At 35.0% G+C, this 144,179-nt stretch overlaps 1 pseudogene; it reads left to right on the top strand.

Annotated features, from left to right (window-relative positions):
• The first annotated feature begins 14,608 nt into the window (after positions 1-14,608).
• On the top strand, positions 14,609-68,041 carry LOC113259268 (mitochondrial intermediate peptidase-like; annotated as a pseudogene).
• The last annotated feature ends 76,138 nt before the right edge of the window (positions 68,042-144,179 follow it).

The following is a 144,179-nucleotide window of genomic DNA, read 5'->3' on the forward strand; positions in this document are numbered from 1 at the left end:
ATACATGTAGCCTGTCTTCTAACTGTATTTATCAGATCTTTCTGATCTTCCAGGTTGGAAGTTAGTTCTTTATAGCTAGCATGAATATATGTGAAGCATACCAACAACTCTGTTCATTCTCTCCTCCCAAACTGCTGCTCTAAAATTCTAACTACTCAGTTCATAGGTTAGGCACACACACTTGCATACATGCGTGCACATGCCTGAATAAAATAGGGGAGATGCTTCTGAGGGAGGAGTGAAGGGTTAACTGAGTTGTCAGGTTATGATGCAAAACAAGCTATGACTTCCTAACTGTGCTCTGAATTTTATTGCTTTAAATTAAGGTGAGTGGCTATTTCAGGGAGAGATGTCAGATTATTTTATTGAATAATCTCCCCTCCCCCCCCCCAGAGAAATAGATAAGACAGGTTTCTTATTAGCTATCCATTTTAAATTACAAGGTAAATTTGTCATTTATCACTCATGCTCAAGATCTGCATCTTTGCTGATTCAATTAATCGTAGATTTCAGCATGTTCTCTCTCTTATATTCTACACTTTTATTTTTGAAACATCAAATTGCCATCAGTTTTCATCATGACAAAATCATTTTGGGGAAATAGGTTTGTGAGCATGAAAGCAAAAAAAGGAGTTATACTTTCCATCTTATCTTAATCTACATTTCAATACTTTGGAAATGTAAAAAGGGAACAGCAAAAGGACATGGTCTTCCCCAACCCCGCATATCACAACCTCTCGGTAAACAAAGCTTGTCAACGTGAGTGGCTGAGTGGATGGGCTGACAGCATTTATATAAGTGCTTTTAGGAATGAGTGGGCAAACCCATTTTAAACTGGGACTAGAGCCAATACACATCTCTCTCTCTGTTTTTTGCTCTTAAAATGTTTGACAAGTGAAATACTGTAATGTCATGAGAGAGATGATTCTTGTCATATTTCCAAGGTGGTTGAGTTGAGGAAGCATTGTTGGATTTTTTTAATTCTATCAAGATCCCACTCTGAAGTGAAGACCCAACTTCCAACTTTTTCTCTATGCTTTTCTGTTTTGTTGTCATTGGCTTTTGTTTTTACGATGGGCAAAACAGCCCTGTCAGATTTAATAATTTTGGAAAAAATATTTTAAGGTAGCCATACCAAACAGTTCATGTATCACCTTGACTCGATAACATGCAGGGACACACACACACACACACACACACACAAAGAAACGTATGTTATATTTTGTTATATTTTATATTTTGTATCACAAAAAAGATGAGTTTTAAAATAAAGAAAACCAGATGAGGGGCACCTTGGTTCAGTTGGTTAAGCATCCGCCTTTTGCTCAGGTCATGATCTCAGGGTCCTTGCATTGAGCCGTTCATGGGGTTCATGCTCAGCAGGGAGCCGGCTTCTTCCTCTCCCTCTGCCCCTCCTCCCTGCTAGTGCACTCTCCCTCTCTCAAATAAATAAATAAAATCTTTAAAAAAGAATAGCAGGTGATTCATGGAGAGAAAGAGAGAAATTTGGTGTGAAGAATATGGTTTTTGACAATGGGCAGATTTGGGTTCAAATATTTTCTCTGCCACTTAGGAGCTGCATGACTTACAAGCAATTTTAAAAATGTCCTTGAGATCTCAGCTCCTCATGTTTAAATAAGAATAATGTCAACTTCTACATGCTCAATGATAGAGAAGACTAAGTGAGTTTACATCTAAAAACTACATGCTATGGTATATGGTATTTGCTTTAAATGCTATCTTTTTTGCTGCTGTTACTTCTCCTTCTTCTCCTTCTCCTCTTCCTCCTTCTCCTTCCTCTGCCATGACCTCCTTCTCCTCCTCCCCTTCCTCTTCCTCTTCTTCTTTTTATCCTTCTCCTCCTCTTCGTGGTCGTGGTTGTCCTCCTCCTCCTCCGCCTCCTCCTTCTTCTTTCAACATCGTCAGGAAGTGACACCAGATATAAGGTATGGCTGTTACCTCTAGTGGCCGAGTGGTGACCAGCCTGTGATTTTCTGTTTCTGTCTGACAGCATCTTCCTGTCAGAATGAATTTCAGATCATCTGCAGGTTCATACATTAAAAGGAATGAAGCAAAATAGAGGAGATAAACCACAAAACAAAGAACAGATCAAAACCACCATGATAGAATCAAATAATGTGGTGAATAGTCGTGGCCAAATTTTTGTTGAGTAGAGTCAGCCCTTATCAGAAGAAAATATGTTACAACTTGTATTATTTTAACTAACATCTTCTCAATATAAAGTCTACTATTATGTAGGAAATTATTCTAAAATGGTATTTCAATAAATGCCGAGTTCATTTTGAAAGCAGTTTGACTAATAGAAAAGTAGAAATTAAACTCTTGTTTCAATTGGAAAAATAAAACTTCTCCTTTTTATGCCTGTATCTCTTAAGGTCTGGTATATGATATGGAATAAAATATTTATTATGGGGTTGAGACCTTCTACAATTATGGGAGAAGTCAGCGAAATTAATTCTGAATTGGAGTGATTGGTAGGTCAGAGAAAAGTCACCAACCAGAGATGACAGAGGGACCTGGGGACAAAGTCTATGCAGGGCTGTGGGCTCTGCTTTTGCTAATGGGTAGCCTTGAAGTGGGAGGTGGACAGGTGAGGGCCTGGCTGTCCCATGTCATCAAGGTGAGACAGCCAATCAGTAACAACGTGTGGGAGTTTTGTCTGCAGAAAATAAGTCCTTCTGCTTCCCTCCTGCCTTCCACATCTGCTAACTTCCGTGGTCAGTCCTAACCCAGAACCATATGAGGAAGGAAATGTGGGAAATGTAATCTCAGCTTGGCAAAATTGACACAGTAAAAGAAACCCAAAAAATGAAAACCAAAAAACCACATCAGTGCTTTAAAGATAAAGAAAGGAAATTCTGTTGATTTTATTCTAAAAAAATGGAAAAATAAAGTAAGAAAAGATACGTTAATCATAAGAGCTGTACTTAAGTAAATTTGAGACCCATTTTAGTTTCCTGTAAAAAAGCAAATACTAGTTATAGATACTAATTCTTGCTGGTCATTGGTGTTTCTCCTACACTGAACTCAAATCAGAAACTTCTTAAGACTTTCTGGTGGCTCAGTTCTATCAAATATAATCAGTTCCACTCAGGCTCAGCGTGAAATTCAGAGATACTGTGAAATTAAAATCATATAGGGCTAGAATCTCTGAGCTCCTCTTATGTGAGTAATACTAAGTATGTTTGTTGGTTTATGTTGCCTACTCTATAAAACAGAGCTATGGTGTCTTCGGAATCTTCAAATGCTCTGTCTTGAGTTTCACTGCAACTCACCACAGCTGAGCAGATGTAGTTATGACACCTTTGTCCCACTGTTCCCATTTCCTCCCTCGCCCTTCCACTGGGAGCTCTCTGTCCATTCTCACCATCTTACACGTCAGGTCATGTCTCTTCATGCCCAGCCAAACTACAAACTCTCCTGTGAAGAAGCAGGCTTTTATTATTTTCGTGTCTGACCTTCTTATGTATTATACTGTCAGGTGGAATATTCTCTCTCTTTCTCATTTTTAAAAGTAATCTCTACGCCCCATATGGGGCTGGAACTCACAGCCCCAAGATCAAGGGTTGCATGCTCTATTGACTGAGCCAGCCAGGTACCCCTGGAATGTTCTCTTAATAGAGATTTGTGAAAGGGTGAATGAATCAAACCAAAGCCTCTATGTGCATCTTTAACTTATGCTTAGTAAATACAGACATAGTTGCTTTCTTCTTTAATTTGTGCTTCCTTGATGCTCTGTAAATATTTCAAAATCTTTGGCCAGGGTTTGTCAAAATTATTGAGCTCTTCCAATAGTATCTATTTTTGAGCTTCTCTCAAAAAGCTTGGTGTCTTCAAATTATATTTTAAATTTCCAGTTTGATTTGCTATGACCCCATGTCGATACAGAATGAATGTTAGTTGACACACTTCAGTTTTTCTGTTCTTACTTACTTCAAATAGTAATGGTATGCAACTAAAGAATTGATTTTCTAGGAGAGTATTACATTTTTAACAATTAACTGCACTCATTCTGTTTACAAATGTTCCTTAATACTTACTGTTGTCATCCTATTATAATTCTTTCCTAGAAATAAATATATAGAACGTTTTGTCAGGTTTTGCTTAAATTTGTTATTAGTTTATTAGTTAAATTCACCATCGAGGAAGATGATTTAAGAATTTCTTTCAATTGGGGCGCCTGGGTGGCTCAATCAGTTAAACGTTTACCTTCGGCTCAGGTCATGATCCCAGGGTCTTCAGACCAAGACCTAAGTGGGGGGGGGGGGGTCCTGCTCAGCGGGGAGTCTGCTTCTCCCTCTCCCTCTGGACCCCCCTCGCCAGCTCATGCTCTCTCTCTCTCAAATAAATAAGCAAAATCTTAAAAAAAAATTTCTTTCAATTATAAAAAATATCAAATTTAAAAATATTATATTAAGTAATCCTTAAATTCGAGCAGTTAATAATATTATTCCTTTGGTTATAAAAATCCTTCAAATGCTAATTTCATTCTTTTGTTTACTTATGTAACTTATTCAGCATTCCTGTATGTTCTCTAGACTAATCTAAATTTCAAGAAGGCTGAAAAGGTTAACATTATAAACCTGATGAAGCCAAGTAAGTTCTTTTTTTTTCCTCAACAGAAACTATGTTTGCCATAGGAAATTGTAATGGCTTTTTAAAAAAATTTTTTTTATTTTAATGTTTTTTTATTATATTATATTAGTCACCATAAAGTACATCCCTGGTTTCTGATGTAAAGTTTGATGATTCATTAGTTGCGTATAACACCCAGTGCACCATGCAATACGTGCCCTCCTTACTACCCATCACCAGCCTATCCCATTCCCCCACCCCCGCCCCTCTGAAGCCCTCAGTTTGTTTCTCATAGTCCATAGTCTCTCATGCTTCGTTCCCCCTTCTGATTACCCCCCTTTCTTTATCCCTTTCTTCCCCTACCAATCTTCCTAGTTCTTATGTACCATAGATGAGAGAAATCATGTGATAATTGTCTTTCTCTGCTTGACTTATTTCACTTAGCATTATCTCCTCCAGTGCTGTCCATGTTGCAGCAAAAGTTGAGAACTCGTTCTTTCTGATAGCTGAGTAATATTCCATTGTATATATGGACCACATCTTCTTAATCCAGTCATCTGTTGAAGGGCATCTCGGTTCCTTCCAAGATTTGCTATTGTGGACAATGCTGCTATGAACATTGGGGTGCATATGGCCCTTCTCTTCACTACGTCTGTATCTTTGGAGTAAATACCCAGTAGTGCAATGGCTGGGTCATAGGGTAACTCAATTTTTAACTTTTTAAGGGACCTCCACACTGTTTTCCAGAGTGGCTGTACCAACTTGCATTCCCACCAACAATGTAGGAGGGATCCCCTTTCTCCACATCCTCTCCAACAATTGTTGTTTCTTGCCTTGTCTATTTTTGCCATTCTAAATGGTGTAAGGTGGTATCTCAGTGTGGTTTTGATTTGAATTTCCCTGATGGCTAATGATTTTGAACATTTTTTCATGTGTCTGTTAGTCATTTGTATGTCTTCATTGGAAAAGTGTCTGTTCATATCTTCTGCCCATTTTATGATTTATTTATTTGTTTCTCGTGTATTGAGTTTGAGAAGTTCTTTGTAGATCTTGGATACCAGTCTTTTATCTGTAGCATCATTTGCAAATATATTCTCCCATTCCGTGGGCTGCCTCTTAGTTTTTTTGACTGTTTCCTTGGCTGTGCAGAAGCTTTTTATCTTGATGAAGTCCCACAAGTTCATTTTATCTTTTGTTTCTCTTGCCTTTGGAGATGTGTCATGAAAAAGGTTGCCTTGGCCGATGTCGTAGAGGTTGCTGCCTATGTTCTCCTCTAGGATTTTGATGGATTCCTGTCTCACATTGAGGTCTTTCATCCATTTGGAGTTTATCTTTGTGTATGGTGTGAGAGAGTGGTCAAGTTTCATTCTTTGGCATGTAACTGTTCAATTTTCCCAGCACCATTTATTGAAGAGACTGTCTTTTTTCCACTGGATGTTTTTTCCTGCTTTATCAAAGATTAGTTGCCCAAAGAGCTGAGGGTCCATTTCTGGGTTCTCTATTCTGTTCCATTGGTCTATGGGTCTGTTTTTGTGCCAGTACCATGCTGTCTTTGTGATCACAGCTTTGTAGTACAGCTTGAAATCCGGCATTGTGATGCCCCCAGCTTTGTTTTTCCTTTTCAACAGTTCCTTGGAGATTCGGGGCCTTTTCTGGTTCCATACAAATTTAAGGACTATTTGTTCCAGTTCTTTGAAAAATGTCCTCAGTATTTTGATCGGGATAGCATTGAAAGTGTAGATTGCTCTGGGTAGCATGGACATTTTAACTATGTCAATTCTTCCGATCCATGAGCATGGAATATTTTTCCATCTTTTTGTGTCTTCCTCAATGTCTTTCAAGAGTGATTTATAGTTTCTAGAATATAGATACTTTACGTCTCTGGTTAAGTTAATTCCAAGGTAACGTATGGTTTTTGGTGCTATTGTAAATGGGATGGATTCCCTAATTTCTCTTTCTTCAGTGTCATTATTCGTGTATAGAAATGCAACTGATTTCTGAGCATTGATTTTGCATCCCACCACATTACTGAATTGCTCTATAACTTCCAATAGTTTGGGTGTGGATTCTTTTGGGTTTTCCATATAGAGTATCATGTCATCTGCGAAGAGAGACATTTTGACTTCTTCTTTGCCGATTTGGATACCTTTTATCCCTTTTTGTTGTCTGATTGCTGTTGCAAGGACTTCTAGTACTATGTTGAATAATAGTGGCGAGAGTGGGCATCCTTGTCGTGTTCCTGATCTTAAGGGAAAGGCTTCCAGCTTTTCCCCATTGAGAATAATATTTGCTGTAGGCTTTTCATAGGTAGCTTTTATGAGATTGAGAAATGTACCCTCTATCCGCACACTCCGAAGGGTTTTAATCAGGAAACGATGCTGTATTTTGTCAAATGCTTTTGCGGCATCAATTGAGAGGATCATATGGTTCCTGAGTCTTTTCTTGTTTATATGATGTATCAGATCGATTTGCGAATGTTGAACCACCCTTGCATCCCAGGGATGAATGCCACTTGGTCATGATGGATAACCCTTTTAATGTACTGTTGGATTCTTTTAGCCAGGATCTTGTTGAGGATTTTGGCATCCATATTCATTAGGGTAATTGGCCTGTAATTCTCCTTTTTGATGGGGTCTTTGCCTGGTTTGGGGATCAAGGTAATATTGGCCTCATAGAATGAGTTTGGTAGCTTTCCTTCTGTTTCTATTTTTTGAAATAGCTTTAGGAGAATAGGTATTATTTCTTCCTTGAATGTTTGGTAGAATTCCCCAGAAAAACCATCCAGGCCTGGAGTTTTGTTATTTGGAATGTTGTTTATCACTTACTTAATCTCTTCATAATTGGCCTGTTTAAAAAATCAATTTCTTCCTGTTTCAGTCTTGGTAGTTTATAGGTTTCCAGGAAGGCCTCCATCTCTTCCAGATTGCTTAATTTATTGTCATGAAGCTGTTGATTTTGAGCTGCTTTCTTTTATGCTGTCTATTTCAGTATCTACAACTCTTCTAAATTAATATTCCAGAAATCACTCTCTGATTTTATTTCTTTTTTAGCACAATTTTAAAGAAAGGTGCTATCTTGACCTTATCAGTAGTAATCTGGCAATATAAAAAAAATATTTGAAATTATAGTGTAAATGGTTTGATGGTTCTTCTAGTATATGATCTAGCAAATGATTTATATTTAAAAAAATCTCCTCTGTTGACTATCATAGGACAAAGAAAAGAGGTTTGTTTATAATGGTATTTCAAAGGAATCAAAACCATGTAGTTTATACATTTTTAAAGCAACCAATTCCATAGTTGAGAAAATATTTCTCTGAAAATAGACCAAAGAATTTCTCTAAAGCAGCTGTGATCAGGGCCCCTGAAATGAAGTATGGAATCTTAAGCATGAGTGATTTTTTCCCCAGTTTTAATTAAATTGACCTTAACAGTGCTGATATGTCCCCATCTTTAAACTGAGCAGAATTTAATGTGTACCTCTTTACAGTAATGGCCTCTTATGAATAACACTTAGAAGTTCTTATCTGCATGCTATGATTAAATGTCTTTATCTCTAGGGACCACATTCTACTTTATTTGATTCATTTCCCCCCTCTCAACTCTTATTCACCAAAAATCAAAACTTTGGAGTCTGGGTGGTTATAGAAAAATATGTTAATGTAGATTAAAGCATAGAATAAATAAGGATGTCTCTTAAGAGTTTTTTCTCAAAAGGAACTCTGTCTCGCCCTCCACTGATAATCACATCTGTGCCCATAGCTTGAACCACAACCCAAATGTGGGCAATTCTGCTTCCAAAATACCAACCTGAAACATTCGCCTGTGATGACTGATTCCTCTGCTTGTCTTGGGCTTGACTACTCTGTGGGAGCAGTCAACACTAATGATCAAATCACAGGGCCTTCTACTTTCATCAGATGTCTCTCCCAGTTACTTCTTAAGTCCCTCTGGACATTGCATGTGCTTGGAGATATGCTTACTCCAGGTCATCAGTTTGCCCCTCTGCATGCCCATGAAAGCACCTCACCACCTCTGCTACCAACGCCAGCTTCTCATCGAGTGCTTCTGCTCTGCCCCACCTGCCCTGTGGTTTCTGGAGCCCAAACCCCTTTGTTTTGTCAATTCTTCACAAGTTCATTGTTTCCTTGTCTAAAAGGTGTAAGAGCTTCCTGTTCTGGTCACTTTGGAGAGTCTCATATTTTTATGGGCTCCCATATGTACAAAATTAAATCTGTTTTTCTCCTGTTAATCTGTCTTAATTATTAGACCAGCCGAAGAATCTAGAAGGGAAGGAGGAAGAGTTTTCCATCCCTACAGTGGATGCTTAGACTTCTGTGGATTCAGTTCGTTTGATTTTGATGTTTCTTCCCTTCGTCTTCAAAAATCAGTCTGGTAAATTAATCAATTAATGTTATAATTAATCTTCTCTTACCTCGCCTACACAAAAATAATTTCTTACATCAAAACAATAATAACAATAAAAGGAAACAAATGACTTAGGAGACCTTGAGCCCACATGTTTCACCAAGAGGCAAAATCCATCTTCCATGTGGACTCAGATTTTGTATCTTACTGCATGGTAATATGAACCTTTTGCAGTTGCCTAGCCTTAAATTCCAAGTTCTTTGACTCCTTTTCAAATCAACTGATGAATACAGGCAGTGATTTTCAGCACAGCATCTCCTTCTGGTCCTCTCTCTTCTTAAAGTTGCTACCCTGTATGCTTTGTTTTGTCCTGACCAATGCATTAGTTTTCTGGAGTACCCCTGTGTGTGGGCATGTGCATACATGCATTTACGTTTTGGATCTTGCAGTGACATTATGTCAGTGGTTTAAAACAGAAGAGGAAGAAGGAGAAGATTAAGAAGACATTAATGGGTTTAGAGGGAGGAAGAAAGTAAACCCAGGTAGGTGAAAACAAAATGATGCTGAAATGATGCATTATTTAAAGCATTCTTTGGCTGATGATGTAATTTAAACTAAAAGGCAAACTAGGTTATAAAATTTTCAGGTAAGGGAAAATATAGAACAGCCAGCCAGAAAGCGTAGATTAGTTTCATGCAATCAGGTGTTACTATTTAATGCAGGCAGTTGGAAATATGAGATTATTCTCTTGATGTGTTTGCATCTGAATAGAATTTTAATATTAAGCTAAATGTATAATTGTAGAGTAGTGATGCACAAAGTAAGGATCAAGAAGATTGATGGTGGTGTAGAAGCAAACTTTAGATCTCCTATTATTTATTTTAATCTAAAAAATAAAGAAATTAAGATTTACTAATATTTGAATGCAGTTTGAATTTACAGATTGACATGGGCCCCCTATCCTGGTCTGAGTGTGGAGAGATGGTTGCATATCATATGTGTTAAAATGTTTATCGTATTTCAACACTGAGATGCTAATATTCCCTCATGTTTGAAGGTACAACAGGAAGGAATAATACATGTCCGATTTATAGTATCTACAGACCATATTTCCTAGAGCCAGCTAACTTAATTTTCATTTGTAAACCTTCACATATTTTCATCCCACAAACAGGGTTGTAGTGAACTTTGAATCTAGTTTGCAAATATACTTTACAAAATATTTGTTAACTTTTCTGATTGGGTGTTACTATTAGTTAAAAGTTCAGCTTGGGGTATTAAATAATTAGTATGCATTATTATGTCAGTATATTTTGAAATTAAAATATGAAAGAAAAAAATCTTTAAATGATTAAGTATGCAGTATTTTCAATATCTGGCTATTTGCCACGGCTTTATACTTTTATTAGTTTACATCTTAAAAGCAAACCGTTCATCATTAAGAGTGATGGTGGCAAATCAAAACTTCAAATATTTTGGAAAATGGAGTGCCTGAGTGGCTCAGTCGTTAAGCATCTGCCTTCTGCTCAGGTCATGATCCCAGCCAGGGTGCTAAGATGGAGTCCCAAGTCGAGTCGGGGTCCTTGCTTGGCAGGGTGTCTTCTTCTTCCTCTCCCTCTACCACTCCCCTTGCTTATGCTCTCTCTCTTGCTCTTGCTGTCTCTCAAATAAATAAATAAAATCTTTTAAGAAAACCCAAATATTTTGGAAAATATACTAATGTTTTATGCTAATCTGTTGTCATGTCCAATTAGATCCCTCTGGTGTTTTCCTCCTCTTAGCATTGAATTGTCAGGTGGTCTTTAAGTTCTCATTGGGTCCCTGCTGTTTTTATAATATTCAGTCCATAATACAGTTAGAAGTATGTGTAAGACACTTTTGTGAGGCATAATTTAGTTAATGTATGATCATGTAATCTGTGAAATTCCTACATCACACTCTTTAAATCTCTGACACTTTTTAACAACTTCTAGATAAAATAAACTAGTCAAATTAAAATTAATATTTTCTACCAAATTTATAAGGAAGTCTTCAGTCCAGATTTAAACATTCTATAACTCTAGCCTTGCTATCACCCTTTAATTTAGCCATTCATTACAATCCTTCAAGCCCTCTTCTGTACACTCAAGGGGATCTCTTTATCATTCCTTGGTTACATTTCTGCTTTAAGGCTTTGGTTCAAAGTGTTCTTTATCCTTATGAGACCATCTGCACCCCAAGAGCTCTGAGTGTTGAAACCTTATTATCTTTCTGGACTTCCTCAATTGTGACCTTTCTTATGAGGTCTTCTTTGATCACACCAACAAGGAGTCACCTCTCCCTTCTTTTATCCCCATGGAGGTTAACAACATCTTGTGTAATAGTTACTTTGTTACTGCTTTGTAGCAAAGTTGTTTATGAATACTTTTCTCCAACTAGAATATAAAACCAACCAAACCTTATCACTTGCCATACGCTCTTCCACTTGGCAGAAGACCCTCTTGGTAAATAAATGGTAGCAAGATGAATAAATAAAACAAGTACCTATATTACCATTTAAAAACAATGGTTTAGATGCAAGATTTCTTTGCTCCTTGGAGGCTACAATAGAAATACTAATGGCAATTTTTTTGAATCCATGTCCCATATAATATTTTGGACACTGTTAAAATTGTCACATGTGCTCTCCATGCATGAGAATCTTCTTGGTATGACTTTGTCCATTTTAAATTTAGATTTTAAAAAATTCGCTCCATTTTGTTTATTTCTACTCTCACTGGCTTCCTACAGGATTGGTTTCCTTTGTATTCAGTTTTCCATTTCATTTACTTTTACTGAGGAGATTTAACCCCTGTGTACAAGTTTACATTGTATTAAATTAATACAAGAGTTCGAAGTCAGGCTTCCTTTTTATTTTTATTTTTTAAAGGTTTATTTATTTATTTTAAAGACAGAGAGCATGTGAGCTGGGGGAGAAGCAGAGGGAGAGAATCCTCAAACAGACACCTCATTGAGCACAGAGCCTGATGCAGGGCTCGATCCCACGACCCCAAGATCATGACCTGAGCCAAAACCAAGAGTCAGACACTCAACCGACTGAGCCACTCAGGCGCCCTAGGCTTCCTTTTTAAAAGAATGGAATGTTTCACAAATTTTCAAGTCACCCTTCAGCAGAATTATGCTAGTCTTTATTCCAGATTTAAATCTGTGCAATTTTCACTGAAACAAGCCTGTCCTAGATCATTTTAATGGAAGCTATAAATCCTATAAAAATAAAGACGAATATAACATAGTGAATTTAACTGTGAACCTTCAGAAAACTATCTGTAGGGCACAGTCTGAATTGTAAACATTTGTTTTATAAGTGTCTGTAATGAGGAAAAGGAAGAGTGAACATCATTGGGGGTATCAGTATATATATCCACTTATAACTACACTTGTTATCACTCTATACTAAACACCAACAGAAGTTTTATGGCCAAGTAGAGAGCACATCTATGAAACTTCTATGGTGAAACCAATAAAAAACGTAATTATTTTTTTCAAGATGTCAAAATAGTTTATCATGTTAAAAAGGAATATAGTCCCTATATTGTACTGGAGAGAACTTGAGGTCAGAAAACCTGATTTTAAGCTGTTTCTTCCATTACGTGTTCACTACGCATAATACCACTAAGGCAGCAGACTGTCTCTATGCATTTTCACTATGTTTGGCAGTAAAGATAATATATTTGGTGACCTAATATATTGGTGAATGTGTGTTTTTATGAATCAGTTTTAATCACATTAGTATTTAATCATATTAGGTAAAATTTCAGTTATTGCTTGAATCACTCAACTTGCTCACAGAAATTCTGTGTTATTAAAGAAATGTATTGAAAAGGTATTCATCCCCATATATGAACTAAGCCTATAACATGCATGTGGGACAGTCAATTGAAGTTAAAGGGGCAAAAAAATTGGCTCTTTACTTGTTTGGAGAGAAAGGAAACTTTCCCTACAAAAGGGTGACCAGAAATTCCATGCTTTATCAACCTATAATTCACATGTAATGAATAACAACATAAAGAAATGTTTAGAGATGAAGGTATCCTTGTTGGGAAAGGGACGACACACCTAAATCTTTGATCTGACTGAAAAATTAGTCAAAGTAAAAATAAAAGGGCAGGGACAATATGATAATAAGGTAACGATGTCGAGCAATGATAGTAGGAAAATATATACTGCCTGTGTACATTGATTAAACTATACAAGATACAAGTCTCTTATGAGATGCACAACTTGCAAATATTTTATCCCATGTGAACACTGCTCTTATAGGGTTATTCAATAGGGATAGTAATAGGGATAATAAAATTATTTACTAGCACTTTATGAAGAGTTATAAAAAACCCATATTCCATCGTTGTTTGGGATATTTTAACAAAATGACTTCCCTAATCTGATAGTAGAGACAGGTAGAACTTAATGTTCTCCAAGAGTCGTCTTCTCCTATTCTTGGTTGTGCAAGTAGACTGTATTTTAGGCTCCCTCTCAGCTAGGTGTGGCATTTCACTCCGTTCAAGCCAGTGGAATATGGGCAGTTTTGATATCTCCCACTCTCAGGCCTGGCATATAAAATATTTTTTGCTCCTTTTCTGTCTCTTTCCTCTTCAGTATGATAGATGCACTGGAGGAGAGAGAATACACAAGATGTAAAGAGATGAGTCTCTGAGTGATCATGAAGTAGAGCTCTCTCGACAATCTTAACATCCACCCAGGGCTCTTCCATTAGCAAAATATAAACTTCTATGTGATTAAGTCACTGAAATTTTTGTGTCTGTTTGTTAGTTCAACAAGCCTAGTCCACAGGGTCTGTGCTTCTAAGATTTAAGCATATTAAAATGGTATCAGAAGAGAGTGTAAATTTGGATAATTAGAGGAAAAGGAGGCCAGCAATACCAGTATATCCTTTATGAAGCAATAAAGACAGAATACATGGGTTGATGAATGGCCCATAGACAGGGGAAGAGTGTTCATGTTATCCATTTCTGTATAATAAACTATTATGGAATTCAAAAACTTAAAGCAATAATAAATTCATTCTATCTTCTTATAAATTAAGATTTTGAGGGTCAGAAGTCAGACAGCTCAGCTGGACAATTCTTCTGCTCCTTGTGGGATTGAGCGATTGTTGGTAGATGGGTGAGTCTGGATCTGGACCATCCAAGACTACCTTTTTTGTGTTTTGTGTCTTTGTAGAAATGGTCAAAAAGTTGAGTTTAGGTGCAATTATGGATGAAGGGCCAGCATGTGATTTCTCCCCAGTATCAGGGTAAACTAATTCCTTACATGGCGCCTGAGGCCTCCCAGATAGAGTGTTTTAGGAGACTTGGTTAAAATCTGCAAGACTTCAAGCGATCTAGTCTTAGAAGTTCCAGCTCAACTTCAGGGGCAGAATAATTAGATTCCACCACTCATTGAAAAGTGCAGCAAATAATTTGTAGTCACCTTTAAAGCAGAAGAACAATTCTTTTTAATAATTTGAAAGGAAGAATTAATTGATAAGAATGTAAATAAGCTTTTAGAATTTCTGGAAGAAAAAGTTGAATTTCTGTTGACTCTGGAAGGTAGGACTGGGAGGTGATGTTTTTGAGAGTGCTTGGAGAGAGTATAGGTTACTGGACATGCTGGTTCAAGTCCTCCGGGAAGCAGAATGGAACTGGATGTCCAAAAGAATTATTTGGGGATGTTCAGTGAATGATGAAGGGCAGTTAGCACAGGAAGCTTTCAGACCAAACACAGGTAAGAACAACTATGAAAGGAAGTGGGAAAGGAAGGGTGTTTGAGTAGAAGGACACCCCAACTGAGACAGCTTTAACAGAGTCTCAATCAGGGTGATGGGGTCCCAGAGTGAAGAGTGTACTTTTGAGGAGTCATTTCTCAGACAGAACAATGCTCCGTTCCTTCTGCCACACACAATCACTGGCAGGGAGCAGCCCAAGGAGAACCCGTCCTGTGTGTGAGGTGGTGATGGAGCCAAAGTCATGGCCCCTGACGTCAGTAAGCCAGCTACATTCTTGGTGGGTTCCTCTTGGAGGAAGATCTGAGCAGTACACACCCCTGGCTGCCACATCAGGCTTGAGAATAGTCGAGAAGGTATGAACAATTGTTTTTCTCTTGAATGGGAGAGAATCAGTCCAGGAGACATAGTAATGAATTCTATAATCGCTACCCCTAAGTTCAATGTCCACAAATTTTGAGCACAATGGACCTCCTGCAGATTTTTTTTTGCTCAGCCCTCTGGGTTCAACATTAAACTTTACTTCCCTGTTTTTCTCATTCCTTTAGTGCTCTTGTCTTTTGTAAATTATGACACAATTGAATTGATCTAGAAGAGAGAGTTGATGATTTAAAAAAATACTTTCCATTCTTTTAGACAAATCAAATTGATTCTGCTAAAAATATGCATATACATGTCCTCTGAAACAAATGGCCACCGAGTGAGAGTATACCTATGAGTGAAATTTTCAGGTCACAGAAATTGCAAATGCTAAAGTTTAGAAGATCAAGGGAAATATTTTCCAGAATGTACTAATTGCCAATTCCAGCTGCACAGAGTCCAAGAATTTCTGTTGCTAAACTTGTTTGCTAATACTTGGTATTGTCATAAGCCTGCTTTTGTTTTGTGTTTGTTTTTTTGCCATTCTGGGGCATGTATAGTGGAATGTAATTATGCTTTAATATGCACTTGTTTGATTACTACTAATAAAAATAATCTTTACAGGTTTTTATTGAAGACTTGGCCATCATCCATTATATAGCATTTATAAGTCTTACACATTTTATTACTTGGTTATCTGTCTTTTATTGAATTCTGGGTAATCTTTATGTATTCTGACAAGGTTGGGTATGTTCAGAGTGGTATGGTCATAGACTGTGTATTCTGGATGTGAGATCTCAGTCAGCTTTATGTATTTCAAATACCTTTCACTGGTCTGTGGCTTGAATTTTCACATTTTTAATGATGCCTTTTAATAAATGTCTATCAATGTTAAAATTGATAAATAAATGGTGGCATATTCATTCTAAAATTCTGTACAGCAAAAACAATGGATAATCAGCATCTACTTTTAAAAATGCATGGATCTTAGAAACATACGGCTTACGAAAGAAATGATCTAATAAAAATAATACATTCCTTGTGATTCCATTTATCACAATTTCTAAAATAAGCAAAACGAATCTCTGCTGTTAGAAGTTAGGGTTGTGCTTGGACATGGATGTGGAGGAGGCTTCCAGGGTTCTGGTACTCTGATTTGAGTTGTATTTACGTGATTGTTTGTTTTGTTCGCCAATGAGTTTTATGAGTGTGCTCTCTGTACTTGTAGGCACAGAATGTATACTACATTTCACTTTTAAGAAATAATGAAAAATGTGAAATGCTAATTTTATGAAGAAAGTGTGAAAATTATGAAAAAGAAAATGGCATTCTTAATGCATGATGTATTTTAAGGAAGTCTCAATGAAGATGGGTACAAAAAAGCACAATACACTCACTCAGATTTATAGCATTGGTCTTCACAAGTGTTATCATTTATAATGTTACTGTAGAATTGTTTTCTGTCTTGTATCTTTTGAGTTATATGTTAAAATCTCAGATTCACATTTTTGAGCAACAAGGAGAACTACTCCAGATAAGAAGTTCAGAATTAGGGGAGCTCCAGGATATGTTGAGTCCATGTGCTATGAACTGAAAGTTTGTGGCCTCACAAAATTCATATGTTGAAACCTTAATTCCCAATGTAATGGTATTTGGAAATGAGGCCTTTGGGAGGGCTCTTCTTTCCTGTTCTTATGATGGCATTAACATCCTTGTGACAAGAGATGAGTGAGCTTATTTCTTCTCTCTCTGACAAGTGAGGATACAATGGGAAGACAATTGTCTTCAAATAAGGAAGAGGGCACTCACCAGACATCTAGTCCCCAGAACTGGGAGAGATCAATGTTTATTGTTTAAGTTACATAGTCTATGGTATTCTGTTAACAGCAGCTGACTGAAGACACCAGTAATGGCCTTAGGAACCCAGACTTTGAAAATCTTTTTCTTTGCTGATTTACATCAGATTATCCTAGGCTGGTTCATTTGTGTCAAAATATCTCATTTAGTCCCTATAACATCCAAGGTTTTAACAGGGACTCCCCATTAATTAGTAAGAGCAAGGGCACATTTCCTAGAAGCCCCTCAGAAGTTACCCTTTGTCTCATTAGCCAAAATGGTATCCCATAGCATCTTTTTAAAAAATATTTTGTTTACTTATTTGAGAGAGAGAGAGAAAGAGAGCAAGAGAAAGAGCATGAGCAGGGGGAAGGAATAGAGGGAGAGGGAGAAACAGACTCCCCATTGAGCAGGGAGCCCAATGTGGGCTCGATCCCAGGACCCCAGGATCATGACCTGAGCCAAAGGCAGACACTTACCTGACTGAGCCACCCAGGCACCTCTCCCATAGCATCTTTTAAACCAACCTTTGGTTGGTTGACTTATATCAATCAAAACCCATTGCTGGGCTTGATATGAGCATATCTACCATAAATCATAAAGGTCAAAGGTAGAAGGAAAGAAGGAAGAAAGGAAAGAAAGAGGGAAGGAGGAAGGAAGGAAGGAAGGAAGGAAGGAAGGAAGGAAGGAAGGAAGGAAGGAAGGAAGGAAAGAAGGAAAGAAGGAGAGGGAGAAGGAGGGAGGGAGGGAAGGAGGGAGGGAGGGAAAGATGTACATACAATATGTCACATATATGTTTTAAATTTCACATTCCAAGAGGAGAACATAGACATCATTAGAAAGAAGAAAATAGGGTAGACACACCATCTGTATTGCTTACATGATGCTAAATTGAGCAGTGAAGGACATTATCAAACAGACTGTGTATAGATCATTTCATGGTATATTATGAAATTATAGAATATCTCCCAGAGAACTTCATTGTGGTTTTAAGTTTGCTTCTCTCTTATATATACTGTTTCGCTTTCACTTTGAAATATTAATTTCCTTCCTACCTACTTATATTTTATTTATAAAATTCAAAATTCAGTTGGAATATATTAAACCACTATCTTGTTTTCTTTAAAATATTGGCTGTGTTATCAACCATTAAACAGATTTATGGCTGTTTCGCTGTTTCAAAGTGAATCTTTTCTCATTTTTCATGGCATGACAAGCAAAGGTTTTAAAATTTCTATTATTCAGTTTCGGAAAGTTAAATTACATTATAATTTATTACAATCTCTATAATAGCAATGTCACTCAAATGCTTCATAATTTTTAATATACCTGTTATAGCAGTTTTCCTAGTTTATGTAAATTTAAATCTTTGAAGATAGAAGCAAAAAGGACCATTCTTTTTGTTTTTTTGAGGTTGACTATTCCTTTTTAAAATTTTTATGTATTTAAAGTTTTTATTTCGATCACTCAGTGCTCATCACAACAAGTTCACTGCTTCATCACCATCACCTATCTCACCCATCCTGCCGTCCACCTTCCTTCTGGTAACCATTAGTTTATTCTCTATAGTTGAGTCTGTGTTTTGGCTTGTCTCTCTCTCTGTTTTTTTTTTTTTCCTTTGCTAATTTATTTTGTTTCTTAAATTGCACACACAAGAGAAATCATATATTTGTCTTTCTCTGTCTGACTTACTTCACTTAGCATAATACTCTCTAGCTTCATCCATATCATTGCAAATGGCAAGATTTCATTCTTTTGATGGCTAACATTCCATTGTATGTGTATACCACATCTTCTTTATCCATTCATCAATTGATGGACACTTGGGCTGCCTCCATGACGTGGCTATTGTAAATAATGCTATTATAAACATAGGGGTGCATGTATCCCTTTGAATTAGTGTTTTCTTATTCTTTGGTAAATACACACAGTACTGGGCTTGCTAGAGCATAAGATAGCTCTATTTTTAACTTTTTTGAAGAACCTCCACACTCTTTTCCACAGTAGCTGCACCAGTTTGCATTCCTACCAACAGTGCATGAGGGTTCCTTTTTCTCTACATTCTTGCCAACACCTGTTGTTTCCTGTGTTGTTGATTTAGTCATTCTGACAGGTGTGAGGTGATGTCACATTGTAGTTTTGATTTGCTTTTCTGTGATTGTAAGTGATGATGTGCATCTTATCATGTGTCTCTTGACCATCCATATGTCTTCTCTGGAAAAAATATCTTTTCATATCTCTCCCCATTTTTCAATTGGATTATTTGTTTTTTGGGTGTTGAGTTTTATGTCTTTATATATTTTGGATACTAACCATTTACTGGATACATCATTTGCAAATATCTTCTCCCATTCCATAGGTTGCCTTTTAGTTTTGTTGGTTGTTTTCTTCCCTGTGCAGATTTTTTAATATATGATCCCAATAGTTTATTTTTGCTTTTGTTTCCCTTGCTTCAGCAGACATATCTAGAAAAAAGTTGCAATGGCTCATATCAAAGAAGTTACAGCCTGCACTCCCTTCTAGGATTTTTAAGGTTTTGGGCCTCACATTTTTATCTTTAGTACATTTTGAATTTATTTTTGTGTATGGTGTAAGAAAGTGGTCTAATTTCATTCTTCAGCATGTTGCTCTCCAATATTCCCAACATCATTTGTTGAAAAGAAGCTCCCATTGGATATTCTTTCTTGTTTTGTTGAAGATTAATTGACCATATGATTGAGGGCTTATTTCTGGATTTTCTATTCTGTTTCATTGATCTATGTGTCTGTTTTTGTGCTAATACTATTTTGATTACTACAGCTTGGTAATATAGCTTGAAGTCTGGAATTGTGATACCTCCAGATTTGCTTTTCTTTTTCAAGGCTGTTATGGCTATTTGGGGTCCTTCGTGGTTAAGATTGTTCTAGTTCTGTGAAAAAATGCAGTTGATATTTTGATAGAGATTGTATTAAGTGTGTAGATTGCTTTGGGTAGTTAGACATTTTGACATTATTTATTTTTCCAATCCATGAGCATGGAATGTCTTTCCAATTCTTTGTGTCATCTTCAATTTCTTTCATCAGTGTTCTATAATTTTCAGAGTACAGATTTTTCACCTCTGTGATTAGGTTTTTTCCTACATATCTAATTTTTGGTGCAATTATAAATGGGATTGTTTTCTTAATTTCTATTTCTGCTGCTTCTTTATTGGTGTATAGAAATGTAACACATTTCTGCAGGTTGATTTTGTATCCTACAGCTTTACTGAATGTGTTTATCAGTTCTAGCAGTTTTTTAGTGGAGTCTTTCAGGTTTTCCATGATAGTATTAGATCATCTGCAAATAGTGAAAGTTTTACTTCTTCCTTACTGATTTGGATGCTTTTTATTTCTTTTTGTTATCTGATTGCTGTGGCTAGGACTACTAGTGATATGTTGAATAAAAGTTGTGAGAGTGGACATCCTTGTCTTACTCCCGACCTTATGAGAAAGCCCCTCAGTTTTTCCCCATTGAGGATGATGTTAGCTGTGGGTTTTCATATATGGCCTTTATTATGTTGAGGTATGTTCCTTCTAAACCTACTTTGTTGAAGGTTTTTATCCTTCAACAAAGTACGGCAATGGATGCTGTACCTTGTCAAATGCTTTATCTGCGTCTTTTGAAATGATCATAAGGTTCTTTTCATTTCTCTTATTGATATGGTGTATCATGTTAATTCATTTGTGAATATTGAACCACCCTTACAACCCAGAAATGAATCCCACTTGATCGTAGTGAATTTTTTTTCACTGTATTATTGAATTTGGTTTGCTAGTATTTTGTTGAGAATTTTTCCAACTGTGTTCATCAGAGATATTGGCTTGTAGTTCTCTTTTTTTTGGTGGTGTTTTTATCTGGTTCTGGTATCGGGATAATACTGCCCTCATAGAATGAATTTCCTCTTCTATTTTTTGGAATAATTTGAAAAGAATAGGTATTAACTCTTCTTTAAATGTTTAGTAGAATTCCCCTGTGAAGCCATCTGGTCCTGGACTTCCGTTGTTGGGAGTTTTTGATTACTGATTCAATTCCTTTGCTGGTAATTGGTCTGTTCAAAAAAAAATTTTTTTTTTTGCTTCTTATTTCAGTTTTGGTAGGTTATATGTTTCTAGGAATTTATCCATTTCTTCTAGCTTGTCCAGTTTGTTGGCATACTTTTTATAATATTCTTTTATAATTGTTTGTGTTTGTGGGGTGTTGGTTGTTATTTCTCCTCTCTCATTTGTGATTTTATTTATTTAGGTCTTTTTTTTTCTTGATAAGTCTGTTTAAATGTTCATCAATTTTATTGATTTTTTTCAAAGAACCAGCTCCTGGTTTCATTGATCTGTTCCATTGCTTTTTTAATTTCTATATCATTTATTCCTGATCTAATCTTTACTAGTTCTTTCCTTTTGCTGGCTTTAAGCTTCATTTACTGTTCTTTTTCTAGCTCCTTTAGGTGTAAGGTTAGGTTGTTTGAGATTTTGTCTTGCTTCTTGAGGTTGATCTGTATTGCCAAAAACCTCCCTCTTATATGCAGCTTTTGTTGTATCCCAAAGGTTTTGGACTGTTGTGTTTTCATTTTCATGGGTTTCTATGTACTTTTTATTTCTTCTTTGATTTCCTGGTTGACTCATTCATTGTTTAGTAGCATGTTATTTAACCTCCACATATTTGTGCTTTTTCCAAATGTTTTCTTGTGGTGACTTCCAGTTTCATAGTGTTGTGTTTGGAAACAGTGCATGGTATGGCTTCAATCTTAAAATTCATTGAGGCTTGTTTTGTGGCCTAATATGTGATCTGATTTGGAGAATGTTCCATGTACAATTGAAAAGAATGTGTATTCTGCTGTTTTAGGATGGACTGTTGCAAATAAATCTGTTTAAATCCATCTGGTTCAGTGTGTCATTCAAAGCCATTGTTTCCTTCTTAACTTTATGTTTTGATTCTCTGTCCATTGATGTAAGTGGGCCGTTAAAGTCCCTAGTATTGTATTATTATCAATTAGTTCCTTTATGTTTGTTATTAACTGTTTTATGTATTTGGGTGCTTTCCTGTTGGGTGCATAAATATTTACAATTGTTATATCTTCTTGTTGGATTGTTCCTTTTATAATTATATAGTGTCGTACTTTGTGTCTTTATAATTATATAGTGTCGTACTTTGTGTCTTGTTACAGTCTTTGTTTTAAAGTCTGTTTTTTCTGATATAAGTGTTGTGACTCCAGCTTTCTTTTGACAAATGTTTTGATAAATGTTTTTCCATCAACTTACTTTCAATCTGCAGGTGTCTTTAGGTCTGAAATGAATTTCTTGTAGGCAGCATATAGATGGGATATAGGCAGCATTTAGATCTTTTTTTTTTTTTATCCATTCTATCACTCTATGTCTTTTTATTGGAGCACTTGGTCCATTTATATTTAAAGTAATTTTTGATATGTGTGTTTATTGCCATTTTATTACTTGTTTTGTAGCTGTTTCTCAAGATTTTCTCTGACCCTTGTCTTTCATGATTTGGTTGGTTTTTTTAGTCATGCATTTGGATTTCTTTCTCTTCATTTTTGCATATTTATTATCTCTCTGATTTTTGATTTGCAGTTACCATTAGGTTTGTATATAACATCTTCTGCATATAGCAGTCTATATTAAGTTGGTGGTTGTTTAGGATTGAATCCAGTCTTTAGTCCTCTCCTCCCCACATTTCAGGTATATGGTGTCATATTTTACATCCTTTTATTTTGTGAGTTCCTTGATGGTTTTTTTACAGAAATATTAATTTTTACTGCTTTTGTGTTTCCTACCTTCATACTGTCATTTTTGGTCTTTCCTTTCCACTCAAAGAGTCCCCTGTAATATTTCCTGCAGGGCTGGGTTAGGGGTCATGAATTTCTTTAGTTTTTGTTTGTCTGGGAAATGCGATCTCTTCTTCTATTTGGAATGATAGCCATGCTGGACAGAGTATTCTTGGCTGTAGATTTTTTCTCTTCAGCATTTTGAAAAGATCATGCCACTCCTTTCTGTCTTGGAAAGTTTCTGCTGAAAAATATGCTGATAGGCTTGTGTGGTTTCTTTTTGTGTAACTATCTTCCTTTGTCTTCCTGCTTTTAAGATTTTTTTCTTTATCATTACATTTTGCCATTTTAATTACAATATGTTTGGTGTGAATCCACTTTTGCTGATTTTGTTGGAGGTTTTCTGTGTTTCTTGGATCTGGATATCTGTTTCTTTCCTCCAGATAAGGGAGGTTTACAGCTATCATTTCTTCAAATAAATTCTCCTTTTTCTCTCTTTTCTTCTTCTGGGACTCCTATAATACAAATGCTATCGCATTTGATGTAGTCACTGAGCTCCTTAAATCTATTCTCATTCTGCATAATTCTTTTTTCTGTCTTTTGTTCAGCTGATTACTTTCCATTACTGTGTCTTTTAGGTCATTAATTCATTCTCCTTCTTCTAAACTGCTATTTATTCTATCAAGTGTGTTTCTCATTTTGTTTATTGAGCACTTTACTTCACTGTTATTCCTTATCATCATGTTAATGGTCTCTCTGATGTTCTCCCCTCTTTTCTCTGGTCCAGTGATCCCTATGATCATTGCTTTAAATCATCCATCAGCATGTTATTTATATCTGTTTTCCTTTGATCTCTGGTTGTGGCCTTGTTCTGTTCCTTCATTTGGGACAAATTCCTTTGTCTTCTGATTTTGCCTAAGTCTCTGTGCCTGTTTCTGTGTTAGGAAAGTCAGCTATGTATCCTGTTCTTGAGGGTGATGGCTTTATGAAGAAGAGGTCCTGCAGTGCCCTGCAGTGTAGTGTGCTCTGTTCCTCAGGGCCTGGCACTTCCAGGAGTGTCTCCGATGTATGCTGCATGTCCTCTGCTGTTAAGTCCTGGCTGCTTTATTTTTCAGGCCAGTCATCTGCAGAGGCTCTCTTTGCCTATTGTGGGCAGTGTTTGGTCCCTGGCCTGAATGTGATGAGTTCTAACTAGGTGTACTCTGGTCTGCTTATGAAATGAGACTTGTCACTGCCACCACAAAAACCAAGGCCTTGCACAACTTCTGAGTTGGGAGATCCAGTATTGGCAGGGGTTTGGGCCAGTCTTCCGGAGGAGGGGGCCCACTGCACTGGAACTGAGACAAGCATGACTGGGAAGGGTGGTTCTTTCTGAGTATGGAGGGCGGGGTTTGTGAAAGCAAGTTTGGTAGCCAGTGTCAGTGCTGTGATGGGTCCTGCAGGTGGTTCTGTTTATGCTGAGGGATGGGGGGAGCAAATAGTACCTTCCAGTTTCTTTGTTCCTGGAGGGGTCTCTCCGTGAAACTTCCTCTCTAAGACATGCTCCAAGATGAATGAATAACGTCCCCACTGTGCACCCCATGTGCTCTTCAGTTCGCTGTTTCTATGTTGTATGTCCACGGGCTGTTTGCCTTGCCTTTTCTCTATTAGCAGCCCAATGTCTTCTGAGGTCTCCCAGAGCCAAGCACACTGACCTTTAAAACTCCAGGGTTTAAGCCCTGCTGGTTGCAAGAACTCATGAAATTCAGGCCCTCTTGTTTTCCAAGCCAGTTGTTATGGGGAATCATCTTCCTCATATGCTGCCTTGTGTGCTAGTCTAACAATTGCCCTTCTCTACAACCACAGCTTCCTCCCAACCATAGCATCCATGAACCGTTTTTCTCCTAAGCTACCTCTCCACACTTCCTACCTTCTTTGATGTGGCCTCTTCTCTACCTTTCGTTGTGGAGTTTGTTCTTCCAGTCTTGATTGAATTCTGGAGTATTTAGGATGATTTGATAGTTATCTAGTTGTATTCATGGGACGAGGCAAGCCTGGGGTCCTCCTACTCTTCCACCATTTTCCCCTCTCTCTCAAAAGAAATCATTCTTGATGATATTTAAGTATAGGTCATGCAGATAATAATAATTCATGTAATAAAACTGTTAGGTAAGGTAATAAATAGCAAAAAGCAATGTAGTAAATGTAGATAAACATCATAAGCATTTACAATAAAGAAAAATTTCATGGCTCAGAATTCTGAGTTATATATTCCTTTCAACAGAATTATTATCCATCATTCTTTTAATAGGTATCTAACACATACAAAGCACATAGACTACAACAATGAAGAGGAAATTATATTGTCCCTAAGGATCTTAATCTAACAGGGAAAACATCTGATTCCACTGAAATATCTCAAATGCAGGTATTATTTAAAGTGAAAGCAGGGAGCATAAAAAAGGAAGGAAGCAGTTTTTTCTACTTGGGGGGTTAGGAAAAAGGTTTGACAGGGTTTATACTGTGAGTATAAATAATACTGTGAGTGTCCTAAAGATGTGAAAGTCTATGGCTTCCTATTACAACTATTTTTTTCATTATTTAAAATAAACAGTATTATATTGTGAAATTGTTTAGAATTCCTTCTGGTTAGTACACAATGCATATGTATATTTTGATATCAGAATTTTACAGTTTTTAAAAATTGCTTTTGAATTTTCCAAACATATGCCAAAGCAAAGATCATAATTTGAATAACTTACTTATATAAAATACATTGTACATAATTTATTTTATGACTCAATAAAGTCAGATATTGAAAGTCATATACTTTTGTTAAATAATACAGCCAGCAAGTTAAACTAACATTATTCATAGATGAAATCACAAAGCAACTTTGTTTTGTCTTGCATGTCTCTTTCAAATATATTCAGTATAATTTTTTTTCCATTCCCCTAGATGAAAACTATGATGGTGGCAGGGTTTTGTACTCACATGTCATATGTCTTCACAATATAAATTAAAACATTTCATTTTGAAAATTAAATTGGTACTATTATACAATGAAAGTGTTGAAATTAATTTTAAATATATCCACCATCCCCAGATATGTAGTGCAGGAAGAGATAATTTGATCAGCAAATATCTGCTCTTTGACTTTTGGCTTCTTTCTTTACTTGTTTTTCTTCTGCAACTTGTTAACTATAGTTTCTGAGAAATGTAAGTGAAGGGAAAAATGAAAAAGGGAGCAAAAGTATTTTCACTTGTACTGTTAATGTTTAATTGATACTGTGAACTTCAATTCACTTGTTTTTTTTTAAGACATTCTAAAGCTATTGGTTTTCTTATATTTATTTTATAGCAGACCACCTTATTGGAAGTTCTAACAAATCTACCAATGTGACAGACACTTTTCTTGGTTATTCCAAACCAGCAATAATAACATTAGCATAAAGATATCTGTTATGTCTCTTTCATTCTGATATTTATATCTCTTTCATTTTTATGTCTTAAAACTATTACCTAGAAATTGCAGGTAATATTGAATATTACAGAGATCTTGAGCATCCATATTTTTTTCCTTGACATTCCTTTTAATGTTTCTAACATTTTATTATACAATGTAATGTGTGCTATAGATTTTTGAAGGTATCTCTTCCATTTTTTATTAAAAAATATAATCATACATATAAGTTTTGAAATGAGTCCTGATTTGTTATTCCTGTGAGAGCTTATCAGGGAAAATGGAATCAAGATTGAAGAAGCAGGAGCTAAGGGTGGTCACAGTAAAATTGAAAGGGTATTTGACTCTCTAAGACCCAAGAGATGGCGAGTGTATAAGGAACACAATAGTAGGACAGTACTTTTGATTTCCTCTACCTACTCCTTGAAACTGATCATTGACAAGGAAGTGTTACTTTAGAAATACCTAAATAAATGTTGAAGAATATTGTTTCCACTGTTCTGCTTCTCAAGACTGGACCAGCATAATTTCCAACAGGGATTGGGCATGGTGGTGCAGAGATGAGGGTGGTGTGGAACCTCATTGCAGAGTCTGAAGAGGAACTCCTTGGTACACATGGCTTGGCCACAGTGTGAAAGGATCCAGAAGTTTCTGCTTACCCTAGTGAGAAAATGCACAAGTTCTGAGAATGGCCTGTGGGCACCCAGAGGTCTAATCATAGAGACAAGGACCCAGAAAGCATGAGGAATGGCTAGGACCATTGGCTAGGCTGTATCCCAATAGATCCATTCAAAATTTCCAGTGGGATCTGCCGCACTTGGGAGTTGCCAACCCAGATAACAGGTCAGATGGAAACTGGGGCAGAGAGCAAATTTGTGAGACATCACATGGGTCCATAGAGAGAGAGTGGACATCTTCATACACAGAGACTCTTTGGAAAGGGGGAAGGAGAAGTGGATTTTTAAAGCATTTAGCTCAAAATCACCAAAGAGACTTTCTAATTCAGCAACCAATAGGAAGCTAAATCTTCTACTATACATACTGACTGTTTAATGGAAAGATGGCAATTAAATTTGAAAAGACCAAGTTATTCTTGATTTGGAAGTATACATTTACAGATTATTCAGTCAGGTAGAAACTTCTTTGCACATGTGAGTATAGCTTGAATGAATCTGTGATAATTATTATTAAGAATAACTTCTGCTTATTTCTTTACTAGGAAAATGTTAAATTTTATAAGATGGATTTTAAATACCCTTTGAGAAGATTGTGTTTCTTTATTTTAACATGTTAATGTAGGATAATGATTCTCAAAATTTTTTGATTCAAGACTCCCTTATACTCTGAAAATTTTTTGGGCACCTCAAGGAGCATTTGTTTATGGGCATTATTCTATTAAAATTTGCCTAGAAATTAAAACTAAGAAAAAATTTAAACATTTATTTATTCATTTACAATAGCAGTAATTCAGGTCATGGGCTCAGGTTCATGAGATTGAGCCCTACATTGACAGAGCTGGGCATGCAACCTGCTTAAGATTCTCTCTTCCTCTCCCTCTGCCTTTCCTCTCCCCCAGCCACCTTCTCTCTCTCTTAAAAAAAATAAACAAACAAATAAATTTAAAATAGCAGTAATAATCATTACATGCTAACTTACACAACATACTTTTGTCTCAAATAATTGTATTTTGGAAAACAGACAAAAATGGTGAGAAGAATGGCACTGGTTTACATTGTTGCAAGTGACTTTAGTGTCTGGCTGGATTTTTATACTTGTTCTTGAATTCATTTTTCATGTTTCATGGATCTCATTTATGTATCATATTTCATGCAGCCTCTGGAATCTTTATTCTACACTCTAAGAGAATGGTAGTGAAACAAACATAGAATGTATTAGTATCATTGTGAATATAGATTTTGAGCCACTGAAATGGTGTTATGTTTTATAGTCAAGGTTTATGGCTTTCCTGTAGTGAAAGCTAAATATCAAAAGCATCTCTAACGTGGGGACATTGTACTGAGTCTTCTGGTGTCCACCCCATTCCCTAGCCCAACCTCTGGTCTGTCTTCTGGACTCCCCTGATCTATAGGTGATATGGTATGTACATGGAAGACTCTTCAGGACTCTACTCTAGCCCAGGCTGGTGGCCAGAATTGTTAGAGCCACAAGATTCAGTGGATCTCCTGCCTGTCCTGTATCTTGTGTAGCCAATGGCTGCTTGCCTCCGATCCTGCTATGATTTGAGTTACATTGTGGGACTACTTCAGAAACTCAAATAATCTATTATTTACTAATACACACACTTGGGGTTCAAATTTTTGAAATTGCCACACTAAGCATCAACTGTTTTATTATGCTGGCATAGACATAAGAGCAAAAAAACAAAACAGAAACTGTGAGCTTTTCTTTTAAAAAAATGGTTCAGTTTTTTGAAGACTTTGCACCATTTTGTGTTTAAGGGTAGTGTCTTCAGACTATACCAAGTTTGGAGGTAAATTTATGAAATTAGTGTTCTCTAAAGCAAATCTGGCTCCTGTGGTAGGAAAATCACTGTTTCATATGCTAAAACCTGCAGTGGCAGGGTGGAGAGCTGTTTGTTTTTATTTTTATTGAGCCTAAGGGATGTTTTGCTCTATATTAGCTTGTGTGCCTGTGAAGTTAATGATGTCTGAGAATACCAAAAAGGAAGTTTCTTTTGGATAAAATTTGATGATCGCCCTCATACAAAATTAATTTAACTAAATTTTGACAACTTAGACATCAACTACTTTTGTTTATTTGTTTTTAAATGATAATTCCAGTATAGTTAACATACAGTGTTATATTAGTTTCAGGTGTAAAATATAGTGATTCAACATTTCTATACATTACTCAGTGCTCATCATGTGTACTCTTAATCCTCTTCCCCTATTTACCCCACACCTTCCCTCTGGTAACCATCAGTTTATTCTCTATAATTAAGAGTCTGGTTTTGGTTTCTGTCTCTCTCTTTTTTTCTTTTGTTCATTTGTTTTGTTTCTTAAGTTCCACATTTGAGTGAAATCATATGGTATTTGTCTTTCTATGACTGATTTACTTCACTTAGTACAAGACTCTCTAGCTCCATCCACATCATTGCAAATGGCAAGATTTCATTCTTTTTGATGGCTGAGTAATATTCCATTTATCTTCTTTATCCATACATCATTTGTTGGACACTTGGGCCACTTCCATAATTTGGCTATTATAAATAATGCTGCAATAAACATAGGTGTGCATATATCCTTTTGAATTAGTGTTTTCATATTCTTTGCATAAATACCCAGTAATGAGGTTACTGGGTCATAGGTTAGTTCAATTTTTAACTTTTTAAGGACCCTCCATAGTGCCTTCCACAGCGGCTGCACCAGTTTGCTTTATTACTAATAGTACATGAGGGTTTCTTTTACATCAACTACTCTTTGTGAAGGCATTAACTCTTCCACTACTGAGAGCAGATAGATGGAAAATGTCAAATGTGATTTAAATCATATAAAGTTGCTATCATTTTCAGATTAAAAAGCAGTCCCTCATCCTCCCTTCCAAGCATTTACTATCTCTTAATACTTCCAGTTAATTTCTTAAAACTCAGAAACTCAAAAAACTTAAAAGCAGAGACTAAATTGAAGAAACTTATGCTAGTCTTTATCTCAACCAAAAAGAAGTCACAGTACTGGAAAGAAGTCAAGCTAGTTCTAAAGTAGGAAATTAATTTTTTTGTATCATCGAGTCCTTTGGAAAACTGATAAAGTCTTTGACTCCTCTCTCCAGAATAGAAAAATGAACAAATCCACAAAATGTTCCAAAAAATTTCACTGAGTGCATGATCTCCATCTATAAACTTTGAAAGGTTTCATGGATCTCCGAGAGTTTAAGAAACTTTACAAATGAAAACACATATAAATTTTAATGAAATGGAAATTACCAGCTGTACTAATTTTGATAAATGTTTCAGTGTTTTACATTTAATGATTGTTATCTATTGGTATAGCCAAAGCTGAAAATTCAAAAAATTATTATTCCAGACAACACTCATGCATGCTGCTTCTGAATTAAAATTCTGACAAATTCACAATGGTGTTGTCTGACTTGTGTCTTCCCAGTGCCAAAACTCACAGAAAAATTCAGCTTGTTGAAAAAAAAAATCAATGAAATGATGTCAATAAGCTAAAAAAGATTTTGAGGTAATTTAACACATTTTATTGTAAGTCATCAGATGACCCATTACTATATTACTGATTAAAGTATGGCTGATCCGGAGTTTTGTATTTTTTCCTTCTAGAGTGGCTGTCCAAATGAAATATAATGTGAGCTACATATGCATTATTTAGTATTCTACTATTTTTAAAAACTGGTAATATCAATTTTAATATTATAATTTTATTTAACACTATCCAAAATATCATTATTCCAGCATGTAATCAATATAAAATAATTTTCTGTTTTACATGTTTTTTTTTAACTAAGTCTTTGTAATCCAGTGCTTGGTTTATTGTTTACAAAAATCTCAATTTGGACTGGATACATCTCAAGTGTTCAACACCACATGTGGCTAGTGGCTACTATATTGGACAATGTACATCTAGAGACTGACCTAAAGCAATCACAGTCCTTTTCTACATCTTAAGGTCTATATATTGTTTGTATTATTTCATATTAAAAACATTTTATTAAGGCTAAAATGAATAACATTGTGGTTCTCTATTTGTAATTATCTGTCACTGTGCAGGTTTTATAAACTTTAAAAGTTAAGAATCTGATACAGATATTATAGTTTATTGATATTTTTAGTATGCAATTTGGCTCATGAGTCCAGTAACAAACTGTTCTCTGCCTCCTAAGGTTAGACAGAAAGGCTGGTGGGCACATGAGTCAGGTAAATAACATGCCAAGTGTAATAAGGCATATAAATAAATAAATAGAGTCTTCTTACTTGGAGAGTAAGCCTCGGTTTTGAGGAATGCTCTGGTTGTACTTCAGATGTTAATTTTCTGCTCCTTCTGCCAGAACCATGAAGTTATCTTATCTTTCAGGATCTTCACAGTGAGAACCTGTTGAGTTCCTTGAAGCAAAATCCACAAGACTGGGGGGAACCCCTAAGACAGGCCACCAGGAGTTTTTCTCTGGTACCAACCTCACTCAGACTTGAGCAGTCTCCAAAATTACCATTTAAGCATTCCTACCTGTTCATTGTCTCATGGTTTCTGCTCTGAGTAAGCAGATCACTGCTGTGATTCTAATTCACAACTCTTTCTGGATTGGGGGATGACCAATTTATCCTGTCTTGAGTTCTCTATGGGTTCAAGAAAATTCACTCATTTTTAGTTTAGATTTTTCTTACTATAAGGATAAGAGTGACACAACACAGGTTTCACATGTCAGAATTGAAACCATAACTCTGTAACTCCCCCTCTAGAATGTTTTTATGGTAAATCAGATAGGATCTCGCTTATTCTCACACATTACTCCTTCACATATGCACACTCCTAAAGATGTCCTATGTTAACTTTAATACTTCAAAGGTGTAATGAAAAGACCTTTATAGGTGTGGGGGGCATATTTGGGGGTAAGGGGTTGATTTCAAATATAGTGCTTTTCTAAGGCCTTGGAGATCTTAATGCTACTCCAATAGACACAAACTGTTCTTGTAACAAGCACAGTAAATCAAACATGGTATACAGTGGACATTATTCTGAAACACTCACACTGAGATCTTTCCTGTGTTTGGCTGAACCAGAAAAAGGATTCCGTTTGTATAGGAGTCTATCTGGTCTTCTGAAACAGAACTGTGTCATCTTAATGTATCTTAACGTGTGGCTCAGGTCTTCAAATGTACCCATCTGTATACATAGTACCTAATCTAAGAGTGGGTTAATTTCTACATTTCATAAGTTAGCCTCAGATTCCAAAACTTACATGGAAAAATAGCAAATAACTGCTGTTAGAGAAATGTATACTGGAGGAGGAAGAAAATAAAACTATGCATAGAATTTAAATGAAATTTATTTTTATTTCTATGCTTAGATCTAAAGGTTATTAGTGATGCCAGATGTGAGCTCCTCGTTTGCGAGAGCGTACCCCACACCATGGTAGCACTGACAATTTGATCTCAAAAGAAACTGAACCTCTCACATATCTCAGGAATCTCAATTCCTTCCCTAGTAATCATTATGTTAAGAGCATTCAGCAAGCACAGTTTGGGAATGTGGTCTCACTGTTGATGAGATAAAATGTCATGACTAGACCGTGTTAAAATAAAATTCAGAGGACATATTCAATGGTTTCTACTAAAATCATCCTTTAAACAAGCATATTCTTGAAAACTTGCAAGAAACAGGGATTTCAGCTGCTTCCTAATTACTATGCCACGGTCAGCTTTCCCAAGCGCATTCTTCGTAATTGACTAACATTCTGCTGAGATTATTCAACTCATTGGAAATAAAGAAATATTTAAAATATTGGAGGCATCGACTCACCAAGACTTTTTCATATTAAGGATTTAATTAGAGACATACTTTGAAGTTTATAATATTTTAATATAAAAGAGGCATCACTGAATAAGATAAATCATTAATGTCTGGCATGACTAATGCAAAGAGGAGCAATAACTAATGAAATGATACATTATTATTTTCTCTCCCCCTAGATAAACAAATGTAATTTGATATACAGTGCTACAGGAAATCATTAAGAAATAAACTAAAGCTCATCTGTGTGTGTGTGTGTTTCTGTACAGCGTAGTATAGAGAAAGAGATGGTAATGATTTTATCTATGGATCTCAAAAGCATAACTTAATAGCAAGAACTAAGAAAAAGTCAAATTGTTTTCTTGGAGTGTATCTTGTATAACCAAGCACATTTATTAGTTGAGAGGTACATGGCAATACAGTTCACCCTTTGAAAATGAAAACAAAACAAAACAAAATGACAGACAGAAAGAAATGCATTATTTCAGAGCTTTCTCTGAAGAACATTTAAAAATTTATGCTATTTTCCCCTACCCTGTTCTCATTATAGAGAGAACATTTTTAAATTGAAAGGAACTCTATGTTCAGATTACCTCAATATTTGAGATACAGAGAAAGTTTGGAATTTTGAACAATTTTGACAAATGGAAACAACTTGGTATGCATGTGTTTTAATTTATATTAATCATGAAAATTTCTGAGAGAGCCTATCTAAATTACATGAAGAGCATTTACAAAGTCTGTAATTTAAATAAATGTATAATTTGAGAAGAGTGAAGAAAACAATCTGCTTTTAATATTCCTGTGAATCAATACATTTTCTCAACACATATACTGCCATATGAAAATAAATGCTATACCATGCCATTAGAAAACTACACTTTATTTCTCATTATAGAATAAGAAGTAATTATGCTGTACTTTAATAATTTGAATTAAACATTTCATAGTGTAGAACTTTGAAGGATCTCCTCAACAACTATGATAAGCCTGCATTTGATGGGTGGCCAATCAAAATGACTGGATGTACGTCAAGTCTTTTGCAGCACTTAGATAAAAGCGAAGCTCATTTTGTAAGATGATCACATATCAGAAAACTTGCTTGGAAAATGCTGATTTTTAAAAAACATTTTATTTATTTGACAGAGAGAGACACATCAAGGGAGGGAACACAAGCAGAGGGAGTGGGAGAGGGAGAAGCAGGCTCCCTGCTGATCAGGGAGCCCAATATGGGACTTGATCCCAGGACCCTGGGATCATGACCTAAGCCAAAGGCAGACACTTAACGACTGAGCCACCCAGGCACCCTGAAATATGCTGATTTTTATAGTGAATATAATTCAAGAACCTATTTGAGCGCCCATGAAATATTAACTTTGTAGGTTCTGAGGGATGACCAAGTTAAAAGAAAAAGAAAATCATGGGATGCCTGGGTAGCTCAGTTGGTTAAGTGTATGCCTTCAGCTCAGGTCATGATCCCAGGTACCTGGGATGGACTCCCTCATCTGGCTCCTTGCTCAGCGGGGAGCCTGCTTCTTCCTCTGCCTGCAGCTCCCCTGCTTTTGATTTCCTTCTCTCTCTGACAAATAAATAAATAAATCTTAAAAAAAAAAAAGAAAAGAAAAACATTTCTGGAGATTTTCACTTCTGTCCATATGGAATAACTTGTATTGATACCTTTTGACTTTGGACATTAGGCACTTCAGTACTGTAAACTATGAGGAAGGGAAAGAAGCATGTTGAGCCTTAAAGTGGCCTAGGCTTCCTGCCGGTAGGCATTTGTCAAAATAGGGTTGAGGAATCAAGAGAGCATATTTATCTCGTTGAGCTGAAGATACAGGTATTAAAGATTGGGGACTTAGGAGATATCAAATTTGAGAGGCAAAGAATCAGAAAAAAGATAGGCAGGGAAACACTCAAATATCCATTGAATGTTCCTGAATATTCAAGTGCACATACAAAGGGTAGAAATTAGGTATGAAATTGGGTAAATAGATACAGGCTGCTGTAAGCTGGAAAACTAGTAAAGTATACACAAGAGATATCTTGATGGATACCTGGAGAAATCAGGAGGGAATCAAAAAAAGAGATGTCTGAGGAATAGGGCCAAGGAAGCCTTAAAATGACCAAACTAATTTGCACCTAAGCTGACTCCTAAGAGCACCAAACTCAATAGTCTTTAGAGAAAGGCAAGAAAATTCATATGCTTAATAATCTAAGATTCAAAATGCCCATTGAGAATGCAGACTTAACAGAGAGGAAGGTATGTCCCACAACCAGGAAGGACTAATTATTAGAAACAGATACAAGGAAAAAGAGTTGGAGAAAAGGCTGGAAATTTTTCATATGTAATAAAATCTATAAACACAAAGACCCTAGATGCTCAACAAACTCTAAACTAAAAAAAAAAAAAAAAAAAAAGGAAAAGAAAATTATACTATGGAAAGCCATCCTAACCAATTTGTAGAAAAGCACTGATAAAAAAGAAATACTATAAGCACCAGTGTGGGGGTCATTACATGTGGGAAAAAGTAATGACTACCATTCTCAAGGAAAACACTTCCAGAAGAAAACTGATTATCATATTTAAAGAGGAAAGGGGGGGGATCTAAAATCTGTGTCCAACAAAATAATATTTCAAAAATAAAGATTGAAAAGACTTTTCCAACAAAATTGGTTGGTAGCAGGCATGTAATAGAACACATGCTAAAGGCTATTTTACAGGTTGGAAAAATGATACCAAATATAAATTTGGATCTGTAGAAAAGTGTGAAGAACAATAGAAAAAAATAAATATGTGGGTAAATTAAAAATACTTTTTATCATTTAAACATTTCTTTTTTTTTTAAGATTTTATTTATTTATTTGACAGAGATAGAGACAGCCAGTGAGAGAGGGAACACAAGCAGGGGGAGTGGGAGAGGAAGAAGCAAGCTCCCAGTGGAGGAGCCTGACATGGGGCTCGATCCCATAACGCTGGGATCACACCCTGAGCCGAAGGCAGATGCTTAACTGCTGTGCCACCCAGGCGCCCCCATTTAAACATTTCTAATATTAAAATGTGAGATATACCATATTTTAAGAGTTAGAATGACTATCTTACTATAACGACAAGTAGACATCAGAAAAAAGTTACATTACAACAGACAGTGAAAGACATTTTATAATGAAAGAAGGTTACTTGCTCAAGGAGTTAATAATCCTAAAAATGTATGCATCTAATGGAGGAGCCACAAAATGCATGAAACAAAACCTGACAGAATTGAGAGAAGTAGGGAGTACCACAAAGAGTTGAAGATTTTGACCCTTCTCTCTCAGTGATTGATAGAACAATTAGATAGAAAATCAAGAGATAGAGAATGTGAACAACTCTCACCCATTTGACTTCACTGACATTGTAGAATGTTACATGTGAAAATGTCAAAACACACATTCTTTTCAAGTAAAATGAAATGTTCACCAAAAGGATCATAAGGTAGTCATAAAAAAGGTTGAAATACTCAGTACTTTAGAAATAATATATCGCTTATTTTCTGAATAGAGCAGAATACATTAAAAAGTAATAATAATGAGACATCTAGGAAAATTTAAAAAAATATATGGAAATTAAGCAATATACTTCTCCATAATCCATGGTACAAAGAAGAAATCACAAGGAGATTAGAAAATATTTCAAAATGTATGAAATTAGAAATACCGTCTAATAAAATTTGTGAAAGCCACTAAGAGTTTGTTGAGGGAAATTTATAATTTTAAATGCTTAAATTAGAAAATAATATCATAGTAATAAATAATAAAATAGTACAGGACTAAAATCGGTGATATGAGTAAATTCTACTCCAGGGAGTTAGAACTAAAAGACCAAACTCGGCTTGAAATAAGTAGAAGACATAGAAGTAACCTAAATGTTCATCAGTAGGTGAATGGATTGTGAAACATATATATGTTATATATATATAAAATATATATAAAACATATATATATATATATATATATAATATTACACAGCCACAAAAAAGATGAGATCTCACCATTTGAGACAGCGTGGATGAACCTACAGGATGTTATGCTAAGGGTAGCAAGTCAGAGTGAGAAAGACAAATACCATGTGATTCCACTCATAAATGGAACCTAAAAAAGAGAGACAAGCAAAAAACAGTATCAGAACTATCAGTACAGAGAACAAACTGGTGGTTGCCAGAGGGAAGGGGGTTGGGGGTTTTGGTAAGATGGGTGAAGGGGAAGGGAGACATAGCCTCCAGTTATGGAATGACTAAGTCATGGGAACAAAAAGCAGAGCATAAGGAATACAGTCAGTGATGCCGTAACAGTGATGTAATGGGACAGATGGTAAACTATACTTGTGGTGAACAAAACAGAATGTATGAACTTGTCAGATCACCAAGTTTTACACCTGAAACTAATGTAATATTGTGTGTCAACAATACTAAAAAAGTAAGTAGAAGAAAGGAAACAATAAAGATGAGAATAGGAATTGACAGAAGAGGGCTCCTGGATGGCTCCGTCAGTTAAGCGTCTGCCTTCGGCTCAAGTCATGATGCCAGTGTCCCAGGATGGAGCCCAACATCGAGCTCCCTACTTATTGGGGAGTCTGCCTCTCCCTCTCACCCTCCCTCTGTTCTCTCTCTCTGTCTCTCTCAAATAAATAAAATCTTTAAAAAAAAAAGAAATCAACAGAAGAGGAAACACACAACAAGAGAAAATAAAATTAGCAAAACGCTCGTTCTTGAAGTTAAACAATATTGATGGATCCTTAGATTGCTAAAAAGAAGGAAATAAAAAAAAGAGAAAAAAAAGAAGGAAATATTTGTTGTCAATACCAAGAACAAAAGGGATGCTATTGCCACAGATCTTAATGACATCCAAAGGATAGAAAGTGACTTCTGTTGCCACATATTTGACAATTTATATGAAATAGACAAATTTCTTAAAAAACTATAATTTAACAAAATTGGATACAAAATTTGAATAGTTCTATATCTATTAGAGAAATGAGTTCATTGTCAAAATTCCCACAGTGGTAACTCCAATCCCACATGCCTTCCCTGGTGCATTACATGAAATATTTTTTTTTAATGTAGCCCTTATCAACAGACTCACAAAATATAGGAATAGAGAGTACTTTACAATAGTTTCACAAAACCAGCATAACCCCAAAACCAAAATCTGACAAAGACATTGACAAATATAAAAATTATCAATATTGTAGGACACTGTATGTCCTATGAAAATGTTAGCACGTTCTCTTAAGATTGAGAATGAAGCCAGGTGCCCATTCTCACATTTTTGTTCAGTCATACTGGTTGTCCTAGTCATTGTCAGAAAAAGGTAGATTACATAGTTGTCTACATAGAAAATTTTAAGAAATCTATAAAACTACTATAACTATTAAATGAATTTAATAAGTTTGTAGGAACACAACTTAGAGATATAACAATCAAGTATAGTTTGTGTTCAATAAATGATACCTACTATGCTTTTTTTGTTGTTGTTCTAAACTGAGCAAATAATAATAACATTTTACAAGACTGGCTCAAGGTTTGTTGAAGGAATGAAATGATGTAATAAATATGAAATGGCTTTTTATATTATAAGGGACTAGCTAAAAATAGAGTGTTATGCATCAATGCTTTTCAAATAATATTCAGTTACTAATAACCATAATTTCAGGTACTCAAAAATGATCAAATTCTTTAATAATACTAAAAAAATCAATTATAGTTTTGGGTACTGGAAGGAAAAAAGAATAATATGAAATTTAAGGGATGATGGTGCCAAAAAACATAGAATACTTAGGGATAAGGAGTATGCAAGACCTCTTTACTGAAACCACTGAAAATTGCTGACAGATACAAAAGAAAATCTAAGCAAATGATAAGATTCATAGTGTTTACAAATTGGAAAGCTCAATATTTTCAAAGTGTAATTTAATTCCAAATTGATTTATAAGATCAAAACAATTCCATGTATAATTCCATCAGGAATCTTTTAGAAATTATTAGGTTTGCTACAAAATTGTATAGAAATATTATTGACACAGAAAATCCAAACCATTTTTAAAGGGATGAACAAAGTTGGAAGAAAATACTGCTTGATTTCGATGCTTATAATGACTTCCAGTGCTAGCCAGGAGTCACTGGATGGGATTTACCCTCCAGCCTTAAAAACTAGAAAAAAAAAAAAAAAAAAAGGAAAGAAAAAGGTTTGTGTCTGCACATTTGCATTACATCTTTTTAAATTAACTGTTTTACACTGGTTAATGTTCCCAACTAGACTATAAACACCTTGTGATACAGAGACATATCTAATACTTTCCCTATATATACTCTGATATTCTTAGAACTTACACATTACCAAGTTGAAAGAGAACTTTAAAGACTAAGTTTAAAGTATACTAATGTCCATATGAGGTAAAGAGCTTCTTATGAAAGAACACGTTTTGAAGTTTTTCAAACTTGGGTTTGAATTCAACTCATCCACTAGCTAAGTGGCTCCTTGGACAAGTCAGTGATCCTCCGTTTTCTTACTTTAAAAGTAGCTGAAAGAATGTCTAACTCATTGATTTGTTTTGAGGATGTAATAGATTATTCAAGCAAATTACCTTGCATAGTAGTGGGCACACACTATCTGCCCATTATGGTAAATTCTCAGATTTCTTCTTCTTATCACCTCAGTATTTTATCTAAAGAAAACCATATTATAGTGTTTGACTTTTCTATATGCTGTTGCTTTTGCATAGAAATTTGAAGGACTGAAACTACATGAGAAGTCCCAACGGGCACCAGAACACACATACCAGTCACTGGTAATTCTTAGACTCAAGCTTTATAATTGCTGCCTTTGAACTCCCCGTGGACAGGGTTGATTTAGGACAAAACCCAGGAGAGAATAAAAAAGAAATGGGCAATCAAGACAAAGTAATTTTCCTCAAGGGAAAAGAAAGAGGGCACCGTAGGAATCTGTAGATATCATTCCAAATCCTGAGAGAGATAAGTGACTTTTAGGGAACAGATGGTTGCAATCAAACAAATGATCACAAGTCTTTACACGGAGTCAAATACCATGTCATTGGAGAGAAGACAAAATACAAGCTTTAGGGAGTTGAGAATCAAGCAAAGACTCACACAGAATATATTAACAAACTTTTCCAATAAAAAACATTCACTTTGAACTTGATGCTGCCTTTACATTTTTACTACATACAGTATTCTTTTCCATAAAATGATGACAAATGATTCTAGGTATATTGGAAAAGGTATAGTAAATACATGTAATTTTTAAACATAGTTATTGATTTAAAGAATTTCTTCTTGCTTTTTTCTTTTCTTATATATACTTGTTTCTTATATTTTATAGTTGCAGTCATCTTGACTTTTTTTCTTGGACATTAAGTTGGGCATAAATACTGCATTGCAAATTTAATTGGCATTTCATTTTTGTATTTTTATAGTAAATTTAGTAAATTTGAAGTGATACGTACTCATTAAACAAATATTTTTAAGTGGTTACTAAGACATTATTGGGTACCGTAGTCCATTCATATTGCTATAACAAACACCACAGACTGGGTGACTTAATTTATTTCTCACAGTTCTAGAAGTTGGAAGTCCAAGATCGGTGTTCCAGCAGGTCATGTTCTTGTGAAGGCTTTCGTCTAAGTTACACACTGCTGGCTTATTGTTATGTTCTGGTATGGCGAAAGGGACTAGTGAGTTCTGTGGTGTCTCTTTTATAAGTGCACTAATTCCATTTATGAGGGCTTCATCCTGAAGAACTAAGCACTTCCCAAAGGCCCCATCTCCTAATGCTATCACATTGGACATTAGGATTACAACATATGAATTTTAGGAGGACACAAACAGTCAAACTATAGTACTAGGCTAAGCTCTGATATCATAATAGTAATATAATATAATATAATATAATAATATGATATAAAATATATTCAAGGTACTACCAGTTTAAACAAGGAATGGTTGGCATAGTTATTGCTCTGTTAAGATTATCTTACCCTATCAGAACACAGAGGAGAGACTTCTAACTATTTGTAGCAAGGTCTGTGTAAGAGAATGGTCAATGAGATGGAAGAGGTCTAACCTAAATTGAGTCGTGAAGGATAAATAGGAGCCAAGTTTTGTAGGGAGGAGTGGGTAGGATGAGGATATTCAAAATTGAATGAATAATGAACGTAGTGTATACATTATTAGAAACCAAAGAGAATGTTCAAAAAATGCTTCAGAACATGCAAAAAAAAAAACCCAATTTATTTGTGGGGAAAAAAGAGAAAGTTATGCTGAATAGAGGGCTCTATCAAGAGAAAATCAGAAGAGGAAAGTAGGGCCTAGATCTCATGGATGGTGGTAAGGATTTTATTCTAAAAAATGAAACCATCAAAGATTTTTAAGCAGAGAATTAACTTGGCTAAGGTTGTGCTGAAAAAGTACCATTCTGACTGTCAAAACTGATTTTGAAAATTTCAAGACTGGAGTCATAGCTGTGATCTGGACTTTATACTCATTCATTTGGAAACTGAAGAAAGCTTGGGGGCTATCTTGTGGCTCCATCCTGATCCAGGGTAGCATTCAAAGACATACTAGGGTGGCATCCAAAAATAAGTACCAAACAATTTAAAATCTTTCCAGTAGCTTCTAAGAACATACCAGCAGGTGGGATAATAAAGTTAAATTTATAATAAACAACAAAATTTCTCAAGTCCCTTTTCCCTCTTGTTTCTCTCTTATCGCCTATGCTTCTCACTTATTCCCAGCGTTTTTCAACTACACAACCAAGTCTAAACTTGGCTTCTAAACTTGCTCTAGAAAGTCTCTTTAGCTCTTTCCTCCTTTTTTAAACCTTTTAAAAATCTCTTAAAGATAGGGATCTTTTGCCAGGTCTATTGTTAAATTAAGCTGGATTCTAAGCCTTAGGGAATCTCTTCTCCCAGCCTTACCCATTACCTTGATCCACAAGACAAGGTTTAAAATTAGATTAGGTAAAATATAACTTATTCTGTTATACATTCATACAATGAAAATGTATCAGACATAGCTCCATGCTGGATACAGTTAAAATCCATTAAAGTAATTATAATCCAGGGAGAGATAATGATGATGATAAAAATTAAGTATGGATTCAAGAGAGAAACAGAAGGTCACCAGAAAATGGTTGTAGAAATGAGGAGAGAAGAAAATTTTAAAAACTTCCAAATTATATGGCTTGGTAGGGATATAAATGTTTATGCTATTCAAAATATGAACTCAGGCCTTGTAACAAGTTGGGATAACAGTGAAGATTTCCATTTCGGGCACTGGGTACAAATAGAGGCATCCTGTAGACAGGCAATTTGATGTATGTTTTTAAAAATCAGAAGAAGTTACGTAGGTGCTCAAACAGATTTGGTTATCATTAAATTTGAGGTGTAAATTCAGGTACCTGAACAGTTGGTTGAGCGTTGAACTCTTGGTTTTGGCTCAGGTCATAGTCTCAGGGTCATGAGATCGAGCCCAGGGTTTGTTTCTGCACTCAGCATGGAGTCGGCTTGAGATACTCTCTTCCTCTCCCTCTGCCCTTCCCATTCATGCTCTCTCTCTCTTTAAAGTAAATAAATCAATCTTTTTCAAAAAATTGAGGCATAAATAAACACAGTGGAAAAAGAGTATGTAGACTGAGAAGAAAAAAAAGGTCAATTATTAAACCAAATTAGGAAATCATTTATAGAAGTCAAGGACAGAGAGCAATTTAAGGTGGAAGAAGTGGTTCTCCTGGTACCTGAAGAAAAAAGTTATATTCAAATTTGCCTTTTGAATTTCTTAGAGAAGTTGGTTCCTTTGACAAGAATCAGTTTCATGTGAGTGGCAAGCATAGATACAAATCTTCAAGAAGTTTCAAGGGAAATGGGAAGAAAAGAAGTCGCAAATTTAGTATAAACAACTCTTTGGAAGTGTAATTGTGAAGATAAAAGCAAGAGAATATTATAGGCAAGTATATGCTTTTTTTTTTTTTTTTGATACAGAAACCCCTTTGTGCATTATTCAATGCTGTCAGCTTTCTGGAAATATGAACTCTGCGTACAATGTGTAGCCCAGATTTTTTAATTTTTGGGTCTCTATGATAGTAACCATTGTTAACATTGTTAGAGATGGTGAGCATTCTTGACACTTTAATATGTGGCAGAGATTGACATTGGATGAACTATAGTCCTTGTAAAAAGCTGTTGCCAAATTAAAGTGTTGGATCTATTGGCTATCTTGACTCAATGAGGCTGTACTGTAGTCCTAATCTCCCCTTTTTCTAAATCACCTATTATTGGTGCCTCTACCCTCGAGTCAAAGTTGACCTCTTTCTTTCATGCCATACAACTAGTCAACCAGGAAATCTGGTTCTGCTTCAACATAAACCTCAAATCAGACAAATTCTCTTACATCATCATCTCTCACTTAAGAGTTTTGGAACAGGTTTCAAATTTATATCACTAATTATGTTCTTGCTGCCATACAGTTTATTCTTAACATAGCAACCAAAGTGGATTTTGTTTTCTTTTAATTAAGCCAGTGTCTAGCAAACAAAAGACAATTACAAGCAGCTTTTACTGGGCAATACTTCCTTAGCCAAGAGCAGGAGTGTGGGGTCCTTGCTGCTCAATGCATTATAGGAAAGTGCATAGTAATCTAACGTGGATGGGCATAAGACCTAGGGAGAGTGATGTGGCTTTCAATGGAAGCGCTCCCTCATGACTTGACCAGGGACTGAGATCAGTAATAAGATCGCATGGAAAATCCTTGGCTCTAGCCCTGTTCTGCCAGCTCACGTTGCAGAAGCCCAACTTCCACCAGGGACGAAAGACCACTGATGCAGCCTCATGGTGACAGCTGTATGATGACATAAGCCAGTAGCATGATTTGCCACCACAGCGCTAATGGTTGGAGAGAAGCAGAGGGCCTTTTGAGGCAAGTCTTGTTGTTGACTGGGATTAATTTTTTAATCATGAGGACGTAACCGGTCTCCATGGAGCCTTCTAAGAAGCCAGCTCCTTCTCCAGGAAGTCAACCTGCAGGAGATCATTCTTGAACAAATTAACCCTCACCCTGGGCCATGTAATGTCACCTTCCGCCTCAATAATTTCCAATGGCTACTACCTCACTGGGGATAAAATTCAAAATCATCACCACGGCTAGTGAGGCCCAGATGAACCAGCTCCCTTACCTGTCTCTCTGATTCAATTTTCTATCATTTTTCCTTTATCATTGCCCTCTGTACACACTGGTCTTTCTTCTGCTTCTTGTACATGCCTTTGCATAGTATTTTTAGTGCCTTTGCAATCTCTTGCCATCAGACTTTTGAAGATTGGTATCTACCAATATCTTGGCACATTTTCAGCCATTATGCCTTCTATCGGTCTATGTGTGATTTTCCTTTAGTTTGTGGAAATAGTGGATCACATTGATTCATTTTCAATTGTTGAAATCAGCTTTCTTTTACATTTTGTCATTCTAGTGGACATGTAGTGGTATCTCACTCATTTTAATTTGAATTTCTCTGTAACTAATGATAAATATATTTTCATGTATTTGCTACCAGTATATTGAAATTTTTAGTGTCTTTCAAATATTTTATCAATTTAAAAATTGGTTTGTGGTATTATCTTTGTTATGTAAGAGGGTTTTTTAAAAAAATATATTCTGGATACAAGTCCTTCGTCTGATTTATGTTTTTAAATGTTACCTCTCTATTTGTAGATTGACTTAAGATGTGATTTTTTGTTGCAGCACCCTATTTAATAAATGTTTACAAAACCCCAGAGTCATGGGATTTTCTCCATATTTTATTCTAGAAATTTTATAGGTTCAACAACTACATGTCTTTGGGCAATACTTTTGTATACAGTTAAGAGTAAGAGCCAAGGATTGTTATTTTCTTTGTGGCATATGCATATCCAATAGCTACAACACAATTTATCAAAAACATTGTCCTTTCTCCATTTAATTCCTTGGGACCTGTCGAAAATCAGACAATTTGAATGGGTCCATTTCTGAACTCTGTCTGGTTCCATCTATCTATCTGTGCATTTTTATTCCATAGTTGCTTGATTATAGTTATCTTTAAAATACTTCTTGAAGTAAGTGGTGATGGTGTTCTACAGTTTATTTTCCTTTTCTAATTTGTTTTTGCTATTTTAGGTCTTTTGAATTCCCACACTAATTTTAAAATCAGCCTATTTATTTCTACCAAAAGCAATCTGGGATTTTGACTGTCATTGCATTAAATTTGTAGTTCAGTTTGTGCAAGTACAGACATCTTAACATTACTGAGTTTCTGAATCCATGATGAATAGATCTCTCCACTTACTTTGTTCTTCTTTAATCTCTGTGCAATGTTTATAGTTTTTGGTGTACAGATCTTGTGGACCTCCTGACAAATATATCCATAAATATTTTACACTTTTTGATGCTAGTTAAGTGGTATGTTTTAAATTTTAATTTTACATTTCCTTTTCTAATGTGTAAAAAATTAATTGTTTTTGTACTTACCTTGTATTCTGCAAACATAAAAGTCACTTACTAGTTTTAGTAGCCTTTTTGTAGTTTTTTTCAGATAAGATCATATGATCCCATCCTGTGAATAAAGATAGTTTTAATTTTTTTCCAATCTCTATAGACTCATGACTATACCTATATCTAATTGGCTACATTATGGGTGCACAAATGGATATGTATCTTTAAATTAGGCATTTAGTATTTTTTTACAAGATTTTATTATTACATACAGAACAGGAAAACCTCTCTTTCAGTTCTGGAACATGTAAGGATATATATATCCATATTTCTTGGTCATAAGCCCATGCACATGGGAATATAGAGGATGAGATGAGAGTTCAAACAAGAATATTCTGAGAGCATGTGAGCTTCTGGATGCAGCTAGATATACCCTCTGGTTACTCTTATCATTTTAGTACAGAAGACAATATATTCCCACTTCCTTTTAGTTTTTGCCTAACTTTGTTTAATGTGGGTTTACATCATTTGCAAGTGAAATGATCTTGAATAATACAATAATGATGAATTGCAAGGATTATAACACTTGTAGATGTAATATGAATGCCAACACGAAGGCTGGGGGAGAGAGAATGGAAATACACTGATTGACAGCCCGAAAGGTAAGTGTATATTTATACTTTGGCAACAGCCACCCACTATAATGGAGTTTTGTTCTGGGTGAAGCTAAAGGATACTCATATATTCCATATAACTCTAGTTACTAAGTAATTAGAAAACAAATACAAATGTAGCAATCAAAACTAGTTCATTAGAAGAGCAATATAGTAGAAACTCTGTAAAGATATATCAAAAATAAAAAAAACCACATACACATTCAAATATGCACATAATTATTAGAATCATAATAGGATAGGTTTTGCTCAACATGGTAATTCCATGAAAAAATATTTTCTTAATCTTGATGACATAATGATTTTTTCCAGGCAAAAGTAATTTACTAATAAGACATAAAATTCTGTTTTCTGGTTCTACATGTAAGACGCTTGGAAGTTGCCATTTTGTCCTAACCAAAAGTGAAAAATGGACTGAAAAGTTGACAACTCTTCTTGGATCCATAAGAGAGATGAGTACAGAGGGTAGACCACTGCACCAAAGATTGGAGAGACAAAGAGGCGAATACAAGGAGTTATAGCTTACCAGAACAGAGACTTATGAATAGAAGCCACCACAGGAACGAGTGCCAGGATAGGAAAATCTCAACTGTAGTTGAAACACCATTGGAAGTTCAGTGTGGACAAGTTTGAGAGTTAAAACTCTGGGGATAACTAGTCAGAGAAGGGTGCCTACAGTATTGTGAGATTTACATCCAGGAACCCAACCAGATTGTTACGGTAAATACTGGGGAAAAAATCCCCTGATGCTTCCAAATGGAAGAGAGGGAAGAAAGGAACTATTTCAAAATATACCACAGAACTCTCATCTTCTTAACTAGAAGAAACTAGTTAGCTAAGGTCTCACCTGCTAGGGTACTGTCAGAGCCTAATTGACTGGGAAGAAGGGAAAGTCCCAATTTCAACCCGTGTTAGCCATCTTATCCCTCTGAAAGAGGGAGAAAAATAAAAACTGAAAAATACCTATGAAGTTCACCATCCACTAGGCTCACTAAAAGATTGAGACATAATCATAGGACTTCCCCTTTCTATACACCTTATCACCACATCACTGTAGTTCTATTTATAGCAGTTCTGTTTATGTGGTACAGCATGTCTGGTTATTAAGAAAAAATTACAAAATGTACTAAAAGGTAGAAACCACAGTTTGAAGAGACAAAGCAAGCATCAAAACCAGACATGAAAGGGGTATTGGAATTAAAAGACAGGTAATTTAAAGTAGTTAAGGGCTCCAATGGGTAAAGTAGACAGAATGGAAAAACAGATAAGCAATGTAAGCTGAGAGATGAGAATCTTAAGAAAGAACCAAAAAGAAATTCTAGTGCTTGGGGCACCTGGGTGGCTCAGTTGGTTATATATCTGCCTTTGGCTCTGGTCATGATCCCCAGGTCCTGGGATGGAACCCAACATTGGGCTCCCTGCTCAGCAGGAGGACTACTTCTCCCTCTGCCTCAGCCTGCCGCTCCCCCTGCTTGTGCTCACTCTTTTTTTCCTCTATGTCAAATAAATAAATAAAAATCTTTAAAAAAGAAAGAAATTCTAGTACTCAAAACCATTGTAACATAAATGAAGAATGTTTTTAATGAGCTTATCAGTAGACTGGACACAGTTGAGGAAAGAATCTCTGAGCTTAAGAATATATTAACAGAATACTTGAAAACCAAGAAGCAAAGAGAACAAAGACAAAACACAGCTGAATAACCAGGAACTGCAAGACAATTACAAAAGATATAACAAACACATAATGGGAATACCCAAAGAACAACAAAGAGAGAAAGAAACAGAAGTAATATTTGAAAAAACAATGACTGAGAATTTCCCCAAATAAAGTCAGACACTAAACCACAGATTCAGGAAGTTCAGAGAACCAAAACAGGCTAAATGGAACAACAACAACAAACTACACCTGGAAATATCATTTCCAAACCATGGGGGAAAAAAAGAAGAACAAATCCTGGAAAAAGCCAGAAGAGAAAAACCACCTGACTTATACAAACAAAGATAAGAATTATATTGACTTCTTCTCATAAACCTTGCATGTAAGATGATAAATGAGAGTGGAGTGGAGTATTTAGTGTTGAGAGGAGAAAAAACAGGAACCTACAATTCTGTACACTATGAAATTATCTTTTAGAGGTGAAGTAGAAAGAATGATTACAAAATAGAGGAAATTTGTTGTTGGTAGACCTACCTAAAAGAAGTTTTTTTGAGAGAAGGAAAATGATATAAGAAACTTGGATCTACATAATGAAAGAAAGAATATTGAAGAAGAAATGTGTGAAGTTAAAATAAAAAATTTTATTTTATATATTCCCAATTGATGTAATAGATAAGTTTGTTCAAAATAATAATAGCAATAATGCATTTCATTATATACACACACACACACTTTCGTGCATATATACATATATACATATATATGTATATGTATATGTATATGTATATGTATATGTATATGCTTGTATATGAGTGAAACCAATGATGGAAATAATACGGGGATGAACAGGGAAGAATTAGGATTATTTTGTCAATATAAGGTCCTCAAACTACCTGTGAACTATTGCAGGGTTATTTGAAAGTGTATTTAGATTACTGGTAGCATATATTGCAAATTTAAGTCACCACTAAAAACAAAAAATAATAATAATACTATACTAAGAAAGGAGAGAAAATGTAATCATATAAAATGCTCAATTAAAATGACAAAAAGAAGAAAAAGAGTGGAAGACAAAAATGGGAACAGAACAAGAACAACAAATGGAGAGCAGTAATAATGCAGTAGATATTAATCCAATTATGCCAATAATCAGTTTGAGTGTCAATCATCTAAATGCACCCATCAAAATACAAAGACTGTAATAGTGGATCAAAAGACAAGACCCTCCTATATGTTATGTACAAGAAAGTCACATTATATATAAGACACATATAGATTAAAAGTAAGGGAATGGAGAGAAATACATCATTCTCGCACTAATCAAAAAAAGTAGGAGTCGATATATTATTTTCATAGACAGCAGACTCAAAGCAAGGAAAGTTATCCAAAATAAAGAATGGAAATATACAACAACAAAAGGGGTAATTCTCCAAGAAGACATAAAATGCTTAACATGCATAAGCCTAACAACAGGACATCAAACTATGTGATGTAAAAACTAGTAGAAGTGCAATTGAAGATTTCAATATCCCTATATCAGATAGGGACAAATCTGGTGGGCAGAAAAATCATTCAGGACACAGTTGAACTCATCATTACCTTCAATCATTTGATATATTTACCATCTATCGAATATTTTATCCCAAAACAGCAATATCCAAATATATGGAATATTTGCAAGATATACCACATTCTGGACCATAAAACACATCTTAAAAGAATTAAAAAAAATACAATGTCTGATCTCAGACAACAATGGAATTAAACTAGAAAAGACAGAAACATAACTGGAAAATCTGAAAATAAATGGAAATTAAACAACATGCTTTTAAATAACACATAGATCTAAGAGAAAATACGAAGAGAAATTTAAAAAAAGATCTTGAGCTTAATGAAAATGAAAATACAATGCACCAAAGTTTGTGGGTATGTAGCATAAACAGTGCTTAGAGAGATATTTATAGCATTAAATACACACACTGGAGGGGCGCCTGGGTGGCTCAGTCGTTAAGTGTCTGCCTTCGGCTCAGGACGTGATCCCGGTGTTCTGGGATCGAGCCCCATGTCAGGCTCCTCTGCTGGAAGGCTGCTTCTTCCTCTCCCACTCCCCCTTCTTGTGTTCCCTCTCTCACTGGCTGTCTCTCTCTGTCAAATAAATAAATAAAATCTTTAAAAGAACAAATAAATAAATACACACGCTGGAAAAGAAGATACAAAAATCACTAATTTAATTTTCCTCCCTAGGAAACTAGAAAGAGAAGAGCAAATTAAATCTAAAGAAAGAGAAGAAAATAATAAGAGTGAAAGCAGAAATCAATAAAATTGGAAATAGTAAATTAAAAAAGAAAATCAATGAAATAAAAAACTGGTTCTTTAAAAAGATCAATCGAAATCAATAAGCTTTTATCTTTTATCTTTTTTTTTTAAGAAAAAATTATCATATGGTTTCACTCATTTATGGAACATAAGAAATAGGAAGATCGGTAGGAGAAGGAAGGGAAGAAGAAAGGGGGGATAAACAGAAGGGGGAATGAACCATGAGAGACTGTGGACTCTGGGAAACAAACTGAAGGCTTCAGAGGGGAAGGGAGGGGGTGTTTGGGATAGGCCAGTGATGGGTATTAAGGAGGGCACGTATTGCATGGTGCACTGGGTGTTATATGCAAATAATGAATCATGGAACATTGCATCAAAAACTGGGGATGTATTGTATGGTGACTAATATAACAAAATAAAAATTATTAAAAAGAAAAAAGAACATGCACATAGATGCAAAAATTCCCAAAAATGTAGAAGAATTATACACCACGTCTAATTTTATTCCCAGTATGTAATACTGGTTCAACCTTTAAATATCAATTAATATAATCCAAAAGGGGAAAAGAATAACATGATCATATCAATGGATTCAGAAAAAGCATTCAAAAAAATCCAATCCCCATTCATGATAAAAACTATCAGTAAACTACGAACAGAAGGAAACTTGTTCAATGTGATAAATAAAAAAATAATCTCTACAAAAATCTATAGCTAATATTATACTAAATAATGAGAAATTCTAAACTTTCCCACTAAGATCAAGTATGAGACAAGGACATCCCTTCTCACTACGTTTCAACATTGTATTGGAGGTTCTAGCTAATGCAATGACATGAAAAGGAAATAAAAGGCATAAAGATTGGGAAGGAAGAAATAAAACTGTATATGATCATCTGTAGAAAATATGAAAGAATTGACAAAAAAACACCAACTCCTGGAACTAATAACCAATTATAGCAAGGTTTCCAGATGCATGATTAATATACAAAAGCAACTGCTTTTCCATATACCTGCAATGAATAAGTGGGATTTGAAATTAAAAACACAACAACATTTCCATTAGACCCCCAAAATGAAGTACTTAAGTATATATCTAATAATATATTTACAGGATGTTTATGAAGAAAACTATAAAATTCTTATGATGAAATCAAAGAATAACTAAAATGGAGAAATATTCATGGTTAGGAAGTTATGGTTTATGGTTAGGAAGATTCAATATGTAAATTCCTTCCAAATTGATCTGTATATTAATACAATATCAATCAAAATCAAAATTGTGGATATCAACAAACTTATTCTAAAGTTTATGGGGAGGCAAAAGACCCGGAATAGCTAATACAGCCTCGAAGAACAACAGTTAGAGAAGTAACACTATCCGACTTCAAAACTTACTATAAAACTACAGTAATCTATACAGTATGGAATTGGTGAAAAAAAATATCAAAAAGATCAGTGGAACAGAATAGAGAGCCCAGAAATAGACCCATATAAATATAGTCAACTGATCTTTGTCAAAGGAGCAAAGCCAATGTAATTGAGAAAACATAGTCTTTTCAACAAATGATGCAGGGACATTTGACATCCACATGCAAAATAATTAATATACATACAGAACTTATATTTCATAAAAACCAACTCAAAGTGAATCACAGATGTAAATGTAAAATGCAGAACTATAAAACTCCCGGAATACGACATAGGAGAAAACCTAGGTGACCTTGGGTATGGTGATGTCTTTTTAGATAAAACACCAAGGGCATGATCTGTGAAAGGAAGAATGGGTAAGCTGGACACAATGAAAATGAAAAACTTCAGCTCTGTGAAAGACAATGTCAAAAGAAGACAAGCCACAGACTGGGAGAAAGTATTTGTAAGGACACATCTCATAAAGGAATTTTATCCAAAATAGAAAACAAACTATGAGAACTTAACAATACGGACAAACAATGGCCCCAAAATGGGCCAAAGACATGAACAGACACCTCACCAAAGAGTATATACAGATGGCAAATAAGCATATGAAATGATGTTTATGTGTCATCAGGAAAATATAAATTAAAACAACGAATACTACTATATGCCTAATAGAAAGAAAATCTGGAATACTGACCACACAAAATGCTTGGGGAGGATGTATAAATGACCATAGGATTCTGCAATCGTGTTACTTGGTATTTACCCAAAGGAGTTGAAAACTTACATCCATACAAGTACCTATACATAGATGTTTATCAAAGTTTTATGCATAAATGCCAAAATTTGGAAGCAACCAAGGTGTTTTTTAGTGGGCGAATAGACGAACTTTGGCATATCCAGACAATGGAATATTATCCCATGTCAAAAAGAAATGAATTTTCAAGCCATGAAAAGATATGGAGGAAACTCAAGTGCATATTACTAAGTGAAAGAAGACAATCTGAGAAGGCTACATACCATATGTTTCCAACCATAAAAGGCAAAAACTATTGGAGACAGTAAAAAAATCATTGGTTTTCAGAGGTTGGTGGAGGTAGGAGCTAATAGGTGGAGCACAGAGGATTTTTAGGGCAGTGAAAAAAGCTTATGATACAATAATGATTCATTACACATTTGTTTAAACCAAGAATGTACAAAACCAAGACTGAATTTTAAGATAAACTATGGACTTAGGGTAATTACGGGCTAATAGAGGTTCACCAATTGTAACAAATGTACTACTCTGGTGGGGATATTGATAATGGGGGAGACTATGCATGTGTTGGAGTGGGGGGTATATGGGAAATCGCTGTATCTGTCTCTCAATTTTCCTGTGAACTTAAACTGCTAGTCCCTAAAAATAAAGTCTACAAAAAAATCAATTACAAATAGACTATTTGGACAGTCTAATAAATATATGCCAAACAGGTGTTAATGAATTCCAGCCAAAATTTACTAGGTACAGATTATTTTAGAAAAAATAATTTAGTTAAGTTTTAAATAACATGCTATGTAGGTAGCATAATAACTTTTCAGGCAATGTAAGAATTTACATATTAATTTTCCCAGTTTATTTGAAGAATGAAATATGGCTCTAACAATAAAATACACAGAGGGCTCATTTATAGAGCATTAAGTGTTTTTCCCAAGGTCTTCCTCCTCTCAGAGAGAAAATTTTTATATTTGTTTCCATCTGCACAGTATCTCGTAGAATTTCTTGGAAGTTATTATATTTTGACTGCTCTGTGCCTTAGTTTTTAATATTCATGCTTGTTTTTCCTTACTTTTATATTTTTAGCCTTAGAATTTTAGTAGGAAATAAAGGTATGCCATTAAGCTTTCATTATTTATTTATAAACTCTCTTGCTTGTTAATGATCAAATTAGGGAAAACTCATACATCATTGAGGTTATAAAGAAGGTATGAAGTAATAATTTATTCTCTGGCATCTGCTTATTTCCTATTTCTATATCTGGTATTATAGTTGTCCTGATTTAATGTCAAATTCTCTTTTGAGAGGACTTTACTAATGTTTTAGATGACACGTGTTATTTTGTTTTTTTTTTAAACAATTTTTTTTAAGATTTTATTTATTTATTTGACAAAGAGAGAGACAGCCAGCGAGAGAGGGAACACAGGGGGAGTGGGAGAGGAAGAAGCAGGCTTCCAGCGGAAGAGCCTGACGTGGGGCTCGATTCCAGAACTCCGGGATCACGCCCTGAGCGAAGGCAGAAGCTTAACGACTGCGCCACTGAGGCGCCCCGACACGTGTTATTTTGATCTCCTATCGTAAGAATGAAAGGAAAGAGAAAATGTATGTATGTTGAGTACCTGGTCTTTTTATTTGCAGGTTTATTTTATTTATTTGGGAGTAGTAAGTGTGTTTAGGATGTTGGGGTTTAGATCTGAGTTATAGCCCATTATAAACCATATATTGCTGTTGGACTGTATTTTTTCATGATGTGCTTTTTACATGTATTAATTTGGAGGCAGGGCACAGTGCCATAAGGGAAGTGTGCTTTTGGCTCTATGTCAAAGCAGATCTGAAGAAATCTGATGAAAAGGGAAAGAAATGAATATGTCCCATGGACATCAGTCAGCTATAGAGAGCTGGTTGTTAAATATCTTTTTAAATATCTAACTATATAATTGTATTGATGTAGCAAAATTCTTATTTCTGACCTTGATTCAACTGATGTCAGAGAGGCAATCTTGGAAACATTATCTCACCGAAATGTGAGAACGTTAACATTATATGTGACAGTTTTAATAAAGAAAATTAATGTTGTTAATGTTCTGTATGTTGTTAAATTATAAGAAATTTCTATATAAAATTAAAAATTGGAAACAAGTTACTCATTATGCAAACTGACAGTAACAATAGTACTTCATATATATTCATGAATAGTAACCACTCAATGTGGTCCAATTTTCCTCTCAGTCAGCTTTTCATCCTGACATTTTGTTTTAAAATGGTGCAACATGTTTTTCTTTTCATTTCTCTTGCATGAACAAGTTCAAAGCAACCAGTCTATAATTATCTTTTCACAAACAATAGCTAATTGATTTTTGTAAGTTTCTACTCTATCATCTACCTGCAGAGAAAATTAAGCACACATCAAGAAATTATGTGCTCACTTTTGGTGTAATGTAGACTTCATTTTACCTTTGGATATGTTGATTAGAATTTTCCTTTGAGAGTTGGACTTAAAGAGTTTGTTGGCATCTAAGTTAAGGTGCTTATGAAAGAGGAAAAAAATGTGATACAGTCCTATATCATTTGGCAAAGCAAAATATGTTTGATGTAGTAAATACTAAATGCTTAAAAAAAAAAAAAACCCAAAATACTAAGTGCTGATTGCTATACAGCATATGTCAGTTCTTAGCTTACACCATTTGACAATAAAGAGGTCAAGTGAGCATTTTCCTGGGAAAAGTGACAAAGCTATACAAAAGCACTGTCAAGGCTGGAGAGGTTCCAAAGAATTGGAGAAATTAACTCTTGGCAAATGAAACATTATAGGGTAGCTTTCTGCTCTCAGGTACATGTGGGCTGTCCAATACAGAAGCCACATGTGGTTAGTTGAACTTTAATTAAATCAAAGTAAAATAAATAAGTTCAGTCTCTCAGTTGTCATAGCCACATTCAGTGCCCCATGTGGCTAGAAGTTATGCTACTGGTAAGCACAAAGAGTATTTTCATCTTCTTAGAAGTTCTATTGGACAGACCTGAGGTAGACTTATGGATGGAGATGTCCAACAGTTGGGGATGTGGGTTTCAAAGTGAGGAGTGAGATTCTATATAGGATTACTAATTTTATGGTCACCCAATTAAAAGTAAGAGCTGGAACCATGAAATAGATGAGATGAGATTGCTAAGAAAGGTAAGGCACAACCCTTTCAGAAGCTCGAAGACTGGATAACAAAATAGAATGTTTACTTACAGAGAAGATTCAAACTTGCCCATGTCATCAAGGTCTTGAGTAACCGGACCAGCACTTTTAGTATTATCCCGGAATTATCCATTTCCAAAAATTGTGCAATGTGCAATCTTACACTGATAGCAGAGACATTCCACAAAGTAGCCAGAGTTTAAGATCTCATCCTTTGCCGGGACTGTCACTGTTTCCATACTTTTGGGAAATTTGCTTCTTTTTTTTTTTTTTTTCGCCTTTATGGCTGTCACCAAGCTGGATTCCAAGCGTCCCAAAGTCTCTTTGTTTCTGTGCTAATGAAAGACTTGCAGCAAATATTTCTTTGGGGCAATTTTGAGGAAGTCTGAGATCTCTGAAAGAGAGTTTTAATTAAAAATGCAAATAAGTGCTTTAAAATGAAATCTATTAGTATCATTTGCTATTCCAAAGGCTTTTAAACTGACAGCATCCAGATCAGTGGATCATTCTGTTCCACAATTCGTCTCATGATATTTCCATGTTTCTTCCCCTCCCCCAGATTGTAGGACAGTCACATCTTCAGCCCTGCTAGAGTTGTCATTTTAGAAGTCGCTATTCATAGTCTCAATAATTCTTGATATTGTCAGACTTTTAAAATTGTATATATCTCATTGGTGTGAAATGGGATTTTACTTTAATTTGCATTTCCTTGAATATTAGAAAGTTTGAGCAATCTTTCCACATGGTATTAGCCATTTAGCTTCATTTTCTGTGAATTGTCCTGTTTCTCTAATGAGTTATTTTTTCTTGATTTTCAATAATAAAATGTCTATTTATTTATTAAAATTCTTAATGTACTGTCTTGATTGTTTACTCATGTTTTAAAAATCATTTCTTTTTCCTTGACTTGCCTTTTAGCTCTCTTTATGATATCTTTCTGTAAACATATGTTTTACATTTTATTGTAGTGAGATTTATTGAATTTTACTTTTATGGTTTATATATTTTGTACCTGTATACATCTTAGCCTATCCAAGGCTAATAACAATTTCTCTGACATTTTCTCCTAAGAGATGTAGAATCTTGCTTGCATTTACATACATATTCTAAATTGGCTTTATATTTCCTATTGTAGGAGGTAATTAAAAAATATGAACAATTGCTTACAACCAGTTATTGACAAGTTTATCATTTTAGTGCTATTCTGTAAATCCACTTACATCATGTGTCAGGATCCATATATGGGTGGTTTTGTATGGACCTTCTTGCTCTGCTTCATTGGTCTCTTTGTCCCTGTGCCACTACCATAGTGTCTTAATTACTATCGCTTGACATTAGATCTCGATATTTCATAGGTAAAATACTCCGATTCCTTCTTCAAAATTTTGATCTTGCTCCTGGCCCAGGAAGCTACTTAGCTTATTTCTGAGTCCAATAATCACTTTTATTTAATATCACTTTCAATATTGTATCCACCTTAACGGCAGGTAGTATACACCAGATTCTGTGTTTACCATGCTGTCTTCACCTTGCAAAGAGCTTGAGTGCCCCCGTGTTGTTCTTGTTCCTGTGATCCACTCACCTATGGTCATTGTATCAAACATGAATGGTGCTCCCACAGTATGCTTGGAAATGGAAGCAGAAGATCAGTAATGATTAGCAAGGAATGAAGATGTGCAGACAACACAAATGTGTCTTCAACACATGTTTACTGCTTCTGGTATCACTGTATCACTGCTACTAGAATTTCAATAGTTTCCTATTGATAGTTAGAGTCAATCATTCCAGTCAAAACCATGATTTATCTTTCCGAATGAAGTGGCGATGTTAGACTCCAATACTTTAAAACATTATGTTCCCTGATTTAAGTTTCCTGTCCCTAGGAACCCAAGTCTTAAATTGCCATAGTTCAGGATCATAAGGATAAGAAACAATTATCTTATCTTTAAGTTTTTTTACTTACTTTATTTAAATTCAGTTAGTTAACATACAGTATATCATGGGTTTCAGATGCAGAGTTCAACTAATGAAATCATTAGTTGCATATAACATCCAGTGCACATTACATCACGTGCCCTCCTTAATGCCCATCACCCAATTACCCCAGCCCCCCCATCTCCCTCCAGCAACCCTCAGTTAGTTTCCTGTAGTTAAGAGTCTCTTATGGTTTGTCTCCCTCTCTGATTTCATCTAATTTTATTTTTCCCTCCCTTCCCCTATGATCCTCTGTTTTAAGAAACAATTATATTAAAAGTCAATCATTTGTTGCAACTATAGGAGGCAGCAGCTCTATCTCCAGCTCTTGATCTTGGACTTTTCAAGTGTGCTAACAAGAGGAGGAACAGTGTCCTTTCTCACAGACCATCTTGGTCTTCTCAGCCAGCTTCCAGACTCATGATTTGGTACCCCAGCTTGTGTAGCAGACATTCTCTTATTACACAAGGTCTTCACACGCAGTTGATAGAGTTCGTGATACTATCTGTGAGTGAGTTCTATGGCTCCACCTCCTCCTCCTTTCTTAAAAATCTAATCTATGTTCTTGTTAGGAGCAATGATGTGAGAAATACTCAGATCTAGAATGTGACATTTAGCTTGGACGTTCCTATAGACGGAAGGTTTGTGTCTGTCCACCTGCAAGTAATCATTCTGAATCATAATTGCGCCATACATTTTGTAGCATAATGAAGCCTATTAATAATCCCATGCCTATTTGGTAAATGTACTGTAATCTTGTGGTTTTAAAAAGGAATTAAAAATCACTCTTTTGGTGCGTTATACTAATATAAAAATGGCATTTTCTGCACCATACATTTAGATTATAATTTTCTTACTTTGTGTGCAAGGTGAACAGGCCAAGCTAGTAAGCTAAATGTCAGGGGTTGAAGTTAAAGAAAAAAAATATGTAAAGTTTTTGAATAAGACTGTAGTAGATGAAATTCTTACCTTCTTATTATTTTTTGTTTTTTTTTCACAACCACGGCGACAGAAAGTCAAAAAAATGGTGAGATATGCGGGACAGATTTCAAAGTAACTTGTATAAACCTCACATGCATTAATTAATGGAATGCTTCTGTTTATACATTCAGATTTAATACTGAATTTGTGCACAGACCCAGAGACCATCAACCACTATTTTAAATCAAAGCAATTGCACTTCACTAAATAGAACAGGCCACTTTTATAGCAAAATCTATTTAATTCTGATGGATTTAGCATACTTTAAGGAAATGAATCAAATATAATAATATTTAAAAATAGAGAATCACTATGTAAAATAACTTTGTAAGTCTGCAATTATTCAACATTGCACACATGGTCTAGGTAATTCCATTATCCTCCTAATTAACATCTAGTCTTAATTTAATTGGTGTGTTTTCTTCTTGTTACAGTTCATTTGTTATTTTTAAAAATATATTTACCGGGAACACACAATATGTCAGACTGTACTAAGCCCTCATTGGAAATTATAATTCAGTAAGGGAGTAAAAATAATAAATTAAGCAAGAAGTGAACACATAATTGCCAATTGTGAACAGTACTAGAAGGGAAAAGCAAAAGCAGCCTCCAAAAACATTGGTGAGCTTATCCTGGCTACAATATTTAAAGAGAGTAGGTGAAAAGTTGAGGAAGATGGGAGATGCAGCAATCTGGGACCTCTAGGACAAGGCAAGATTTTGAATTGAACCTGAGTGTTTGGAAGTCATTGAAGGGTTTGAAGGTTGAGGCAATTCTATATTGGTGGAATCTGAAAGCAACGAAAGCAACAATTAAACCCAAATTCAGCTCCACTACTTGTGAGATTGATTAAACCCACAGTAACATTGTACTGAGAAGGGAAGAGGTGTGCTCATTAGATATGGCCCAGATAAGTGGCAGCTATCTAAAAAGGACTATAAAATAACCATGAGTTATGCCTTCCGGGTTCTGGAGGAAAAGTTAAGCAATGTGCAGAAATAAAAAAGAGGTTTCACACATAAGCAAGTAATGGAGATAAAATGAAATAGAAGAAACAGTCAAAATAACCCACAAAATAGAAAAGCAAGCAAAGAGCATATGGGAGAAATAGAAAATAGCAAGATGCATCCAACCATACCCATCATCAAACTAAATACACTGAGATAAACTCAGTGGTCTAAATACTCCAACTAAAAAAGTAGAAATTGTGACATTGAATTAAAAAACTAAGACCAATTTGGATGCTGTCTGTAAAAAACTCACATTAATTGTAAAAACATGGGTAAGTTAAAGGTAAAGAGATAGACAAACACTTGACAAAAACTAATTTCCAGTAAAGGAGATTGCAGAGGCAAGAGTCGATTCAGTGGGAAGACAAGACAACCCCAAGTGATTTTGCTTCTAACAGCAGAGTTTCAAGATCCCAGCAAAATCTGATTGAACTGAAATGAGAAATAAACAAAACATCCAAAGCTACTGTTAGGAGACTTCAACATTCTTCTCTCAGTAACTGACAGAACAAGAGAAGAAATTAACAAGGTTATGAAAGACCAAAATAACATTAGTTGTCTGTTTGAACCACATGAAATCCATCATTTATTCATAAAGCAGAATCAATTTTTCTTTGTCTTGGATTATTAACTTCAATTTAGAGGACTTTTTCTGATGATGAAATTAACCTGTTAATTATAGAAAATTAGGAAAATACAAGAAATACATAAAGAAAAACATTTTAAAAACCTGTAATTTCTGGGGTGCCTGGGTGGCTCAGTCGTTAAGGGTCTGCCTTCGGCTCAGGGCGTGGTCCCAGGGTCCTATGATCGAGCCCCGCATTGGGCTCCTCTGCTGGAAGCCTGCTTCTTCCTTTCCCACTCCCCCTGCTTGTGTTCCCTCTCTCGCTGGCTGTCTCTCTCGCTGTCAAACAAATAAATAAAATCCTTTAAAAAAAACCAAACCTGTAATTTCTTTCCTAGACATAACTGCTACTTTTATTTTGGTATAAATACTGCTGAAGGGATGAATACTCAATGACATTTGTTAAAGATGGTTAAGGCAAACTTTATTCAACACCATCATGATTGGTGCGGGTCCCACTGCAATGGGTTTCACAGTGGGGGACAGAGATTGGGCTTAACTCCAAAAAAACATGAGTAAGTGGGAATTTATAGCCCAGGAGCAGGGTGGGGGCAGTGAATGGAAAATTACTAAGAGGAAATATCAAAGGTGAAAAGGATTCTGGCTAAGTCAACCTAACAGGATTCTTTGTGGCCAACAAGCCGGGTGATCAGACATCACCCTGGGTGGTAGAGAATGCAGAACCTGACTGGATATCTAGGGTGATCAATATTGAGAGTAGGGGGTTCTGCTAAAACTGGATTTTCAACTGTGCACACATGGGCCTAGGGGGAAGTTTAGGCCTGACTAAGGACTGGTCAAGCAAACAATCTTTGTTAGTATATTTAGATGAGATATTAATAACTATGAATAATTATTAATAACTAATTAACTATTAATACAGAATTAAAATCATATAGAGCATACAGTCTTATAATTTGCCTTATCCACTTGTTTGTACCATGACAATATATGGATGTATTTATTCTATGTAAACAAAGTGATTTATTTTGCTATCTCTCCATATTCGGGCATTTCGATAGTTTCCTTTCTGTTGCTGCTGCTATGATAAGTGACTAATGAATTTGTGCACATAAGTCTCATTTATTTTTAATAATGGAAACTTTGAACATAACATAATGTGATTATATATAGTATCAAATCCTCAGAAACAGACGCTTGAGTAAAAGGGTAGAAAGATTCGAGATACTCTTGCAATACAGTATCAAATTGTTTTTCATAAAATTTGTTTAGTGTTCAATGAATGACATTATCAGTTTGGGAAGGCCAGTTTCCTGAACATTAATACTTTTAAAATTAAACTTTAAAAAAAATTAGGTAATTGTACATTCACAAGCAGTTGTACAATCCAAGATGGAGAGATCTTACGTACCCATCACCTAATATGACCTATACCGTCTTTTCCACCTAGGGGAAGAGCTACCAGCATATTGCTCTCAGACAGCCAAGGTACAGAGCATTGCAATCACTGCAAAGTTAGCTCATTATGAACACATTCCCATCTATAGTTACAGCTCCCCTCTCCTCTGCGTCCACTTCTTATCCCCTGGCAACCAGTAATCTGTCCTGCATTCCTAAAATTTTGCCATTTCAAGGATATCATCATACACTATGTAACTTTTCTGGTTTAGATTTTTTTTCTCGCACTCATCATAATTCTCTGGAGAGTCATCCAGATTTTGTGTATTAATAGGCACTTTTTATTGATTGTTGGATTGATGGGTAATATTTCATGCTATGGAGGTACCACAGTTTGCTTAATCAAAAGCCCATCGAAGGACATTAACCCATTGGGTATTTAGCAGTTTTTGGATATTACAAATAAAGCTACTGTCACAACCATGCTGAGATTTTTACGTGAACGTAAAATATCATGATTCTAGATAAATTGCCCACAGGGCAATTGCTGGGTTTTACAGTAAGTGCAGGTCTCGTTTGTGAAAGACACTGACAAATTGTTTCCCAGAGTGGCTGTATCAATTTATATCCCCACAAGCAATGTACGTGTGATCCAGTTGCTCTGGATGTCTGCCAGTATTTTCTGGTGTCATTTTTTATTTTAGCCATTCTGATAGGCGTGCAGTGGTACCTCCTGTGGTTTTAATTTGTAGTTCCTAATGCTTGTTTGTCATCTGTAGATATCTGTGGTGAAATATCTGTTCATTGCTTTTACCCATTTTCTAATTGGATTTTTTTTTTCACTGTTGGATTTTGATAGCTTCCTAAAAGTTTTATTCTGGATACTAGCCCTTTGTCAGACATGTGATAGACATACATTTTGCAAATGTATTCCCTCAATATGTAGATTTTTTTTTTCATTCTCTTCTTAGGGTCTTTGTAGAGCAAACATTTTTAATTTTGATGATGCCCTATTCATCAACTTTTTCTTTAATGCATCCCATTTTGGTGTCAAGTCTAAGAATTATATGCCTGTTCCTAGATCCTAAATATTTTCTCCTATTTTTTACCAAGAAGTTTCATGGTTTTATATTTTACACTAAAGTGTGTGACACATTTTGAGGTAATTTTTGTGTAAGTTGTGAAATAGGTTGATGTTCAATGTTTGGTTGTGGGTATGCAATTTATCCAATACCACTTGTTGAAAAGGCTCTTTCTTCTACTAAACTGCTTTGCACATTTGTCAAAAATCAGTTGGGCATATTTGTGTGGGTCTGTTTTTTGGTTCTCTATTATGTTGTACCTGTCTATGTGTCTATCCCTCTACCTATATCACAAAGTCTTGATTTCTGTACCTCCTTAACAGATCCTGAATGAGGAGCCAGTTCAGTTCTCTTAATTCTTACTTTTCACAATTGTTTTAACTGTTTTAGTTCCTTTGCATTTTTATATATTTTTAAAATAAGCTTGTCTATCTCTACCCAAAGATTTGCTGGGATTTTGTTAGGAATTGCATTAAAACCTTATATTAATATGTAAAGAATTGACATCTTTGTTATGTTGGACCACCCAATAATGAACACAGTACGTCTCTCTATTTCTTTAGATCTCCTTTGATTTATTTCATCAGCACTTTGTAGATTGCAGCATACATGTTTTGTTAGATTTAGACCTAAGTATTTCCTTTTTTTTTAATGATTTCAAATAGTATGTTATTTTTCATGGTTCTCCAGGGAAGTTTTAGATATATAAAACTATGTAACTGTATATAGCTATATATAGCTATATATAGATATATATATAGATATATATATAGATATATATATATACATATATAACTATGTAACTATATATAACTATAACTATATATATATATAACTATGTTTGACTAAATATAGAGAGATATGTAACTCTATGTATTTATATATATAACTATGTAACTATATATGTAACTATGTAACTATATATAGCTATGTATTACTATATTATCTCTGTGTGTGTGTGTGTGTGTGTGTGTATATATATATATAAGAGAAAGAGGAGAGAGAGAAAGACACTTAGGAGGCTGATAAATCCCACAGTCTGACATCTACCATCTATAAGCTGGAAAACCAGGAAAGCCAGCAGTGTAATCAGTGTGAGTCCTGAGTCTGGAGGTAGAAGAAACAGGAATCTGTTCTCCCAAGGCAGGAGAAGGTGGAAGTCTCAGCTCAAGAAGAGCAAGAGAATTCCCTCCCCTTTTTGCTCTATACAGCTCCTGCACGAATTGGATGATGTCCATCTGCACCATTGAAGGTGAATCTTCTTTACTCAGTCTGCCAATTCAAATGTGAATGCCATCCTGAAACACCTGCACAGATGCACCCAGAAATACTGTTTTACTGACTATCTGGACATTCCTTAGCCTAGTCAAGTTGGCATCTAAAATTAACCATCACAGTATTACCATTTTAATTTAATCATTAGTTTTAGGAGGTTTTTTTTTTTTTTAATATTCCTTAGATTTTGTATACATAGATAATCATGTTTCCTCTCAGTAGGATAGTTTTGTTTCTTCTTTTCTGATATGTATGCCTTTTCTTTCTTTCTTTCTTTCTTTCTTTCTTTCTTTCTTTCTTTCTTTCTTTCTTTCTTTCTTTCTTTTTCCCTTGCCTTATTTCACTGGCTAGATCTTCCAGCATTAGGGTGAATAAAGTGCTAAGAGCAGACATCCTTACCTTGTCCTAGATCCTAGAGGGAAAGTACTCCAACTTACACCATTAAGTAGAATGTGAACTACAGGGTTTTTGTAGATTCTATTTTTCTAAATGAAGGAGTTCCTCTTTATTCCTTTTTATTTGAGAGTTTTTATCATGAATGGCTTAAATTTTGTCAAGTGCTTTTACTCCACCAATTGATATGTTCATGTTTTCTCTCATTCTGGTTGTTAATATGGTGGATTGTATTGTTTGATTATCAAATATTGGTCAAACATTGCTTCTCTGAAATGAATCCCACTTAGGCTTGTAATTCTTTTTATATATTTCTACACTCGATTTGACAAGCTTATTAAGGATTTCTGTAATTTTGTTTCTTCGTTTCTTTATTTGTTTCTTTCTCTCTTTCTGAAATTATGTTTGTCTGGGTTTGGAATTAATGTAATACTAGCCTTATAAAATGAATTGGAAAGTATTCCCTCTTTCATCTTCTGGATGGGATTGTGTAGAATTTATGTTCATTCCTCATTAATGGCTTGGTAGAACTCCAGTGATACTATCTGAGCCTGAAGATTACTTTTTTTGGGAGAGTTTTAAATTATGAATTCATTTTTCTGAATAGTTATAGGGCTTGCAAATTATTTAATATTTGGTGAGTTGTGCTAGATTGTGGTAGATTGTTTTTTTAAGGAATTCGTCCATTTTATGTAAGTTGTCCAGTATATGTGTGCACAGTTGTTCTCTGCATTATCTTGTTATCCTTTGGGTGTTGGCAGGATCTATGGTGACATCCTGTTTCATTCCTGATATTGGTAGTTTATGTCTTTCCTCATTTCTTTGTCAGTAGTGCTAGAAGTTTGACAATTTTATTGATATTTTCAAAGAACCAGAAAACACGTTCTTTTAAATTGCACATAGAAAATTCACTAATAGACCATATTCTAGATCAGAACAAAAATCTCCACTTTAAAATCAAATGGAGTGTGTTTTTTTAAATTTATCTTTTGAATTTTTTAATTTATTGATTTTTTAAATTATTATGATATGTTAGTCACCATACAGTACATCATTAGCTTTTGATGTAGTGTTCCATGATTCATTGTTTGCATATAACACCCAATGCTCCATACAATATGTGCCCTCCTTAATACCCTTCACCGGGCTAGCCCATCTCCCCACCCTCTCCCCTCTAAAACCCTCAGTTTGTTTCCCGGAATCCATAGTCTCTCATGGTTCACCTCCCCTCTGAATTCCCCCCCTTCATTTTTCCCTTCCTTCTCCTAATGTCGTCCATGCTATTCCTTATGTTCCACATATAAGTGAAACCGTATGATAATTGTCTTTCTCTGCTTGACTTATTTCACTTAGCATTATCTCCTCCAGTTCCATCCATGTCGATGCATATGGTGGGTATTCATCCTTTCTGATGGCTGAGTAATATTCCATTGTATATATGGACCACATCTTCTTTATCCATTTGTCTGTTGAAGGGCATCTCAGCTTCTTCCACAGTGTGGCTATTGTGGACATTGCTGCTCTGAACTTTGGGATGCAGGTGCCCCTTCTTTTCCCTACGTCTGTATCTTTGGGGTAAATACCCAGTAGCACAATTGCTGGGTCATAGGGTAGCTCTATTTTTAACTTTTTGAGGAACCTCCACAATATTTTCCAAAGTGGCTGTACCAACTTGCATTCCCACCAACAGTGTAAGAGGGTTCCCCTTTCTCCACATCCTCTCCAACGTTTGTTGTTTCTTGCCTGGCCAATTTTTGCCATTTTAACTGGTGTAAGGTGGTATCAGTGTGGTTTGGATTTGAATTTTCTGATGGCTCATGATGTTGAACATTTTTTCATGTGTCTGTTAGCCGTTCGTAGGTTTTCATTGGAAAAGTATCTGTTCATATCTTCTGACCACAGCAGGATCAGTAATAGGTATTTGGAACCAACATATTTGGAAATTAAACAGCATGCCTTAAAATAACCAATGGGTCAGAGAAGAAAAGCCTGGAGAAACTAAAAAAAAAAAAAAGTCTGAAGTTAATGAGAAATGAAAACTGAGTGTGATGGAATATAACTAAAGAAGTGCTTAGATGGAAATTTAAAGTGATCTTTATGTTAGAATGGAAGAAAATTCTCGACCTAAACATCTTAACGTGTACTTTAAGAAGTTATCAAACAATAGCTAATTTAAACCAAACCTAGCAGGAAAAAGAAAATAAAAAGCAAAAGTCAAGGAAATCAAGGCTGGAGCTGCAGTGCTGAGGGTGGGTGCCAGTGGTTGGCGCGGGCCGGGGAGGGGGTGTGCGCAGGTGGCGCTTACAGCTGGGAAAGTCAGCTCTGGACAAGATGCTGAGCTCCTGAAGCCTTGGCAGCCTCAGAGCCAGGATCCCAGCCAGAGAGGGGACAGCACCAGCTAGTCCTTGTTGGGTACTGTCTTCGCTATCAAGCCCCAGGATAATTCCTGGATGTGTTCACCAAGCCCTGGGGAGGTCCTTTTGGAGATTTTGAGTTCACTCTCCCAGAAGGATTTCAAATTGCACAGGAAAAAGCCTTGAGAAAGGATTGCTGGTGGAGCATGAATTCTCTATATTGCCTGCCCCCACACGCTGCTCCTCAGACGCACTCTGGGATTCCTGGCGCAGAGTGGTTGATTTTGTGAAAGTTGCTCACCTGAACCGGAAGAAATCTTGCAGGTGTATTGGCACCAGGGGAGAAAACTTAAACACAAATGTAGAATTATACCAAAGTTTCTGAAAATTACTAGCTGATTAAAAAACTTGTGGGTTCCTTTAATCCAGAAACCCATTGAGTGGTTTAACTGATTATGTTTGACTTTAAAATCAGTGGAATCCATCTAGATAAGAAAAGCATTAAAGAGCAGTGGATCTTACTATTAAAATCTTGGATTTGAGTAGAGCATTTTTTTATGGGGAACAATTTTTCCAAGATTGATAAGCATTTCTTCGCAGAACACTTTTGCCAAAACTTTATTTTCGATAGAGATTCTGTAATAATTGATGGTCTACATGCAGAAGTACTAGAAGTTTTATGCAAGGAGCTGCTTGCACAATTTTTCTTTATCCCAATGCTGGCCAATTGAAATGTCCAGAAAGCTGCTCAGCAGCAGAAAACATATGACGAAGTTAGTGGGATATGTTTTCTTACAGGACTACCCAGAGAACACTAGCTAAAAATTCAGACTGTCATGTAATTCCTTGAGAAACTATTTGACAAATTATCTGGCAGAACTATAAGAGATTTTTAGGAGATATGAGGAAAAAAGTGAAAGGAAATCTTCAAAATTCCAAATGAATGCCTTGGGATTCCCCTCCATCCAGTGGTATGATTTACGCAGAGAGGTAGAATATTGAGCCCAGTGTATATTGACGTGTTTCTCCCTGAAAGCCTGAATGGAAAAAGGTCTAAATATTTTTTTTTTAACTAATTGTTGGGGATTTCATTGTCTGCAGAGCTGCCTGGAAAATGAGGTGTGGTGTGAAGATTTTAGAATATTGGCTGTGGTTCACAAATTCAGAGGACTGCTGGGTGCATTTACTGCAAACAAACCACATCAGGATTGTCATTTTACAATCTGTGGAAGTAGACTGGAAGAAAGAGACTGTTAACTCCATTGTAGTTCTTAAACTGTATCTTCCCCATTCCTCAGGGAGTTTACCAACTTTATTAACTCTTGGAATGATGGAAAAGCTTCCCCCTGAAATGGGGTATACCATACATTCTGTGCTAGGATATACTCATCAACAACACGTCAATGGACCAAATGCCCTACTGATTTTGCTGAGGTTCCTTCTATGCTGATGAAATATTTTCCAAAGTTTATCAAGTGGTTAACCAATTTGCCAGACATTATCAAACTGAGCAGCCACTGCCCAAAAATATGAAGTCTCATCTTTGTGAGAAAGGTTTGTGCTGCAGCCAATAGGCAACTTCAGGTCTTTTATGCCACTTTGCGTCTGCTCCATCATGGGAAGCATCTCTGAGGCAGCCAACCTCAGACATCCCCATGGACACACAGGGTCAAGTTTATAGCTGACCATCTATTGCAAATACTGCCTAGCAGCTGTGAGTCAATCACCTTGTCTGTGATGGTATCACTCTTACCAGACGTCCAGGGTACTAGCTTCCATGGTGTAGAAGGAATGTTTTCTATAGGATCCTTCTAATGGACAGGAATGCTTTCTATAGGATCCTTCTAACAGACGGCAGGTGAGTGCTCTTGCAGGGAGATGCTGGCACGTGGTAGGAACGAAGAGCCCATACTCACACTTCCATGAACTCAAAAGGGCTCTGCTGTTCAGTATGTTTGGGAAATGCCACATAAGCTTTTTTTGTTTCAATTTTTTTTATTTAATTAATGATTTTTTATTATATTATGTTAGTCACCATACAGTATATTCCCGGTTTCCGATGTAAAGCTCGATGATTCATTAGTTGCGTATAACACCCAGTGCACCATGCAATACGTGCCCTCCTTACTACCCATCACTGGTCTATCCCATTCCCCCACCCCTCTCCCCTCTGAGGCCCTCAGTTTGTTTCTAATAGTCCATAGTCTCTCATGTTTCATTCCCCCTTCTGATTACCCCCCCTTTCTTTATCCCTATCTTCCCCTACCGATCTTCCTAGTTCTTATGTTCCATAGATGAGAGAAATCATATGATAGTTGTCTTTCTCTGCTTGACTTATTTCACTTAGCATTATCTCCTCCAGTGCCGTCCATGTTGCAGCAAATGTTGAGAATTCGTTCTTTCTGATAGCTGAGTAATATTCCATTGTATATATGGACCACAGCTTCTTAATCCAGTCATCTGTTGAAGGGCATCTCGGCTGCTTCCACGATTTAGCTATTGTGGACATTGCTGCTATGAACATTGGGGTGCATATGGCCCTTCTCTTCACTACGTCTGTATCTTTGGGGTAAACACCCAGTAGTGCAATGGCTAGATCATAGGGTAGCTCAATTTTTAACTTTTTAAGGGACCTCCACACTGTTTTCCAGAGTGGCTGTACCAACTTGCATTCCCACCAACAATGTAGGAGGGATCCCCTTTCTCCACATCCTCTCCAACAATTGTTGTTTCTTGCCTTGTCTATTTTTGCCATCCTAACTGGCATAAGGTGATATCTCAGTGCGGTTTTGATTTGAATTTCCCTGATGGCTAATGATTTTGAACATTTTTTCATGTGTCTGTTAGCCATTTGTATATCTTCATTGGAAAAGTGTCTGTTCATATCTTCTGCCCATTTTTTTGATTTGTTTATTTGTTTCTCATGTATTGAGTTTGAGAAGTTCTTTGTAGATCTTGGATACCAGTCCTTTATCTGTAGTGTCATTTGCAAATATATTCTCCCATTCTGTGGGCTGCCTCTTAGTTTTTTTGACTGTTTCCTTGGCTGTGCAGAAGCGTTTTATCTTGATGAAGTCCCACAAGTTCATTTTATCTTTTGTTTCTCTTGCCTTTGGGGGTGTGTCATGAAAAAGGTTGCTTTGGCCGATGTCATAGAGGTCACTGCCTATGTTCTTCTCTAGAATTTTGATGGATTCCTGTCTCACATCGAGGTCTTTCATCCATTTGGAGTTTATTTTTGTGTATGGTGTGAGAGAGTGGTCAAGTTTCATTCTTTTGCATGTAGCTGTCCAATTTTCCCAGCACCATTTATTGAAGAGACTGTCTTTTTCACCAGATGTTTTTTCCTGCTTTATCAAAGATTAGTTGCCCAAAGAGCCGAGGGCCCATTTCTGGGTTCTCTATTCTGTTCCATTGGTCTATGGGTCTGTTTTTGTGCCAGTACCATGATGTCTTTGTGATCACAGCTTTGTAGTACAGCTCGACATCCGGCATTGTGATGCCCCCAGCTTTGTTTTTCCTTTTCAACAGTTCCTTGGAGATTCGGGGCCTTTTCTGTTTCCATACAAATTTAAGGACTATTTGTTCCAGTTCTTTGAAAAATGTCCTCGGTATTTTGATCGGGATAGCATTGAAAGTGTAGATTGCTCTGGGTAGCATGGACATTTTAACTATGTTAATTCTTCCGATCCATGAGCATGGAATATTTTTCCATCTTTTTATATCTTCCTCAATGTCTTTCAAGAGTGATTTGTAGTTTCTAGAATATAGGTCCTTTGCGTCTCTGGTAAGTTAATTCCAAGGTAACGTATGGTTTTTGGTGCTATTGTAAATGGGATGGATTCCCTAATTTCTCTTTCTTCAGTCTCGTTATTCGCGTATAGAAATGCAACTGATTTCTGAGTATTGATTTTGTATCCCGCCACATTACTGAATTGCTCTATAACTTCTAATAGTTTGGGAGTGGATTCTTTTGGGCTTTCCATATAGAGTATCATGTCACCTGCAAAGAGAGACATTTTGACTTCTTCTCTGCCGATTTGAATACCTTTGATCCCTTTTTGTTGTCTGATTGCTGTTGCAAGGACTTCTAGTACTATGTTGAATAATAGTGGCGAGAGTGGGCATCCTTGTTGTGTTCCTGATCTTAAGGCGCAAAGGCTTCCAGCTTTTCCCCATTGAGAATAATATTTGCTGTAGGCTTTTCATAGATAGCTTTTATGAGATTGAGAAATGTACCCTCTATCCCCACACTCTGAAGGGTTTTAATCAGGAAAGGATGCTGTTTTGTCAAATGCTTTTTCTGCATCAATTGAGAGGATCATATGGTTCCTGAATCTTTTCTTGTTGATATGACGTATCATGCTAATCGATTTGCGAATGTTGAACCACGCTTGCATCCCAGGTATGAATCTCACTTGGTCATGATGGATAATCCTTTTAATGTACTGTTGGATTCTATTAGCAAGGATCTTGTTGAGGATTTTGGCGTCCATATTCATTAGGGAAATTGGTCTGTAATTCTCCTTTTTGATGGGGTCTTTGCCTGGTTTGGGGATCAAGGTAATATTGGCCTCATAGAATGAGTTTGGTAGCTTTCCTTCTGTTTCTATTTTTTGAAATAGCTTTAGGAGAATAGGTATCATTTCTTCTTTGAATGTTTGGTAGAATTCCCCAGGAAAACTGTCCAGGCCTGGAGTTTTGTTATTTGGAAGGTTGGTTATCACTGACTCAATCTCTTCATAATTAATTGGCCTGTTTAAGGAATCAATTTCTTCCTGTTTCAGTCTTGGTAGTTTATAGGTTTCCAGGAAGGCCTCCATCTCTTCCAGATTGCTTAGTTTTTTGGCATATAGTTGTTGATAATAGTTTCTAATAATCCTTCCAATTTCATTGGTGTTGGTCATGACCTCTCCTTTTTCATTCATAATTTTAATAATTTGGGTCCTTTCTCTTTTCTCTTGGATAAGTTTTGCCAGTGGTCTGTCAATTTTATTGATTCTCTCAAAGAACCAGCTTCTAGTCCTGTTGATTTGCTCTGCTGTGCTTCTGGTTTCTAATTCATTTATTTCTGCTCTCATCTTGGTCAACTGCTTCCTCGTGAGTGGATTAGGCCTGTCCCTCTGTTGCTGTTCCAGCTTCTTGAGGTGAGAATATAAAAACTGCATTTTAGATTTTTCTATTCTTTTGAGTGAGGCTTGGATGGCTATGTATTTCCCCCTTAGGACTGCCTTTGCAGTATCCCATAGGTTTTGGACCATTGTGTTTTCATTTTCGTTGGTCTCCATAAATTGTTTAAATTGATTTTTGATGGGAAATGCCACATAAGCTTTGAAGGTGCACTGTGCACAACTAGAAGACTACAATCATGAAACATATTTAGCATTGCATATGTAACTCAATATTTCCCACCCCCTGTTTAGGAATACCTATTGGTGACATTTTTCAGAACACTAGGAAATAAATGCAAAAAGCATTCAGATGGAAATGACAATCTTACAGATAAAAGGTTCAAAATTTATGTGATTGCAGAACCTAATTGTCCATCAACATAAAAAGCCAGAGACAAGGAAAAACACTTGACTGGTAAAGGCGGGGATGCAAATGACATTCCCAGATATATAAGGGCTCAGGAAATATCTCAACAGTGTACTGTTCTATAAAATTGCTTAAAGAATATATAATCTTGACCAAGTCAAAACAAGGGAAATCTTTAAGGAACTATTGAAAATGTAGAGAAGTCAGTCTCTTTCACTGTATCTGGATAAATCATAGTAGCAAATGATTTAGTTATGAATATTTTTCCTAGTGATGGGAATAAACACACAAGCAATCCTTCTGGCGGAAAAAATTCTCATGAGGTTACGGTTTATCACCAGTTTCCAAAAATCCAACTTGAAGTGCTTATGATTATGGAAAAGACAACCAAACAATAACTAAAAAAGAACCGGAGGAAAACAAATAAAATGTTAACATACCTGTCAAAAAAAGTCAAGGAAATCAAGAACAGTTAAATCAATAAAGCCAAAAATTGCTTCTTTGCAAAGATAATATAATTGATAAAGCTTTAGCCAGACTAATAGAAAAAAATTGAAAAGACAAATATTATAACATAAAGAACAAAGAAGGGAAAGGAAAACCTCACTACAGAACCTATACACAATGCCAGTGTAATAAAAAATATTAAGCAATAAATTTGACAACTTAAATAAAATCCTTAAATTTCTTAAAATACCTAAGCTCACAAGGATCACAAATATCAGTCTGGAGGAAATGAGTTATCGGCCTATATCATACATACATATATATAGAGAGAGAGAGAGAAAGAGAATTCCAGGGTCAGATTCAGATGGCTTATTTAGCAAAATTCTCACCAATACCTAAGAAAAAAATAATATCTATTCTATACAATCTAAACAGAAATTTGAGGAAGAGGGAAACTTCCCATCTCATTTTATGAAGCTAGCATTACTTCAATACCCAAACCAGACAAAGATATTACAAGGAAAGAAAACCACAAACCAATATCCTCCATGTATAAACAAAAACATTCTTAAAAAATTATTAGCAAATCGAACTTAGCAGTATTCTCAGAGAATGCTAAATTGTCGCCCAGTGGAGTTTTTCTAGAAATCACTTCTAATATTGGAAAATCAATCAAAGCAATTCACTATCTACACACAAACTTTTAAAAAATGTAAATGAGAAGGACCTAGAATGGTCAAAATAATTTCAAAAAAATCATATAATTAATATACACTGAATGGGTTTAATTATATAAATAATGCAAAGCGATGATGTTCAAAATGTTTTTTGGGGAAGCGGTAGCTATAGTGGTCAGTGGAACACAATAAATAGTCCCGATGTAGAGTCCACCTGTATACAGTCCATTCATTGTTATAAAGAGGTGAACCAATTGAGTAAGGATGAATCTTTTCAATAATTGGTGCTAGACTATCTGGTCTATATGATGATGATAATAATAATAATAAACATATACTACTGCACATACTGTGTAAGAGTTAACTTGAAATGGATAATAAACATAACTGAAAGAGTTAAAAACATAATTCTTATAGAAGAAAACATAAAAGTATATTTCTGTGATCTTGGCATAAACAAGTATGTCTTAAGTAGGACACACAAAAAAAACAAATAAAAGAAAAAATGATAAGTTGGACTTTATCAGAATTAAAATATTCTGTTTTTTGAAAGATGCTATTAAGAAAATCAGGTGATGGGCATTAAGGAGGGCACGTGATGTGATGAGCACTGGGTGTTATATGAAACGGATACATTACTGAACACTACATCAGAAACTAATGATCTACCATATAAGTTGGCTAATTGAATTTAGATAAAAAGAGGAAAATGAATAGGCAGACCACATACTGGGAGAAAATATTTGCAAACATATTTTATAATGTACTTGTATCCAAAATACAAAAAGAACACTTATAATTCAGTAAGAGACAACCCATTTAAAAAAGAGGAAAGGATTTGACCAGATGTTTCACTAAGGCAGAAGTGTTAATGGTCAATAAGCAATAGGAAAGGATTCTTAACATTGTTAGTCATCAGGAAAATGCAAATTAAAATCACAAAATTATGATAATACATAGGAGAATGGCAAAATTAAAAAGACGGACCAGATCACGTCCTGGCAAGACTGGAGCAACGTGATACAGCATATAGTGCTGGTGAGAGTGCAAACTTGCATCACCGCTTGGTAAAACTCGCCAGCAACGTCTTAGAAAGGTAGATGCGCACCTACCATTCTACCTAACAGTCTCATTCCTAGGTGAAAACTGGGATGCTCCTTGAAATAAAAAATGAATAAACTACTGATAAACGCAGCAAAATTAATGAATCTCAAAACGACTAAAGCTAAATGCAAGAAGCCAAAAGCAAAATGCTACTTTATGCTTTATTTCATTTATATGACTTTCTGGAATAGATAAAATTACAACAGAAAACAAAGTAGTGGCAGCTAGTTTTTGGAGATTGATTGCCAAGTGTCATGAGAGAATTTAAGGTGCTTAGTAAATATTCTGACTATTTTGATAGTTACCTGACTGTATGTATTTACCCAAGGTTATGGAACTTTATGCTTTAAAACAGTGAATTTCGTTGTGTGTAAATTAGACCTCAATATAACTCACTTAAAAAGCTATCTTTTTATTCCACCGGCTGATCGACCTACCAAAGTAGCCACTAAAACTACACTCCATTGTCATTACTTCTACCTCGAATTTATTTGCTGGGTGACAGTTTGGGAAGTTTGAGCATAGGGATAGGAGGTCAGCAGCATGGGTAAAAGCTGTGTGAACTATGTTGAATAATTGTTGCTCTGGGAGCTTTTAATGAAAGTTACTGGCCAAGAGTCTCTGTACTTTAATAGATTGTAACTCTTATTAAAAGAAGTTTTTTTTTTTTATGTTTTTGGTTTTGGTTTTTGTGGGTCCTTTTTTGTGATCCTATGGACTAATAGAGTATTGGGTGCTTAATAAATGTTTCTTAAATGACTGAAGAAATGCATTTAAGAATTATAGTGACAAAGTAATCAGAAATGTTAGAAATGGATGTTTCAAAAAACTAGTATGGCCTACAAGAAAACGTTCACATGGATACTTAAGTGACTTCATTTCAGTGGTTTTCAGCTGCTGGGATTGAGAGAGATGGCAGGTCCACCTTTTATAGCAGATATTTTGTAAATGTCTGAGAGTATTTTAGGCTGTAAAGATGATTAAGGCGTGCTACTGACATTCAGTGGATGTGGGCCAGGTATGATGTTTTCTGGCCATGCCTGGGATAGTTCTGTGCAATTAAATTTCATCCTGTGTCTTTCTTGATTTTAGAACATCATATAGGTGAAACACATCTTTATAATTATCCAAGCTGGGAAATAACTCATTTTACACATAAATAGAAAACAAATATTTGTGCATAGCTTAATGCACTCTGAGCTTTCTAAGAATGTAACACCATGCAAATTGAGAGAAAAGTATAATTCATTTCATTAGAACTTTATTGAGAAGCATTCACCACTTGGAAAAATAATTTGGTGCCATGAATGTTGTTGATTCTGGAATAAAACCTGTCTATGTAATAATGTGTTTGTAGCTGTTGCATTTCCAGTGATACATTCTGTAAGTGCAAGCATCTGTGATCTTCATGATCCCTCCTTGTGTAGTCTTGTCTAGCATTTGCATACTGAAAACACAATCCTTTTTGTAAGTTGTTTTTTTCCTTTCTCCTTTATGCAGTAATTTGGGCATTATATTGATTTCCCTAAAATTATAGGTATATAGGTACGTTTTATTCTGTATACATTTTCTTTTAGCCTAAGGAGCAATAGATGTGATAGAATTGGAAACAACTTATAAGTCATCCCTGAGCTACTTAATATTTCTCTTCAGTGTATATGCATGATACAGTTCCAATTATCCCAAATTTTATTCTCCTATTTTAGTTTCTTATTATGCTTTTAAAATTTGTCTACAGCTTTGTTGAGGTATAACTGACAAATACAATCATAAGTTATTTAAAATGTACAATGTGATGATTTGATATATGCATATACTGTGAAAAGATACCCCTATCATGTTAATTAACACATCTATCACTTCACATATTTACTTTTCTGTTGTTGTTAAGAACATCTAAGTTTGACTCTTTTAGCAAATTTCAATTACAAAATACAGCATTCCCAGCAATCTTGTCTATGGTACACATTAGATCTTCAGAACTTATTCATCTTATAACTGAAAGGTGGTACTCTTTTATGTCTTATTTTAGTTATTAATTTGAAATGGCTTCCACCCATATCAAATACTTTATCTGTCATATTTAACCGTAAAAATGGTAAGTAGCAAGAAGAGCACAACCTTTCCAAAGGAATTAAGCCACACATTTCAAATACTTAAGATTTATAATTCATATGACCTTCCTTAAAGATAACAGAATATTTAATGTCTTAAATTTAACACTAGAAAACTTATGTGAGCCTTGTAATAGAAGAAAAAAAATTAAAAAGAAAATAGGGAAAAAAAGATTTGGTGTCAAAGAAATCAAGAGATTAATAATTGATCTAATAAACATAGTGATATGAATAATAGAGAAACACCTAACGTAAAATTCAAACTTTCTGGTATGAAATAAGAGTCCTTCTTTCCAATCTTTTTTTACTACTTTTTATGGACTGTATTGCATTTCTTCCAGAATTCATATGTTGAAGTCCTAACCCCACAATGTGACTATATTTGGAGATAGTGCCTTTAAGGAGGTAAAGTTAAATGAGATCATAAGGATGGGGTTCTACTCCCTTAAGACTGGTATCTTCATAAGAAGAGGCAGAGACTCCTAAGAGCTCTTTCTCAGTGCACACATGTGAGAACACAGCAAGAAGGCAGCCATCTGCAAGTCAGGAAGAGCGTCCTCACCGGAAAATGGATTTTCCACCAACCAGATTTTGAAATTCTAGCCTCCAGAATTGTGAGAAAATAGAAATTATTTTATTTTATTTTATTTTATTTTATTTATTTTATCTTATTTTATTTTTAGAGAGAGAGAGAGCATGTGCACATGAGCAAGAGGGTGGGGAGCAGAGGGAGAGGGGGAGAGAGAATCTCAGGCAGGCTCCTGGCTCAGGGCAAAGCCTGATGCAGGGCTCCATCTCACGACCCTGAGATCATGACCTGAGCCACAATCAAGAGTCAGAGGCTTATCTGACTAAGCCACCCAGGTGCCCCAAGAAAATAAATTTCTGTTGTTTAAGCCCCAACCCCCCCAAGCTGGAGGTATTTTGTTATGGCAGTCTTACCAGAGCAACACAATACTTACTGTCCCCACTAGCCATTTTTAGCTCCCAGAACAGAACATATGTGCCTTTGAGCTCATCATATATTCCCAGATGTAGTTTGTATGTTGGGTACTGTTTCAGTTGCTAGAGATATAGCAGTGTACTAGATATATATAAGTTCCAACCTCATAGAACATATTCTAGTAGGAAAGAGAAAGGTAAATAGGTTAATAATTTCATAATGTGATATCAGTTAAATGCTAGGACAATGATGATAAAGAATAAGGAGGACCATAATGGTAGATATGACTACTATAAAGAAATGAAGAGTTCTTTCTGAGGAGAAGGCAGCTGGACAGAAACATGAATAAAATGAGTGAAGGGAGTGGAGTGACAGCGGACCCATAGCAAGTTCAAAAGCCTCAAGGTGGAAATGTGCTTGGGACCTTTAAAGAATCACCCAAAGGCTGGAGTCCTGAGCTCTGTGAACAGGTGAGAGAAACAAGATAACTGGAGGAATATGAGGCTTTGGTAGGAATTTTGGAGAGAGTATGGGAAAAGGGTGTTTCCATGATCCCATACAGTTGTAAGGCTATTTGGGCAATAGTTGGAATAACTGAATTTAAGAGGGACAAGAGGGGAATGAAGGAAAACAACCAGGGTATTATTAATAAGAAACAATCTCCCTGTATTTTCTCATTTTTAATTCTTCAACGATGGCCAATGGGGTCTAGCCCCTCAGATGCTGCAGTTGTGGAAGAAGAACAAAATAAGAAGAAAATAAGAAGACAATGAAACAGTATAAATTAATCCCCAAGTTAATATAAAGTGGTTTCAGGGAGTCAGATAAAGACAACTGTTCCATAAACAAATTTACTCCAATCAACCAAGGATATAGTGAGGCCAGCATTAAGACTTGGATGAAATTAAATTCTTGTTCTAGTAAGAAATTGTGATTCTGAAATCAGTAGTTGCACATGTGATCTTTAAAAATACAGATGCATATTTTAATAGGTTTTGGCTGTTCATGAAAAAAAGCCAGTTATATAAAGTTATTAACAATTATTTCAGTCATATTAAATACAATCAACTGAGTCATGCCTAACATCAAGTAAGAAATTCCATCTTGAAAGGGAGTGAACCAGAATCGTATCTGTCAACCAGGATGAAATACTATCTTCGATACACTATATGGTAAACATTAAGTTTTTGTGTGTGTGTGTGTCTGAGTTTAGGAGAATTTCTTTCATATATTGAAAAAAAAATTTAGCAATCATGTCACCTAGAATACACACTTTTAAAATAAATGTTAGGAAATGTCATTAATTACAGTCATTTTTATGCCTTTATTGTACTAAGTGATTAAACAATTAAATGTCTAAATGACACAATAATACCCATATTTCCAAAACCAAGTTCATTGCCATTCCCTAAAGAACTGCTTCACTAATTGTCCTTTATACCTCATATTTTTTCCAGGCTGAAGAGGAGAGATAATGTTTTATTAGTAAAATATTGAATATTTTTTCTGGTTTTGCCTGTATCTACCAAATTTCCTGAATTGTCAAACTGCAATCAATCCTCTAAGGGTTGTTCACATATACTACCATAAACAATGGGGTATTTTTTGTTCGTTTTTGTTTGTTTTCTTTTCCTATCAGCAATGATCACATGGATCTCTGCTGTTTCTGATGCAAAATTTCTCCTTCATTATCCAATAGGTTTCCAAAAGTGTCTGCATTGGAAAATACTGCCCATGAAAACCTTACGAGCATTTAATCTATGATCCCTCAATGTTGTCAGTACCAAAAAAATCATTTTAAAGTCACTGGTGTTTGGACCCCTTCCTCCTTTTTTTCTTCCAGAGGCATCCTCTGTTTGGGGAAAACTGGGCTAGTGGATTCAACAAGTAATGTGCACTGTGTTGTATCCAAATGCAAGCCATATCCCCCCATGTTTAAACATGAACGTTCTGCCAAGTTTGTGCACACCAGCTCTCTGTTAGAATAAATTTCTTATCATGAAAATTCTTAGCCTTCAAATCTCTGAATGAATCAAAATGATTAAAATTTAACTCTGAATGAGTCGGAATGATTGACTCTCAAACATCCATATCATCCCAAATTGAGAATTCAGGTCACTGAGGTAAACTAAAGCCCCATGAGTGAATGGCTTAAAGTTGCAGAATAGGACAAAATCCTGACTAATAAGACATGAAAGGAAATTGAAGGTGGGGCTTCGAATAAGTTTACTTATTCCTAAAATGAAACAATATGACAAATAGTTCATTTTCTCAATTTTTCATATGTTATTATAATTCCTAGAACTGCTGCAACCATCTGGGATCACAAAGGCATCCCCTTGTGCCCCCCCAGGAGATGGCAGAGAGGAGGAGAAAGTACCCTTGACAGTAATGACCAAGCTGACTGAAGTTCACAGCTAGTATTACTCTTAGTTCTCCCCATGCTGTCATGAAATGGAAACATGTAATTGCATGAAATCAACAAGTGAAGCAAGTAATTTATCTAAAAAAAAGCTGCTTTCATTTATGAATATTTTTTGAAGAATCATTAATTGAGCACCAACTCTATGTTACAACAGCTGGTCTCAAGGAGCTCTGGGTGTGGTCGAATGCATGTGTGGCAGAATATGTACGTTCAAGAAACTCCACAGCTAAGACACCAAAAATTTTGTCAAATCTAGTAAAGTTGGCCTGTTAAAAGACATACCTAATTAAGATTGAAGAAAATCATACTATAAACATATTTTCCTCCACAGATGGAAAAAAGTCTTCCATGTTGGTTTCTGACAACTCCTGGACTGGAAACTGTTTCGTTATTCTTTGTATTTCCAGCAGTTTCCTAACACCTGATCCATAGTAGGCTTTAACAGATACATGCACAAACAACAAAACAAAACAAAATGTAATTGGAGATAAAAACAGATTATTCCTATTTACCTATCATTAGGAGGTTTATGGAGTTGGGATGAAGTATAAATTACATTCTGTTTGAACTTTTAAAAAGTTCATATTTTGATTACCATTTTTTTTGTAGACATTCATCTAAAAATGAAGTAGCTTTCTTATTTGCAACAAGTTATCATTTTATATTTATTCTTATATTGCCATTGTGTTATGCTTGTTTAAACCTACATTAGAGGGGTGCCTGGGTGGCTCAGTCAGTTAAGCGACCAACTCATGATTTTGGCTCAGGTCGTGATCTCAGGGTTGTGGGATCCAGCCCCACCCCGAGCCCCACCTTGGGCTCCACGCTCAGTGTGAAGTCTGCTTGAGATTCTTTCTCTTCCTCTCCCTCTGCTCCACCCCTCCTCTCTCATATAAATAAATAAAATCTTTAAAAAAAAACCCTACATTAGATTGATAAAATTAATCATCCTATGTTTTTATTTCCTAAAATAAGTACCACAAATTTAATAATACATATATCAATATCAATATTTTGTTTTTGCAAATCAATACATGGTTGAGATGTTTTTTAATTATGCAGATGATGGCGATTTGCAAATTTCAATTAACAAAGGCATAATTAGTAAGCTTGGTGTCGGATGTCCCTCGATAGTTAAATCAGATTTCAGTGGTAATATCCTACCTGGCATCTATGCAAAGATTCTTGGCATTGATGTAAAAATCTGCCATGGCAATCTAGACATGCTTCCTTTGTATTCTCTGAGAATTGGCTCTGTTCTTATTTTCTGCCATCAACCCAGTGAGAAATTCAGAGAAATTGCCAGATGGCTCATCCTGTGAAGAACTTTATGTAATCAGGAAGAATTTTGAAATAAAGCAAGGCTTGGCAGAAACCAGTTAGCAGAACTCATCATTATTGCTGTTGTTTGAAGATCTGTTGTCCTGTTCTCAGGGCAAAAATGCAATGGCTGGAAACTCAGATTTCCACAGAGGGAGCTACCATAAATTCATTTTATTTATAGGGAACTTTACTAATTACCCTTTATAACATCTTTCAGGTTACCTCTATGTTCAATACTTGATTTAATTGAGGACACTCAATCCTCAGAAAATTTAGTAACTGAACATTCACTGCAATTTTTAGATTTAAGACCCTTGAGACTGAGACTTTTATATATAATAATGTACATCAATGTGACAAATTAACAATATTATTTTTGTTGGAAAAGTATGAAAAGAAAAACATGAACCGTCGTGCTGTTAACACTGTACATCTCTACACAAACTCAGACATTTATTATTACCTGTCAAATTAATCTAAATAATAAACATTAATTTTCACTGGATTATTTTGTATTTAAGAATCTATGTTTTTCTAATTATTTACCAAGTCTAATACAAACTCTGGAATTTGGAACCATTCCTTATTTAATGGTCATTCTTGTTTCAACTCCTAACACACCCGCATGTCCACGGTCAGTTCAATAATAGCAAATTCCACATGCTGACCCCCTACTTAGAATGTATTGTCTCTTTTATGTCAACCCAAATTCTATGTTAATTTCAAGCCCTGTTTTTCATCCTACCACATTTCCCTAGTCATTCTTGTTAGTTTTCTCATAACCTCCTTTAGTGTTTTAAAAAAAAAATAGATCTATCATTTGAGAGAGTGAGTAAGCATGGAGGTGGGTGGGCGGGGGAGGGACAGAGGGAGAGAGAGTCTTAAGCAGACTCTGCCTTGAGCATGGAGCCCCACACAGAGCTTGATATGACATCCCTGAGTTCACGACCCTAAGACCAATGCCTGAGCCAAAACCAAGAGTCAGTCGCTTAACTGAATGAGCCACCCAGGAGCCCATCTTTTGGTGTTCCTTGAATACTTGTCCTCTGCTTTCCTCTTGCTTTTTATTTTAAAGAGTCTTTCAGGGTCATTGAAATCATTGCTATTTCCTTTTATCTTTGTTTTATGCATCTTCTTTTGTTTTTAATTGTCATTTATAGTCTGATCAATCCCCAGTCCAATCTCTAGCAAAGACCCCTCTTGCAAGCAAGCCACAAACCTGTTTAACCACCTGCCTATCTCATATCTTCACGTGGATGTCTTACAGAGGTCGCATATCTCAAAAATTCTCCAAATGGATCTCATCATCCCTTTTGCATGGAAACTTGTACTTCTGTCATCTGCTACCTATGCCAGAACTTGGAGGTCCTTGTTGACTCTTACTCACCCTTAGACTAGCTCCCCAACCTATAATCAATAAATTAAATGTAGTTTCTACATATAGCTCCAAATCTTAAAGATCTACTATTCTATTTTCCTACTTATGTTACCACAAGTTAATGCCCACTCTTACCTGGTTTACTAAAACAGCGTTCTTATTGGATGCCCTACACCTATCTTTCCCCCTACCCATTACTACTTTACCTAGCCACTTCACTTAGCTATATCCACTGTTCTTTTAGGTCTCAGATACTGGAGGTAAGCTCCCCATATTACATTCGAGTCTTCTAATTTATGCTTCCATATAAACTGTATTTATGTTTGTTAGCATACTTGTTTTTTAGAATTACTGGTCCAGTGCCTGTTTTCCCACCTGAATTGTAAGATTCGTGAGTGACCAAATGCAATTGATGGAATAATGGTCTCCTAACAACGATTCATCCACACCTGATTTCAATGGTTTAGATATTGAGACTTGGGGATTTTGAATTGATGATACTTAAATGAGATTTTTAGGTGGAGTGAATGTACTTTGTGTGGGGGTTGGACGTGGAGGTCTGGGATTAGACTGTGGTAGGCAGAATAATGGCCCACTAAAGATGCCCGCATCTTAATCCCCTGAACCCATGAATGTGTTAAATTACATGGGTGGCAGGATTTTCCAATGTAAATAAGGTAATGGACCTTAAAGTAAGATTATCCTGGATTTATCCAAGTGGGCCCAATCTAATCACAGGAGACATCAAAAGCCAAGGACTTCCTTAGGATATAAGTTTTCCACAACTTTGGGTAAATACTAAGAAGTGCGATTGCTGGATCATTTGGTAGAAATATGTTTAGTTTGTGAGAAAACACCCAACTGTTCCAAAACGACTACCATTTTGCATTCTCATCAGCAGTGAATGAGGGTTCTCGCAGCTCAACAGCCTCGCCAGCATGTGGTGGTGTCGTTTTGTCCAGTACAGTAGGTGTCTAGTGATAACTCTTTATTTTACTGGCTCATGTTTTTTTAAATCAGAAAGTATTTAAAGGTTTTAAGTTTGTTTATAGAGTCAGTACCTTTTCAACTTTTTTCCCACTGCACTTGAGCAGTTTTTTAACAGAATACAGGATATTCCTTTAGAACTTAAAAATATAGCTAATTTTTCTTCTTCTGGAATCATGTGTTACTAATGAGAAATATGATGAAAATTCATTATCTTTCTTGTATGGTCAGATTCAAAGTGTTTGGGATTTTCTTTTAATGTAGAGTTCAGAATTACTACAGGATGTTACTAGCTATTATTATTATTATTAATATTATTACTGTTATTTATTTTATTTTCATTCTTTTTTCTCAGCACTTGGTGAGCCTATAACAGACTGAAGATTGATTTCAATTCTGCTTTTAAGAATGATCTATTTTCTCCTTCCTCTCTCCCTCCCTCTCTCCCTTCTCTTCTGCTTTCCATTCTTCCTGTATTCTATCTTTTCTCACACTGTAGAACTCATTCCTTATAGAAGAAATTGGACCCCTTTGATGTATTTTCAGTCTTTTGTTTCATACTTTCTATATCCTATTTCTTTAGTGTTAATCCCTTATTTTTTTCACTTTTTATGTTTATCTTCCTTTTTATTTACTGAACTTTTGTTTGCTTTGTTTTAGTTTATTACAAATTGATTTTGAATTTCCAATAGCTCTTAGTTCTAATTGGTCCTATTTCATAACATGCAATTATTTTTATGTAAGTTTATTATGGATAAAGTTATACAAAATTCTTCCCAGCATATATAATTGTACTTAACTTAAAGTTTTTTCTTGGTCATATTATTTTTTCAGATTTTAATTTTTGTTTGAAGAGATTTGTTTGATTATCTTCGTACATGAAATGTATTCCTTGAGCATCTGCTCAAGGTACTGGAGGAAAGGAGCTAGATATGTTTCTGCACATGATATATATTCTGGAAATACTGTTTTGCTTTCTGGAATGTCTGATTACCTGGAAAACTGATGAGACTCTGGTTCCAGCATCCAACTCCACAGTTCTTGGGCAGAGAAAGAAGAGGAATAGAACACCCTCACTGTCCTGGGACATATCTGCTGGAGATTGCCACAGATCACACCTCTTCTGGGCCTTGGTTGTTCTTTTACCTTTGTAGTCTTCTCTTGCATCTGTTTATGCCCAGGCCTCTGTGCAGCTTTGCTTCTGTACTGATCTTACCCTTTGCTTCTGTACTGATCTCTTTTAGTATTTCCAGGAACTTCTCAAAATCAGATGTTTATGGTTCCATTTCTAGTTGTTGTTTTTCTGATGGATTTAAGATTTGTAATTTTATATAGATAATATTCTGCAATTTCTTTTTTTTTACAAATCTGTGTTGGGGATGGTAGACATAAATAGTAGCTAAGATTTTTAAAAGGTGAAATGTGATCAAATTAAGAAACAGTTAAATAAACAGAGGCCACTGAGTGTGATGGCTAGTGCATAGCTTTTCAACCTGATGCTTACAAAGACTGCAAAGAAGTAAAGGAAGACTTTTAGTCAAATGTTTATTTTTTTAAACGAGGTTATAAAAAGAAGCATATTTAAATATAAGGGATGGTTTTAACTCTTTGAAATATCTTAAGATGATATGGAAGAGAAATATACCCAAATAACATATCATTAGCTAAATTAGTGGCAATGTCTTTTTCTGTTTTCTCTAGTTTTCTCATAAGTGATTATTATTTTATTGTTAAATGATAATATATAGTCATATTTTTCATTGGAAAATATATTATTTGGAAGTCATCTCATTAAGTATAATGGTTGTTTTTCTTTATGTCTTTTCTTGACACCTTGATTTGCTAGATGATTGAAAGAGAGAGGCTCAGTCCTATAAGACTCTCACGAGATGTGTACGTTTTCAGTATGAAATACTGTGCTCATACATAGCTTGGTAGTTTTGGTAAACTTTTAAGCTGCATATGGTTAAATAAAAATAAATTGCTTCAAATTCCAAATATTTTTTAAAAATTACTATGATAAATCCTGGATAAATTATTCTGGAAGATTTTCTTTTTTTTTTTTTTAAGATTTTATTTATTTATTCGACAGAGATAGAGACAGCCAGTGAGAGAGGGAACACAAGCAGGGGGAGTGGGAGAGGAAGAAGCAGGCTTATAGCGGAGGAGCCTGATGTGGGGCTCGATCCCAGAATGCCGGGATCACTCCCTGAGCCTAAGGCAGATGCTTAACCGCTGTGCCACCCAGGCGCCCCTGGAAGATTTTCTTATTTGGATGCTTGTAGATATTTTCTAACTAAAATTGGTGGATCAAAATTCAAATTAAAAATGTTGACCATATCTCAGTTTGGAAATGAAGTGCATCATCATTTCCTATTCACATAAAATAGATTTTAAGGCAGGACTCTCCCCTGCATTGGTTGCAACTGAAGTGTCAGTATGATAGCTATTCATTCCCAAAATGAGTTTGAGAGAGTTTGCTATATGCAGAAATTACAAGGGAATATTTCAGGAACTGGTTCCATGAGCCTTGGACTCTTCAACATGATAAAGGATATAAAAATAGGTCAGAATGGAAAGAGATGGAGGATATTTTGAAGAGGTTTTTTTTGAAAGTGTATTTGTCAGACTAAGTCTGCTCGTAAGAAAGAATGGTGGAATTATTACTTCCTTCACCTCATGCCAGCAAGAGCATGGCTCTAAGATCTTCAAGTTTGTGTACCTCTAAAGACACAAGAAGTCAAAATGGTGGAGCTAACATAGAACATGGTAGAAGGTCAGAAGTGGCTGCATTTAGAGTCATCTCCAGATTCAGAGTGTATAGAGACAAGGAAAGTATACTTTTTATGAATGATTATAGGCCAGATGGGGGACTTTCTCAATGTGTGACTTGAGGAAAACACATAAAGTGATACCAAATTCCCAGTGTGGCTTTGTTACAAGGACTAACACTCAGTTCCTAGATAGAAAGGAATTTAAGCACTGCATAGACCGCCGACGCTCTACATTTATAGGAGCTATACCCGGTTTTCTGATCCATCTCAGTGATTCACAACAAACATTTATTTCTTGTTCATATTATGTAGAGGTGGTGGTGCATCAGCTATCATGGCAACATCCCACCAGGACAGGTCCCAAGCTGTAGGAGGAGCCCCTATTTGGGTCTTGCTTTTGTCAGGCAGAGGGAAAAGGGAAGACATATCTCTTAGTTTTTGCTCTGATTGATAAACACCATCTTCCAGGAACATTTCTATTGGTCCAAATAAGTCATGTGACAAGACAATGGAGAAGAAATATTCTCTTCCTACTGGGAGGAAACACAAACAACATGGAAACAGGCAGTGCTGCATAAGCCTTCTATTACAAGACAATGATAATGTGACTTACAAAGGAAGACTTTATCATTGTCCATAAGATTGTTCTGTGAGTTACTTTTCATTTAGTGATCTTTTAACCTGATATTGGAAAAGGCTCTTACTCCACTTTAAGAAGATACAAGACTTTGAATTAGAATAAAAGCTAAGCCAGGAGTAGCAAAATAGATCAAGAAAAGTTAGAATGATATTTGACTTCAATGAATCAGAATTTATTAAATTTAATAAAAGATACATTGCATAACAGAACAATCAATAATACAGAGGAAACAGTGTGATAGCATCTTTGTGAACTTAATGATTACCTTGGTACCTATAACTCTGAAATATTCCTCAAAGATATTCTCATGTAAGTGGGTTTTTATTTTTTTTAATTTTTTTAAATTTAAATTCAATTAGCCGAAGTATTATTTTTTGAGAAAACGTTCAATGATTCTTTAGTTGAATATAGCACCCAGTGCTCATCATATCAGGTGCCCTCTTTAATTCCCATCACCCAGTTATCCCATCCCCCACCCACCTCCCTTTTCTCAACCCTCAGTTTGTTTCCTGGAGTCAAGAGTCTCATATGGTTTGTGTCCCTCTCTGATTTCTTCCCATTCAGTTTTCCCTCCCTTCCCCTATTGTCCTCTGCACTATTCCTTATATTCTACATATGAGCGAAACCGTATGATAATTGTGTTTCTCTGATTGACTTATTTCGCTTAGCTGGGTTTTTTTAAAAATGTGGTAACATATATGCTGTGTTATGACAAACAAGAATATTATTGACAGGAAAATATTTGACTGTGATATATTACATCACAAATTTGAATAAATATATATTCAATCACTTTTGTTTATATGCCAAAATTTATGCTGTTAAGGAATAAATCCTTGTAAAGTCAGTCTACTAGGGCTTATAGTCAGTAATTTAGAATGAATGAGGAATGAAGATTTGTTTAGCCTGCTAAATTTTGGAGCATTTTCTTCTCCAGAAGCCTCACTTAATCCTCATGTCAACACGTTAATGGAGCTGAGTGCTCCATCTGACTACTGAGGAAATTGAGGCTCAGATGGATTTAGTGGCCACACAGCATGTCTAATTTTATTGACATTTACTTTATGCTGATTCTACTGAATTGTGGAAGTGTAAAATACATAAAGGAACTTAACTAACAGTTAAAGAAAAATGTTATATGGTCCAACAATGACAGAATCAGTGGATAGCAGAAGAAGGTTGTTCATTGGAGAAAGGGTAAATGTTCAATGATATTTAAAACTGACAAATCAAGTAGTAAGCATAATTAAGAATAAAAAACTAAACTTCAAAGAGAAGGAACTGTCTTCCTAAATTAGGTAATGAAATAACAGGATTGAAAGGGGAAAAGTTAATGATGTAAGGATATTAGCTAAACAGAGAAATAATGAAATAAATGTAAAAATCTGCATATAAATTATCACTAGAACAGATTACAAATTTTAAAAAAGAGACTAAATGGGAAATATTTATATTTTGATGCATTATATGTACATGCATGTACACACATACACATATATACTGAAAAAATAAAGTAATATGACAACTAACAGCAAACGCATTTGTCATATCAGTAAATATAATAAAAGTAAATATTGTTAATTTACTGTCTTGGTCTGCTCAAGCTGCTATAACAAAATACTACATATTTACTAAAATATTTACTGAGTAGTAAATATCTAAATAAATAATTATTTATTTCTCACAGTTTGGAAGCTGGGAAGTCCAACATCAAGATGTTGGCCAATTTTGGCTCCTAGTGAGGGCTCTCTTCCTGGCTTGCAGATGACTGCCTTCTGCTTGTATCTTCACAGAGAAGAGAGGGAAGGCTCTGGTATTTCTTTGCCTAAAAGGCACTAATCCCATCATGGGGATTCCATCCTCATGACTTCATCTAAACCTAGTTACCTTCCAAAGCCTCTACTTGCTAATACCATCACGTTGGGGGTTAAGGCTTCAACATAGGTATGGCGGGGGGGGGGGGGGAGCACACAACATTCAGTCCATTGCATTTACAAATTAAAATATGAAGATTCTAAGATTAGATCAAAGAGCAAAACTGAATTCTTTGGCAGACACGCTAAAACAAAATAATTAAAAAAGCAAAAATTATAAGTTAAGCAATGGTGAACAAGGCAATATATAAAGGCAATATTTAAATGAAACATAAATACTGAGTTACTAGCATATTCACAGCAAAGTATCTAAAATGGATATTTGATAGCACCAAAAGACTTGATTCAAGAGAAAGATACAACTATTAGAAATATCTATGCAACAAATGAGCAGCTGTGTAAGAAACACATTATAGGAGATTCAAGAAGAAACTGATAGTAGTAACACAAGTTTTAAATTTTCGTAACCCTTCTGGGGTCAAGTTAAATCAAGCAGAGGGAAAAAAAAAGAAGACTATTGAAGATCCAAAGCAAAAAAGAGTGCAGTGTAATGGGTTTATATAGAACATCTTGTTCTTTTTTTTTTTTTTAAGATTTTATTTATTTATTTGACAGAGACAGCCAGCGAGAGAGGGAACACAAGCATGGGGAGTGGGAGAGGAAGAAGCAGGCTCATAGCGGAGGAGCCTGATGTGGGGCTCGACTCCGTAACACCAGGATCATGCCCTGAGCCGAAGGCAGATGCTTAACCACTGTGCCACCCAGGTGCCCCAGAACATCTTATTCTGATAAGAGAAAACAAGACTTTGCTTCAAGATTCCAAGGAATATTTATATAAACTAATAATATATCAAGTCAAAAAGAAACCTTAATAAATCCCAATAGTATAAATAATGTAACAATATTCTCTGACCACAATGGAAATAAAATAATGGAAAACAAAAAAGTTTCCTTGACTTGGATGATTAAAATATAGAGCTAATAATGTTTTAAATCAAAAAGGTATTTTAAGGAAACGATGATAATGAAAATATTGCATAGAAAAACCTATGGAGCGCAACTACAACAGTACCTGAAGAAAAGTTGTAGCATGAAATAGTCATTAATAAGAACATGAAAATTGATAAGTTAAGAATCAAACTAAAAAAGTGAAGAAAAATATAAAACTAAAACTAATGATACCAAAAAGAAATTAATACAAGTTAAAGAAAAATTTAGTAAACTTAAACACAGAATAACTGTATAATAGAACAAATAAATGCTTTGGTTCTTAAAAAACTAGTAAAAGTAATAAATCATAAGCAAAATGACAAATTAAGTAGTCGGAAATATGCACTAAGAAATTTTGATATAGAAATAAACACAAAGAGAAAAGAAAAAAACACAAACAGGAAATGTTAAGAATCACAAGGGACTAGTTTACACAATTCTGTGAAAATACATTTTCTCATGAAAATACAGCTTACCAAAAGTGACAATGAAAGAAGAGAGAGTTAATTGTATATAGCAATTTCCATTAGGAAATATGGAAAAACAGGGGTGCCTGGGTGGCTCAGTCGGTTAAGCATCCAACTCTTGATTTTAATTTGGAGTCATGAGAATGAGCCCCATGTGGAGCTCTGCCCTGGGCATGGAGACTGCTTCAGTTTCTCTCTCTCTCTCTCTCTCCCTCCACCCCTTCCCACCCCGTGTTCTCTCTCTCTCTCTCTCTCTCTAAAAGGGGGGGAAAAAAGGAAAGAAGAAAAGCAATGTTTCAAAGAACACATTTCAAGGCAATCCCAAGACAGTTCCACACATTTTACAGGTGAATACACCAAAATCTGTTTTTCACTTAGCATTTTAAATTTAATATATGTACATTTTTAGTTTTTATTAAGATTTAATATTTTGGAGCAGTTTAAGGGTCAGGGCACCACTGAAAAGAAGGTACAAAAACTTCCCATAAACCCTCTAACTCCCCATGGGCATGGCCTTCCCCATTATCAGTATCCTCTGCCACTGTGGTACATTTGTTCAATCAATTAACCTGCTTGGACACATCATGATCACAGAGTCCATAGTTGACCTTTTGGCTCACTCTTGGAGTTATACATTCTATGATTTTGGACAAATGTATAATGACATCTATCATTTTGTCATTATATCATTATGATATCACACATTGTTACATCATACAGAGTATTTTCAGTGCCCTAAAAATCCTCTGCACCTCACCTATTCAACCCTGCCCATCCCCGCACCCCTGCACCCACTGATATTTTTACTGTCTCCATAGTTCTCATGCATATATTTGGATATATTTGCATATATAGATACATGACGGAACCCTGTGTGAACAGTATTCTGTACCTTTCCACATTAGCGCATATAGATGTAATTTTGTTATATAATTGTTATTATTGCATAGAATTCCATTGCATCATTACCGTAATCTTTTGAGCTAGTGCCATATGGTTGTACATTTTAGCTTGTTTATAGTTATTGCTATTAATGATGATGTAATGAAAATCTCTTGTCATCTTTTATGCATATATAGATATGTCTATAAGATAAATTTTTGTAGTGGAATTATCTTAGAAAATTCCTGCAGAGTTTTTCTTTTCAAATGTTGACCCCAATCTACATTTAATTTATCATTGTATGGAATGCTTCTGCAGTGGATATAATCCACTTTTTTCCCCCAGTGCTTCTTAGAGTCTGTATTTCTTTAAGAGAACTTTTAGGCATACCTGTGTGGCTGTTGGTTGAGTGTCCGACTCTTGATTTCAGCTCAGGTCATGATCTCAGGGTCCTGCCTGCCATTTCTCCAGCTGCCTGCCATTTCTCTTCTTCTTAGGCTCCTCACCCAACAAGAGTCAACCCAAACAGATTCATCTGAAAACAGTCCTTAGGCTCAAACAAAACCCTGAGTAGGGTTTTATAAATTTCATTGTAGCATTAGTAATCGTGGATTTTTAATTGTATGACTTGTGATTAAGTCTTTAATAGTTTACGTAAGTTTTAAGTGCTTCATAATTCCAGCTGATAATAGCATTTGTAGTAAGCCCTATTCTTTGTTGGGTTCATCTATAAATTTATTTATAGTCATATATTTCCTACTAATTATGCATTTCCAGCCTTTCCTAAGCTATTTACTTCATGTCCGCTAAACTGTGCTTGAAATGGCCAACTGCACAAATCCTTCTTTGTATTTTGGCAGAGATTACTAGCTTTATCGAAATCCATTTCCATTTTTTTTCTGCACACATTGCTAAACCAAATGTGCCAATCTCCCTTGCAGTTAGTGTGGCCAAATCAGTGATTTCTAAGCAATACTCTGTGAGCAAAACTGCTCTGCCCCTCCCATGACTTTCCAGCCCATAAATCTTTCCAACATGTGCTTCTCCATCTCTTTCCCTCTTCAGTTGGGCTGAGATGGAACTAACACACAAGACCAGAGGACACACCATATGGGAAATTGCAGAGTTCCTATAAATCTGGAACTATCCTGATCTGTTAAAATAAGTAAAACATCTACTATTATATTGAGCTATTGTTTACAGACCAACATGTTTAGGTCTCTATCAGAACTAAGGTACCCATAGTCCTTAATACCTGTTGCCAAGTTAGCCTCTAATGTCTATTACATAATCTAAAAATAACTTCCGTTGCATGGAACTACTTCCTTTGTGTGCTACTACAGTCTGCCTTAGCAAATACATATATGGACCCTAAAATTGTGGCAAACTTAACTTTTATTGTTGAATTCCTTGGTGATGCTTCCAGTGGGTTTAAATTGCTTCATTAAACATTGAGTTCAAGTGCTTTCTAGGATTCTTTTCAAGACAAATTTTAAAGCTAAAAACTGCAGTCAAGATTCCTAATGATTCTCTTGTGGCCAGGGGCCCGGATTTGTTTTGGGATGCATAAGCCCAAGTCTATAATTTGAAACTGAGCTACTAGAAGGAGATCACAGCATGTGGCTGCCTTTTTTTTTTTTTTTTTTTTTGCATGGATCATGGCCAGCCAAGGTAGCATTGTTTTAGATTTGGCAGGTGGCTTCCAAAGTCAGTGTCTTCCTGATCGACAGTCTCCTCAGGTGGTAGAAAAATCAGCTTCTTTGGAATCTGTGTCATGTGGTGGATTTTAACACTATTTCTGTGAGGTTAGAATCTGTTTTTCAGCCCTCTCTCTTTGTGTCCTAATTAATCTCTTTCTGCTCAGTAGAATGGATTCCCTTTCTGCAAATAAAACTCTCACCAGTGCAGTGACCTGTATGTCCTAGACCCACGGCCTACCTCACTCTCTCAGCACCATCTACACCACCTCCTTTGCTTCATCCATTCCCAAGGTAATGTCCCTGAAAATCACAGTAGACAGGAGGAAATGAGGCAGAGTTGGCTGAGAGGGAAATAATCAGTGTAGATGCTGGTAATTAAGCCAGTGTATTGAATTCCTGTTTTACCCTCTTTTGTCCAGAATAATCATACTTCAATACTTCGCTTCTCCTCCCTAGGCAGAGGCTTTTATTTATGGAGGTCAGAGTCTTTAAGAACCAAACATGCTCTGGTTCTTAATTTCTCTTATTGTAGCAGAGCCAGTGGTTTTGCAAGACAGATACAGTTCAAAATTAGGGAAAATGTTTTAATATGCAACACTTTCAGGGAAACATTATTATCCAGCTGCTGCTGCTTCTTTATTAATGTTCAGAAATTCATACCTGCAGTGTTTATGGAAACACAAACATCCCGAAGTCAAGTATGTGTGTGTGTATATATATATTATATATAGTATATTGTATATTTATATGTATTACATATTTTGATATACTATGTATATATTTTATATAAATATATTATACATATTGTCCATATATGTTTATGTATATATTTATAAATATATATGTTTACATATACATTTACATATATATGTATATATTTATATATATATTTACATGTGTGTATGTGTATATATACATATATGTGTGTGTGTGTGTGTGTGTATACACAGTAGTCCCCCCTTACCTACAGCATTGCCTTCTGTGGTTTCAGTAACCTGAACTCAACTGTGGTCTAGAAGCATGTGACCCTCCTTCTCACATAGGGTCAGAAAGTCAGTCGTAGTCTAATGCTATGTCACAATGCCTACGTCATTCACCTCATTTCATCTCACCATGTAGGCATTTATTTAATCATCTCACATCATCACCAGAAGAGTAAGGCTGAGTGTACTCTCAGTGTACAATAAGACACTTTGAGAGAGTAAGACATATACATACTTTTTATCACAGTATATTGTTATACTTGTCCCATTTTATTATTAGTTGTTGTTAATCTCTCACTGTGCCTAATTTATAAATTAAACTTTTCAATAGGTATGCATGGTAGGAAAAAACATAATATATGTAGGATTTGGTACTATCTGCAATTTCAGGCATCCACTGGAGGCCCTGGAATGTACCCCAATGGATAAGGGGAGACAACCATATATATAATTTTGAGGATATACAATACTGTCTTGTTGGCTTTTGTCACGTTTTGTTTATTAAAAGAAATGGCACTTGGCTTTTTTTTTTTAAAGATTTTTATTTATTTATATGAGAGAGAGAGAGGCGATAGAGAGCATGAGTGGGTGGGAGGGACAGAGGAAGAGAGAGATGGAGAAGCAGACAACCCATTGAACAGGGATCTTGATGCAGGGCTCAATCTTAGAATACTGAGATCATGACCTGAGCCAAATCAAGAGTTGGCTGCTTTAACTGCCTGAGCCCCCCAGGTGCCCCACCCCTGAAGAAATTCTTGTTTCATTTCTTGTAGTTCAGATCTACTACTGATTCTTCTAAACTTTTGTTTGAATACAAATGTCCTTATTTCACTTTTATTTTTGAAGGATATGTTCTGTCATATTGAATTTTGAGGTAGCAAGCCTTTTTTGTCAGCACTTTACATATATGGTTCCATAATATTCTAGATTGCTTTGCTTCTTATAAGAATGTTGTTTATTCTTATTTTTTGCTCTCTGTATTATGTTTCTTTTTTCATTGACTTCAGTTGTTTTTACACAATTTGATTATGATATACTTTGATCTGTTTATCTTTGTATTTAATCCATTTGGTGATCATTGAATTGTGGATTTCTAGTTTTCATCAAATTTGGTAAAAATTGTTAATGTTTCAAGTGTATTTTTCTAACACTCCCACTGTGTCTCAAATTTTATATGTATTTAATTGCCTGAACATGGGATCACTGGTAACTGTTTAATTTTTTAGTCATTTTACTCTTTGTGATTCAACTTGGATATTTTCCATTGTACATCTTCAAACTCAAATTTTTTTATGCAATGTCTAATCTGCTATTAATTTTATCAAATACATTTTTTCACTTGAGAGATTGCATTTTTATTTGTGATGGATGTTTTCAAATGTTCTACTTGCCTTTTCAATATATTATTTTTTTCTCTAAACCCTTATGTATATTTATACTAGTTCTTCTAGAAGTGTTGTTTGCCAATCCATCAGTGCTGTCCTCTCTGCATGTGTTTCCATTGGTTGATTTTTCTCTTGGTTATGAGTCATGTGTTCCTGTTTCCTTTAATGCTTAGTAATTTGTATTAATGCTGAAGATTGTAACTATAAATTTGTTGAGTATTTTTGTTTTGGCAGGAAATTAACTAACTTACAAATCAACTCAATAACTGTAACCTTTGTTTTTAAGCTTTGTTAGGGCAGGTGTAAAGTAGCCTTTACTCTAGGGTAGTCTAGCCCTCCTACTGAGGAATGAGCTATCTGAGTCCTCTAATGTATGGCCTGGTCATTTCATGAGGCCCCTCATTTCTGGTTGATTGGAACTCACTATTCTCTCAGGCCTAGAAAACTCTGGGAATTCTTTAGCTTACAGCTGCTCAGAGGTACTTTTCCTGGCCTGCTGGATTTCACACAACATATCTGCAGAGAATTCTTTAGTAACAGATTCAAGGGAGCTTTCCTGCAGGTTTCTGGAGAAGTTTCTCAGTATAGCTCTCTCCTCTCCCATATTATTCCCTATAAATTCCAGCTGACTTGTCATCCCTAAACTCCAATCTGTTTTTACTCAATTGTGCAATAGTAAAGTGCTCTCCTTGGTTCTGTCTCCCCCTTTGCTGTCCAGAATGTACTTAACAAAACATCCAAGTATATCATAAATATGACCTCATTTGATTGCCTTTTATTTTGTAATCATAATCCTATGCCACATGTATCCTAATGCCTGAAAATTGCTGTTTCATGTATAGCACCCAGTTTTCTATTTCTTTTTGATGAAAGGTCAGTAGCATGGCCAGCAGTAGAAATTAGACTTCATTGATTTCTAATTCATGTCTTTATTATTTTCTTCTTTCCAGTCTTTTAAAGTGATTTTACTGTTATTTTTCTAACTTCCTAGTTAAAACTAGGTTGATTTTAAGCTTTCCATTTTTCTAATATGTGTTTTTGTAGGTATTAATTACTTTTTTGCCAAATCTTTTGGCTTCCCTTCAAAATTCCATTATGTCATATTTCTATTTCTATATACATTCAAAATATTATCTAATTTCTCTTCTTCTTCTTAGGCTCAGATTACCGTATGTTTGTTGCTTAGTTTCCACATATTTGGGCATTTTCTCATTAACTTTTCATTATTGATTTCTGCTTTAATTTCTCTAAAATTAGAGGAAGTACTTGAATGATTTCAATATTTTCTGATTGTTTATAACCCAAAATGTGGTCTGTTTTTATGAATGTTGCACATGCATTTGAAAAGCATATGCATTAAGCAGTGTTTGATGTGCATTCTAAAAATGACCGTTATGTCAAGTCATTTAAGGTTATTTGCAAATCTCCCATATTCTCACTGATTTCTTGTTGATCTGGTTATTACCTCAATAACTAAAAGAGGTGTCTTAAAAGCTTCAAACAAACTTAGGGACTACAAATTGGGATGAGATAAGTTAAGAAATGAAATAGGAGTGACTTGAACATCACAGCAATTTGCTAATTATGCATGGATGGCAGAGGTGGGGCTTTGCTCATTTTTGTGTGTGGCCGTAGCTGGATTCACAGCTTACGTGATGTGCAACACTGTAAGACAGAGCATTCAACAATTCAGTTAGGAAAGATAATGTCAGGAAAGGAAGAATGAAAGACATTGGGAGCACGTAATAAACAGTGAGGTTATACAATTTTAGGATATGCTCTGGATTGTTTTTTAACTGGTATTGCTTCCAGGCTAAACATTAAAACTTTTTTTTAACGTAACCAGGGAACCAATTAGTGGCAGATAGGTTAATCTGAACTTGATATATGATAGTAGGTCACATTGTGCAGCCCAGTTATTTTTTTATTTACTTGAGAGAGAGAGAGCATGAGGACCCTGAGATCATGACCTGAGCCCAAGTCATATGCTTAACCAACTGAGCCACCCAGGTGAGTCACAGCCCAAACGTTTTATAGTGTTCTATGGTTTATCAGCTGGTGTCCCTAGCTCCTATTTCATGAAATTCTGTGTGTTAAGACTCGTTTCTTTCTTCTACAAATGCAAAATCCTCTACAAAGTCCCAGTATATTTTGATCTTAAATATTTTAGATTCAGTATAATTTCATAGTCACAGAATTTCAACATTTAAAATAAAAAAAAATCTTTTAGCATAAATTATTATTTTTCAAATGAGAAAAAAAGACTCAAAAGGTCACAGATAGCCTAGGTTCTTCTTCCTCTCATTGAGGAAGAACTTTCTCATTTTCGGTATTTCTTTACTTAGTATTTTTCACAGGCAGAATTTTAACTTTCATCACAACACTCTAATGTTATTTTTCTTAAATAATGTCTTAGATCACTGACTTTTCTTTCTGCCTTTTCTCCCCTCTGTGTGTGTTCAGGAAATAAACATTCTTACTTTTCCTAAGAATGCCTATTTGGGATAGCAGCCCAGTAAGGGATAACTACAGCATGTCAAATGCTAGAAATGATTATGATTTATCAATGCAAACATGCCTTTATAATTTTATTCAGATTGAAATGCTCTTATTTATATCTGCATAATTCTCTCATTTTCCACACAGATCTAATTGCAACCCCAGATACACTTTGATCAAATATCAACTTATATTTAGCTTGCGGAAACAAAACATTCAAATCTATAAATCACAAGAGTGCTAGTCTGCCATGTGTTTTAGAAATGGTATTGGTAAATGACAATTATAAATTCAAATCTCCATTAATAAACTCCAATATCAGTCTATGAATAATGTGAAATCACATTTCCACCCCATGCAAACCAATGCTCTTCTATTCTAGAACATCTATTTATTTAAGGGCTCTATCATATCTCCATTTAAGATATTTTCCCTAAGAGATTCATACCTTAAATTTTAAAAACTTAGATAAAATGGACTATTTTCTAGAAAAAGATAGGGAAAGATAAATTCAATATTTCTTATTCATTAAATAAAGAGAATTAATAGTTGAAACTCCTTACTAAGATAATTCAAAATATAAACTTGTCCCAAAATATTTTATGTTAATTCTGCCTAACATTCAAGGGCTAGAAACAGAATAGAGAAATGAGACTCAATAAAATACTTTGTGAAGTTATTAACTTGACAACAAAATCAAGCAAGAAATGTACTAGGCAATATATTTACTATATATACATATAATGTATATATTTAATATATTCCCTTATGAATGTAGATGCAGATATCCTAAACAAAAATCTTACTAAACCAAATATAGCAAAGTTATAGAAAAAAAAAAGCTTTAAGAGGTAGGATTTATTTCAAGATATGATAGTGAGAACATTAGAACACTTGGAATATTTACACACACACACAGACTCTGATACACTGATAGTGGAGTGTGTAATATCACTTTGGAAAAGTATGTCCAAGAAACTTTGAGAAACAATATTAAAAATCACCAAAACTTTTAACAAAATATTAATAGTAATATGAATAGTAGCTGTACTGTATTCATACAGTAAAAACTATATGACAATGGAAAAATAATGACCTGAATCTATATGAGAAAACAGACATGAATCTCAAAGAAAAAGAATGAAAGCAATGATAGAAAGAGAGAGTGCATGCAGCATGAGTCACTTTGTGAAATGTTCAAACAGGTAAAACTAGACTATGTTTCATAGTTTGCCTCTCTCTCTCTTTTACTCTTTCTTTCCCCTATGTTCATCTGCTTTGTTTCTTAAATTTCACATATGAGTGAAATCCTATGGAATTTGTCTTTCTTTGACCTACTTACTTTGCTTAGCTAATACCCTCTATGAGAACAAATGGAGGGGTGATGAAGGGAGGTGGTCAGGCAATGGCCCAGATGCGTGATGGGTATTAAAGAGGACACTTGCTGCGATGAGCACTGGGTGTTGTATAGATGTGATGAATCACTGAATTCCACTCTTGAAACCAATAATCCACTATATATTAACTAACTAGAACTTAAATAAAAACTTGAAACAAACAAAATGAGCTATGTTTCAAAGAGTGTAAGGGCTACCCTGTGGGATGGGACACTCAAGCAACTCAAGGATGCTCATGTTTGAACGTCTCGATCTGTGTTTTCGTTACACAGATGGGCAAAGTTACAGAGAAATACACTTAATATATACACACTTTACCCTTTGTATGCAATATTTTGTACTTCCATAAAAACCTATACAAAATATAAAGAGAAGACAAAGACATTTAAAGAAGGAGGTATTATAAGCAAGAATATAAAGCAGAGGGGCGCCTGGGTGGCACAGCGGTTGAGCGTCTGCCTTCGGCTCAGGGCGTGATCCCAGCGTTCTGGGATTGAGCCCCACATCAGGCTCCTCCACTGTGAGCCTGCTTCTTCCTCTCCCACTCCCCCTGCTTGTGTTCCCTCTCTCGCTGGCTGTCTCTGTCTCTGTCAAATAAATAAATAAAATCTTAAAAAAAAAAAAAAGAATATAAAGCAGATAATAGACCCGGGGGAAATGTACTAAATTCGTGTACCCAGATTATATTTAAACACAAAAAAACTCCTACAAACCAATAACTAAACAAACAAAAAAACCTCTCACATCAAATGGAAAATGGGAAAGTTATATATAAAGGAGTTGCACAGACCAATAAAACTTAATGATTTGTGGATAAAATGTTGCTCCATCCACCAGAAATCAGAAAAAAATGCAAATTTTAAAAAGGACACAGCCATTAGATTATTAAAATTAAGCACAAACCAAAAAGTCTGGTAATAGCACATGACCAGAGTGTAACTAGGCATCCTTTGAAGAAAAATGTAGCAGTATCCTATAAAATTGCATATATACATGTCCCACAGCACAGTAATTTCACTTCCGTATCCAGAAACATACTCAAAATAATTCTCAAGGGCATACTTATAAGGATATTTGTTGTGACATTATTCAAATTGGAAAAAAATCAAAAACATTAAATATCAATTTTTAAAGGTATAAATGAAGCACATTTTTCCTCTTGTGCTATGTTACACAATGATCAAAGAATTTTAGTACATCCATTCATACAACTTGGGATATATTTTCAAAATTGTGAATGAGTAAACTAAAAGCCCAATGATATACTTAACACATTATCATTAATATAAATGTACTAAACACGCACACAAAACACACAGAATGCAGGTATATATTTTAAGATATCCATCAATATGAAAATGTATTTGAAGCATGTAAATCTGTTTGTTGATTCATGTGCATGTCAATGGGAGACTAAAAAATAAGACTGAGGAAGGATATCAGAAGTGGGGGAACCTAAAACAATTTAGAATTAACAATAAAACAATGGTATTGGAGTCCATCAAGATGGCGGAGTCCCATTCCTCCCATGTTCTACCTTTTACAATTAAAAAATCTTTAGCTTTTACAATTAAAACAGCCCATCAACAAGCATAGGGAGTCTCTGAAAGGTGGGGAGAAGAAATTGGGCCATGGAGAGGATCCTGGAACTTTTCTTGCAGGATTTTTTATTGGATTTTACTGGATTTTGTTAATGGCTCCCATGTATCCCAGACAGGGTGTTGCAATAGTCTCCAACATAAAACCACCAACAGGCATAGACAAAAGAAGCTCCAAGAAAAATCTTCTCCCCAGACCCTAACAACAGAAAATCTTTTGGCAACACCTGCTTTATTCTAGCCAACACCAACAGAAAAACTGCATCGCCTCCCCTAGGAGTTCAGGGATCCAAGCGGGGAGTTGATCTTTCAAATAATCCCTCTTTGTCACAGAAGCAAGAGATGCTCCAATTTCCCAGCCAGATGATTTTTACAGGACGTAGTGGACAATTGATTTTCCATCCCTTAGCTATCAGAACTAGGTGGTGCTCTGATCCTTCATTTCTACCTAGAAATGGTGAGATTTAATGAGGCTGTCTCCAGAAGTTTTCACCCTTGTCCCCTGCACATACACGGAATTAGTAGAGCTTATGGGGAACTCAGCGTTTACACCCACCTAACATCAAACAAGATGCTGCACATCAGAGGTAATAAGCACATCACTTCCTCTTACCTCTGATGTCATCGAGGCCCATTAAGAGGCTGAACCTCCATACCAACATGGCAAAGGACAGACTGAACAAAGTAGTGGGAAGTAGGGTTCTCCCCTCTTCTGTATCAGTGAGATCAAGTGATTTAATGAGCCTCCATTCACACCTGGCATCAATGAGGCAGAATGAGGTACTGAGAGGCAGAACTAGTTGGCATTCCATTCCCCTCCTCCCTTTTCCTGGTGTCAGAAGGGTAGGGAGTTGGGGGCAACAGATAGAGAGAAATGACACATTAGTTATTTGGGAAATTCATTGTCTGTTTGAATGAGAAGCTATTTTGAATGAGAATGAATTTCTCATATAACATAACATTTTTTCAGGTACTGAGAGAAAAGAACTGTCCATCACAAATTATATATAATGTGAAAACATACTTCAGGAATGATTAAGAAATAAAAATGTTTCCTTGGCTGTGCAGAAACTTTTAATCTTGATGAAGTCCCATAAATTCATTTGCCGAGATGCCCTTCAACAGATGACTGGATTAAGAAGCTGTGGTCCATATATACAATGGAATATTACTCAGCTATCAGAAAGAACGAATTCTCAACTTTTGCTGCAACATGGACGGCACTGGAGGAGATAATGCTAAGTGAAATAAGTCAAGCAGAGAAAGACAACTATCATATGATTTCTCTCATCTATGGAACATAAGAACTAGGATGATCAGTAGGGGGAGAAAGGGATAAAGAAAGGGGGGGTAATCAGAAGGGGGAATGAAACATGAGAGACTATGGACTATGAGAAACAAACTGAGGGCCTCAGAGGGGAGGGGGGTGGGGGATAGACCGGTGATGGGTAGTAAGGAGGGCACGTATTGCATGGTGCACTGGGTGTTACACACAACTAATGAATCTTCGAGCCTTATGCTGGAAACCGGGGATGTACTGTATGGTGACTAACATAATATAATAAAAAATCATTAAAAAAAAAAAAGAAATAAAAATGTTTTCAACAAAAGAAAACAAGAATAAATTGTTGTTAGCAAGTCTGCCCCTTTTTAAAGATACAATTGACATATGACATTATATTGAACTCAGGTGTACAACTTAATGATTCAATATTTGTATATATTGCAAAATGATCATAAGTCTAGTTAACATCATCACCATACATTGCTATAATTTTTTTCTAGTGACGAGAACTTTTAAGATCTACTTTCTTAGCAACTTTCAAATACATAATACAGTACTATTAACTATATTCACCATGTCGTACATTACAGCCCCACGACTTACTTATTCTATTAGTTGGAAATTTGTACATTTTAACCCTCTTTACCCACTTCACCCACACCTCCCTGCCCGGTCTTCAGCAACCACCAATTTGTTCTCTATCCATGAGTTTGGTTTTATTTGTTTTAAATTCCATATAAAACTGATATTATATGGTACTTGTCATTCTCTAACTTATTTTATGTCAACTTATTTCATGCTTCACTTAGCATAGTGCCGTCTATGTTCATCCATGTTCCCTCAAATGACAAGATTTCATTCTTCTTTATGGGTGAATAATATTTCATCATTTATATATGCCACTTCTTCTTTATCCATTCATCTACTGATGGACACTTACATTAATTCTCTATCTTGTCTATTGAAAATAATGCCGCAATGAACATAGGAATGCATATGTCTTTTTGAATTAATGTTTTCATTTTCTTCGGATAAATACCCAGAAGTGGAATTGGTATGACCATATGGTAGTTCTATTTTTTTTTTTTGAGGACTCTCCATAAAGTTTTCTTTAGTGACTGTACCAACTTACATTCCCACCAACAGTGCACAAGTGTTCCCTTTTTTCTACATCCTTGACAACACTTATTGTTTCTTGTCTTTTATTTATAATAGCCATTCTCATAGATGTGAGGTGATATTGTGGTTTTGATTTACATATTCTTGATTATTAGTGATGTTGAGCACCATTTCATGTACCTATTGACCATCTGTATGTATTTTTTGGGAGAATGTCTATTTGGATACCCTGCCCATTTTTTAATTAGACTGTTTGGGTTTTTTGCAATTGAACTGTATAAGTTCTTTATGTATTTCAGATATTAACTTCTTATCAGATATACAATTTGCAAATTTCTTCTATTTTGTATATTGCCTTTTTATTTTGTTGATGGTTTCCTTTAATGTGAAAAAGCTTATTAAATGTAGTGTCACTTTCTAGTTTTTGCTTCTATTGCCTTTGTTTTTGGTCTCAAATTCAAAAAATCATTGCCAAAACTAATGTCAAAGAGCTTACCTCCTATATTTTTTCTAGCAGTTCTATGGTTTCAGGTCTTACATTCAAGTCTTGATACATTTTGAGTTAATTTTTGTATGCGATGTAAGATAGTGTTCAGTTTCATTCTTTTACATGTGGCTGTCCAGTTTTCCCAACACCATTTATTGAAGAGACTTTTCCCAGTGTATATTCTTGATATCTTTGTTATAAATCAATTGACCATATATGTGTGGGTTTATTTCTGAACTCTCTATTCTGTTCCATTGATCTATTTGTCTGTTTTTATGCCAATACCATACTATTTTGATTACTATATCTTTGTAATACAGTTTGAAATCAGGTTGTATACTGCCTCCAACCTTGCTCTTCTTTTTCAAGATTGCTTTGGGTATTCAGTCTTTTGTGGTTTCATACAAATTTTAGGGCTGCTTGTTTTATTTCTGTGAAAAGTGATATTGGAATTTTGATAGGGAGCACATTAAATATGTAGATTGTTTTGGATAATATGGAAATGTTAACAATATTCATTCTTCCAATCCAGCATGGAATATATTTCCATTTTTTGCGTGTGTCTTCTTCAATATCTAGCAAGTCTGCCCATAAGTGGCTAAAATAAATTCTCCAGACAAAAAATAAAAGAAGAAATTTAGAAATTCAGAAAAGAAGATAATTAGAATGGTAAATAAAATACAATATTCTAATTCTTGTTAGTATTTTTTTTAAGATTTTATTTATTTATTTGGGGGGGGAATGAGTGAGAGTACACAAGCAGGGGGAGCAGGAGACGGAGAAGCAGTTTCCCCCACTGAGCAGGGAGCCCAATGTGGGGCTCAATTCCAGGATCCTGGGATCATGACCTGAGCCAAAGGCAGATGCTTAATGGACTGAGCCACCCAGGTGCCCTCCTTGTTAGTTTTATTAAAAGAGTTGAAAATTGAAGCAAAAATTATACCACAGGTGTGCTGCTTGATATATAAAGAAAATACTTAAGGGAATTGTATTTTAATTATTTATTTATTTTTGTTTCAAGTTTTTATTTAAATTCTAGTTAGTTAACATACAGTGTAATATTAGATTCAGGAGTAGAATTTAGTGATTCATCACTTACATTTAATAGCACTCAGTGCTCATTGCAATAAATGCCCTTCTTAATCCCCATCACTCATTTACCCCATCACTTGCCCACTCCCCTCCAGCAACGCTCAGTTCGTTCTCTATAAAGTTGGGATGTAAAGGAATCTAAGCGGAAGTTAAGTTTCTATACTTCTTTCACAGTGATAAAAGACCAATACCAGGAGGTTGTTACAAGTTATATTTACATATCATAATATTTACCACAGCTACTAAGAAAAACCATACAAAATTACATATTCAAAGGCACTATAAAAATAAAGATGAAATCCTAAAAAATATTCAAAATCCATAAAAAGTTAATGTTGGGGTTAGGTAGAGCATGAAATCAGCCATAATACCTGGCTTGCTAAAATGTAACACAGAGGCCACTGAGGGCAGGGAAGATTTTGGAGAAGGGCGTAGGCCTTTGGAATGCTGAGGCCTGCCTGACCACTCTGCCCTTGGAATGCCTCAGGGAGTTGCCTTCCACAAACTTTCCTAGCCCAAACAGTCACCCTGCGATCTAAGAGATTGTAGGCATTGTCCCTTAGGCTATGTTTAGCGGAACTTGTGGACCATGAAAATTAGCATATCGTATCTTTCCTGTAAGCATATCCTCCCAGTTTCAGTAAGACCCCTTGTCACACATCCCGTGCTTGAGAAACAGTGATAAGGATTTGTGATTATCTTGAAGGACCAATAAAAGCTGGAGCAAAGAAGAGCAGAGGGTCCTCGCCTCTGAGCATTGACCCGCTTGCCTTCTCCTCTCTTTCACAGTGAAGTTTGGAGTAATCTTTCATCCATCAGTACAGGGACTGCTGGCCATTCCCAGCAAGTTAAGAAAAGATAAACGAAGGAAAGAGAGGAAAAGAAGCAAATAGAAAACAAAAATAAGATGAAAAATTTAAGCCCTAATATATTAACAATTATCTTAAATATAAAACATCTAAATATATCAATTATATGATGAAGATTTGCATGTTGGATAAGAAAGAACAGAACCCAACAATCTGATGGCTATAAAAAACTGATTTCAAATACAGTGATATAAATAGGTTGAAAACAAAAATGTGGAAAAATATATGCCATGCAAGCATCTATTCTTTAAAGAGCAGAAGTGGCTAGATTATTAAACAAGATAAACCTCAAAGCAGAGAAAATTACTAGAGACAGAAAGACATATCACATAATAATGAAAGAACAAATCTACCAGGAAGACATAACAATTATAAGTCTATGTGCACCAAACCATAGACCTTATAATACATTTAAAACTGATAGGACAAAAATAAAAATAGACAAATCCAAAATTAGTGTTGGAATTTCAATATCCTTTTCTCAGACTGCTGAATCTACTAGAAAGAAAATCAGTAAAGATACTGAAGAACTACACACCAAAAAAAAAAAAAGTATCTAATTGGCATACATAAAACATTTAAAAAAGAGGAATGCACATTTGTTTTAAATGCTCATGGAAGTTCATTAAGATGGACCACATCTTGAGGCATAAAACAAACCTCAACAGATTTAAAAGAATCAAAATTATACAAAGTATGTTTCCTGAACATAATGGAATCAGTCAAACTAAAAATCAATAACAGAAAGATCTCCAAATGCTTGGAATTTAGCACAGTAATAAATACCTCTGGATCAAAAAAGAAGTGTCAAAGGAGATTTTAAAAATTCATTTTAATTAAAGAAGCTGAAAATACAATTAATAAAATTTGTGTTTTAGTTTTGTTAGAATTTTTCTGACAATACATGTACACATTAAGAAAGAAATGACTCAAGTCAATAACCCTTGCTTACTCTTCAAAAATCTAGAAATAAATGAGTAAAATAAACCCAAAGCAAGAAGAAGTTAGGAAATAACAGATATAAGAGTAGAAATCAATAAAACTGAAACCAGAAAGTAGCCAAAATTGGTCTTTTGAAAAATCAGTAAAACTGGTTAACATTTGGTAAGACTGATAAAGATTAAAACAAAAAGATAAAACACAAATCACCAATATCAGGAATGAAGCAGTAGATATCAGTGCAGACCCTGCAGCTATTAAAAGAGTAATTAGGGAATACTATAAACAAGTTTACAATCAAATTCAACGACTTGGAGAAATGGAGCAATTCCTTGCAGACTGTAAAATGCCACAACTCCTTAATACCCATCACAGCACAACTCGCTCAATATTAGAGACAGTCTCAATTATTCCTATTATCATAAATATAATTGAAATAGAGATTTAAAAACTCCCAAAAGGCAAATTTTCAGGCCTAGATGGATTCATTGGAGACATATATGAAACATCCAAAGAATGATCACCACTATTAAATAATCTTTTTCAGAAAATAGAAAAAGGAACACTTTCTAATTTTATGTGGCTAGTATTACCCTGATATAAAACAGACAGGCAGTACAAAAAAAAAAAAAAGATATACAAACCAATACCTCTCATAAACTTACAGAGAAAAATTCTTAATAAAATAGTAGGGAATTAAATATCATTGTATAGAAACTATACACACCATCACTAAGTAGAATGTATTCTAAACATGTAAAGTCGCTACAACACTAGAAAATGAATCTATGTAATCCAGCATCTCAACAGGCCAATGTAGAAAAATTGTATGATTATTGATGCAGAAGAAGCATTTGACAAAATCCAATACCCATTCATTATATAAACTCTTAGAAAACTGGAGTAGAAGGGAACCTTGATAACCTAATAAAGGGCACCTACTAAAACCCTATAGCTAACATTATATTTAATGTTGAAAGATGAAATGCTTTCCCTCAAGACTGGGAGCAAAGCCAAGATGTCCACTACCACCAGTTTTATTCAATGTAGTATTGGAAATTCTAGCCATTGCAATAAGGAAAATAAATAAAAGCAATACAGATTAAAAAGAATAAATAAAACTTCCTATTCATAGATAACATGATTGTGGAGAAAATCTCAAGAAATCCACCAATAAAATAAAATAAACGAGCACACAAACCAGCCCCAGCTAGAACTGATAAGTGAGTTCAGTGAGGTCACAGACCATATGATCAACACAAAAAGCAGTCACATTTCCATATATTAATGTACTAGTGGAAAGCAAATTAACAATTCAACTTCCAATAATTCCAAATAAAGTGAAATATTAGGTATAGCCTTATCAAAAGACATGATGGCTCTATATGCCAAAAACTGTAAAATGTTGACAAATGGAACCAATAAAGACTATACAAATGCAGAGCTATACCATGCTCATAAACAGGAAGGCCCAACCTCTACACATCTCCCTAAAGATCACTTCTTTCAAAATTGATATATAGGCTTAATAAATGTTTTGTCAAAATCCCAGCATGGATTTTTGTAAATATAGACAAGCTTGTTCTGAAACTTACATGGACAGCTAAGCCATAGAAGAGCTAAAACCATTTTGAAAAATAAGAATGTTTGAAGAATCACTCTCCTCAATATTAAGACCTACTATATAGATACAGCAATAAATACACATGGTATTGGTGTAGATCATTAGAACAGAACAGTAGATCATTAGAACAGAACAGAAAACCCTGAAAAAAAACACACATGTATGCCCCACAGATTTTTTTTTTTTAAGTGCAAAAGAAAATCAAAGGAGTTGGTTTTAACCTTTCAACAAATGGTGCTGGAGCTAATGGACATCTACAGGCAACAAACAAAAACAGCAAAACATAACCTAAAGTCATTCTTTATAGAAAAATCTACTTAAAATGGATCACTGATTTATGTGGAAACTATAAAAAGAACAATTTTTACAAACATATCATAAAAGAAGGTATTCACAATTTAGGTCTAGGCAGAAGATCTTAGTCTTGGTACAAAACAACTACCTATAAGGAAGAAAATTGGTAAGGTTAGCCTTATTAAATGAAAAACTAATATGTGAAAACCTATGTGAAAAGGATGAAAAGGCAATTAACAACTTGGGAGAAAATGTTCACAAACCACATATCCAACAAAGGATTTGTATCTAGAATACATAAAGAAGATCCAACCCTTGCAGAAAAAAAAAATCAATTAGAAAATAGTCAAAAGACATGAAGGAACATTCCACAAAAAATATGTAGATATCTTTACACAACTTATCATACTGAATAAAAAGAAAAGTGTAACAACAGCAAATACTGGCAAGGATGAGAAACTGGATCACACATTCATTGCTGTTGAGAAGGAAAATTCTGCAGGCATTGTAAAAAAATCTGGCAGTTTCTTGAAAAACTAAGCATGCAATTACCATATGAGTCAGCAGTCCTACTCTTGAGCATTTTCTCAGAAAAATTAGTATTTATTTCACATAGAAACCTGGAAAAAATGTTCACAGAAGCTTTATTCATGATGACCAAAAATCAGAAACAACCTTCAATGGACAAATGGTTAAAGAAATTGCGATACATCCATTCCAGGGAATACTACTAGTACATTCCATGATGATGAGTGTGGCCATAAAAGCACAAGATGGGGGATGATTTTATTGATAGGATTTATCTGAACCTTGAGTGTCAATATCCTGGCTATCATATTATACTATAGTTTTACAAGATAAATTACCATTGGGGAGGCTGGAGAGAGTGCATGTGCTCTATCAATATTATTTCTTACATGCGAATTTACAATTTTCTAAAAAAAATCAATTAAAAATATGTCTATGTTGACAGCCCTGATAACCTCCACAATTGATCTTTAAGGTCAAGTAAATTGCATGCATTAAGGCTTGACTAATGGGTGGGAGGAACCCCTTTTTATTTGAATAATTTCCAGTTGTTAACACAATGGAAACATAAAATAATCACTCTGCCTTTTCCTTTTAATAAACTAAGGTTAGTATGTCCCTTTTTTTCATCGGAAACAACAACAACAAAAAAGTAAAAATTCCATAAGGGCATAAAACTTGTAAACAAAACCAAAACAAAACAAGGGTTCTATCAGTCTTCACATCAAATCTGATTTTCTTATAAACTATCAGGATATGTTTCCCAAATTTGGATACCTTCCTTTTCATCCTAAATCTCTTTACACTTTCATCTAGCACCAGGCTCACCCAACGCCCCCAAGTGATTGTGTATTTCTTCAGGGCAAAGACACTGGACTCTTTATCTCTGCATTTCCAACTCAACTTAAACTCCAACTGAAACTCAAATAAAAATATATTAAAAATAAAACTTGGATAATATAGGAATTAATTTATTACAAATTATTAACAAAGCTGCCACAAAATGTATTATATACACATTGGATTTCTTTTTTAGAAAAATCTACATGGGAACCAAAATCAACAATATAATGTATTATTTAAAAATGAAAAATAATAACCATGGTGTCTTATGTAAGAAAATTATATTTTATTTTCTTTCAGAAGATCATTATTTTTAGTTCATAGTTCATAGACTTCAATTATACATTAATCTTCTGAAAAAAATTTTGTGAATATGTACATTCATATTTTTCTGGCAGATTTTAAATAGTTTTTGTTAAGCAATTCAGGCTTCCATGGTGACCCAAAAGTTGAGAATTACTGAATTAGACTCATTCTATAAAAATAGGCAATTTTTAGAGTTTTCTTTGAGTGTGGAAATAGAGCAAGAATTAGTTGTACATATAATATAATATATTTGCAAAATACAGTAATATCCCAAGGTTTAGAGAGTTTGATAAATTCACGATAAGGCAAGTACTAAAGTGAGTGTTCACAGAATTTTTTTCTACCTGCTCTCCCCTCTCAGCTGTTTTCCCCTCCCTTTCTTGAATTACCTCTGCTTGATACATCTGCTGCAGGATTCCCTGGTGGCTACTGGAATGAGAATTGGAAGAAATGGATACAGGAGAAATCTCATGGGGACTTGGATTTAGGGCCAGATTTTTCACCACTGCATTTAAAGAAAGGGCATTATGCCATATAATGCTATATACGTTTTTTTTAATTACATGGATTCATTCACTTTTTTCTTCATTATGATTTTGCATAGCTTTATTTTAACATACTGAGTATTTTGTTTAAAATTTTGTTTAAAGGGAAAATTTTTGCTCTATTGATTTCTCACTTGGTAGGTGAGAACTATTTCATGGTTATTTCCAAAACAGGCAAAAAAAAAAATCACTGTTAATTTGTTCACATTTCAGTATTAATCACTGATCACTAGTAAGTACTGATAAGTGCCTCATTTATAATAAGCCTTATAGCAGCACAGTATATGGAGGGAATATTTGCAAAATTTCTGAGCGATTCTGTCTTTTATCAAAGATTGTGCACTCTGATAAATAAGAGATTATATACACATATTATTACACACAGAGTATCATAAAATAGATGCCTAATATGTAGTACACATGGAATAAATACTTGATAAGAACTATAATTAAAAAAATATTCTGTAGCAACAGCAAAAAATTAAAAGCAATTGGCAGTTAGGTGGAACAACATTTGAAGTATATACAACCTAAGCTGGAACATTTGAGAGAGGGAAGACACAGGTAAATAAGACACAGGAAGAGTCTAGGCTACTGATGAACATACATGCATTAAAGAAAAATATGTCCAGATTACAGTTTTTATATTCACATTATCAGAATTTCCACAATGGCACGCTATTAAATCTCTATGGGTATTCTCATTTTCAAGGAAATATCCAAAGAAGCTAAGTATATATCGCATTATTCAACTTTTTTCTCCCTAGCTAACATATTTTCTTCTTAAAACATATTCCCCATTACTAGAAGGAGGCAAATTTATCCAAGTTCATTTACGCTGTGGTCTAATCTATACTGGGTTGTTATGGCAACTTATGCAGCACCTGATTTAATTGGATGAAAATTTATGAGCTCATTGTCTTCATCTACTAAAGATCAATTTATATCTCTCAATATTCCAGGTCACAAGTATAATTAACACAGTATTACTTGTTTATTTTATTGTTTCCAGTTATTGGAGGTGATATGCACAGTGCATTTTTGCTTTTGGTATCTCTTCCATGTATACATTTTCTATCATAACTCCCTCCCCACTTTTCTATTTGGAGTCACAGTGTGCATTTATGCTGAAGTCTATAATAAGTCCTCAAAAAATACCATTATTCATTCTACCATTTACAGATTTCATTTCTTTTCTTTTTACTTTTGTGTGTGTGTGTGCGTGTGTGTGATGGGAGTTGGTATGGAAAGGAGGAATGGGAATAGGACTTTCAAGAAGATATTGCAAATAAGCCTTTCAACTACCACCTGTGGGATGGTGTGGGAGCAACTAAGGATGCCTCATCATATCAACTCTGTTACTTAATTCAGTGTAGTGAATCAGAGTTGCTAAATTAAGTATTCTACAATTTTCTCTTCCAGGCAATCCCCTGATGACTCATCCTGTTTTCAAAGTTGTAGTTATAATTTCCGACAGATTAATGGCGGCCATGTCTTTGCCACCTGGGGTACTCTTTGAAACCCTTTATTTCCATTGACTTGTTCAAAACATTTTCTTGCCTACATCTCTCCTGCTTCAAAAAATTAAGTAAGCAAATCTTTGAATAATTTAAGGCTTTTAAAGATCTTATTTTAGAGGGTATTTAAACAATAACTTAAAAAACAGAGGAAAAATTAACTACTTCCCTTCTTGTTTATCCAATAGGGAGGCACAAGTCAAGAAATGAGAAAAAAAATAATAAAAGCGAGTGATCAGAGTCACATTATCAAAGCCAAAATTTAGTAGCAAAGACTCAAGAATGAGAAATTTACATTTATTATTTATACATTTAGTGTTTGCTTGTGATCAGAAAAACTACAAAAGGGCAAAATACATAGTTCATAATGTGCTTATTTCTTCAAACACCCAGAAACTTTCAGAGTTAAATGTTTCTATTGGTAACTTTCAGAAATTTTATAAGTATATGCACAAAAATATATTTAATACAAACGTGATGTTTATACCCTGTATAATAAAATAGCCTTTCTTATCTGTACACAGTATACCTTTAAATAGTTTTACAATCTCTGTTTATATTTTATCCTAATTTGAAACAAAAATTTTTTCCATATCGAGCTAGATCTCGGTAGTTTCCAGTACTTTTACTATTGAAGGCACAATGAGACTGAATGTACCAGTATACTACCAAAGGGCTTTTTATATGTGTAGTAACCAAGTCAAAGGAAATATATATTTAAGTTCTGTCATAAATTTGCATTTGAGAATTAACTGAAGCACTTATATATTATCTGATATATTTTATAGTTAGAAAAATAATTGAAATCCATCTTATACTTAAAAATGCCAAACAAAACTAAAAATGTATTCTGGGAAAAAAAAATCTCCCTAGTACTCCTGTCTACCATTTTCTCTCTTTCTTTTATTTATTTATTTATTTTTAAATTTTTATTTTAGGAAGAAAAAGAGAGTGAGCATGAGTGGTGGGGAGAGGCAGAGAGAATAGGAGAGAGAGAATCCCAAGCAGGCTCCACTAGCATGGATCCTGAGGCAGGGCTCGATCCCACAACCCTGAGATCATGACCTGAGCCAAAATCAATAGTCAGATGCTTAACTGACTGAGCCACCCAGACAGCCCTCTTCTCTTTCAATAGAAATAAAATTTAACATTAATTTGTATATTCCACCAAATTAATTTACTATACAAAAATTGTGGATTAATTGTGGTCAAATTTACATATTTATAATGTCTTGACTTCTTATTTATTATTAAGACTTTTTTCCTCTAACAGGAGCTCTTTGTTGTTGCTTTTGTTTTGTTCTGTGATGCTTAGAAACAGAATAATTTACTTCACTGTATTTTAAAATTGATCACACTGGTTAAATTAATGCTACTGTTATTAATTTCAAATTTTAAAGTTTATACTTACTTACCTCACTTATTTTTCCTCTTGCATTGTCCTTGTATGCAGACATATATATTTTTTAACAAAAAAGGAGAATTTTGTATTTTCATTTTTGTGTATAATGAACAATTGTGTACTTCAATTAATTGCACTGGCTATTAGTTTCAAAATAATTTAATAATGGTGATAATGACACATTTGTCTTCTTTATTATATAGAATTCTTTGTAATCTTTTATAAGAGTTAATGATGCTAGAGTTTTTTTCTTTAAATAAATATTTCCTGTTACCTTAATAAAATTCCTTAACTTTATCAGGAATAGATGTTGAAAGTATATGCTTAGAAATGATAAATTTTCCTCTAACATTAGTATGGTGAAAATATTAATCTTTTCCTACTCTGTTTGCATTCCTAAAATTACTACTACATGTTAATAATGTATTGTCTTTAATGTATTGATGAATTACATTTGATAATGTTTTATTCATATGGTTTTCATTAATATTCATAATGAAATTGGTTTCTTTCATCGTAACCCTCCTTCTTCCCTCCACCCACCCTCAGTTCTGTCTGATCTTTCTTCTTAATTTTTTTTTTTGCAATATCAGTGAAGTGTGAAAAGTAAAGTCTTGAGTATGGTGTGACAGAATGGTCAAGTTTTATTTTTTTGCATGTAGCTGTCCAATTTTCCCAGCACCATTTATTGAAGAGACTGTCTTTTTTCCACTGGATGTTTTTTCCTGCTTTATCAAAGATTAGTTGCCCAAAGAGCCGAGGGTCCATTTCTGGGTTCTCTATTCTGTTCCATTGGTCTATGTGTCTGTTTTTGTGCCAGTACCATGCTGTCTTTGTGATCACAGCTTTGTAGTACAGCTTGAAATCCGGCATTGTGATGCCCCCAGCTTTGTTTTTCCTTTTCAACAGTTCCTTGGAGATTCGGGGCCTTTTCTGTTTCCATACAAATTTAAGGACTATTTGTTCCAGTTCTTTGAAAAATGTCCTCGGTATTTTGATCGGGATAGCATTGAAAGTGTAGATTGCTCTGGGTAGCATGGACATTTTAACTATGTTAATTCTTCCGATCCATGAGCATGGAATATTTTTCCATCTTTTTGTGTCTTCTTCAATATCTTTCAAGAGTGATTTGTAGTTTCTAGAATATAGATCCTTTGCGTCTCTGGTTAAGTTAATTCTGAGATAACGTATGATTTTTGGTGCTCAACGTTCGCGAATCGATCAGTGTGATAGATCATATCAACAAGAAAAGACTCAAGAACCATATGATCCTCTCAATTGATGCAGAAAAAGCATTTGACAAAATACAGCATCCTTTCCTGATTAAAACCCTTCAGAGTGTAGGGATAGAGGGTACATTCCTCAATCTCATAAAAACCATCTATGAAAAGCCTACAGCAAATATCATTCTCAATGGGGAAAAACTGGAAGCCTTTCCCTTAAGATCAGGAACAAGACAAGGATGCCCACTTTCGCCATTATTATTCAACATAGTACTAGAAGTCCTTGCAACAGCAATCAGACAACAAAAAGTGATAAAAGATATCCAAATCGGCAAAGAAGAAGTCAAACTGTCTCTCTTCGCAGATGACGTGATACTCTATATGGAAACCCCAAAAGACTCCACCCCCAAACTACCAGAAGTTATAGAGCAATTCACTAATGTGGTGGGATACAAAATCAATGCTCAGAAATCAGTTGCATTTCTATACACAAACAATGAGACTGAAGAAAGAGAAATTAGGGAATCCTTCCAAATACAAAAGCACCAAAAACCATAAGAGCAGCATTTCTACTCACTGAGTCGGCCAGGTGCCCCCAGGGTCAGGTTTTGATTGTAAATTTTCTCTGGCTTAAAAAATGATTAAAAGTGGATGTGGCTCTCTCACGGTTCAGTCAGTTAAGCGTCTGCCTTCGGCTCAGGTCCTGATCCCAGGGAATCATGGGATCGAGCCCCGCATCAGGCTCCCTGCTCCATGGGCAGCCTGCTTCTCCCTCTGACTCTGTCTCTATCGCTCATGAATAAATTAATAATATCTTTTTTAAAAATTATTTGAATTATTTTCTATTCTCTAAAGCTATTTCTGTAAGGTTGCTTTATCTCTTTGCTTACATATTTGGCACAATTTGTTACTGAAGAGTTTTGTTTTCCAGTGGTTTTTACTTTTGAATTGAATTACTTTATAGTTTATTGATACAGAACCATCTGTACCTTCTATTTGTGGTTTCTTTTTCTTTTTTTTTTTTTCTTTTCTTTCTTTTACTTTTGGTATAATATACTGTTTTAAATAATGTTTTCCTTTTCATTCACATTTTCAAATGTATTTGTTTAACAGAGTCATTGATTTTTTTTTTAAGATTTTATTTATTTTTTTTTTGACAGAGAGAGAGACAGCCAGTGAGAGAGGGAACACAGGCAGAGGGAGTGGGAAAGGAAGAAGCAGGCTCCCAGCGGAGGAGCCTGATGTGGGGCTCGATCCCAGGACTCTGCGATCATGCCCTGAGCCGAAGGCAGACGCTTAACCGACTGAGCCACCCAGGTGCCCCAGAGTCATTGATTTTTAACTTTTGTAAGCTATGGTGTGGTGACTTTAATTCCTAATAGTGGAAATCTGTTATCCTTTTTGGATCACATTTATTTATGAATTTAATTAGTCTTTATCAGATTGTTGGTATACAATAAATCAATAAGTTTGATATTTATTGATTTTCTTTATTGTGTATTTGTCATGTCCTTGATAGTAGCTTTTACTTTTAATATTTCTAACCCAATTGCCTTTTAACCTTTAAATATGTCAATAAGTATTGCTTTTTCCAACTTTTTATTGAAAAAATAGATATAAAATCTACCATCTTAATACTTCTTAAGCGTGCAATTCTGTGATATTAAATACATTCATAATATGCTACCATTACCACCACCCACCCCAGAGTTCTTTTCATCTTGCAAATCTGAAATTTTATACACATTAAACAACAACTCCTTTTACCTCTTTCCCTGCCAGCATCTGGCAACTACCATTTTCCTTCTTGTCTTTAAGAACTACCTTCTATCCTTCTTATACCCCATAGAAGTGGAATTATGTATTATTTGTCTTTTTGTGTCTGGCTTATTTAAATTAGCATAATGTCCTCAAGTTTCATCCTTGTAGCATATGTCAGGATTTTCCTCCTTTTTAAGGCAGAATTGTACATATGCCATATTTTGCTTATCTATTCATCTGTTGATGGCTTCCACATTTAAGCTATTGTGAACAATGCTGCTATGAACATGGGTGTACAAATGTCTCTTCAATGCCCTCTTTTCACTTCTTTTGGGCATATACTCAGGAGTGGAATTGCTAGGTCATATTATCATTCTACATCCCTACCAACAGGGCACAAATGCTTCAGTTTCTCCCCATCCTTGCTAACATTTGTGATTTTCTTCCTTTTTTCTTGATAGTAGCCATCCTAATGGTTGTGAGGTGGTATTGCAGGTTTTGATTTTACATTTTCCTAGCAATCAATGATTTGGTCATATTTCATGTGTTTATCAGCCATTTGTTTATCTTCTTTGGAGAAATATCTATTCAAGTTCCTCACCCATTTTTAAATTGAGTTGTTTGTTTTTCTGTTGTTGAGTCTTAGGAATTTTCTTTGTCTTCTGGATGGTAATCCCTTATCGGTGATATGATTTGCAAATATTGTCTCCTATTCTGTGGTTGACTTTTAATTCTGTCGATGGTGACTTTTAATGCAAATATTAAAAAATATTCAAGAAATCCAGTATCTATTTTTTCTTTTCTTGCCTGTGCCTTCTGCAAAACATGCAAGCAAGAGATAAATCAACCTTACAGAACTATCTTTCGAGACTAGAAGAGGTAGAATTCATTGTCAAATCATTTTTAAGCCGAAATAACTTTAAAATATGGTTCTTACAATCACAAATACACTTACATTTACAAAGTATTAGAAAATCAAATTCAGAATATGTATATATCATGTCCGATTTATGTTAATGTGATTTTAAATACTTGACTTTCAAACAATGAGGTTTACTATGTCAATAGAAATGAGAGGAAATCATATAATCATCTCAGTAAATTCAGAAGAAAAAACCTATTTCTTCAAATTTAATATCCACTGATAAAGAGTACCCTCAGAAAAGTAAGAATGGAATATAACTTTCTTTTTTTTTTTTTTTAAAGAATAGAGAGAAGGTGAAGAGGTGGCCATGAGTCAGGGTAACAGGTTTCTTTTTCTTTTTTTAAAGATTTTATTTATTTATTTGACAGAGATAGAGACAGCCAGCGAGAGAGGGAACACAAGTAGGGGGAGTGGGAGAGGAAGAAGCAGGCTCATAGCGGAGGAGCCTGATGTGGGGCTCAATCCCAGAACGCCGGGATCACGCCCTGAGCCGAAGGCAGATGCTTAACCGCTGTGCCACCCAGGCACCCCGGAATATAACTTTCTTAAATTAATAAAGGTTATGTACACCTGCAAGTGACATGATAGTTAGTGATGGGAAATTGAGAATTTTCCCTCTGAGATCAGGACCACAAAACTCATCATGGTGTTTGAAGTCTTAGTGTAATATGACAATGAAAAGAAAAATAGAAAACATGTAAGAATTGGGAAAAATAAAAATATATAATTATTTGAAAATGACGATTGTGTATGTAGAAAATGAAGACTCATCTACATATACAACAACCCTTTGAGGTGGGTATTTTTATATGCACATTTTATGTATTCATATACTTAGGCTTGTAGAGTTTAGGTCACCTGCCTCGGATCAGGTAACTAGCATCACTGTGAGGTAAAGCAAATTGAGCCTTTCAGTCTTGAGAGCTTTTCTTTTTATTTACTTTTACTTTATTTTTTCTTTTTTTTTTTTTTTTTTTGTCTTCTGAGAATTGCTCTTCTGAGGGATATATAAATATGAGAGGACTAAGTGATTATTATTTTGTCTGCCTCAAAATTTATTATCCCAGAGGAAAAAATGCTAGTTTCCTTGGCTTTGGGTTTTATATACTCTAAAAGGGTATAGAGAAGACCCAAGAGTGGAGGCAAGTGACATATCTTCTGCCCTCCTGTGTGATTATTCTGTAAAAAATAAGAAAGCATGAATTAAGGTACTTTTCATTGTTGTTTTTTAAATTTGTAATGTTGCTTTATCTAGATCCTTGCAGTTAGTAAGGATTATTCTATAATTATGAACATAGGTGGTCAGTAAATTTGGGGGTTTTGGTGGGTTTATGAGTTTTGGTCATTTTCTAGAGTTGATGGTTGTCTTCATGGTGTCTTCATAAAAAGCTGGGAAATACTGCATCAGGGATTGCTGGCCTAATGATATCAAAAAGTAAAACAGAATTTCTTTCAAACTAGCATGGGTGCCAAATAATTCTTTTACATTTATTATTATTATTTAATTTGTACTAAATTAATTCTTATTAAATCATTATAAAGAATATAATCATACCAGATTCTATGTGTGTACTTTTCTGTAGATTAGAAAAATGCCACTTCCCTGAATTGTAGATTCAGTCCTTCCAGTATGTCATTGTTACCAATAATTAAGTTCCTTGCAGTTTAAATAAAACACATTAAATTGTTTTAATTATTATATTATTTTGTTTTTTCAGTGTGCAGCCTTAACTTTGTTATTCCTCAATGTATACCTGATTTCTTTTTATCTCTTTTTATTAGCTTATTGTGTTCTCTAGTGTTTGCAAACTTTTGCATCTGTGTACAATTTGCTATCATAATGAACGAGTTGTTTGTTCTTTTTGCAAGTTTTGTTGGTGTATGTCTACAGAGTATTTGGTTGATTCTCAGAGCAAAAATTTAAACTTCACCCTCCCAAAAATATAGCTACTGAATTATTTATATGAAAAGCATTTGTGTTTTTGATTTATAGTTTTCAGAGTGTGACAAAGCATAGTGGATACTTAAGATATTGTTTTAAACTGATGTCCACATCTTTACCTCCCTACCGTCTAAGTTACTGGAACATACTAATGAATAAGGGGTACTTCCTATTGTAGGCTGTGGCACATTGACATACATCATTTTTACCAGTCTCCAACTGTATGTGTTTCTGGGCTACCGAAACATTTCTCAGACTCCCTACATATACATGTTTATATGTATGTAACTTCTAACGTCCAGATCTTCAGTACATATGCACAATTCGGAAGATCTGATAGAAACAGAAACTGTATGGTCAGCTTTTTCTGCCATTTTTGACTATATTTACTGTTACTGATATGCTTGGTTTTTCGGCAGTGGCTTTTTTTTTTTTTTTTTTTTTTTTTTGAGAGAGAGCGAGAAAGAGAGCACATACCCCATACAGGTCTCCATCACAGGATCCTAAGACCCTAAGATCATGACCTAAGCCAAAATCAAGAGTCAGTGGCTCAACCAACTGAGCCAACCAGGTGCTCCTCGGTGTCTTCTTGATCATGACATTTTCTTAATTACAGATAAAGCAATGATTCCTTAATACCCTGGTTCTGCCATGTGACTCTCAAGTCATTCCTGATATCCTGAGCTATTTCTTCAGCTTTCCAAGAGATTCTTTAAGACATTCACTCCCCTATATAAATCTCTCTCCTTAAATAAGTTATTTCTTTAATTCTTTACCTAAAACAAACCCTTACAGATTCACTATCTGACAGTGTGTGAAATGATACTTAATTCTGAAGAGACTGTGAACTAAATCTTATATTTATGGCAAAATATTAATATCAGCAAATCAGAAACTTTTACTCGACATATAGGAACACATCACATTTCACTGTCTCTGTAAAGCCTCAGATACTGGAGTTACATTATATCCAGCAAGATGTGGTTATCATAAGAGACCCAAAATATCTTGTACCATTTGACCGTTTGTATCACACGAGTCACGATGTCTTTAACTTGTGAATACACACTTATGCGTGGTGACAATTCTTTGCTTAATCAAAAACACAACCTATGAAGTCTTTTTCTTTAATTAAGATCATATTTTAGAGCAATTTAAGATTTACAGCAAAATTGAAGGAGGGATACAGAGATTTCCCACAGGCTTCCTGTCCCATACATGCGCAGTCTTCCCATTATCAACATCCTCCACCAAAGTGGTATGTTTGTTACAACCGATGAAGCTACATTGACACATCATCATCCCCCAAAGTTCATGGTTTACATTACTGTTTATCATGGTGCTGTGCATTCTGTGTGTTTAGGCAAATGTATAATGACATGTATCCATTATTATGGTGGTTCTAAAAAAAAAGGCAAACACTAACCTGTCTAAAACAGAAACATTTATTTTTTTAATAATAATTTTTTACTATATTATGTTAGTCACCATACAGTACATGCCAAGTTTTTGATGTAAAGTTCCATGATTCATTACTTGCATATAACACCCAGTGCACCATGCAATACATTTTAAAGCAAGGAATTAGAGAGACTAAACCTTTGGGGTCTGTTTTATTGTTGTAATCATTTAAATCAGGTTCTATATTTATATATTTCTAAAGAAAATATAAATAAAACAATTTCTCTATTAATTTATTTTTAATTTTCTTATTAGGCAAGAAGATAGAAAATAAGCAAGCAAATACCTGCCTTGGGAAACTCACCAGAAAGAAAAAGAAAAAGAAAGAAAGAATGATTATTCTGTGGTAAGTTTTTGCTCTCTCAACATCTCTGATGGTCAAAGCCAATAATTAATTTTACAATATTTCATTCCTGTGTTCTTACTGATTATATATATTTTTGTCAGCTCCATCAGTGACCTTGCCCTGCTTTCTTTACATCTCTACTACCACTGTGGAACCTCAACTTTGGATCATTTTAGCTAATTGCACAAACAACTGCAGTAACAGGGAAAAATCATAAAATTCCTCCAGCAGTTTCTTGAATTGCAATATAGTTAGCCCCTCAGAACCTCTTGAGATCCTTTTAGGTGAGGCTCCTGCGTTTCATTTGTCATTATACAAACGTGGGCTGTTAGTTCTTTAGATCAGAAGAGTTAGCTCAAGGCTATTCTATGTGAAACTTCCAAAGCTGCTAAACTGAATCTCTTACAAATTCAAAATATATGACTGAAAGTTTCACACACGATTTTATTAAAAAAAAATTTCCACAAGAATAACACATGAAGATCTCTTGGTCTCCCCTCTCCTGCAGCAGAGGGTCCTAGATCACTGGTGGCACAGATCTGACCAAACTCTTGTGGATTTTATTTCACTTCCTCATTTACCACCTGCTCAGCTCATTGCTGGCTGTCCCAACACTTCATTCGAAGTCTCCAAGTCACCTATGATGGTGTCAAAACAACAGAGAATATGTTTTATATTCAAAATATTTAGAAGAATGTTGGGAAATTTGGGGTCATAGACATTCTTACAAAGCTGACATATTGAAATGAGAGCTCTCCAGGTTTTATTAAAATGCTAATTAACCCCTATTGTTGCCAAGGACAGCACTCACATGATTTCAGAGTATATTGGTGTCAACAAGCCAGGTTAAAGGAATCAGGAGGGAAGAGCCTGTCTGTTGTCTTGGCTCTGGCTTCCTCTTTCTGTAGTGTGGAAATGGCCCTCAGAGGCACAGGGACAAAGCACATTTTCACCTGATACAGCCTGCTGGGGGAGTTACAGGGATGGCAGCGTGCCAGGTAGTTCTACAGTAACTTGAGCTTTTGAAGACTTTCTCTTCAGCTGAGAGGTGAAATAGTTGTGAAAGAGGAAATGGAAAGATTTTTTATAAGTGATTTTCTCAGTATCTGTCATTACTGTTATCAAAAGATACATCAACAGCATGTCACCTGCTCAACATGCAAAATAAAGACCCATCTAGGTAGTGGTTAAAGATCTAGCATAAGGAATACTTCAACTAGTATGCTAGCCTAATGGTTCCAATCATTTTATTTACAGTGTACGTCTATAAGTAAATTATAAATTCCCCAAACACTGATGATGTACAGCTCAGATTCATATTCCTTAGATCAGAGCTCAAGCTAGCCTTGATGAATGAACACGTTTATTTTAAATTCAAATCCTTCATGGAATAGGAAATTAGTTATTAGTAATTGCAATAGATCAAGTGCTAATAGTAATGCAAAACTACCAGTTTAGGTTTACTCAGTATTAGTAAATTACAAATTAGTAATTAGTAAGATATACTATAAATGAACTGCTAGAAAAATAAATGTAAAATAATATATATAATAAGTCCCCAATTGTTATTAGATCAACAGATACAAATCACTTGGTCAAATTGCTATAAAAGTTTCTAAATCTTTACTCTCAATTTCTGAATTCATCTCTTTGTGGACCAGGTTACTTAATTCAATGTTATGCAAGTGTTCCGGATAACTTAAAAAAAAAATCTGTCAGGATAGTAGTATTGTCCCTTCTTTCACAACTGATTTTAGTTATTTGAGTCTTCTCTCTGTTGTCTCGGTCAGTCTGGATATAGGATTGTCAATTTTTGACGGCAGTATCTTTTGGAAGAGCCAGCTTTGGTTTTGTTGCTTTTCTCTATTGTTTTTCTGTTCTCCATTTCTACCATAATCCTTATTATTCTATTCCTATGCTTACTTTGAGTTTGTTTTGCTTTTGTTTTTCTGTTTTGGTAGAACCAATATGCCATTTGACTTTAATTTTTTCCACAGACTTCAGTTTTAACTAGTGGAAATTATCCATTTTTTTCCTGGAAATAATTTATTACAGTATGAAATATGGGTGCAATTTCATGTTTAACATAAGAATATACAATTGTTAGAACTGTTTATTAAAACATCGTTCTTTAACCACTGACCAAACTTTCCACCTATGTCATACATATATCGATGGTCATGCTTCCAGGTTTTCTTTAAGCTTTTTTTTTTTAACCTATTTATATCTCCCTGTGCCAATATCATATTGTTTAAACCATTATAGTTTTAAAATATGTCTTGATTACTGGTAGAACAAGACCTTCTGTCTTGTTCTTGGCAATTGTTTGCTTTTAGAATTATCTTGACAAATTGTACACAAAAATTTCCTGGGATTGTGATTCAGATTTTAATTTAATTTATATATACTTCTGTAGAGAATTTATATATGACATGTGTGTTCCATGAAACCAATGAAAATGTCATATCACTCAATTTATTTAATTTTGTTTACTAAGTTTTGATATTCAAAGTTGTATCCACAAAATTTTATACCTCCTTTGTTAGGTTGATTTCCAAGAAAATCTATTCATATGGATTGCTGCTATTTTAAATGATAAATCTTTTAAAATTTAATTTTCTAATTGTACATGGCTGGTATATAGGAATGCAATTAAATTTTGTGAATATCATTTCCAGTCACTTTTCCAATCTTTCTTATTAATTTAATATTCTACATGTATATTCCTTTGTATTTCCTATAGACACAAAAATACCTGCAAATATTGACAGTTTTGTTCCTTGCTTTGCAGTCTTTGTGTCTTTATTCCCCCTCTTCTTACTTCATGTTTAGAACTCCCAGTATGATGATGAATAGAATTGGTAAAAGTGGGCATTTTTGTCTTGTTGATGATCTTAGTGTTGTTAGTTTTATTTGGGTTTGCTAAAAGTTTATAATAATAATGATGATGACTATCATAAATATTATTAATATTCATGATTAGGTATTGAATGCTATCAAATGCTTTTTCTAAAAAGATTAATTTTGTTGTGGTAGGCAACTTGTTAAATGGCACCCATTGACTACTATTTCCTAATATTCATAGCTTCATGTAATCCCCTTGAGTTTGGGCTTAATGGAATGAATAGAAGACGGAAATTTTGATAGGATGTCAGGATGCCTATTTTTCAAAATTAAGTTACAAACAGCCTCTAGCTTCCAACTTGCACTTCCTCACTTAGAGCCAGATGTTATGCTCTGAGCTACTCTATAGAGATGCCTTTTCATCAGCTTGCTGTAAGAGGAAAAAATGGGCTGTGGTAAAGATATTAATGAATTCTGGGTAGTGTTCAATAGCTTTTTGTTTAATCAGGGACTGAAAGGAAGAAGATCAAATGATTTGTGACTAATGAATTCAGAAGAAGTGTGTGAATTCCTCTATGGAAGTTGGCATGTGCATAATGGCATGTGGAGTGGGTCTCATATCAACTCACTAGAGAGCATCCACCAGATAAGAATAACCTGAACAGGCAGATCAATAGCATGACTGAGCCAGCATATATTACCACACTTCTGTTTATGGTTTCTGTTTATGCATTCTAGGGCTTGTGCAATGACCCTATAATTGATCTACCTACATCCATAATGGGTGAAGTTGTCAGCATAATAGACCAATGTTGAGTCATTAAATGGTACCACCCTTTGAAGAGTCTAATTAACTAATTCAATGAAAGTTTATTTCATCGGAAAATTTTAATTCTGGACAAAGAAGTAACTAATTTTTGAGATTTATATCTATTCTTGTTGTGATTTGCTTTTGCAATATCTCAGCAGCACAATTACCCAAGTGTTGTATTTCTTATCATTGGATCCTGCATAATGTCACTCTTACCAAGGGACTTACTGTAGGAATAGGCATGTGGCAATGAATCCAAATTGAATTCTCTGGTTTTACTTCTAAAGCAGTCAACTGAATACAACATCAGAATGTTTAGATAAACTATCAGCTTGGGGATGATGCCCTGACGGTTTAGGATATTATTCTTCAATATGTGATACATACGTTGAACCAATGACCGTTCACAAAATTTCATGGGTCCTGAATCCCAGGGGTGAAAGTAAGGATAGACCCTTTTCAGCAACACTCCCAGTGAAACATTTGGGGAATTTGTTCTGCCCAAACTTATAATAAGTTCTGCTATTTCCACATGGGATGCTTTCCCAATGCCTAGAGTAAGGGAATTGTTAAATCTAAAGTATACTACCTCGGAAGCTATTTTAGGCTATTCCTCCCAGTAGAAGCAGGAGAAAAAAGGAATTACTATACTTTACCTTCATAGGGTTGTAACTATACTTGAAGGCAAAGAAGAGTGTTTCTATAATAAAAACGGAATTGACAACTACCATGGTCCTACAAGGCAGAATAACCAGGGGTTTAGACCACAAAGGAAGAAGAGCTGTGTATGCTACTTGATAAGCAACTTAAACCAGCAGATATGCCAGCATAAGAGCAATGGAATAGACAGTAGAGGAGGGAAGTTATGAATCTTACGTTCTCAAGATCACCTTCAATAGCAGGGACCTTAGCTTCTTCCACTCACCTTACTGTTGCAATTAATTATTTTTAATTGTGACATGCTGCCCTTTGGAAAATCAGTGAAAGGACAGAGTATTCCTAACATGGAGCATGGATGTACAAAGTGGTATGCAGTGGTAACAGACATTGTCAGTGCCCTGCTCTATCCCTTCCACCTTCACCTTTAACCTGTCAAAAGCTGCTTAATGTAGTCACATGTGGGTTATTGCTGCAGAATTTTTATCTGGCTCCAGAGAGACCCTGGCAACCTGTACAGGTCAACCTGAAAACACCAGCTACTTAATGCTTTCGGAAGAACTGCTAAACCAAGGATACGCAGGGATTTGGTGGATGACTATGTCTGTTTTCTCATACCTTGGTTGAGGCCGCTGTAAGCCATAGTGGACACTCTTTCCCAGAATTGACCAGTTTGATTGAACTCCAGTTGCCCAAATGTTGTGAGTATCTTGACAGCACAGGTTTCCCCGGCTTCCCTCTCTTTCCCACCTCAATTCCCTTACCGCATTATCCGTGTTTCCCAGGATGACGTGCTAGGTACACATCCTGTACTCTAACCCTTTACGTATGGTCCATCTCTAGATGATCCAAAACTAAGGAACATCTGTCACGGATTCCTAGAAGTCTGTGACTTAGAATTGAAAAAAAAAATTCTTTCTATTTTCCCTTTTTTTTTCGCATTCTATTTGTACTAGGAATGGTAAGGCAGAGCATTGCATACTGTTTTCATATTGTGGTATTGCACACAACTAACTTTGGGCAAACATGCAATTGATTGCTTTAGTGTAACTTATTTAAGCACAAAATTTGCCTTCATGCAGACATCATAAAAGTCTGTCTATAAAACTATGTTTAAAATTTTACTTTTAGCTAATCATACTTTTTTATGATTTAAAATATTAAAAACTGGCATCTCATAGCTATTTCAAGATTTGAACTACCAAGAGTACATTTTTTTAAGCCCTGGTATCTTTCTATTTGCCTCAGCAAGCTTTTAAAAAATTTATAAATGGTCAAATTGTAATGATTTCTTGTACACTCATAGGAAGTAATTTTGGGGGGTTCCTTTGATAGTGGCTGCCTACTGACAATTTTTGATAGCATTACTATGACTTCTTAAAATTTGACCTCCTTGGAAAATTCTGCTGCAAGTGTTTTTCTTTAGTGTTATCTGCTTAGGATTGGTTTGCTGATTCCTTCAGTTTCTATCTTTAATTATGTCACTGTAAGACTTCAAAAAAGATAATGATAATGATAATAATAATAATAATAATTAATAATGTAACCATTATGAAATGTCCCTTTTTTCTCCCAAAGATAAGAACTATTCTGATATTAAACACCATAGATTGATTTTTTCCTGTTTATTTATCTTTTAATTTAGAAAAATGAATTTAATGGTAGATATCATTTTTGCTGATTTATTTTGCTCAACATGATGTTTGTGAAATTTATCTTCATGTTCAGTTTTCTCATTTTCATTGCTCTAAACTATCCTATCACCCACTTAAAATATTTGTCCTTTCTATTGTGAGTAGACATTTGAGCTTTTCTGCATTGTGCTGATTACAGACAATGCTGCTGTAAACATCCTTGTACATGTATGGTAGATCGAATATGCATGCATATTTGTTGGATGCATGCCTAAAAGTAAAATTGTTAAGTATTTTGGTGTACACATAATCAAGTTAAATAGAAATGTAAAACATTTTCCCAATGTGCATTAATTTGCACTTCTACTCATATGAAAACTTTCCAATTGTTCTATACCTGCTCCCTCAACATGTGACACTGACAGTAGTTTTAACATGTGCCTATCTTGGAGGTATGTGATAGAAACTATTTTGACTTCCTTGCACTTCTCTGATCACTCATGATTTTGAGCATATGGATATCATCTTTTATGAAGTGGCTGTTCAAGGCCTTTGACCATTTTTATACTGAGTAGTCTGTCCTTTTCTCATTGGCTTGTCAGCAAACTCAAGAACCAAATCTGGCCAGCTGCCTGGTTCTTGTGCGTCTGTGTGTGTGTGTGTCCCATGAGCTAAAAAAGGTCCCTCATTTTTTAAATAGTTAAGTGGCTTGTAAAAGTACCTATATGATATCCGTGGATGCCACTTGGCCCCAAAGCATAAGACATTTGTTATCTTGCCCTGTAAAAAAAGTTTGCTGATCCTGAATCTGGAACATGGTATTATCCTGAAGTGAAGTTTTATTTTTCTCCACCTGGTTATCCAATTGACCCAGCAATATTTATTAAAAGGACTGTCATTTCCTTACTGTCCTTCACATAGTGTCAAAAATAAAATCTAGTGTCTATATATGTGCAGCTGTGTTTTTGAATCCTCTGTTAAGTTCTATAGTTCGATTTGTCTATATTTGTACCAATATCACACTGTACTAATTAATGCCATTATAATAAATCATAACATCTGGTAAAATAGGTCCTCAACTTTAAAAATTTTCTTCAAAGTTGCTCAGCTCAACAAAGTTGTTTGTTGCTTTGAATTTTAATAGCAAAAATTTATAATTAGTTTATAAATTTTGACAAATCCTGTTAGGATTTTGATTGAGATCATACTGAATCCATAGATCAATTAGAGGAAAACTGATAATTCTACAGTATTGGAACATCTAATTTAGGTACAGGATACATTGCTTTATTTATTTAAAATCACTTTAGCTTTTCTCACTAATTTTTAAATTATGCTTTTGTTATATTTCTTCCCACATAGTTCATATTTGATGCCTCTGTAAATGATATTTAAGTTCTTTTTCATTTTCTAATTTTTCCTAATAGAGAACTTATTTTTGGATATAGATATGGTTTCATGATAAACTCTTCTGTTATATTTAATATTTTATATATAGATTTTATATTTTTCTACATATATGACTCTATTATCTGTGGAAGTGACAATATTAATGTCTCCTTTTCATTCTTAATATTTTTCCTTTGTCTTTCATTACACTGGTGAGAACCTGAAGTAAAATATTGAACAGAAATGGTAGTGTCCTTTCATATCTGAATATTAAACTCAGATGTTAAAGCTTTAAATCTTTCAGTACTAAACTTATCCTGTACTTTATTTTTTGAAGATGATCTCTTAGTGAACTTAAATATTTCTTTCATCTATTCTCATACTGTTTGAATTATCAGTAAAGGTGGGTTTAAATTTATGCTCAAGTTCATGGGATGCTATGGGCTTCACTCATCACCAAGTTTATGTAGCTTTAAGAAATAGTAAAGAGAGACAACACAGATGCATCATGATGACATAGCAGAGGATTCTTGATTCCCATGTGCAGCTTCCAATTTCCTGAAACTATACTGTGCTTAGGGATCACATTGTCAATGTAGATGGCTCTGAGTGGATATCAACCACCTCAGCTCAAGAAAGGCATCAGATCTGTGGTCTCTTCAACTTTTATTCATTGCTAAATACGTAGTCCCACATCGGCATGTTACTTGTTTCTGGTTTTCTGGGTAGCCGCACCTTATCAATAAGACATCACTCAATAAACAATCTCTGTCATCACATAGCAAATTCATCAGGACCCTCATTTACTTTTGATCCAACACATTTCTTAAGTTATCTTTGAAGGAGGAGTTCTCTAAAGCTAGAGGAAAGGCTGTGGAAAGGCCAATAACACCATTCCTTTCCCATATATTTCTAATTTTCTAGAAGTTTTGAGCTGTTGCATTTCCAGACACCAATAATGAAGCAGCAGAAAAAGAAATTAAGAAAACAATCCCATTTACAGTTGTACCAAAAACAACAAGATACCTAGGAATAAACCTAACCAAAGAGGTGAAAGACCTGTATTCTGCAAACTATAAAACACTGATGAAAGTTTGAAGATGACATGAAAAAATGAAAAGACATTCCATGCTCATGGATTAGAGAAGTAAATAATGTTAAAATGTCTATGCACCCAAAGCAATCTACACATTTAATACTATCCCTATCAAAATACTAACAGCATTTTTCACAGAGCTAGAATAAATAATCCTAAACTTTGTATGAAACCACAAAAGATTCCCAGTAGCCAAAGCAGCCTTGAAAAAGAAAAACAAAGCTAGAGACATCACAATTCCAGACTTCAAGTTATATTACAAAGCTATAGTGATCAAGACCATGTGCTACCGACACAAAAATAGACACAACAGAATAGAAAACCCACAGAATAGGAATGAACCCACAGCGATATGGTCAATTAACCTTCAACAAAGCAGGAAAGAATATCCAATGGGAAAAAGACAGTCTCTTCAGCAAATGCTGCTGGGAAAACTGGACAGCAACATGCTGAGGAATGAAAGTGGAGGGACACCTGGGTGGTTCAGTTGGTTAAGCATCTGCCTTTGGCTTCAGGTCGTGATCCCAGAGTCCTGGGATCGAGTCCCGCATTGGGCTCCCCACAGCCAAATTCTCCCTCTGCCTGTTGCTCACCCTGCTTGTATGAGCCCTCTCTCTTTCTCTCTGACCAATAAATAAAATCTTTAAAAAAAGAAAGAGTGAAACTGGACCACTTTCTTATACTGTACACAAAAATAACTTCAAAAGGGATCAAAGACCTAAAAATCCTAAAACCATAAAAATCCTAGAAAAGAACACAGGCAGTAACTTCTTTGATAACTTCTTCCTAGATATGTCTCCTGAGGCAAGGGAAACAAAAGCAAAGATGAACTATTGGGAATCAATCAAAATAAAAACCTTCCGCACAGCAAAGGAAACAACTGACAAAATTAAAAGGCAGCCTATGGAATGGAAGAAGATGTTTGCAAATGACATATCTGATAAAGGGTTAATATCTAAATATATATAAAGAACTTATAAAACTCAACACCCAAAACAAATAATCTAATCAATAAATGGGCAAAAGATATGAACAGACATTTTCCCAAAGAAGACATACACATGGCCAATAGACACATGAGAAGATGCTCAATATCATTGATCAACAGGGAAATACACATCAAAACTACAATGTGATATCCCCTCACACCTGTCAGAATGTCTAAAATCAACAACACAAAACACAAGAGGTGCTAGCAAGGATGTGGAGAAAGGGGAATCCTCTTGCTCTGTTGGTGGGAATGCAAACTAGTGCACCACTCTGGAAAACAGTATGGAGGTTCCTCAAAAAGTTAAGAATAAAAAAAAAATTAATTTGAAAGTAGGACTACCGTAGGGGCGCCTGGGTGGCTCCATCTGTTAAGCATCCAACTCTTGGTTTCGGCTCAGGTCATGATCTCAGTGTTGTGAGACTGAGCACCACATGGGGCAACCTTCTCACCACGGAGTCTGCTTGAGATTCTCTCTTCCTCACAGTCTTCCTCCCTCCACTCATGCTCTCTCTCTCTCTCTCTAAAATAATAAATAAATAAATAAATAAATAATAAATAAAATCGTTTAAAAAATAGAACTACCCTATAATCCTGTAATGGCACTACTAAGTACCCAAAGAATGCAAAAACACTAATTCAAAGGGATACATGCACCTCAATGTTTATAGCAACATTATCAACAATAGCCAAATTGTGGAAACAGCCCATGTCCATCAACTGATGAATGGATAAAGAAAATGTGGTGTATACATACACACACACACACACACACATGTATATATACACATAGAATGGAATATTACTCTTCCATCAACGAGAATAAAATCTTACCATTTGCAATGACATGGATGGAGCTAAAGAGTATTATGCTAAGTGAAATAAATCGGTCAGAGAAAGACAAATACCATATGATTTCACCCATATGTGGAATTTAAGAAACAAAATAAATGAGCAAAGCGGGGGGGGGGGGGGAAGAGAAGAAAACCAAGAAACAGACTTTTTTTTTCCTTAAAGATTTTATTTATTTGAGAGAGACAGCAAGAGAGGGAACACAAGCAGGGGGAGCTGGAGAGGGAGAAGCAGGTTCCCCGCTGAGCAAGGAGCCTGACACAGGTCTCCATCCCAGAACCCTGGGATCACGACCTGAGCCGAATGCAGACGCTTAATGACTGAGCTACCCAGGCGTCCCTAGAAATAGACTTTTAAATACAGAGAACACACTGATGGTTACCAGAGGGGAAGTGGATGGGGGATGGTGGAAATAGGTGATGGGGATGAAGGAGGGCACTTGTGATGAACATCAGATTTGCATGGAAGCATTGAATCACTATATTGTACACCTGAAACTAATATTACACTGTATATTAACTAACTGGAGTTTAAATATAAACTTAAATAAATAGAAGTTTTGAGCTTACATAGATATTTAACTTCATCAAATACTTTTTCTTCTTTTTTTTTTTTACATCTTACTGATATGAGTAGAAAACTTTTTTAAAAATCTTTTTTTTATCACTTTGGTGATTTACAGTGAAGAATCCTGGAATTCTAAATCTACATTGGGTTTGTGAAATAAGTTCAATTTAGTTATAATATATTATCTTTTTTTATATATTTCTGTACTATGTTTTCTGACATTTTGTTAAGAATTTTTGCATTAGTTTGCATTAAGATTAGCCTATACTTTTACCTTCTTGTTATCTGTTTGTCATATTTTGTTATTGCAACCTCATTCAATTGAATAGGAAATTGAGTTTACACAAAGAGTTGAAATTGTCAACATAGAATTATGTGAATTATAGATCTTATCCAACATCAAATCTTATTATCGATTAAAAGAATTTTGGCAAATGCTAAGCATATATTATGTATTCTTTTCCTGAAGTCATCCAAATCATTTGACATAGCTCCACAGTGTGTTCCCTTTCTTTTATACTAGGATGTGTTTTGATTATGAAATAACAATCAAGTTTTGAAATGCATGAGGAAACATTACTCATGAAAGGAAACCATTTTGGGTTAAGAACACTTCCCACTTATGTTCATTAATTACATAAGTATCCCTCATTTTTCATCTGGTCACACCGCATAATTACAAACATATATAAGAAATATCCAGGATATTTAGAGCACTCTTAAAACAAAAATAAAAAAATACAAATAGGCAAAAGATATAAACAAACACTTCACAAAAGAAGATATGCAGGTTCCAAATGCATTTACGAAGAAATGCTCAGTCTTATTTATCATAAGGGAAATGCAAATAAGGACCCAAATGAGATTATATTGCAACTTATTGGACTGGGAAGGGGTTAGTTATAATATAAGTGATTGTGAGGATAAGGCACAGCAGGAACGCTCATTCATTTTTAGGTGAGAATATGAAATGCCATTCTGGAAAGCACTTTGGCAGGTTTTTGTTTGTTTGTTTTAGTAATATTAAACACAGACTTTCAACTAAATCAACCAAAAACTTCCCAGTTATTAACCAAGTGAACATGTTCATATTAAAATCTGTGCATGAGTGTTTATAGCAGCTTTATTCATTACCAAGATCAAGAAACAACCAAGATAGGGGCGCCTGGGTGGCACAGCGGTTAAGCGTCTGCCTTCGGCTCAGGGCGTGATCCCAGCGTTGTGGGATCGAGCCCCACATCAGGCTCCTCTGCTATGAGCCTGCTTCTTCCTCTCCCACTCCCCCTGCTTGTGTTCTCTCTCTCGCTGGCTGTCTCTGTCAAATAAATAAATAAAATCTTTAAAAAAAAAAAAGAAAGAAAGAAACAACCAAGATATCCTTCAAGGTATACACAGATAAGTCAACTGTGGAACATCCGTGCAGTGAAATTCTACTCAGAAGTTTTAAATGGGACAAGCTATGTTCTCACATATCAACATTTATGAAACTTAAACACATATTGTTAAGGGAAACTCGGGCCCAGAAATCTGTATATCATATAATTCCATTTATAAAACACTCTGTAAAGGACAAAATGTAGAGAAGGAAAATAGACCCATGTTTGCCAGAACGTGCAATATAGTAGCGGCTTAGTATTAACATGCCACACAGTGGAATTATTAGTGACAAAGTTGTTCTGTAAGAGATGAAGTGTGTGGATACATGACTATGCGTTTGTCAACCCCGTAGAACTCAACACCACAAAGGATAAATCTGGCTGTATTCAAATGACAACAACAGAACAGGATGTCAGAGGATCACAGGGTGTAATACAGACTGTGACAAACTAATCTATCTGTATTATAAATGTGTGACGTAACCTCACTGAAGAAGTGGGACAAGAAGAACTAACAGAAGTAACTTCGGAAAGTTGGTATCTTTGACTAGATACAATACTGCTGAAGATAAAGATAACTGTACTTTAACATTATGCACTAGTTGGTATATTTGTTTCTCACAGGGATATAAGTGAGCAACAGTTTGAACTGCCTTACAAAATAGAGATTGTGTGTCTGCATTGGATAATATACACATTTTCTACCTTTCCTCCAAGAGTGCCTACAGGCTATGACATCTAAGTAGCAACAACCACACCCAGAGTCCAGATCTTGATTTCTAAATACTATTCTTGAAAAAGAAACTAGGATTCCTTGGGGTAAATAGCTAATTCTAAGGCTGATGGCAAAAAAATACAAGATAAGCTTGGGGAATCTTACAGTGCTAGAAATTAGGGAAGTGCTCAAAAACAGAAAGATGTCAAAGGACACAGGAGGCAACGTGCAATGGTTTCTGAGTACTAAAATTGGAAGAACGTAACAAAATAAATAATGATAATATTATATTATAGCACAAATAACAACAAATATGCATAAATTAATAATGACACAAATTAAAGAATAAATAAAAAACCTGAGAAGAAAGACAAATAATCCTTACAGATAAAATCCAAATAGCACATATGATAAAGTTACAGTGGAGAAGCCTGGCATACAGCTAATACCTTCACCAAATCATCAGAGTTAACATTGCAGATAATCGAACAATAGACTTTGGCCTTCTAAAAGGATGCACTGAGACAAAATTAGCATCTTCTCTGGCATGCCTACTGAGTGTGCATATCTGAATTTAATCATAAGGAAACATCCAACAAATCCAAATTCAAGAGAGTTTTGACTAACCAGGACTGTTGGATAATTTCAATGCCATGAAACATAAAGACTGGTGCTGTTCTGGATTGAAGGAAACAAAAGAGACATGACAACTGAATGCAATTGCATGGTCTTGTAGTTTTCTTTTGCTGCAATAAAGCTTCCTATAAAAGGTGGAGGAATTGGAATAAAGTCTATGGATTAGGTGATATATATTAACAATACTCATCTCTAGATTTTGATAATTGTAATTTCTTTGCATAACAGAATATCCTACTTTCGGTAAAGTATTTAAGCATATATAGGCATCACAATTTCCCCTTATTCTACTGTAGTTTAGAAAAATTAATTTTACATGAGAAAAACAGAGAGAAAAAGACCTTTGTGGGGAGATTTTAAAATACAAAAGAAATTCATTTATTCTTTTTTGGATCACCTAATTTTTAAATTCAATCAATATTCGATCTGGTATTTTTTTCCTACAAACTTATTCATTTTGCCTAATTTTTGAGATTTACTTGGAAAAACTCTTCCCTATTATTTTAATTTTAGACATATCTATAATTATGCAGCAACTTTGTATGCTCAAGTGTGTTCATTAATTAGTTCATGTCCATATGTACTGCATTATATTTTTATTTGGAGATCAAAGCTTTGAAACTCAATTTGTAATCTCTTGCATTTGAAAAGCATACCTGTCTAGTCACTTCATCAGCCTCTCACACAGAAAAGCCTTTAATAAATTATGTTTGATGATTATGTCACTAAGGAGAGTGGCTTTTTCTACTTTATGTGACTCAGGCTATTGATTGAGTGTGTACTTTTGAATATAAATTTCTCTGTCTAGTCAGCACAATTTCAGAAATATCGATCATCAACTCAGGTGAATTTACAAAGCCCTTTGACATATTTCATAAGTATAGTCAAATTATTCGCACATCATTTTTAATTATTTTTGAGCAGTGTAGCATTTGCAAACATGTTAACTAAACAAAAGATTTCAAAATATCAATTTTTTAATATATTTCTACATTTTTAAAATGACTGATCATAAGCACTAGTTTATTTTTGGTCAAAATTAAAGTATGCTGAACATTTTTAATTTTCCAAAAACATTTGAAGTCTTGGAGTTTATCTAGAAAATACTTGTATCTTGATCATTTCTGGAACTTATAGTGTTACTCTATTCTGTATAGGTTAAAATGTATCATAGATATTATATCCAATTCTATAATTGTATATAGTGTGTGTGTGTGTGTGTATAATATATACACATATATTATATATATACACATATATATTTTCTATGTCTCTGCTGAAAGCAGCTACAGGCTGTGACATACCCAGAGTCTAGGTCTTGATTTCTAAATGCTATTCTTGGAAAAACTAGGACTAATTGCAGAAATGGCTATCCCTAGGTCTGATGGCAAGAAAATACAAGATGAGTGATTTCAGACATCCACTGGTGTTCTTGGGACATGAGATATATCCTGCAGACAAGGGAGGGCTAGTGTAATTATATCTTTTTTTAACTATGAAAAACTATAGCATGATTTAGAATAAAACCTATACAAATTACATTCAAAAAGATCCTCTTACCTTTCTTTTATCCTTCCGCCTATATGTAAGTATTTTAAACTGTTTTTGGTTTCTTTTCATTTTTCCTTTCAGACAACAAAATTTATTACACACATACTTATGTACAACTTATTTTCTACACCAGAGTACATTATAGGCACTCTTCTGAATATCATTTTGCTTTGGTTGATGACATATGGTGGAAATAATGTGTAGCAGTATTTATTTCTTTCGGTAACTGCATGACAATATATTACATGAATGTATCATGTCTATTCAACTGCTTCCCTATGGGCAAGTGGGTTCTTTCAAGACTTTTGCTATTACCAGCAGTGTTTCAGAGAATGTCTATGTTCATTAATCACTTCATATTTGTGCCAGAAAAGTTGGAATAGTTTGCTGGAAGTGGGATTTCTTGATCAAATGGTAAATTCTTAAATAATTCTGCTGAAATATGCCAAGCTCTCTTCCAAAGACATTGTTACATTTTGCATTGGTTGTTACAAATGCATAAAAATGCTATTTATCCACAGCCTCATCAACTATATATATTTTCAAAATTTCAGATTTTTACTTATTTTTTTAAAGATTTTATTTATATATCAGAGAGAGAGAGAGTGAGATCATGAGCAGAGGGCAAAAGGTAGAGGGAGAAGGAGAAGCAGACTCCCTGCAGAGCAGGGACCCCCAATGCAGGAATTGATGCCTGGACCCTGGGATCAGACCTGAGCCAAAGGCAGACACTTAACAGACTGAGCCACCCAGGTGCCCACAATTTCAGATTTTTAAATGAGGAATTGTAATTAATGATAGTAGTAATTACATTTGCCTTACTATGAATGAATTTTTTTTTTGAACTTCTTCTCAAATGTTTAAGCATCATTTGTGTTTCTTCTTTTTGTCTGTTCATATCTTTCTCTGAATTTCCATTGGGTTGGAATTTTTAGAAAATCTATCAGTCAGGGCACAGTCACTTTGGCTTATAATCCAGTACTATGTATTTATTTTGTTGCTCAAATTGTCGCAACTTCCATCTTTAGAAGATTTTTTAGGTTGGTTTCTCTGTCCTTTTGATATATCCCACCATCTTGTTTTACGAACATTTCCTTATTTGTTGGCACAATAAGATGTCCCAGGCTTATCCTATATGCTTCCTGCCCCAACCATAGGATCAAGAAATCCTAGCTCAAGAATACTGACTTTTTTTTTTTTAATTGTAGGATGGTGATAGAAACCAAAATCTGGGAGCTGGGTGTGCTCATTGTTACTGTGGTACTGTTGCTACTCTAGACACTGTTAGAGGATGAGGGGAGACAAGGACTTTCATTCATTGTTGGTGGGAATGCAAAATGATAAACCTACCTTGGAAGGCAGTTTGACAGTTTCTTACACAACTAAACATAGTATTACCACATGATCTATCACTTACTCATCTTGGTCTTTACCCAAAGGAGATGAAAATGTATATCCAACTGAAAGTCTGCACACAGATGTTTATAGCAACTTTATTTATAATTGCCAAAACTTGGAAGAAAGCTAGAAGTGCTTCAGTAGGTGAATGGACAAGTAAACTGTGATACATCCAATGGGATATTATTCAGCACTAAAAAGAAATGAGTTATGAAATCATGAAAAGACATGGAGAAATCTTAAATGAAACCAGCAGAGCAGTTTCCAAAGATGGAATCTTAAATTCCATCTAAATGGAATAGTCAAATCTGAAAAGGCTGTGTGATTCCAATTAAATGGTATTCTGGAAAAGGCAGAACCATGGAGAAAGTAAAAAGATCAATGGCTACCAGGGCTTACGGAAGAAGGAGGAATGAGTAGATGGAGCACATAAGATTTTTACAGTAGTAAAACTATTCTGTATGATATCATTATGATGGATACATGTCACTGTATATTTATCCAAATCCATAAAATGTAGACTGCAAAGAGTCAATTGTAATATAAATTATGGGCTTTGGGTGATTATGATGTGTCAGGGCCAATTTATGGATTATAACAAATGTACCACTCTGGTAAAGAATGTTGATAATGGGAGAAACTGTACATGTGTGTGGACAAGAGGTGTACATGGGAAATCTCTATATTGTCTCCTCAATTTTGTTGTGCACTTTAAACTGCTCTAAAAAAAATAATGTTTAACAAAAACAAGCAACAAAGAGGAAATCAGGTAATCAGACCTTTAAATTGAACTTTTATATTTATCTGGCTAGGAGTTTGGCTGAGTTTAATGCAGCTATATGTGCCAAGAACTTCAATATCTGCTGGTGTTCTTGCTTCCCCCCCACCTTGGCTTTATTGCTCCACAAAGAGTCTGCACCTTGAATATCATTCAGTTTTAATTTGCTATTTCTATACTGGAGGGTTGTTGCTTGCTGGTAGCAGGGTGAGGGGTGGAGTGTCCAATCAGCTCCTGATTAAATCAGTATTTAGTGTATCTCTGTTTCTGAGATGTGGCCTTTGAAAGTATTTTTGATCCTTCTGGAGTATATATTTTTCCTGGTCTCTGTTCCTTTAATTAATATAGCACATTCTAGATATTTCCATCATAGCACCTGTAACACCTTGAGTGATTTTCATATTGGACTCACCTAAGACTGTCAGCCACTTCAAATCCAAGCTATATCTAATGTATTGTTATGACCCCTTGATTTTTACAAGATCAGTCAATAATACATGCTCACTAAATATTTTTGTTTTTTATTTTTTATTTTTTTATCATAAAATTTTTTTATTATATTATGTTAGTCACCATACAGTACATCCCTGGTTTTTGATGTAAAGTTCAATGATTCATTAGTTGCGTATAACACCCAGTGCACCATGCAATATGTGCCCTCCTTACTACCCATCACCAGCCTATCCCATTCCCCTACCCCCTCCCCTCTGAAGCCCTCAGTTTGTGTCACTAAGTATTTTTACATTGGTAAGTAAAATAAATCTATTTCATATGTATTCCATGATTTAGACTTTTAAATTATTCATTAACACTTTTCTGAGACTAACTGAATTAATGCATTCTCAGCTTACTTGATTTACATTCTGAATTTAATAAACATGCTGTGAAAATATCATTAATGAGAAAAAAATATTTTTGACCACTGAGGGGAAGGATGATATCACATTTCTTTAAGAAAATTTTCACTCGGCAGCAGAAAATGAAAGGGTTCTTTTGAATGGTTATAGGAAAATAACAAAAGGAAGAAAAACATGATTGTCCACAGTAATGGTTTGTCATTGCTAAAAGAAAACAGTTATTGATCTTTCTAAAAATAACATTCAATATTTGGATCATCTATCAAAAATCTAATCACAGTGGATTTTACTCTTTACAGATATTTTGAGAATAGAAGTCTTAATATATGGGAAGAAAAATACTCTTATTCTTAGCCTTGAAATAACATGATTGTGAAATTTTCACTATGACTATTTTATGAGCAAGGCATTTATCTAAACTATACTATTAGGCAGGCTTTTTGATGTAGGACAATGGTGTAGCATTGTAGGCAAAGTCAGGTTCCAGGACAGATGTGATTGGTTCCAAGGCTTGAAATGCCTCCAGGACAACTTCATGCATCTTTAAAAGAGGATAAAGAAAAAGAATCAAACTGAAAACAAAGAAAAAGAACACCATAGAAATGGATTTGTGATTTTAACCAGTCTACAGAGGTAATCAAATATAAATATTCTTCCACCCTTGATAGATCCAAAAGGTAATCCTTTAAGGTGAAAGAAAAGAACGCTTAATCTTCTTTCCTAAAATATTAGCTCAGTTGTCCTTTAAATAAATTTCTGTCAGTTATAGCTTTGGTATAAAGCATTTTATCAAGAGAGTCTATTTATAGAAAGAGTGGATCATATCTTAGAGATGTTGCAGTGAATTAAAGAAAACTTGACTTTGTTTCAGTTTATGGGAAAAACACAAGGTTAAGAGCAGGTGAACAGGAGCCACTCTCCATTCTCCCTGCCTCTCCTTCCTTGTTGTCTCTTATATCTCTTGTCTTGGAGACTCAGAGATGCTTTCTATACAGCTGATCACATAGAGAGATTCCATGTAATATTTATTACCAGCAGAAACATACTCCTTCTGCAGAAATATGAAAAACTAAGACTGGATGCTTAAAAATACCTTTATTAGCTCATTGCTGTTTTTCAGGGAAAGAAAAGAGCTCTGAGGAGGAGTTTTTATGGAGCTATAGTTATTTTACTTGACCACCAATTAATTAACTTTGTCGGTTTTGCAAAAATAGTGTCTCGATGTTGCTGAGTAGCATTGTTAATAAAGGCAGAACATAACATGGAAGAATAATTTCTTTTCTCCAATATGAGAAACAATAACATCCATAAAGTCAGCCTGCCAATATTTCAAAATAGGAAGTGACAGAAAATATTGAAATATCTCAAAAGATTAATAATTCATTTCATGAAACATATGAAAGTTATTTCCTTCTTGGGAATTAAAATGTGTCAGTAATGTATAGTTATACATAATCCATGTTAATAAAAAGATTCACATTCTTGTGCTTTGAGCTATGCAGGCAAACTCTTTTCTCCAAAGTTCTATGGCCTGAAATCTCATTATGTTTAATTATCATTAGTAACAGGAATAATAACAATATCTAATTTCCTGAGTGGATACTCTGGCTCAGACAGTGTGACGAGGGATTTATAGACATTATTTCCTTTAATCTTCACAAGACCACTACAACATACATATCCCATATTTTTCAGTTTTTAAAAATTAACCTTTAAAATGATTCACCTGCAATAGTTCACACAGTTGACAAATAAATAAAACATCAAAACCAGATCTGACTAATTCCAAAGCCTGGTCTTGTATTTATATGGCATGATGATAATTGAAATATACTATGATAAACTCAGGTTATTATAAGACATTTAATAGCCTTATAAATCTGAAAGATATCAAATTATTCACGGAAGTGTTTTAATGTTAAGTGAACTGTTCTAGTTCTCATTTACATTAAGAAATGATTCTTTTTTCCCATGCTTAATCACATTTTGTTTGGGGTAGAATTTCTAATTTTTACTACTTGCAACTTAACCACATTCTACGTTGTGTTGTTGTATTTGGGTATAACTTACTCCTCTTGGACGGTAAAGGCAAAAATCTTAACACTCATTATTTTCTTCTGCATATTGCCAAACAGAATATTGCACAAAGAGAAAATCCTCAATATTTATTTTAAATCCATGAATAGAGTGGGCTTTTACAATATTTTAGAATACCAAGTTCCTGGTTACATTTATAGCTCATTAATTCCAATCAAAATACCCATTGATAAGAATAAGTGAACATTCCCTCTGTTGCATTTCATTTGAGAATGTTTATGTATATGAAACATGTGAAGATCTCTGAAAAGATAATGAGTTACAGGTAAAAGGGGAAATATTACTTTGTATATCAAGGTATTCACAAAATAAAAGGATGTAAACTCTGACATCATATACATAAAAGGTGGAGGGGAGTAAAAATTTAGTGCATTGAGAATGGGTTCAAACTTAAGTGACCATCATCTTATTATAGACTGCTATATGCATAAGATGTTATACATAAAGCTAATGGCAACCGCAAGTCAAAAACCTGTAACAAGCATGAAAAAAATAAAGAGGAAGAAATCTAAGCAAATTGCTAAAGAAAGCCATCAAACTACAAGGGAAGAAAGCAAGAGAAGAAAGGAACAGAGTAGAACCACAAAAACATCTGTAAAACAAGTTGAAACAAGTAACAAAATGGCAATGTGTGCATACCTATCAATAATTACTATGAATGTAAATGAACTAAATGCTCCAATCAAAACACATAGAGTGACTGAATGAATAAAAAAGCAAGACCCATCTATGTGCCTACAAAGACTCATTGCAGACCTGAGGTGGCATGCAGATTGAAAGTGAAAGGATGGAAAACACACTGATTATGCAAATGGAAGTGAAAATAAAGCTGGGGTAGCAATACTTATATCAAATAAAGTAGACTTTAAAACAAAGGTTATAGGGGTGCCTAGGTGGCTCAGTTCGTTAAGTATCTGCCTTTGGCTCGGGTCATGATCCCAGGGTCCTGGGATGGAGGCCTGCATTGGGCATCCTGCTCAGCGGAAAGCCTGCTTCTCCCTCTCCTCTCCTGCTCCCATGTTTGTACTCTTTCTGTATCAAATAAATAAATAGAATCTTAAACACACACACACACACACACACACACACACACACACACACACAAAGGCTATAACAAAAGACCATAAGAGCACTACCTAATGATAAAGGGAATGATCAATAAGAAGATACAACAATTGTAAATATTTATGCATCCAACATGGGAGCACCTAAATACATAAAGCAACTATTAACAAACATAAACAAAGGAATTAATAGTCATTCAAAAATAGTAGGGGACTTCAACACCTCACTTACATTGAAGGATAGATCATCCACACAGAAAATTAACAAAGGAAAAGACACATTGGACCAGGTGGACCTAAAAGGTATATTCAGAACATTCCATCCCAAAACAACATCATACACATTCTTTTCAAGTACACAGGGAACATCTTCTAGAATAGAAGACAGGTTAGGCCACAAAACAAGTCTCAACAAATTCAAAAAGATTGGAATCATATCATACATCTTTTCTGATGTCAATGGTATGAAACTAGAAATCAATCACAAGAAAAAATCCGGAAAGAACACATACACAGAGGTTAAATAATACATTACTAAACAATGAATGGACCAACCAGGAAATGAAAGACGAAATCAAAAAACAAATGGAGACAAATGAAAATGAAAACACAATGGTCCAAAATCTTTAGGATGAAGAGTGGTCATAGGAGGGTAGATTATAGCAATACGGGCCGACCTATAGAAGCAAGAAAAACCTCAAATAAACAACCTAACCTTACACCTAAAGGAGCTAGAAAAGGAAGAACAAACAAAACCCAAAGCCAGTAAAAGGATGGAAATGATAAAGGTTAGAGTGGAAGTGGAAGTGAAATAGAGACTAAAAAGCCCTATCAATGAAAGCAGGAGCTGGTTTTTTGAAAAGATGAACAAAATTGATAAGCCTTTAGTCAGACTCATCAATAGGAAAGGAGGGAAGGAAGGAAGGAAGGAAGGAAGGAAGGAAGGAAGGAAGGAAGGAAGGAAGCTAAAAGAAAGGGGGGATTCAAATAAATAAAATCAGAAAAGAAAGAAGAGAAATAACAATTGACACTTTAAAAATACAAAGGATTATAAGAGAATATTAGAAACTCATATTCCAACAAACCAGACCACCTAGAAGATAAATTCCTAGAAACATATACATCCCAAGACTGATTCATGAAGAAAAAGAAAATGTGAGCTGACCAATTACCAGCAATGAAATTGCTGTAATCAAAAAACTCCCAACAAAAAAAGGTCCAGGACCAGATGGCTTCATGGGTGAATTCTACCAAACATTTTTAAAAGAGTTAATACCTATCCTTCTCAAACTATCCCAAAAAGTAGAAGAGGAAGAAAAGCTTCCACATTCATTTTACAAGGGCAGTATTACCCTGAAACCCAAACCAGATAAAGACACTACAAAGAAAGAGAACTACAGACCAAAATCTCTGATGAACATGGATGCAAAAATCCTCAACAAAATATTAGCAAACCAAATCTAACAATACCTTAAATAAATCATTCACCATGATCAAGTAGGTTATATGCCAAGGAGGCAAGGGTGGTTCAATATTCATAAGTCAATTTATCAATGTGATATATCACATTAACAAGAGGAAGAATAAAAACCATATGATCACTTCCATAGATGCAAAAAAAAATATTCGACAAACTACAATATCCATTCATGATAAAAACTCTCTCAACAAAGTAGGTTTAGAGGGAACGTACCTCAACACAGTAACGTTCACATAAGAAAAACCCACAACTAACATCAAATGGTGAGAATTAAGAGCTATTCCTCTAAGAGCAGGAACGGAGCAAGGATGTCCACTTTCACCATTTTTATTCAACATAGTACTGGAAGTCCTAGCCACAGCAATCAGATAATAAAAAGAAATTAGATAATAAAAATAAATGAAAGACAGTAGCATTGTCCGTACTAACCAATATTGTCAAAATGTCCATATTAACCAAAGCAATTTATACATTTAATGCAATCCCTATCAAAATACCAAAAATGTGATTCACAAAACTAGAACAAATAACCCTAAAATTTGTATGGAACCA

This window comes from Ursus arctos, unplaced genomic scaffold, assembly GCF_023065955.2.
Source record: "Ursus arctos isolate Adak ecotype North America unplaced genomic scaffold, UrsArc2.0 scaffold_7, whole genome shotgun sequence".
Taxonomy (NCBI): Eukaryota; Metazoa; Chordata; class Mammalia; order Carnivora; family Ursidae; genus Ursus; species Ursus arctos.